Source organism: Macrotis lagotis, chromosome X (assembly GCF_037893015.1).
Source record: "Macrotis lagotis isolate mMagLag1 chromosome X, bilby.v1.9.chrom.fasta, whole genome shotgun sequence".
Taxonomy (NCBI): Eukaryota; Metazoa; Chordata; class Mammalia; order Peramelemorphia; family Peramelidae; genus Macrotis; species Macrotis lagotis.
The window spans coordinates 548,618,762-548,762,940 of NC_133666.1; the positions used below are offsets into that span (position 1 = coordinate 548,618,762).

The 144,179-nt window shown below is 36.9% G+C and overlaps 1 protein-coding gene, 1 long non-coding RNA gene, 1 other non-coding gene and 2 pseudogenes across 3 annotated transcripts; 1 reads left to right on the forward strand and 4 right to left on the reverse strand.

The window, feature by feature from the left end:
• Positions 1 to 30,441: 30,441 nt before the first annotated feature.
• On the reverse strand, positions 30,442 to 56,876 carry CFAP418 (cilia and flagella associated protein 418). Its single transcript, XM_074200325.1, has 6 exons — positions 56,632 to 56,876; positions 51,074 to 51,164; positions 49,386 to 49,450; positions 48,820 to 48,885; positions 37,280 to 37,375; positions 30,442 to 31,260 (listed from the first exon to the last, which is right to left on the reverse strand). Exons 1-6 carry the CDS (start codon positions 56,868 to 56,870, stop codon positions 31,101 to 31,103), a joined length of 717 nt encoding a protein of 238 aa, XP_074056426.1. The 5' UTR covers positions 56,871 to 56,876; the 3' UTR covers positions 30,442 to 31,100.
• LOC141497594 (uncharacterized) lies at positions 56,745 to 105,570 on the forward strand. The gene is made up of 4 exons (XR_012471370.1): positions 56,745 to 56,858; positions 88,358 to 88,515; positions 97,530 to 97,697; positions 104,937 to 105,570. It is a non-coding gene; the product is annotated as an uncharacterized LOC141497594 (long non-coding RNA).
• On the reverse strand, positions 57,261 to 57,342 carry TRNAS-AGA (transfer RNA serine (anticodon AGA)). The gene has a single exon. It is a non-coding gene; the product is annotated as a tRNA-Ser (tRNA).
• LOC141496890 (spermidine synthase pseudogene) lies at positions 70,329 to 74,631 on the reverse strand (annotated as a pseudogene).
• LOC141496898 (peptidyl-prolyl cis-trans isomerase-like 4 pseudogene) lies at positions 87,460 to 88,330 on the reverse strand (annotated as a pseudogene).
• Positions 105,571 to 144,179: the final 38,609 nt, after the last annotated feature.

Here is a 144,179-nt window from a genome sequence, read left to right on the forward strand (position 1 = left end):
TTAGAGCCATTATTTTATGAGTTTTGAAATATTTTATATATAGAGAGAGAGAACACCTAAGAGAGGCTCTTCTCTTGTTTCCATCTTGGCTCCCCTGCCCCCTAGTTTATTTTAAACCAAATTTGTGACTTCATTGGTATAGGGAGAACAAGATGGTAGAATTGACAATTTCCTTCAGTCTCCACAATCTCTCAAACCTCTCCATTATTAGTGTAGGGAACTTCTAGTGAGGAAACTCCTGCTATCAATGTGCATTGGCAACTGTTCCAAAGTTTGTAGTCAGGAGAGTCCCCTGGAAAAAATAATTGTCCTATAGTCACTCAGTCAGTATTTGACAGAGGTTGGATTTCAACCCAGAGCTTCCTGACTTTGAGAGCAACTCTCTAGCAATAGTGCCAAACAAGCTGCTGCTCACATTGTGATAAACTTGCACTTATGTACATGGATGTGACTTTGTGTCTATGTGTGCATGTATAGATCTGTGTGTGTGTGTGTGTATGTATACTTGGATCTCTATGTAATATATATCCACACATCCAAACACACACATATATAGACCTATAAGTATGCATATGCCCATACATATGATATATATATATGTATTTTTAAAATAAGTTTTTGATGCCTTTTGTTTTTAAAGCATCAATTCTAGAAATATTCCTATCCTATCTACTCACAATCTCCTTCCCCATCCCCAACTCCCACCTTAATCTTTTCTTTTTGTCATATAGAAGCAATTAAACAAAAATCTTCCTAAGAGGTAAAAGAAAGATTTGACTGCTATTGTGGACTGCTATTACATATGGAGCTGAGTTAATGGACAATCTTGTTAAATGCTTTAGATATTATTTTGCATATTGTATAAATAATGGTCCTGAGTGGTAAAATTTGAGTTATTTGATCTGATGGTAGTGCTTTGATGAAAAAGAACAATGCAATCATGGATTATATTAGAAGATAAAGAGTTCCACCTAATTTTGACCCATCATTGTTTCTATGGAGCAAATGCCGATCTCATTTTGCTTGGACTTGCCACACATAAGCCAAACTTGCCAATTACATTAAGGAAGAATTCAAATAAGCCAAAGCTATAAGGTCTGTGATCAGCTTGGGCATGAGGACAGAAACTTACAGGCTTTGCCAAGGGGGAAAAAGATGGAGAGCTTGATGTGATCAGTTTGAAGAAAGTCTTCCAGCTTCAGGAGAGTTTATCCATATTTGGTTAAATATGCTTTGTGAATATTTAGAAAGAGGATCAACTAAGTCTAGCTTGTCTTTTACTTTTGATATTGAAAGAACAATGATGTCTGGGTTTTTATGTATTTCTTTGTGGGAAATGACTTCCACATTTTTCATCTTCAGTAATTCAAATAGGAGAAATTGATCATTTAGTTAACATAAACAAAAATATTATACATAAAATGGAAGGTTGCTTTACTATGGAAAGCAATAGCCTCACCTGACAGCATAGTAACATTTTGTACACATAGTTTCTTAAAAGGAGAAAAGGGCAATGCTAATTATCTCTTCCCCCGGACCAATTGATTACTATAATTATAGAGCATACTGCTTTATGTGAGTGTTCTTTTTGTAACTGCATTGTTGTAGTTATTGCATATATTGTTTCCTTGGTTCTGCCCACTTCACTCTACATCAGTTTATATGAGTCTTCACATATGTCTCTGAATTCTTAATATTCTTCATTACTGTGCAATAATATTTTATCGCAATCCTGCACCATAGTTGTTCAGCCTTTTCCTAGTCAATAGGCATACACTTTGTTTCTAGGGTTTTTTTTTTTTGCCACAAATATCCTACCCTAGGTCCTCAGACAACTTTTAATGACTTCCTTTCTTGTTCACCTGGTCACATTAACTAAATATCTAACTCCTCAGAAAGTAGAGCCTCTCCAGACTTGACTTCCTCCTTTTTTGCAGATATTAAGGAAAGATATGTAACCATGAAGGGGTAGTCTGGCTCCTTTAGAGCAAACTGAGCGTGTTATGAAGTTTGAAGGATTCTAAGCTACTCTTGTCTTAATACAAGATAAAAATCTTGTTCTATATTTATCCTTTAAAGCTCTCTTCATGTTGAACTAGAGAAACCCAGTCGTTGCTGCTTTCTTTAATATTGTTTTGCAAGCTGCTTTTCACTGTGGCATTTAAAGATGAACCAGAATTGACCAGAGTGACCTACAGTTCCCCAAAGTGAAGACTGTGAGTATGGCACAAGCTCTCCTTATTTCTTCACTGTCATTTGTTATTCACTATCCCACAATACTCTCCCAATGTTGGGGAATGTGTGGGATAAAAATTCACTTAAAAAATATAGAGACTCCTCTGTATGGGCAAAAAGGAAAGTTTATTTTGGCTTTTCTCAAGAAAAGGGAACCCCCCAAGTCTCACAAAGGTAGTGAAGATCAAGGAGCTGCCCCGAGGTGACAGTCAAGCAAGATTATATGGCCTAGCACGATTCCTCCCTCCCTAGCCCCCTTTCTTCCAGTCTGATTGGTTAAGGTTTTCAGAGTTACAAGCTTTACACAAAAAAATTTATACAGCAACAAAGAAAAGAATAAAAGATTTTTCATAAAATATCACTTCACCATTCACATGGTGAAGGTTTCAGAAGAAGATTTCTAATGACCTTCTGTTAAATAAATCAATGTCTGAGTATGCAAAGTTTTCTTAGTTTTGCACTTATCAAACAAGAGAAGGCAGGCTACTGTCCTCACAGTCCATTACCAAATAGGTGGCTAACTAAGACTGCAAGGTCTCTTGTCTAGAAGTATTCCACTGTTTCCCTCCCTAACAGAATCAATGCAAGATCTTTCTGGAAATAGTCTACTGTTTCACTCCCTAGAAGAATCAGGAGGGCATTTGACTGGGAATGCAAGGCCTCTCTCCCTCTTCTAAGAATAGTCTAAGGGTAATAGTCTGACTTTGTTTTAATGATTTTTAAGCCTGAGAGAACTTCACTAAGAATACTAACTCTTAAGAGGGAATATTCCACTCAGGAGGAAAGCATTATATTCTATGTTATTTAAAAATATTTAGTGATGGGGGCAGCTAGGTGGCACAGTGGATAGAGAGCACTGGCCCTGGAGTCAGGAGGACCTGGGTTCAAATTCAGCCTCAGACACTTATTATTACCTAGCTGTGTGATCTTGGGCAAATCACTTAACCCCATTGTCTTGCAAAAACTAAAAAAAAACAACCCAAAATATTTAGTGATACCTCTTATTTCAAATTATCTTAATTTCCAAATATACATCTTTCCTTCCTTTCCCTAGAGTGAGAAGGAGAAAGAAATAATACCAGCTGGGGTCAGGCACTGTGATAAATGCTTTACAAATATCTCATTTGGTCCTCACAATAATCCTGGAAAATAGTTGCTTTTATTATTTTTACTTTACAGTTGAGGATCCTGAGGTAGATACAAGCAGCTTGTCCAGGGTCACAAAGCTATTAATTGTCTGAGGCTGGATCTGAACTCAGTTCTTCCTGACTCTGTGTCTGCACAATTTACTGCCTCTGGAGGAAGAATGCAGTTCAGTAAAATGGTCATCATATAAGTCTGACCCATAGTTACCCATCCATGTAATAAAAGGAACAAGATGAATTTTCTTTTCTCTTTCTAGTGCCAAGTTTAATCATTATAATTATGTGTTCAGCAGCTCTGTGTGTGTGTGTGTGTGTGTGTGTGTGTGTGTGTGTTTGTGATTTTTTCATTTATACTGTTAGAGTCCTTGGTTTGTTTCCCAATTTCACTTACTTCAGTTTGCATGAAAGTCTTCGCATTTATTTGCATCTTTCGGGTGGCAGTTTTATTCCTTTCTGTTCTTGAACCAGAGTTTGTTTAACCTTTTCCTATTAGAAGGGCAATGACTAGAATTCTGTCACGACAGAGTGAGTGGAGTTCAGGCCAGTGCTGGCCTCAGAGCAGCCCCTGGAACCTCTGGAGTCACCCAGCAGCTGCTTTCAGAGAGCTCAGCCCACGGATGGTGAGGGAGTCAGGAGAGAAGGCAGAGATCTTTCTGCTACACCTGGGGCAGGACTCTGCGGCTTTGCCCATACTCAGATCCAGGTCATAATCTGGGCCCCATACTACCATAGAGGAGCAGGGACCCTCCTCACAGCTCCAGGGCAGAGGGGAGTGATTGTGGTCATCCACAGACCAGAGCAGAGGTCAGGAGAGCAGTCAGAGCCTCTCACAGGACATTGGAGGAATTAAGGTCCCTGGAGAAAATTACTTGGTCTGATGGAGGATCAGAATCGACACTCAGAAGATGATAAAGTCAAAGCTTCTGTATCCAAAGTCTCCAAGAAAAATAGGAATTGGTCTCAGGCCATGGAAGAGCTCAAAAAAGATTTTGAAAAGCAAGTAAGGGAGGTAGCAGAAAAATTGGGAAGAGAAATGAGAGCAATGTAGGAAAATCATGAAAACTAAGTTAGGAACTTGGTGAGGGGGATACAAAACTACTTTGAAGGAAATAACATGTTAGGTCAGTTTAGGTCAAATGGAAAAAGCAGTCCAAAAGGCCAATGAGAAGAATGCCTTAAAAAGCAGAATTGGAAAGTTGGAAGAAGAGATAAAAAAGTTTGCTGAAGAAAATAACTCCTTCAAATGTAGACTGGAGCTAAAGGAAGCTGAAAATTTTGTGAGAAATCAAGAAACAATAAAACAAAACCAAAAGAATGAAAAATGAAAAGAAAATGTGAAATCTCTCATTGGGAAAACAACTGACCTGGAACAGGTCCAAGAGAGATAATTTTTTTTTAGGTTTTTGCAAGGCAAATAAGGTTAAGTGGCTTGCCCAAGGCCACACAGCTAGGTAATTATTAAGTGTCTGAGACCAGATTTGAACCCAGGTACTCCTGACTCCAGTGTTGGTGCTTTATCTACTACACCACCTAGCCACCCCAGGAGAGATAATTTAAAAATTATAGGGCTACTTGAAAGTCATGACCAGGAAAAGAGCCTAGACTTCATTTTCCAAGAAATAATCCAACAAAATGCTCTGAGATCCTAGAAGCAGAGGATAAAATAGAAATTGAGGGAATCCACTGATTACCTCTTGAAAGAGATGCCCCTCCCCCCAAACACCCAGAAATATTATAGCCAAATTCCAGAACTCCAAGTCAAAGAGAAAATACTACAAACAGCCAGAAACAATTAAAATATCATGGAGCTACATACAGGATTACATAGGATTTGACTTAATTAAAGGCTTGTAGGGCTTGGAATATGTTATTCCAGAAGGCAAAAGAATTTGGATTACAACCAAGAATCAACTACCCATCAAAAGTGAACATCCTCTTTCAGGGGGAAAAGATGGGCTTTCAATGAAACAGGGGACTTTTAAACTTTCCTGTAGAAATGACCAGAGCTGACAGAAAGTTTGATCTCCAAGTACAGGACTCAGGTGAAGCATAGAGAGGGTGGATGAGATGTACTAATTATGAAGGATTTAATGATACTGAACTGCTTGTGTTCCTACATGGGAAGAAGATACTGATAACTCATATGAACCTTCTCATTTATAAGAGCAGTTGGGAGCATATATAGATAAGGCATAGGAGAGAGCTGAATGAATATAAAAATACAATACAGTATAAAGATGGAGTCAATGGGTAAAAAAGGAATGTACTGGGAGAAAAGGAAAGGAGAGATAGAATAGGTTAAGATATTTCACATAAAAGAGTCCGGAAAAAGCTTTTGCAATGGAGTGGAAGGGGGGAAGGCAAGGGGAAATTTTCATTCTCATTAGAAATGTCTCAGAGAGGAAGTAACATACATACACACTTAATAGCATATATAAATCTATCTTACCCCAGAGGTAAAAGGAGAGGGAAGGGAATGGGAGAAGGGGGATAGGGCGGGATAGGGTTGTAGATGATAGAAGAGAGAGATCATTTTTAAAAAAAAGGGCATTGACTTTTCTAGTTCTTTTTCACTTAGAAAATTGATGTTATAGGTGGCACAGTGGATATCCCTTCCACATTGTGGCAGAGTGCAATACCCCCTTAATCTGGAAAATCTATGTAAAATTTTTTGACCTCCCTTCAGACAACAGAAAGTCTGAATTATTTTAATATAAAAAGATAAAAGATAAAATGTTATATTTGACCTATGTTTTATGCATTTCTGAGTTTCTAACCTTTTTCTATATCATCTGCTCACTTTACTGTGTCAAAACCTCCCCTAAAATTCCCATTTAATTTCTCATGCCAACCCTCACTATATTGAAACCACATTGGGGAAAGTCATGATGTAGAAGGGATAACTATATTAAACATACAAGCATTAGTATTGTTTGATGACAATTGGTGTTTGTAACTGCCTTTCTAATTTCTCTTGCAAATTCATTAATTAGTTGTTTTTTTTTTTTTGATTTTTGCAAGGCATTGGGGTTAAGTGACACACAGCTAGGCAATTATTAAGTGTCTGAGGCCGGATTTGAACTCAGGTACTCTTGACTCCAGGGCCAGTGCGCTATCCACTGTGCCACCTAGCTGCCCCAATGAATTAGTTCTTTAGCATAGTTCCTCGCCCTAGGAGGAACTTATTGTTTTATTGGTTAATTGATGATTCAATTAATTGATGATTCTGACCTTTCTCTACATATACCTGAACTGGTTGATATTCTAGGATGATTTTTACCATCTTCAGGCCTAATGTCCTCTATTCGTAGGCCTGAGCCTAGGATAGCCCAGAATGGCTGCCAGTTATCTCAGACACTATGGTTTCTGGGTGAGGAAGGAGACAGAACTTGTGAAGGAGGGGGAAGGGGAAATATTTCACAGGTCAAATATTAGGCAGTATAGGGTCCACCTCTCTGTCTTCTCCTATCTGATCTATGACAGCCTCAATGAAGAAATCTCCTATTTCCCTTGACAGAGATAGGGACAAAAGGAAGACAAAGTCTCCTGAGGGGTCATGTCCTATAGAAGCAGACACCAGAAACAGAGTTGGAGTATGTGGTTTTTTTTTGGCAAGGCAATCAGGGTTAAGTGACTTGCCCAGGGTCACATAGTAAATCTCAAATGTCTGAGACCAGATTTGGACTCAGTACCTCTTGACTGCAGAGTTGGAGTTCTGTCCATTTTGCCAACTAGGTCCTTTGATTTGAAATTTATGTGAAGATATGAAATCTTTTAGAGTAGGTGATTTTCATTATTCCTGGAATATTTTATTGGATGAACAGGTCAGAGGATGCCTCTTCACAGGGTTTGATGAATGAGGACTCAATAATCTCTGTCTGTCTATCTATCTATCTATCTATCTATCTATCTATCTATCTATCTATCTATCTATTTATCTATCTTTCCCTTTCTCTGCCTATCCATCCATTTATCTGTCTCTACCTGCCTATCTGCCCCTCTCTCTCTCTTTTTCTTTCTCCTTCTCTCTCCCTCCCCATCTACCTATTGATTCTATTTATGGAATCTACCTACCTATCTATTTAATCCAACATTATATATATATATATATAATATATATATATTATATATATATAATATATATATAATATATATATAATATATTTTATATTTATATAGATATATTCAGACAAATAAAATATATCTTATTTGTACATTGTTGTTTATTAATTTAGCTGTCACTTTGGTAACTAGAAAACTCAAGGAAAGTTTGTTATTTGTATTTCATCTCTCCCATTGGATTGTTAGCTCCTAGAGGGCAGAGAATACATTTTTATCTATCTTTATATCCCTAGCATTTAGCACATAAGTTGATGCACAGTTGATCTAATAAATATTTCTTGTTGATGTTGATGTTGATGATGATGATGTGTGATGATAACAAAGATTGACTTCATAGACAGCATCATCTGGCTTAGCTTGGCCTTAACTCTTTAAATGTTTCTTTTTTTCTCTTTCCCCTTCTTAGAGTCAAGTAGGAAGGATATTGAATCTAGGGGGGAAATTTTTTTATATTGTATTTCATAGTTTAGGAAGTGAAGGTTAGGCTATGTAATGTAAAGAATGCTGGATTTAGAATCAGGAAGACCTCAATTCAAAACTTGCTTTGTGACCCTGGGCCAGTCACTTACCTTCTTTTGATATCAGTTTCCTCATCTATAAAATAAGGATAATAATAGTTCCTTCCTTGTATGGTTGTTGTAAGGATCATAAAAGATAGATATTAAGTGTTTTGCCAATGTTAAAGTCATATACATACTGTTATTATTATTATATATCTAAATAATTCAATAGATTCCTAAATTCAGATCCATAATCTCACTTAGACTGCTCTCCCTCACATAGGGCAGAGCACAGTCTTATCCTTTAGGGAAGTGATACTGGTCCCATCATGCTTAGTTCTGGACAGGGGATTTTAGGAAGAACGTTGATAACCTGGACAGCATCTAGAGGAAGGCAATCAGGATGTTTACAAGATTATATCATGTGAGGATCAAAGGAACTGAAGATGTTTAGCCCAGAGAAGAGGAGTCTAAAGCCAGGACTTTGTTAATTTGGTTTAGGGTCTCAGTAAGTATTTATTACAGAATTATTGGTTGAATGAATTATTGAACTATTGGCTTTGCCTTTTTCTGGGAATCATTTGAACTATTCTCTGTCCTCTGAGAGCTGATTTAGACCTCATGGTTTTCAAAGCCTAGCACATGTATTTTCTCATTTTCCCATTTTTCTTATTTCGCAATGACCCTGTGAGATAGTACTACCATTTTTATCATTTAGTTCCCCATTTTTTATAGTGAGGAAACAGGGAAAGGAGAAGCTAAGAGCTAGTGAGGCAGTCCAAGTATTGGAATTGCTCTTGCCTGGAAAAGGGATTATTAGACTTGTCTACGTGCCTCCAGAAGGCAACATGAGGAACAATAGGTGGAAGTTAGCAAAAAGAAATTGCATGTTTGATTGAAAAGAAAGCTTCTGAACACACAGGGCTAGCCAAATGTCAAATGGACTGCTTTAGGAGGTAGGGAATTTCCCTAACTTTAATAAGGAAAGGCAAGATTGGTATTTGAGGAAATATGGTGATTTAATAGATAGAGCTGAAGGCTTGGTTTCAAGAAGACCTGAGTTCAAATCTACCTTGGATACTAGCTGTGTAACTTGAATAAAGTGAATAAATCTCTTTGAGCCTTAGTTTCCTCATCTATAAAAAGAAAGAAGATTGGACTTACTGGCTTCTCAATTGCTTTCAACTCTTAATCTATAATCCTATCTTGCTGAGAAGGTAGAGTGAGAGGAAAGGAGAGGGGCATTATTGATCTGGTGAGAGTTGGATTAAATGACTTCTGAGGTCCTATGTAGTATTGGGAGTCTGTGTGACTCTTGCCATTGTCTCCTATAAGTCCTTCCAAAGATCTATCCAGGATGCTGGAGACCTTCTATGGAGCCTTTTATCGTTTTCTGGAAGATCAGTGCAATTATCCTCTTTGGTTGTTTTGTTTATTTAATGCTGCTTCTTTTGCATGGATCATATTGGTGATGTACTGCGACCTACTTACTCTCACCATGAACTTCTCCATTGCTTTTTGGGTCACCAGCAACTTTGACTATGGTGTTCCATGATTCGTAACCATATATCATCACCAGGAGATTTGGTGGTAAAAAAGGTAAGTCCTGTATAGAAATATATCAACACAAAATACTTTAATAGCTGCAACTGATAGCAGAAATCACTTTGTTCAATGATCCTGATTCTCAGTAATAGAAAGGGCATTAAAAAAGTCTCATCAAAGATTATAGGGTCATAGATTTAGAGCTACAATGAACCTTAGAGGATATTGAATTCAGTCCCTGATGAGGAAAGTGAGACTCAGGTTAAGTGAAATTTCAAATCTCAAATAAAACTTGAATTTGCTTCTTCCTGACTCTACAAACAGAACTCTGTCCATTACATTTCCTAAATGTAAGCACATTTCCTAATGTGCTTGGTTTTAATGTCACAAAAGATGGTATTTGCTAATGAAAGACACTGAAGAGCTAAATGGCACCAAAGTGCTGGGCCAGGAGTCAGGAAGACTCCAATTCTTTTTTTTTTTTTTTTTTTTTTTTTTTTTTTAGTTTTTGCAAAGCAATGGGGTTAAGTGGCTTGCCCAAGGCCACACAGCTAGGCAATTATTAAGTGTCTGAGGTTGGATTTGAACTCAGGTACTTCTGACTCCAAGGCCAGTGTTCTATCCACTGTGCTACCTAGCTGCCCCAAATTCTTTTTTTTTTAATTAAAGATTTTATTTATTTTGAGTTTTACAATTTTCCCCCCAATCTCACTTCCCTCCTCCCCCCACAGAAAGCAATTTGTCAGTCTTTACATTGTTTCCACATTGTACATTGATCGAAATTGAGTGTGATGAGAGAGAAATCATATCCTTAAAAAAGAAACATAAAGGATAAGAGATAACAAGATCAGACAATAAGATAGCAGTTTTTTTCTAAATTAAAGGGAATAAGACTCCAATTCTTTTGTTCAAATCCAGCCTCAGATGCTTCCTAGCTCTGTGACCTGGCCCAAGTCACTTAACCCTGTTTGCTTCAATTTCCACATCTATAAAATGAGAAAGAAATGGGAAAACACTACAGTATCTCTTCCAAGAAAACTCCAAATGGGGTCACAAGGAATCAGACACAATTGAACTGGTTCTTCAAGTGTTTCTATTTGCAAGTGACATTGGATGGAAAGTAATCAAACCTTAGAATAATACTCTTAAGGTCTTCTTAAGTAGATCCACAATCATTGACCTGTTGAGATGAATTCATCACAAAATCATGTTGACTGATTGAGTTCATTACAAACTTATGATATTTAATTCCAAATGAATTTTCACTGCTTTATGGAGTATACAGTGATGTGATAGACTTAAAGAAATGAAGGGGAAGGTCCATTCCAGGAACTGGGGACAGAAGAAATGGCACAGAGACAGAATAGGAGATAGATGAAGGTCGATCCATTTTTACTGGAATGATGAGTATGTGAAGGGAAATTGAATGAGATACAACTCATTTCAAGTTAGATTAAGAAGAGTTTTGTGGGGCAGCTAGGTGGTGCAGTGGATAGAGCACAGACCCTGGAGTCAGGAGGACCTGAGTTCAAATTAATAATTACCTAGCTGTGTGGCCTTGGACAAGCCACTTAACCCCATTTGCCTTGCAAAATCCTAAAAAATAAAAAATAAAAAGAGTTTTGAATCTCAGGGAAATCGGGAAGACAAGGGGAAGGGGATTCTAGCCTACCTGTCACCCAGAGTCTAGGTTCCTTCTCAAGGGAGTCCAACTATAGCATAGTACAGAGTCTGGAAGAATTTAGGAATCTGTGGAGAGCATGGTTAATCACACTGTTCTTAGTAAAAAAAATGATCAAGAACAAAAAAAGTTTGGTATTAAAATATTTTAATAGCGCTTGTTTTACCTTTTATTTCTTTAATATTTTAATGTTTTATAATGTAACATTAGCAATATTTACATATACTTTATAAATAAACAATTTTTAAAAAGTGATAGGAGTACAATGTCAAAATAATTTGGAGAAATTGGCCTAGGTCATCTAGAGTTTAAGCTAGCATGTATTAGGGTCTAAGGTAGTTGCCTCTCAACAGTTTCATACTGAACTGAAATAGGCCTCCTTGCAAATTATAGTCACCACTTCTAATCTCTTCTTCTCTCCTCTCCCTCCTCCCCTCCCCAAACAGCAGAGAAAGAAAAAGTATGTTTCCAAATCCAAATGAAATGTTTCTGAGGTTTCAAACAGTGATTGTTATATTTAATCTAGGTAAACAAGTGGAGACCTGAGTTTGAATCTTGCCTCAGGCTATGTGACCCTGGGGAAGTCACTTAACTTTTTTTAATCCTTCATTTCATCATCTGTAAAATGGGGATAATAACACAGACCTCAGGACTGTTGTGAGTATTTAATGAGGTAACATGTAAAATGCATTACAAACCTTAAAGTACTTCTTAAATGCTGTTGTTGATGATGTTATTTTATCTCCCTTGTATATATGGTCCCATCCCATAGATTTGGGGGATGGGAGAAAGAGACACCTGGATCAGATGCATAACAATGATGGGATTAAATTCTTCACTTTCTCACTCATTCTGCTCCAGAAGGGAAAATTCGAGATGACTTTCATTGAATTTTTGTTATGTATGTACCAAATAGATGACTTTGCAAAGCCTGGGAAAGGTCACCTCCATTGAATTCTGGTATGGGGTAATTCTAACAGTCACAGTAGCCCCAGATCATTTGAGAGGGTCCCAGACCCCAGCACCTTGTCTGTCCCAGACTTAGCCCTTTGCTGGACTGTGGACTCCCTGGTGGGGAAGTGGGGTGGCGCAGATACTTAACAACTGGTCTGAGTCCTGTTCAGTGTATTCTGTGGGTTCTCTAGAATTGAATTCTTTTCCACTCTCCTGCCCCTCAAGCTCTAATGTCTTAGGGATGCTTTGGGATGGGAAGTTGTAAATTAAACTACCATGGACAAACCTCAACTGCTCATCCTCACAGGACTGAGAGTGGAGACCTGCCCTGGCTGAATTGGATTTGCTGAATTTCTGCCACTTCATTACCTCCACCCCACAGAATCCAGGATTGGATTAATTGTTTTTTTCAGAATTCCTATCCTGTATAATGCATCTCATACAAATCAGATAACATTTCCTTGGTTGTGTTGCTCATTCAAAATTGTTTTGTTTTATCCTGTATATTTTATTTTTATCTTAATTTTTTTCTTACCTATGATGAGCAGGGTCCTCCAAAGTTTAGCCCCGTCATGTGGCATCTGGGTCTCAGGGTGGTGCTGTGGTTTCCTAAGAGGTTTGTGAAACTATGAGTAAGGAGAGTTTGAAGTCATCAGTTTGGATATTGAAGTTTTCTGAGAATGATGGCTAAGTTAGGAAGAGCTAATGGGGAAGATTTTAGATCATTCAAAGTCATGGAGATTAGTTAGTATTCCCTGGAGGTTAGGAGATTGCCAGTGCCAAGGATAGAGAAAGAATGGTGTAGACTTCAAAGGAAAGTTTGGTTTTTTCCCCCTAGCTCAAGAATTCTGAGATTTTAAGAATACTCTTTCTCTTTATACCAGGCTCAGAAAGAATTGTAGTTAATCATGCAAATAAAAAGCTTTCATACTAGAGCAAACCCTGTACTCAGAGAATGTATTTAAGAATTTGTGTTTTCCCTTCTCTAATCTATTGAGCATATCCACAGTTCCTTCCTGTGTTGAACCGAAGCTTATCAAAGTAAAGTATACGGTCAGAGGATAAATGACCCATGTGCAGATGACGTCTTTCCTGTTCTTTCTTGACCCTCTCCCTCCCATTCCTGCCATCCCCCCAACTCCTCAGCCTCCTGCTATTTCTGATAACTTGTTGGCCCAGCTATTTCATCTGTAGGCTAACTACCTAGAGATAAGATGGCTCTCTTCCTTACAGTATTTCTGCCCACTCTGCTCTTTCATTCAGGAATATATCAAGATTTATTTGTTGCATGTGGCATTAGGGAGAAGTCATTGAGAATAATCTCAGGGAAGGAGACACTTGAGAATGAGGTGCCTCAGCTGGCTTCAGCAATAGTGAAGATCTACCCAAACCACCATAAAGGCCAGTGGGAGTCAATGCTTTTGCTATAGGATGAGAAGAGCACTCTGTAATATCAATATTTAGTAATATCAACCATCAGGAACATCTTCTCAAGAGCCAATGATGCTTGCGGAAATATTACCGTAGTACTGTAAGTGCTGGTATAGGAAGAAAGCAGAAGAGGAGAAGTTATCTAGTATGTTAACCTATAAGTCAATTCATATAATATTTGTAATGGGAAAGGAAGGGCACCCTGATCCTTGCTCAGTATTAGGTAATAAGAGCTCTTGAGCAGTTAGGCACCAAGGCCAGATTTCTCATTATTCCCCCTTCTCCTTCCTGCCAGCTGCTACTCCTGGCAGTAGCTTCCCTGGCCACCTGTGCTTGATAAGTGGCCAGATGCCAATTGGTTGTTTGGACAAAGGTATTTGGAAGGTGGAGGAGAGGAGGAGGGGACAGAACAAGCAATGGAGCTAGGCTGTACCTTCAATGACCAGCACCCAGATCTTTCTATGTAGGGGCCATGACCCCATGAACACAGAGGGGCTCAACTTTCCAGGTAAAGATGTTCAAATCCTATGTATGTATTCTTGTTTAGAAAAACATTCATTTGTTCAATATTCAGAGCCTACTTTGTGCAGGATATATTGTCTTATCAGGTAGCAGCATTCCCACACATTTTTCAACCTATGATAGGAGGGAATAAATATTTCTGTTTCTTACAAGGCAATGGGGTTAAGTTACTTGCCTAAGGTCACACAACTAGTAAATAGCAAGTGTCTGATATTGAATTTGAACTTAGCTCCTCCTGACTCTGACTGGTCCTCTATCCACTGGGCCACCTACCTGCCTCAGAACAAACATTTAAGTGCCTGCCAAGTGTACATACTTTACAGATATTGTTTCATTTGATTCTGGGATGGGGGGGTGCTATTGTTACCCCCATTTTATGGATGGGGGAAACTAAGGCAAACAAAGATTAAATGAATCACATAGATAGTATGTGAGGCTGGATTTAAACTCAGATCTTGACCTCAGACCTGTTATTCACCTCACTGCTTTCCATAGCTATAGCTGCCAATACCTCTAGTTTAGGTAAAGGAAGGCAGAAAAGTTGTGTGGGGATGGGTTGAAGGGGCAAGAGGGAATTAAGAGGTGATGGAGAACCTGATTGCTAAGGAGTGGGTTGATTTAATCCAAATTTGTCTATATAGCTATTGTTGATGGAAAATATATTGAAACTGATGTGATGGATACATTTGGTTGTTAATGAAATGCTTTTGCCTACCTCCACATTACTTTGTATTTACTTTGTTTATATTTTACATCTTTTAACATGTATATATGTCTAGAATGTAATCTTCTTGAAGGCAGGGATTGCTTCTTTTTTATCTTTGTATTTCTATTTCTTAGGATATTATCTGGCATAAAGTAGGTGCTTAATAAATGTTGAAATAATTGAATGAATCCAGTTCTTTTTTCCCCTCTACTTTCTATTTTTTTCTACTATAATTACCAGGTTCATAGCATGTAATCGGTTCCTATTTTATGGGGAGGTACAAAAGGGATAAATATGAAAACATATTTTCAAAGTGTTTTTGAAAACTTATAGTGAGGAAAAATTATAACAAAACTCAAGTTCAGCAAATAGATTTTTCTCTTTTTATTAAAAAAAATTTGGAGACTCAATCTTTCCTGAATAACTTACTGAAGCATGAAGATCTTGGTTTATAGACTTTATAGTTATCAACAGAAAAATCATGCTCCCTTGAAATTTATTTAATTGTCTATACTAAAGGTTTACATTATTTTCTAATCTCCATTGTACCAATCACAGGGGCATTTCTCTTTTAGTCATTGCTGGTAATATTCTTGTTAGAGTCCTTCTCAATAGGCTGATCCTTCATCTGGAAGCCAGTGTGATTTCAGAAAGGGTCAAGGAACAGTTGATATAGTGTTTGCTGCCTGACAACTCCAGGAAAAATGCCAGGAACAGAACAGACGTCTGTATACAGCATTTATAGATCTGACCAAGGCCTTTGATCCCATCAGTCATGAGGGTTTATGGAAAATTATGTCAAAATTTGGTTGCCTGGAGAAGTTCATCAGTATTGTACATCAGATTCATGATGGCAAGCATGCCCAAGCTCTGGATAGTGGATGATGCTCTTGAGATTTCCCAGTCATCAATGGAGTGAAACAAGGATGTGTCCTTGCTCCCATACTTTTTAGTATGATGTTTTTTTGTTTTTCAGTCATGTTATCAAATGCCTTTACTGATGATGAACATGGCTTCAAGGTCAATGGCAAATTCTTCAATTTGAAAAGGTTACAAACCAAGACCAGAGTGGAGGGAGTGTTGGTGCATGATCTTGTGTTTGCAGATAATTGTGCACTCAAGGCAGTCTCTGAAGCTGAGATGCAACTCGGCTGTTTATGCTTATTTTGGTCTAACAATTAACACCAAGAAAACACAAGTGCTCCATCAAACAGAACCACATCATCCATATGTGAAACCATTGACTGTAGCAAATGGAGAAGTTTTGAGTACTATACATAAGTTCACTTATCTTGGCAGTGTCCTTTCCAGGGAGGTACACATTGACAATGAGGTTGACACTTGTATTGCCAGAGCTACTCAATATTTGGGAGGCTCTGAAAGAAAGTGTGGGAGAGAAGAGGTATCAGACTGACTACCAAACTGAAATTCTACAGAGCTGTTGTGTTGACTTCATTGCTATATGCCTGTGAAACCTGGACAGTCTACCAGCACTATGTCAGGAAACTGAATCGTTTCCATTTAAATTGTCTTAGGAAGATTCTGAGGATCACCTGGCAGGAGAAGGACACTGAGGTCCTTTTTTTTTTTTTTTTTTTTTTTGCAAGGCAAATGGAGTTAAGTGGCTTGCCAAAGGCCACACAGCTAGGTAATTTTTAAGTGTCTGAGGACTGATTTGAACTCAAGTACTCCTGACTCCAGGGTTGGTTCTCTATCCACTGCGCCAACTAGCCACCCCCACCGAGGTCCTTTCTTGAGCTAAACTGCCCAGCATTCCAACATAACTAGAGAGTGTAACTGCAAATGGCCTGGACATGTTGTTAGAATGCCAGAAGTACACTTGGCAAAAAAAAAAAACAAAACAAACAAACCTATTTTGTGGAGAATCACACAGGGCAAACACTCACAAGGGGATCAGAAGAAGAAATACTGAGACAACTTGAAGATCTCATTGAAGAACTTTAGATTACATGGATTACAGCATGGGAGACACTGGCATAGGACCACCCAGTATGGCTTGCCCTCATCTGGGAGGGTGCTGCACTGTATGAGGAAGGCAGAATTGAAGCGGTTCAAAGGAAACATGAAAAATATAAGTTTAGTGTACCCACCCCAGGTGTTCACATGGACTATTTGTGCCTAACCTGTGGTAGAGCATTCTGAGCTCGTATTGGTCTGATCAGCTACAGTCAGACACACTGTAATTTATCTCAATCATAGTGATGTCATTTTGGTCTCTTTCAGTAACAAAGGACAAGAACCAACCAATCTCCATATGAAGGAGGGAAAATCCTATATTTACTATCGATGTTTATGTCTTTCTACCAGATCGATAACTAGCAATTTTGGTACCTAGGGCAACCAAAGTGACAGGGATAGGGGATAGCTTGTAAAAGGAGGAAGAGTGATCTTGGACATTGAAAGGTTTCTAAATTATTAAAAGGGGAGGAAGTGCTTTAGGTATAAAGCCCTAAGGGCAAGGTGGAACAGAATCAGCCATTTGATCCAAGTTGATACTGCTTCATACACTAAATTTGCCTGCCAGGACAAAGCTTCAGATACCTGGCCCTTGTTTGTAGATAATACACAGTTAGTAGGGAGAGGCAGCATACAGGAATTCAAAATGATCTTTATGGATTAGAATATTGATTTAGATAAAAAGATGAATTTTTGAGAATAATATAAAGTTTAGCATTTATTTCTTTCAAAAATCAATTCCACAATTACAAGTTGGGGAGAGAAAGTAGTTCAACCAAAAATGGTCTGGGGATTTTCCTTGGAGAGATCACCCTTGGAATACTGTGTTTAGTTCTGAGTATCACATTTTAGAAAGAATGTTGATAAGTTGAAGAGCATCTAAATTAAATCAATAGCCTCTAGACTGTATGATGAAACTTGGCTGAATGAACCAAGGATGTTTGTTTACCTTGGAAAAGAAGAGGCTAGGGGCAGCTAGGTGGTACAATGGTTAGAGCATTGGACCTGGGATCAGGAGGACCTGAGTTCAAATTGCCTTGTAAAAACAACAACAAAAAGGAGACTGTCAGAGGTGGGGATGAGGAAAGTCATGATTTCTATCTCAGGATTAGATTTGTTCTGTTTGATCAGAGAAGGCAGACCTGGGCAGAAAAGACAGATTTTGTCTTAAATAAAGAAATACTCCTCAAACTTAGAGCTACTGGAAAGAAAATATTTAAAATAATAGCACTTATTACTCAGGGTTGCGATGATATGTTGAGATAATAGTTGGATAGTGTTTAGCAAAGTTGGAGCTATAGAAATGCCACTATTCTTTTAATTAAGTAGTAGGTTTCTGTATCATTGGAGGTCTTTAAGCAAATGTTGGGTGGACATTTGACTAATTTGTTGTAGTGGGGAGTCTTACTCATGAATTGGACAAACTAGCAGATAAGGTCTCTTCCTCTGAAATTCTGTGATTCTAGATATCGCTGTTTCTTTCCTTTCTCTCCCTATATAAAGTGTTTTATTTCCATGAACTTGTATATGATAGAGATCTCTAAGAACAGATTTGATCAAACTCTCAGTGAAGCATACTTAATTGCTTCCAAAGGAAGTCAAAATACAAACACAATGGTATAGATATAGAGATCTCTACCAGTCCATGAAGAGATGAATTCTTTGACTACAGCCACATATAATGATAATATGGTCACACTTTTATTAGTCAGATAGATATATTTATTAGATAGGCATATTTATCTACCTAATATATTTGTGTCTTATATTAAGTGCTATGTATTTAGCACTGGAAGACCAAATAGTCCCTGCCCTCAAGGAGCTTATTTTCTATTAAGGTAAGACCATACAGAAAAGGGAGCTAAAGGGGGATAAGATGAGGTACTTCTATGGGGACTTACTTGGTAGTATGCAGGTAAATGCTTAATATAGCAGTTCTCTGAAAAAAAAATGTACCCATGGCCCACTCATAAGAGTAATCTCACACACATTTTCTCTTATCATTTTCTCAATTCTAAGCAGTCAATAAAACAATAAGGTAAGCACTGATTTGCAACATTTGCTAATTTTCTAGGTATGAATGCTTCCACTGAAAACTGAACAATCAGAACCTAGTAAAATCCAGATGTTGCCCCTGTATCCTGTCCCTGTGCCCTATATAGGTGAACCATTTCTAAACCCTCCCAATAATCCCCTTTTAAGCTCCCATTGATGGATTTGCTTCCTCTGTTAGAAAGCCTACTTCTTGAGAGACTTTCTCACGTGCTTTTGTTTGAATCTCCAGTCTTAGCTTAATGCCTGAGATATCATCAATGCCTTCTCATTTTATGTATTCAGTATCCAAAAAGTCAAATGACTGTGTCTTTAATTCTTTTGAAGGAGGTAAAACATGCATGTAGGTTTGAGTGGGCTAGACTAGATATGATTAATAAGTACAGTATGAAGCAAAACCAAGCTCAGAGACTTTGAGAGAATCCTTTGGAAGCAACAGGCGACTTGTTCTATATATTGAAATTTATTTTTATTTTTTCTTTGCCCTTCCCATGTATGTACATGTGTAAAATCATTCTATACATAATTCTATTTATCAATTACTTCTTTATACATTAGCATCTTCCTTCATATGTCCTTTGAAGTTAATTTGGATATTTATAATATTTATGATTTATAATATTTATAATGACTTAAATCATTCAAAGTTGTTCTTAAAATAATATTGCTGATACTGTATACAATATTCTCTTGGTTCTACTCATTTTGCTCTTTTTTATTTTTATTCTATTTTTGTGTAAGACTATCCATGTTTTTCTAGTAATATTGAGCATTGTAAGAACATTTCTTATAGCCCATTAGTATTCCCAGCAATACCATTACTAGTTCTATTTCCAAAGATGGTTAAGTATGGTAAATAGAGCACCAGCTCTATAGTCAGGAGGGCCTGAGTTCAAATCCGATCCTAGACACTTGACACTTAATAGCAATGTGACCTTGGACAAGTCACTTAACCCTGGATTGCCTTAAATCCAGGGTCATATCCAGTTGTCCAGATCCATATCTAGCTGTAGAGGAGCTCTGGAGGAGAAAATGAGACTGGTGACTTAAATTACACTCTTCACTCAAATACAATTCATTTACTTGCCATGACATCACCACCCTGATGTCATAGCCTTCTTTGAGAATGAAGGACAAACAACATCATTAGGAAAAAAATCCAAGGAATGTTCTAAAATATGTTCTATATGTTCTAAAATATTTAAAGCAGCTTTCTTTGTTGGGGCAAAAAAACTGGAAATTGCAGGGATGTATATTAAAAATAAAAAAAAATTCTGGAACAGAGTTTAGAGAGGAACAAAAAAGCCTAAAATGAAAAAAGTCATCTTTTAAAATTCTATGTTTTCAATTTCAATTTTGCAAATTTTTTCCTTTTCTTATTTTGATTAGGTTACTCTAAGAAACTTCTCCCAGGTGACCTAGTTTTTCCAGCGTTGTGGGATCCCCTCAAGTGGCATCTATGTCTGAGCTCAGAATGTCCTCTAATGACAAGCCACATTAGCTAGAATGAGCCCCAGACCAGGAGTCTGCAGACTAGTGTTAAAATCTGACCCTGCCATTTCAGCCCCATTCTCTGGGCTTTTGGGTCCTTATCTGTGAAATGAGGCTGAACTAAGTGACTTTTAGGATCTCTCCCAGCTCTAATCTATGGTCAAATGTTATGTGACCATTTGAGACTTGACCAATCTAAGTCATCTTAATAAGGAGTTCCCAAGAAGAAAATTTACAAAATTAATTACACATGAATTACCCCAATGCAATGATTTTCTTCCCCTGACAATATTTAGTCAATGAATGAGGATATACAGGAGCAACTAGGTGGTTTAGTGGATAGGGCTCTGGGCTGGCAGGTCATCTAGCTTTATCCAGCCCCTTTTCCTCTTCTGAGACTCATTCGCTTCATCAACAAAATGTGGGAAGTAATGATATTTATTCCTTGGATTTGTTGTGAGGATCAAATGAAATATAGGCATATCTTAGAGATATTGTGACCTACAAAATAGAAAACAGACATATTAATTTCAGGGAACACTTCCACTTAGGGTGGGCATAATGAACTAGATGGTATTGTAGATAGAAGGCTGGAGCTGGAGTCCTGAAGATCTGAGTTCAAATCCAGTCTCAGACACTAAACGATGTGACTCTAGGAGTCTCTTAATCTCAGGTGACCTCAGTTTCCTCACCTGTAAAATGGAGATAATAATAATAGCACTTACCTTGCAGGGTCGTTGTGAAGATCAGATGAAATAAAATTTGTAGAGCACTATTATTTTTATTATTAATAATATACAATTATGATTACATAGTCTGATCTCCTTGGGAAAGACCTTTTCTCCCTTATTCCTTGGGAGTGGTTCAATGCTACCAAAGCCCCCTTTCAAGGGCCTCATTTTCTCCTTGATTCAGGAGATTTTTTTTTTTATTTGAGTCTGCAGGTTTCTCTTTGTTTATGACATAGTGAGGAAGTCTGCTAGAGAAATCATTTGGTCCCTTGCTGCCCTGGCAACCACTGGTGGGACTCAATATTAAATAAATCTAGGAGCTTTTTAGGGGTGAATTAAATGTTAGACCAGATAAAGCAGGCAAAACTTTAAGTTGATAATTTTGTTTAGTCTGATAATGATGTTATAAATATCCAAATGGCCTTTGGCAGAAAAAATATTCCCGATCCCTACTATGCTCTCTGCTGTAAATCACCTTCAAACTGACTGACATGAATTGTGTAGTGACTGACAAGGTTTTTAATCTCCCAGGAAAGCAGTCATTGCTACTCTACCTTCTTGCAAGTCTCTTGCTAGAAGTTGGATGGTTTTTTCAGATATCAACTTCTACAACCTCTATAGGAGATACTAGTATTGATTACTCAATAAGAGTCAATGGCCACTAATTTCTTTTATGTAACAAGGGAACCAGTAATGTTGATAAAAGGAGGAACAGAGAAATCAAGGGGAAGGGGAACAGTCATTGGGTGTACAGAAGCATGGAGGGATATTGACTGATGGGAGCAGTGACCAAATGGGATTATAAATGGATGAGCTTTTAATGTCAGACATTTGAATTTATATTTTCACCTGGCCTGCCCTTCTTGCCCTTTACTTGATATTCAAAATCTTACTTTTTTTGCTTGTATTCCAGGAAGGAAGGAAGATACCAGACATTACGCTAGATACTTGCCAAATATCATCTCAATCTTTTTTTTTTAATTTTTTTTTTTTAGGTTTTTGCAAGGCAAATGGGGTTAAGTGGCTTGCCCAAGGCCACACAGCTAGGTAATTATTAAGTGTCTGAGGTCGGATTTGAACCCAGGTACTCCTGACTCCAGGGCCAGTGCTTTGTCCACTGCGCCACCTAGCTGCCCCAATCTCATTCAATCTTCACAGCAACCATGGGAAGTAGGTGCTATTGTTAACTTTATTTGACAGTTAAAGAACCTGAGACCAATAGCGTTAAGTGACTTGTCCAGGGTCACAGCACAGACACAACTAGCCAGTGTTTGAGGCTGCATTTGAACTTGAGTCTTTCTGACTGCAAACCTATTGTTTGATCCTTTTCACCATTTAGATGCACAAATGCCTTGTCTTGACTCTGGATATTGATTTTATTTCATTTTATTTTTTACAAGTCCCTAATCTCATAAGATGATCTGAGTAGTTTTATCAGAAACCTGTAATAAAAGGAGCCCTAATTTGAGGGTTGAAGAGAAAGGCAAATAGTGGCAGTTTTAGGCAAGAAAGGAAAGCTCTGAACCTCTTCTTTTGTCTCCTCCCCCTCCTTTCCTTTTCCTTAATTCTGAACCCAGGGTGAAATATAAGCATTTGACAAAAATTCTTTATAATCGACAAATCAAAGAATTCTATAAAGAACTTTAGAGCTAGAAATAAATCATCTCTAGGTCAATTCTTGGTTTACAGATCAAGAAACTGAGGACCAGAGAGAGAAAACCTGAACTGATTCTGCCCCCTTGTGGCCAACAGAAGGATCTGTTTGTTCGTTTCCCTCTCTGGATCACATACCTGCATTCCCCTCTCCCCCCCCTTTGAAAAAATTGATAAAAGTTTCATACCTCTTTAACCCTCTTTAGCCCTTTCCTCTTGCTTACGACTTTTATTTAGTTATTTTAGGAAAATCCCAATCCTTCATCTCCTTCCACCCCATATTTCCATTTCAAAAAAAAAATGATCTTACATCATGGCTGTGATGGATTGTAGGAAGAAAATGAAAATTTTAAAGGATTTTTTTTTTACTTTGCATAAAATTAGACCTGCTAAAGAATCAGTTCTATAGACTCCAAAGTCTTTGAAAGATCCTTGAAATCCTTTCAGAGTTAGACCTCACTAATACTTTTTCTTCTTCAGAATCTGTAGTTTTCTGATATCATTTCCTCCTCTAATTATATCTGCTTTTTCTTGAACACCAACGTTTAAAAAAAAATCATTAACAATTTTCATTTTCTTATTTTAACATCACTGTTTCTATTATTTTTCATGGCAGATGTCAAGTATTTCAGCTACATTTTTTTTTCAACTACCATGTTTGTTGACTAGATTCTATGGGCTACTATGGGAATTTGCCTAACCCATATAACTTTCTTTCTAATGGAAAATGTATTTTAAGCATTAAAAGGGGACCTTCCCTGAAGTAACAGAGATAATTAGTGGCAGAGTTGGGATTAGATTCCAGGTATCCTGATTGTCAATCCAGTGATTAATCTTTCTATATAATAGTGTCTTATAAATATTGATGTAAAAGAAGAGTTCCTTTTATTTCCTTGATGTCTTAGCTTTCATGGTTGACTTTGGACAAAATTATCAAGTAGTCAGGACTAGCTTTCTCAGTGAACATAGATGTCTGTGCTCTCATGCTTCTGACCATCTCTCCTTGCCCTTCTACTTTCTTAATTAAATAAATTTTGTTCCTTTATTCCTTTTCTGTCCCCATGTCAGCAGCTCTCCCTTTGAGCTTCTATTTATCGAAGTGATAGCTAAGTTAATTAAAAAAAAACACATGTTAATGTGGGCTCATAGGAGAGGGCTAAATTCAATTTTTCCACTGTCTTCTCCCTCCTTTACTATGTATTATTTACTTAATTATTGGTTTTTGCAAGGCAATAGGGTTAACTGACTTGCCCAAGGTCATACTGCTAGGTAATTATTAAGTATCCGAGGCTGGATTCGAACCCAAATCCCCCTGACTCCACGGCTAGTGTTCTATCCACTACACCACCTAGCTGTCCCTACTAAGTACTTTTTAAATAGTTTCCTAAACTTAAATGTCACCATTTTGGCTGTCAAATCTTGTGGAATGACTAGGTGAATTTCAATCCAGGTAGAAGAAAAACGGGAACCATAGAGGGGAAGCCAATTGGTGATTTACTCTTGAGCAGGTAGGGTTTTATTATGTAATAATATTGAATAACAAAAGGATAAAAATATCAGCATACCTTCTTATTTCTGTAACTCTTAGTGCCTAATAACTCTCTCTCTCTCTCTCTCTCTCTCTCTCTCTATATCTATATATATATATATATATTATATATATATATCAAATGCCTATTCAGTATTTCTTGAATGCACCCCACCAGTTCTGCCAAATTCCTTTTATGACATCAATATGATGCTGATACCTAAACCAGGAAGAACCAAAACAAAGAAAATTATAGATCAATCTCTAATGAACATTGATGCAAAAATCTTAAATAAAATTTTAGCAAAGAGATTACAGCAAGTTATTACTAGGCTAATATACCATGATCAGATAGGATTTATACCAGGTTGGCAGGGATGGTTCAATATTAGGAAAACACTCAGCATAATTGAATATATCAGTAACAACATCAACAGAAATCATATGATTATTTCAATAGATGATGCAAAAGTCTTTGACAAAATACACCAACATTCCTATTAAAAACACAAGAGTATAGGAATAAATGGGGATTTTCCTTAAAAATAATAAGCAGTATCTATCTAAAATCATCAACAAATATTATCTGTAATGGGGATAAACTAGGAGTATTTCCAATAAGATCATGGGTGAAACAAGGATGCCCATTATCACCATTATTATTTAATATAGTATTAGAAATGTTAACCTTAGCAATAGGAGAAGAAAAAGAAATTGAAGGAATTAAAATTGGCAAGGAGGAAGTAAAACTTTCACTTTTTTGCAAAAGATATGATGGTAGACTTAGAGAACCCAAGAAAAATCATCCAAAAAACTACTTGAAACAATTAAAAAATTCAGCAAAGTAGCACAATATAAAATAAATCTACAGAAATCTTCAGCATTATATATATATATATATATATATGAACAACAAAGCCCAAGGGTAAGAGATAGAAAGAGAAATTCCATTTAAAGTAACTACAGTCAACATTAAATACTTGGGAATCTACCTCCCAAGACAATCCTAGAAACTGTATGAAACCAATTACAAAGCACTTTTCACACAAATAAAGTCAGATCCAAACAATTGGAAGTGTCAAAATGCTCATGTTAGATCAAGCTAATATAATGAACTGACAATTCCACCCAAATTAAATTACTTATTCAATATCATACCAATCAAACTACCAAATAACTATTTTACCAAGCTAGAAAAAATAACAAAATTCATTTGGAGCAACAAAAGGTCAAGAATATCAAGGGAATTTATGAAAAAAAAAGTAAAGAAAGGTGGCCTAGCAGTACCAGATCTAAAACTATAAAGCAGCAGTCATCAAAACTACTTGGTACTGGTTAAGAAATAAGAATAGTGGATAAGTGGATGAGGAAGGGACAAAAGAAACAGTAGTAAATGAGCATAGTAATCTACTGTTTGACAAACCCAAAGCCATTAATTACGGGGATAAGAACTCAGTATTTGACAAAAACTTTTTTGGAAAACTAGAAAATAATATGGCAAAAACTAGACATAGACTCAAATTTCACACCCCATACCAAAAATAAGGTCAAAATGTGTACAGGATTTAGACATAAAGGATAATACTATAGACTAATTACAGATCAAGAAATACTCAGTCAGATCTATGGAAAGGGGAGACAATTTATGACCAAACAAGAAAGAGTACATTATAAATTGCAAAAATAGATGATTTGGTTATATTAAATTAAAAATTTTTTTCCAGTAATAAACCAATGCTGCCAAGATTAGAAGGAAAACAGGAAGCTGGGAAATAATTTTCACAGCTAGAAGTTCTGATAAAGGTCTCATTTCTCAAATATATAAAGAATTGAATCAAATTTGTAAGGTTATAAGTCATTCTTCAATTGCTAAATGATCAAAGTATATAAACAGGCAGTTTTCAAATGAAGAAATTAAAGCTATATATAAAATCATGAAAAATATTCAAAATCATTACTGATTAGAGAAATGCAAATTAAAACAACCTCATACCTATCATATTGGCTAAGATGACAAAAAGAGAAAACTAATCAGTGTTGTAGAGGTTGTGGAAGGATTGGGTAATGAACTTTTTTTCCCCTTTTAAAAAATATTTAAGGCAATTGGGGTTAAGTGACTTGCCCAAGGTCACACAGCTAGGTACTTATTAAGAGTCTGAGGCCAGATTTGAACTCAGGTCCTCCTAACTCCAAGGCCAGTGCTCTATTCACTGTGCCACCTACCTGCCCCCATTAATGGACTCTTGGTGGAGTTGTGAATTAATAATCCAATCATTCTGGAGAGCAATATGGAACTATGCTCAAAGAGTAATAAAACTGTTCATTTCCTTTGACCCAATAATACCAATACTAGGCCTATATTCAGAAGAAATCATAAAAAATGGGGGAAAGTTCCACATGTTACAAAATCTTCATAGCATCTCTTTTTGTGGTGGCAAACAATTGGAAATTGAGGGGATGCCCACTAACTGGGGAATGGCTAAACAAGTTATTGTATATGAGTGTTATGGAGTACTATTCTATAAGAAACTATAAATGGTTGGACTCTAGAGAAGCATGGAATGAATTATAGAGCTGATGCTGAGCAAAAGGGAGCAGAATAAAAAGAACATTATAGACATTAATTATAACATTATGAGTTGATCAGCCCTGATGGATGCAACTCCTCTCGGCAGTTCAGAGACCTAGGACAACCCTGAGACCCCTGTTATGGACACATGCTATCCACATCCAGAGGAAGAAAAACAAAACAAAATAAAACCTTTAGAATCTGAATGAACACTATATTCACTTTTAAAAAATTTCTCAAGTTTTTCTTCCTTTTTTCTTTTCCCTTAGTCCTAATTCCTCATATAGAAAATGACTAATTATCTGTAAACATGTTAAATACAAACGTATATGTACAATGCTCATTAGACTGTTCAACACTGAGGGGAGGGGGGTGGGAAAGGAGGGTGGAAGGAAATTAACTTATAAGATGAATATTAGAAAACTTTTATAACGTAATTGGAAAAATAAAATATCAATTGGGAAAAAATTTAAAAAATAAACCACACCTTATATCTTGGTAACTTTACTTCTCTGGCCAATTTTTCCATTTGTAAAATAAGGGGGTTGGATTTGGTCTCTCTTAGGACTCCCCCCCTTTTCTGTTTTTTGGATTCTGACTTGTATTTTCAATTTTCCAAATCAATGAACTGCATACCAATGAAAACTGTTTTGTCTACTCCTCTACCCCACAAACCCTCCCCATACAGATTGACAAATTGCTTGAATATTATCTTTATTGTAATGGCAGCTGGAAAGAATTTTAAAAACAGTATAGATGGAGTGAATATAGAACTTTTAGACTTTCTTTCAAGCACTTCTGTTGTCAACATGTGAAATGACAAAAAGCATTATGTATTCATTACCCATCTCCCATTAACTTTGTACTCAAGAAGATACAGAGCTACTAGACATTTTCTCTTTAATTTTTGCAGTTCCTGTGAGAGTTGCAAAGGAATTCTTTGTCTTGAAGGAAGAATGAAAAAAGCTAATAGAAGTGGGGGAGCCCACTCCCCTTTAGAAACAGAATTAATAGAGGTTGGCTAAATGGTCAAGGGCCCTAAGGGAGGTGGCCTCCTGGTTGGGTGTGTGAATTCTGTCTGGCAATAAGAAGTCCAGGTAAACAAGGAAGAGCCATGGCTACACTGCACAACAATGAGGGACAAAAGACAAGGCATGATGGACAGTAAGTGTGGGGAGCTGGCTTGGCAGCTTGACAGGAGTCAGAAACCAGTGTCCTGAAGAGACTTCAGGTTTCCAATTATTTCATGGAATGCTTGGAAGTTCCTAAAATGAAATTTTAGCTCCAGTAACAAGATAAAAAAAATACAATAGGCAATGAGGAAAGAAAACTCTCACTCTTTGTATACGATACGACATTATACTTACTGAGCATGCATAAGATGCAACATTTTACAAAGGATGCTTGAAGGACCAGACAGTTGTCACTACTTTTAAATTTAAATCATAACACTCAGAGGCAGGATCCGTATTTAAGAGGTGCCAGCTGAGTAAAACCAGCAACTGAAGTGCACCTGAATAAACCAGCAATTGAAATGTACTAGGTGTTATGATTTTTATGATAAATCACCAAAGACAATTTATCCCCTGCTTACTTTATGGACATCAAGGATGGGAAATTAAGTCCATACTGTCACCTCTGACTGATTCTAAGATCTGGGTGAGGTACCTTGAAATCAAGAGTTTTTTTTCCCCCTACTAGTCCTTTCCCCTTTGAGTGGTTTGGCATGTTTGTTACACATATGTGTATTTTGCTATGGAGGGTACATAGCCAAGATTCCTTCTACACTGAATTTCCCAACCTGTTCTTACTGAGGCAAGCAAACCAATGTAAAATAGCCCACCAGACCCCTGAATGAGAAGCCCAACAATGGGGTCTTGGCTCTGCCACCTACTTTGTGATTAAGCACTTGATTTCTTTGGGCTTCAGTTATCTCATTTGCAAAAAAGGGTAGTTGGATTAGTTTTATTTTTTAAAGGAATTGATAAATATTTGAAATTTTCTAAGCCAGTTAAGTAGGTATTGTGTACCCTACATACCCCTCCCCCCATGCAAACAAAAAGTTCACTTCAAATTACCTCTTAATAGTATTATCTTTATTGAATAATATAGAATATATGAACAAATATAGACCTTAATATTTATTTTTGAAGTCTTATTGAGGCAGGATGAAGGTCTGAGGGCACAGAATGAAGTGACTGGCTAACTTTTTTTGGACAAGATACACATTAGACAAAGACAGAAAAATTTCTAATATTCAGTAAACATTGGGGTAGGACATCTGGAAACAGTTTCAAATCTATTAATGTTTTTCTAAGAACTAGATAAATTGTAATTTTCTTTTATATTGGCATTAAATCATATTTTAATCAGGTTACAACCTATAATAAAATATTCATTTATACATGAACAATATTTTAACCACAATTTAGATATAAAATAGTGTAGTACTAAAAAATTTACAAATGAGAACTCAAAACTATCTTCCTGACATTGAGATATTAATTCATTTGCTAAAAGCACAGGAAAGGTACACTGGACTAGTGGAAACAGAAAAATGAAGATGGGGCCTCCAAAATTTGAACAAAATAACTTTTTCAAATAAAAATTTCAGGAACTTCTATTAGCCTGAAAAACTCCAACAGTGTCTATATTGACATTTTTTAAAACCAACATACCTAATAAGTCTAATACCACTAATTTCTGAGTGTGTGTTTGAGTTTGCTATTTTGTGGAAGTGACTTTACTGGGTTTTCTTTTTTGGCAAATATATTTCAAAGACATTTTTTAGATTGAAATGAAAAGTATTTTAAAAAAGCCTTTTAAAAGCCTATAGAAGGGGCAGCTAGGTGGCACAGTGAATAGAGCACTGGCCTTGGAGTCAGGAGTACCTGGGTTCAAATCTGACCTCAGACATTTAATCACTTAATAATTACCTAGCTGTGTGGCCTTGGGCAAGTCACTTAACCCCATTGCCTTGAAAAATCTAAAAAAAAAGCCTATAGATTAAAATGTCTTCATCAGATTTTCAATATAGATATATATACTAGCTTTATTAAGAGTAAATTTAGCATTTTATATGTTACTCTGATAGCCAGGGAAATATTTTGTAATCAGATGCATCTGTTTCTTCTTCAGGTAATATGAAAGATAATTCAAGTGTGCCTTGAGTTAGATATTTAGTAAGTAAGAGATTGGTAAGAGATTAGATCCCCTTGTTTGATTATAAAGCAAATTAGGAAATTTCTAGATTATTTCAGTATGGTTTGATATATTTCCCTGCAACTAATGGCTATGGTAGGAGGGAATATGAAAGATCTCTCTTTGATGACAGCTGATGCTTTATTGATCCCCCTTTCAAATCCTAATCTCTAATTATCAACTAAAAAAACAATCCATTGGCAAATTCAAAATGACCTGAGGTATGGTGTAGGTTAAATGCTAAAAATTACCTCTAAAATGAAAACAATAGCATCCATATACCAGCATTGCATTTATGTATTATGTGCATATGTTTCTGATGAATATTTAAGGTTTTTGGTTCCCCCAAAATTCTCACACTAAAACAAGCATGTACAATAAAATGACTCATCAAAAGATGTTTTTTGAATATTTATTAAAGATGTGAAAGTGTCCAGGAAGAGCACAGTTATGCCCCACATGGATAAATCTATTTGAGAATTCTTAAAATCACCTCCAAAGATGAAAGGGCATCAGATGGGTAAGGATCATAGTCAATCTGTGGTTTCTGCTGCATCTTAAGGTCTTGGAAACACCATGGAGGACAGCTATGGAAGATGCTGATATACATATTTTAGAGTGAGGGACTTTTTTTGTGTTCTTTGGTCAGCATTTCTTTAATTTCTATATATGCAAACAATATCTACATTATATGCCATTTCTTCATAATATGGTGAAACGCAAAAAATTGTTTAAATGTAATTGGGGAAAAATACATATGTGTGTGTACATGAAAGTCTTTAGGAGGGCAAACTTCACGGTTCTCAAGAAATGGAGAATAGTTTAACTTGTGACCTTGCTTATTATAGGCAATACTCATACATAAGTAAGGAGAAAATAACGATTCTGAAATGTTAAAACCTGATTATCTTTCCTAGCCCATTGGACGTTGGAAATTTGTAAAATTTACTCAGTCAAATAATTCCACTGTCTTTTGCTAAGATGCACACAAAATCATTCCAGAGTCTGCTCCCATAAAAGCTGGCCTTTGCATAACTGGTGGGAAGGTGAGAAAACTTCACTCATTATGTTTACCACAAACCCATCGAAGCTGCTGATCAGTCCGAAGGTCAGTGAGTTCTTCCACATCTCTCCAGCTACACTGACAAGCATAGGCCCGGGTTCCTTTCTGCTTTGTCATCTTTGCTTTCAACTTGTTGAAATCAGGCATATTGTTCCTATAGTAAAACAGGCAGCTTTTAACACATGATGGGGGTTTCTATATTGGTAATAACTAATGAGCATTTTAAAAAAGAAATTTTGACACTTGTAATTTCCCAGTTTTAAAGGTGACTTTAGGAAAAAACAATAAAAGAAAAAGAAAAAAGAAAAATTGCCCAAATGAAACCCTCATTCCACTTTCTCCAACAAAAGCAGATACATTTGCCCTTCTGCTTCTTGCTCTATGTCTTCAATGTCTTTGCTCTATGCCTCAAATGTGAGGCAAATTCTCTTTGTTAGTTCAAGGTTTTGGATACGTTGACACAATGGAAAGATGAATAATTGATTTCATTATCATTGGAGTCACAAGTTACAAAAGAGGGTGCCAATGTGCCAAAAACACACACACACACCATATACACACAATATGTACACAATCTACACACACACACACCATATACACACAATATGTACACAATCTACACACACACACACATACACACACACACACACACACACACACACAGTCAGCATTTGTGATTTCAGCACTATGGGCAACTTTTGGTAGAAATCCCTTCTACTAGTGTTTAAGCCACAACTCCTATAATCTGAATCTCAGAAAGCTATCTGGGTCATTAGGTAACATTAAATGGATCAGAGGGGAGGCTGTATGTAATATAGGCCTTCCTGACTCCAACACTGGCCTTCAATCCATTCTGCTACAATGATTTTTATTTAACAATGTAACCACATATTTAGAATGATTTTAATTAGGGCAAAACAACATGAGAGTAGCTACTTTAAGGCAATTATCACATGACCAACAGCATGAGTTCATGAACTATGGTTTTCATAATAAATTGGATATAGAATATTTAAATATACTATGGCAGAGAAAATTAAGTTCCTCGTGATGATATAATAGGAAAAGTAAAATGGATCAAAGCTAAAAGGACATAGAGCATCACACATACATTTGCTGCTTACCTTGTAGTGCCCTCTGGTGGCCAAGTAATTAACAAATATATTCTTGTATGGCAAATGGCATTAGATCAGATAGAAAAAAAAGTTGTTTGAAATAAAGTCAATGTCCTCTGGTCAATTTACTTTATATATGGGAATCAATATTTTTATGAGCATGTTAATATGGATTTGAAATAGTGAAGAGCTAAGAAATAGAAAGAATGAATACAAAGGCCATCAAATCAAAAAATTCTATAAAGAAAATTTGCTAGTCTTCAATAAAAAGATCACCTAAATATTCTTCCCAAGGAAGCATATTCTTTAGTTGGGCCTTTTTGAAGGGGTGGGTGAGTTGGAAGATCTAGATCTGTGATTTCACTGGTCCAGAACTGTCACTAGCTGTAACTCCACCTGGGACAATGAGAGGGTAAGCAAGGTTACTTGCAGCCTTACAGGACTCTCAACCCTGGAGCTCCTGATCCTGGAGAGGAAGCTCTGGTACTAGGACAGACTCCTAAGCCTCTCATTTCCTTGCTTGTCTGTGTGGACAAGCACATAACTGAAAAACAAGCTGAGTGTCATTTACATGTCCCGTTCCTTCATAGCTTTTCTTCATGAGACAAAAACTAACCTCACAGTGTCTCAATGCAGCTGAAAATGAAGTTACAAAGCATTCTGATGACGTAAATGCTACTATGCCTGGCAACAATTCTGTACACTAATCATGCCAATTCTCTACTTGGCTTGTGCACAGATGTCTAAATGAATATCTATGACAACTCAATAGTCCAGGAATGGTATCTATTTCTCTTTAAGCCCCTCCCCTCAAGCATCCAGCACAATGAAGGGCTCACTGGTATTTCAGCTATAATAAATCCTCTATCTCTCGGCATTCTATTAGTCAGAACACCATGTGGACCAGCCTTTCCACATGTCTGACTGTACAACACCTGATGTTCATTATGACTCTTTAAGGGCCTAATGTATCATTTTTTTTAATTTTTAATTTAATTTTTTTTAGGTTTTTGCAAGGCAAATGGAGTTAAGTGGCTTGCCTAAGGCCACACTGCTAGGTAATTATTAAGTGTCTAAGGCTGGATTTGAACCCAGGTTCTCCTGACTCCAGGGCTGGTGCTTTATCCACTACGCCACCTAGCCACCCCTGGCCTAATGTATCATCAAAAAAGATTAAATAACATTTACTTTAGTCTTGGTGGTAAGTATATTTTATTGAATTTTAGCTTTATAAAAATAATTTATAATTACTGAATGATAATATATTGCTTCTTATATCAGTACTTCAGTGGGATAGCCACTCCCTCTGCTGGTAGAGGTCATGTTCTCTCCATAACTTAGTAGATGGTCTTTATAATGACTTTTTTTTAATAAAAAGGACTAGTTGCCAACTTGCTGGGGATAAGCCTCTCTGAGATGCAACTTGTGGATGGATGTGTAGTCTCTTTAGCTAGCTCTTAACCAACAAAGTTTTCAGGAACTTAGGTTTATATCTAAGTTAAGTAGAGGTACAATTTATAATTAATTATAGCTCACATATACATGGTATTTAATATGTTATAAAATACTTTCACACATAAATATAAAATCTCATTATGTAGTAAATATTAATCAGAAGGTGCTAGATGAAAGAGTTTGGAACAGTAAGAAAAGTCAAAATGAACATAAAGCTTAACAAAAACCTACCTCTGGGTTGTGGGGTGAGCTTATGTAAACTACAGAGTCATAGGACTTTGGGAGAGCTGGAAGGGACCTCAGCATCAGCCTCAACCGAAATCATGAACCCTATCTCTTTTGTCTCCAGAAAGTGGTCATCCAGTCTCTTCTAAAGCTTTTCTGTGATGGGGTTCTTCCTCCTCACACAAAGGCAGCTCATTCTACTTTTTTCCTTAGACTGAGCTGAAATCAGTTTTCCTATAAAACCAATCCATGCTTCTTAGTTCTGTCCTTTCTCCAAATGGCAATTCTTCAAATATCTAAATACTCCCTCTCACTCCTGTTTGAAAATTAAGCCATTCGGCTGTTTTTTAGAACTACAATCCTCATTCAGGTCCTTCCTAAATCTTCACTTCTTCTATTAAACATTCCCAGTTTCTTCAATGGATCTATCTGTGTATGACATGGATTCAGGTTTCTTACCATCTTGATCACCTCACTTGTTCATATCCAGAACTAAACCAAATCTTTCACATGTCTCTGACCAGGGTAGAGACCTCCTCTGGCTCAGAACACCATATTCTACTAATGGAGCAATGGTGCCATATCACATAGCTGACTAAGAATAAGACTGGGTTACCTTCTGTAACTTGTGTGACTGATTAAGGTCAAGAACTTCAGATTTACCCTTATTAAATCTTTTTTTTTGGTCCACCATTTTAGCCTTTCAAAATATTTTAGAATTCCAGTTCTGTCTTTCAGTGTATTAACTATCCCTCCTAACTTCACCCCATTCACAGATTTGCTAAGTACATCCTCTATGTCTTCATTCAAGTCATTGATAAAAATGTTGAACAGAACAGAACTAAGAATAGAACAATGGGGCATTTCACTAGAAACCTCTTTGAAGCTGACATGAATCTATTAATTAAAACTTTCTGGGTCAAGTCAACCATCTAACACATTATCTAGTTCACATCAGCTTCACTATGTCTATAAGAAATGCTTATTTTTCTATGACTTATTTTTAATGAACTTTTACTGACTCTTAAGATATCTATTCCTTTACCAGGTATTCAGAAATAATCCATCCCAGGGCGGCTAGGTGGCACAATGGATAGAGCACTGGCCCTGGAGTCAGGAGTACCTGAGTTCAAATCTGGTCTCAGACACTTAATAATTACCTAGCTGTGTGGTCTTGGGCAAGCCAGTTAACCCCATTGCCTAGCAAAAAAATATAAAAAAAATAATCCATCCCTCTAATCTATTCTGGAATTTTATTAAAGATCATCAGCCTGTGGTCTGAAGTGTCTACTCCCACACACTCCTGTTCAAAAAGCAATTTCCTGTTCCTCCATTTTTCTCTTTCCAAGATCCAAGATTGTTTTCTACTGTAAGGAAAACAAAAACAAAATAGTAATTGAGTTCTTTCTTCTCTGTCATTAATACCTACCTATGCTAAAAGCAGGGAGGTTCTATTCCTCTTATTTTTTAAAAAGTAATTTTTGCTATTTTGAATATTTATCACAGTCTAGCTCAAATTGGGCTTTATCTTTCCTGAGACTATCTGTACTTGTATTCATATTGAATTATTTCAGTTTGCTTCCATCTCTCTCATAAATATTTTTAAAATATGAATTTATTATTAAGATTCCCCTTGGGGCGGCTAGGTGGCGCAGTGGATAGAGCACCAGCCCTGGAGTCAGGAGTACCTGAGTTCAGACACTTAATAATGACCTAGCTGTGTGGCCTTGGGCAAGCCACTTAACCCCAATGCCTTGCAAAAAGTAAAAAAAAAGAATTTAAAGATCCCCCCTTTAAGCCAGCCCTTTCTTCATTGAAATTAGCAGTGATCAAGATTTTCTCCTGGAAACTTTCCATCCCTCTTTGAGTTATTTTATATTCTCAGATCATGGAACCCCCTTCCTATCTCTGAACTCTTTGAAATCCACTTCCCCCAAGCCCAGAATTCATATTAGCCTAAGCCCAGTCTTTTTCCCCTTATCTCTCACATACATTATGATAGCACAGTCACTGCCTCCCTAAGGTTCTTGTTATTTCTAGTTCAGCAACCAGTTCTTCCTTAATGGTCAGAATCAGATCAAGAGTAGAAATAAACCTTGTTGCATCCTCCACCTTCTGAAAGATGAAATTGTTAGCAATATGTGAAGAATTTATCATCTATTTGCTTTTAGCTGCTAGAGAATTCCAGCAAGTGTTTACTCTGACAGTTAAACATCCTCCCCTCATTCCCTGCTTACCTTCACCATAATTACAATTATATTTATTGAACCTCCAATGCCAGCTCTGTGATCTGTTTCATGACTGTCATCTAATTGCTCCATCTGGTTTGGTTTATTGTACATTTATTTCCACCACCAATTTGCTCTGTTTCTCCCTCTTTTGATCCTCAACCAAATGCTCTATCAGGTCTCCTTTCCCCCTTAATTCTGGGAACTTCCATACTTCTGAATACAGTATTACTAAATTACTTTCCTTCTACTTAATGTTCCTCCTGAATTTCACAAATATATCCTTCCACTGCTCTATTAGAGTCAAGAATTGTATCTCAGCAAGTTTCAGTGATACTATAGGAGAGAAACTTTCTGGAGGTTTAGGTGAGGAAGATCCAGAGTTAGTAGTGACAGTGAGTCTTGGACGAGAGAATATCTTCCTTCTTTATTCCCATGACAATGGTGCAGGATCGCACAAATGTATGAAGCTGGCCTTCTAGTTGGAATGTACAGAATTGAGCATTACTGTCTAGCAACACAAGTGCTTGTCTTTTTTTTTTTTGAAGGTTTTTCTAAGTGAGTCTACTATTGTGCACATTGCCTGGCCTGCAGTAGGTCCTTAATGTTTACAAATTGATTGATTAAAAGCCAAAAAAACCAATGGCTACAACTTAGCAATTTATTATTAGAATAAAACATCACTGCATAAACTTTAGCTTTATGTTAGTTCAAAGAATCATATTAAAACTAAGGGAAAAGAAGCCAAATAGTGGGAAGTTTTTAATCCCCTACAGTTCTGGAGGTTTATTAAACATCATAGATAGTTGGTGAGAATTCAATGAGTTCTTGTTATAAAATTATTTTTAGAGACATATGCCTTATAGATAAGACCTCCTTATTGTCAAGTTCACTTGCATGAGGACACTAAGACAATGTTTTATATAGTACAAACTCCTCTATAGTAAACTGTTACAGCAAGATTCCCATGGAGACAAAAAGGTACTTTAATAATAATGATGATGATAATAATAATTATCTTATGTCTAGATAGACAATACATGTAATTTATTCATTTTATTACTGAAAATAGATTGTAAAGCAGAACAAGAAATATCAAATTGACAAACTTTTCAAAGAAATTATTAATTTGAGACTTTTTGAAGCATACCTGAAAAATAGATAATCACAGGATTTATCCCACATGTAGTCATCAAAGCTTAATACACGGAAATCACAGGCTGTACAACGCAACTGGTTACAAGTTCTAGTCAAAGAGATCACAAAGCCATTAAAATGTTAGAGTTGGTAGAATGTGATGCATAACTGGACTATAATTATATGAGGACACTTATTTAGTAGAAATAAGAGATGATAATTTAATTGAATAATTTTAATGTTTTCTTAAATTTCACTTAATTTCACTTAAATTATTTAATTTGATCCTTAAATTAATTTTGTAAAGTAGATACTATCACATATTATTATCTCCACTTTTCAGATGAGTAAAATAAGATTAAGTGATGTGCCCAGAGTCTTAAGTATTGTAAGCTGCCTTTGAACACACATCTTTTCAGACTCTAAGTCTTATTCTAATATCCTATCCTATGTTAACTCTGTTAATACTATTAATAATATTATTCCTGGTACCTTTCTAATTTGTTCCCTAAATTTTCTGTAGAACTAAATGTCAGGGAATTTCAGAATTGGGAAAAAACCCCACCCCCAAATCAGTGGACATTTAATCTAATCCATACTTAAAATAATTCCCTGTGGGATATATGCAGCAAATGTTCATGTGTCTTTGGAAATGGTGGATAAAGGGATCCTCAGGTGGACAACCAATATGTTTTCTAGAAAGATACTTTCTAGTAAAGTAGCTCTAGCTGTTGTTAGGAAACATTTCCTTACATCAAATGTAAATTTGCCTTTTTTTCAACTCCCACTCATTGTCTCTAGTTCTGCGATTTGGGGCTAAAGACATTAAGACAAATTCATTTTCTGACATCCTTACAAATACTTGAAGCCAGCCATTAATAACTTGCCTTCTCTTTGCTTTTCTTAAAGCAAACTGGGCCTTTCACTACCCTCATTTCTCTTCTTTGGATTGGATAGTCACTAATTTTTCAGTCCTTCCTAAAATGTGAATTGAAAATGACAATAGAGGGTGGGTAGGTGGCTCAGTGGATAGAGCACCGGCCCTGGAGTCAGGAGTACCTGAGTTCAAATCCGGCCTCAGACATTTCATAATTACCTAGCTGTGTGGCCTTGGGCAAGCTACTTAACCCCATTGCCTTGCAAAAAAGCTAAAAAAGAAAAAGAAAATGACAATAGAGAATATAACAGGAAGAGAATATAGTCAGACTATCACTTTCTTTTTTTTCTTGAATTTAAATTTTTTTTGAATTTAACAATTTTTCTCCTAATCTCACTTCCTCCCCCCAACCCCCCACAGAAAGCAGTCCTATAGTCTACATTGTTTCCATGCTATACATTGATAAAAATTGAATGTGTGGAGAGAGAAATCATATCCATTTTTAAATTTTTTTTTATTTTTTTAAGGCAATGGGGTTAAGTGGCTTGCCCAAGGCCACACAGTTAGGTATTATTATTTGTCTGAGGCTGGATTTGAACTCAGGTACTCCTGACTCCAAGGTCAGTGCTCTATCCACTGTGCCACCTAGCTGCCCTGAGAAATCATATCCTTAAGGAAAAAATGAAATATAAGAGATAGCAAAATTATATAATAAGATAACTTTTAAAAAAAAATTTAAAGGTATTAGTCTGGTCTTTGTTTAAACTCCACAGTTCTCTCTTTGGATACAGATGGTATTCTCTACCACAGATAGTCTACGACCATCACTTTCTTATTCTTTGAAGCTATGCTTTAAAGAACAAGTCACAGAGCATCTAGGTGATGCGGTGGATAGAGCAATGGCCCTGGAATCAGGAGTACCTGAGTTCAAATCCAACCCCAGACAATAATTACCTAGCTGTGTGACCTTGGGCAAATCACTTAACCCCATTGCCTTAAATAAAATTAGAAAAAAGAACAAGTCAGGCTGGATGTTTTTGACAGGATTTCTAGGCTAGTAGTTAAGGAGAATCCTAGATTTTTACAGAGTATCTGACCCAGTCTTTCTTATTTTCCTTACAAACATGATGGAGAGATAAAAGCTGAATGTTAGAGTAGTTGGGTAGACTTGGAATTGATGGAATGTCTTGATCTACCAAGTAGTTAATAATTCTAAACTGGTTGGCCAGTCAACTAATAAGCATTTTGTGGCTTACTCTTTACTAGGTACTGTGCTAAAAGCTAGGCCTGTTCTTGCTATCAAAGGAAATTGCATTCTGGGGGTGGGTAGTGGGTGGAGACAAACATGAAAATTATATTACAAGATTCACACAGGATAGACAGAAGGTCATCTTGGAGGGAAAGGCATTAGTAGTTGGGCGGGGGAGGAAAGCCTGCTACGAAAGGTGAGCTTTGTGCTGAGTATTGAAAAAGTCCAGGAAGAAGAGGTACAGGAACATTCAACAGCAAGGCAGGGGTATGGACCAACAAGTGGGCTGGTGGGGCTGGATCCCAGAATGGATGAAGGAGAGCAAAGTGAGAAAGGAAGGATAGGGTCACTTTAATGTCAAAGGAGGACTTTGAATTTGATCCTGGAGGTAACAGTGAGCCAGTAGGTTTTTTTTTTTTTAAGTGGGAGCTAAATAGAAATCTGTGCTTGGTTCTTTAATATTTTTATCAATGATTCAGCTAAGGGTATCAATGACATGCTTATAAAATGTATAGATAAACAAGGTTAGGAGGACTAGGTAATACAACATATACCCAAAATAGTTCTTGCATTGTGGTACAGTGGTCCAAAATTAGTAAGATGAAATTTAATAGGATCAAATGTGAAGTCTGACATTTGAATTACATGATGGGGAGTTTATTATCTTTTTTATGTCTAGGAGATTTTACTGGACTTTAATGTCTATTCCCATAATCAGCGTGAAATGGTTGGCAAAAGACCCAAATCAGGGCTGTTAAAAGAGAGAAGTGTGACTGGAGAAGGGAGATTGTGGTGGCAAGGAGACTGAGACCAGACTGTTATAATGGCCAGATGAAAAGGGCTGCCTATCTTGAGTGTCTGACAGGCAAAATTTGTGAAATGGATTAGAAATATAGTGAATTTTGTTGATTCTCAGCATTTATAAATTAATGCTCTTTCATTTTCCCAATCTGGGACTAAAATCTAGTTTCAAGAATTTACTGCTCAAATATCTTCTTTAAAAAAATGAAAAGAAACACAAAAAGATGAAAAATGAAATCATAACCTTGACCTATGTGTGTGGTTCCTCATGGGAGAACATGGAATGTTTATAAAGGATCTTGATTGCTGAATTTCACCTCAAGGTACCTTCAAATTAAACTGTATTCAAGACCTTAAATTTTTTCTTAAAAAAATTTCCTTTTCCTGTGGAAATTCTCATATTTACTCTAAAAACCAGCTATTTCTAGCTCTGGTTTTGCAACATCTCAAGGGGATATCAAGAAATTCTCAAAACAAAATTAGTGTTAATTGAGAAAAAGAAATACTCTATTAACCACATAGTACTTTTAGGGGTATATACTCCGTGGCAAAAGTCAATCAAATTATAGTTTATTTTAAATAGAGAGTTTGGATTCCCTGCTGCGAACATTTAAATGTTTTCTGAGAAAAATGTGATTTATCCAATCATTTTAAATTATAGAAAGAAATCTTAGTACTCCCATTTCTTTTTTAAATATTTAAAATATTTAGAAAAATTTAAAATCATATGCTTATACTTGAAAAACTCACAGGTGCTTAAAATTTCAAATCTTTAAACTTTTTATAGTCTGAAAATTTATATATAGTACTTTATAGCTAAAAATATTCACTTAGGCATAGCAAAAACTTTTAAATTTACATGCTGTTCATGTACAATTCTTTATCTCTTATCAGACTGTTAGCAATTTACCAAGATGTATTCATGCATAAAAAAATTCAACACAATTATATTAGTGCAAAGTTAAATTAAAATTCTGAATACAAGTCAAGAAATGCAAAATTATAGTTCCCAAAGCTACCGTAACTTGTCTTCTTTCACATATGTAGTTTATTACATGGCTGCACAGAGTGTTAACTTTAATGCCTTAATACATATGTGCAATTTGGCTGAATTATAGCTGTTGTGGGAACCATAACTCTGAATTTCCTGACATTCTGTATGTGTAAAATCTCAACCATAATGTTGAATACAGCTTTTGAATTTAATTTAAAATATAGTTTATTCAAATCTATTCACACTACCACATTTTCCTACAAACACTATCCTCAGAGAAAAATAAAACCAAATTGCAGTTAAGAAATCATTCTGGTGCTGTGATTTCTATGATTCACTCTATTAGATCATAATTAATACCAGTCCATGGAATAATCCAGCGTTGCAAGTAGTTTTAAAAAATCATTAACCTCACTGAAATTCCCCTTGGCTTAAAGTCTCTACATTAATTTCATACACACTAACACCATCTCTTCTCCTTTTAACCTTCTCCTACTGCTCACTGTATCAACTAGCTAAAAATAGTTTACATGGTATACTATGTGAGTTTGTGTTTCATATCCTGAAAAGATGGAAAATTCATGAGAATATAATTTTGCAAGAACCATCTTATTTAACTTTTGTATTTTTCCATAGCATCTAGCAGAATTCTTTGAAAGCAGGTGCTTAACAAATTTGTCGAAAATATTATGGAGACATGACTAACACATAAGAAGAACAGATCTACTGAAGACAAGGAAGCAAAAACTAATAGAGTGAATGGAAATATATACCTGTAAATGTAAAGAAGATGCCAGTGACTGGAGTAAACTGATGTGAGGTGAGTGTTTCAGGAAGAAGGAGGATGATTATATCCCAGCAAGGAGGTTAATTTACTATTCAGAACTAACTACATGTTTCTAACTACTCATAAGTTAAAAAAAAGAACAAAGCATTGGGGATAGCAAATATTTTCCAGGAGAATCCAAATCAGATGAGAAGATGGGATAACCCGATAGTGGTCACCTCCTGATAAATTTAGTGTTAATGTATCTTATTTGATTCTGCTCTAAGATTATCCTTATTGCTAAGAGTGGGCAGGACTGGGACAAATAAATGTTGGCTTTTTACTCTTATTTCTAAACCCATTAAGATGACTTGATAAAAGGAAAAAGTTGGGATCTGATGAGTCAGCACATAACCCTCTTTTCAAAAAATAAGGTTTTATTGATATCTTTTGTTTCTTACACATCATAGTTATCAGTCAACATTTATTTAAATACTCTGCTAAGTGCTGGTGGGGAGGGATACAAAAATAGGCAAAAGACAGTCCCTGCCCTCATCTAACTGGGGAGACAATATGCAAAAAAATAAGAAATATAAAGAAGTGTTATCCTAAGTAGCTCTCCCTTCTCCTCTTTCTAGAGAGCCATCTCATATTATAAATAGTACTTTTTGTTTTGTTTTGTTTTTAGGTTATTTGCAAGGCAATGGGGTTAAGTGGCTTGCCCAAGGTCACACAGCTAGATAAATATTAAGTGTCTGAGGCCAGATTTGAAATCAGGTACTTCTGACTACAGGGCCGGTGCTCTATCCACTGTGCCACCTAGCTGCCCCTAAACAGTACTTTTTGGTGGAGGAAAAATAATTAGTAAAACTGATCAATATGTTGAGTCAAAAATACATGCAATATGTAACACCTGTGGACCTTTTACTTCCATGAAGGGATGTGTTGGGGTTGATCTCTCATATCTCTTCAATTGAGTCCTGCCTGTTTAATATACTTTTGTTACAGTTACCATTTTTTTTTGTCTCTCTCTCTCTCTCTCTCTCTCTCTCTCTCTCTCTCTCTCTCTCTCTTTTGGTGAGGCAATGGGGTTAAATGGCTTGCCCAAGGTCAAACAGCTACTAAGTATCAAGTGTCTGAGGCACATCTGAACTCAGATCCTCCGGACTCCAGGGTTGGTAATCTATGTTACATTTACTTTTGCCTTTTTTTGGTGTATTATTGTTTTCCATTTATATTGTTTAGTTTCTGTGTATGTTATTTTCTTGGCTCTGCTTATTCTAAATCAGATCATATAGATCTTTCCAAGCTTCAATGTATTCATTATACACATAATTTCTTACAGTATAGTAATAATCTATCACATTCCTGTACCATAAATTGCCTGGCTGATGGGCATCTCATTTGTTTCCAATTTTTAGCTGTCACAAAAGGTGCTACTATAAATATTTTGGTGTATACAAGGTCTTTCTTCTTTTAGATGGCTGCCTTCAGTTATCAGCCCAAGGAATTGGGAGTTCCTGATTCATTTGCATAATTCTAAATTGCATTCCAAAATGGTTGAACCATTATCTCTTCCTTTCCTAACCTCTCCTTGAGAAGGCAAGCAATTTGATTTTAAATTATCATGCAAAACATATTTCTATATTAGTCATTTTGCAAAAGAAAAACACAGACCAAAAGCAATCAAGAAAAATAAAGTAAAAAAGTATTCTTTGATCTGCATTCAGCCTCCATCATTTCTTTCTCTGGAAGTGGGTAACATTTTTCATTATAAGTCCTTTAAAACTGTTTTGAATTCAGCTTTTGCTGAAAACAGCTAAGTCTTTCATAGTTGATCACAGTATAATACTACTGTTGCTGTGTACAGTATCCTCCTGTTCTGTTCAGTTCATCATTAAATTTTTAAGCTCTGATTTCTCGAGAAATTTATTCAGTTCTATATTTTGCTTTTTATTTGTTACTTATCCAAAATAGAGAAATATTGAGCATCCTGCCACTATTACATTAGTTTCTGTGGTTTCTTGTAGCTCAAAGGTTTCCCTTATGAATTTGGAGGTTAAGGCATTTGGAGCATATTGGTTTATTGTCTATGATTCTTCTCAGCATAACTTGATTTCCATGTTTATCTTTTTTATTTTTTGAATATTTGTATTTGTTTCGTCAGATAGCCATGCTTGATTTATATGCCTGCTGTTTTGGATTCATTTGTTGCACAGTCAATGATTTTTTCCATCCTTAGCTTTATTTTGTGTACAACTTTATTTTCTAAAAGTATTTCCTGCAAGCAACAGATTGTAGGGTTTTGTTTTCTTATCTTTTTTTTTAAATGAACAGTCTAATACATTCACATTTAAAATTATGAGTTAGGTTTCTATTTTCTTCCATCTATGTCCAATGTTGATTTTCTCCTCAAGTTGTGATTTTCTTCCTCTTCTGTAAACATAACATTATGTTCTATTATTTTATCTTAATATTTTTAAAGTGGTCTTGCTACTGATGCAGGGGAAAATGAAGAGAATTGTGAATGTAACAAAGGATTTGGGTGGAGTTGTAAATTGAGGATTGTAACAGAAAGAATTGTAATCTTGGGTGAAGACCCTCCCCATTCTTTATTTTTGAATTTATTTTTATTAAAGATATTATTTGAGTTTTACAATTTTTTCCCCCCCATTTTACTTCCTTCCCCCCACCCCCCATGGAAAGCAATCTGTCAGTCTTTACTTTGCTTCCATGTTGTACCTTGATCCAAATTGGGTGTGATGAGAGAGAAATCATATCCTTAAAGAAGAGACAAGAAGTCTAAGAGGTAACAAGATCAGATATCTATTTTTTTCTAAATTAAAGGGAATAGTTCTTGAATTTTGTTCAAACTCCACAGCTCCTTATCTGGATACAGATGGTATTCTCCTTTGGAGTCAGCCCAAAATTGTTCCCGATTGTTGCACTGATGGAATGAGCAAGTCCTTCAAGGTTGAACATCACCCCCATGTTGCTGTTAGGGTGTACAGTGTTTTTCTCGTTCTGCTCATCTCACTGAGCATCAGTTCATGCAAATCCCTCCAGGCTTCCCTGAAATCCCATCCCTCCTGGTTTCTAATAGAACAATAGTGTTCCATGACATACATATACCACAGTTTGCTAAGCCATTCCCCATTTGAAGGACATTTACCCAATTTCCAATTCTTTGCCACCACAAACAGGGCTGCTAGAAATATTTTTGCACAAGTGATGTTTTCACCCCTTTTCATCATCTCTTCAGGATATAGACCCAGTAGTGGTATTGCTGGGTCAAAGGGTATGCACATTTTTGTTGCCCTTTGGGCATAGTTCCAAATAGCTCTCCAGAAGGGTTGGATGAGTTCACAGCTCCACCAACAGTGTAATAGTGTCCCAGATTTTACACAACCTTTCCAACAATGATCATCATCCTTTCTGGTCATATTGGCCAATCTGAGAGGTGTGAGGTGGTACCTCAGAGAAGCTTTAATTTGCATTTCTCTAATAATTAATGATTTAGAGCATTTTTTCATATGACTCTGGATTGCTTTGATCTCCTCATCTGTAAATTGCCTTTGCATATCCTTTGACCATTTATCCATTGGGGAATGGCTTTTTGTTTTAAAAAATATGACTCAGTTCTCTGTATATTTTAGAAATGAGTCCTTTGTCAGAATCATTAGTTGTAAAGATTGTTTCCCAATTTACTACATTTCTTTTGATCTTGGTTACAGTGGTTTTATCTGTGCAAAAGCTTTTTAATTTAATGTAATTGAGATCATTCAATTGGTTTTTGGTGATGTTCTCCAAACCCTCCCCATTATTAATGCAAAATTTGTATCCCGATCTCCTTCAGCTTTACCCTCTACCTAATTCTGGTCTAGTAAGAGAAAGGGAGTTCATCTTTTGTCCTCTGGATGAGAAGCAAAACATAAAAATCTGAGTTGGATTCCAGTTCAGGGCCGTCAGTCTTCTCTAACCATGGCCCAGCCAATGATGCTTGGTTGTTCTTTTCTCTCTCTCTCTCTCTCCCCCCCCCCCCCAATAAATTTTTGTTTTATTTCCACTCATACTTTCCTAAGTCTGAATAATGATTCCTCACAGGCAGAACCAAACCCAAGTAGCCACTGGCTACAAATCTTGCACAACAAAACAAAACAACAACCCCTAGTGACTCATCTGTAGGAGGGTATCACCAGGTTCTGTCTATAATGCCCTAGGATACATCTTTTCAGTGTTCCCCTCTACAGGAATTCCACCTTTACCCTTGTCTTCTTGCGAACATTTAAAATGAAGTTTTCACTATTTTGTCTGCTGACACCTGTTGTGGCTACTACTCTTGGCTGCTGCATTTACTCACTCATCCTGCATTTGTTTTCCAGAATGTTTCAGAACTAAATAGTCTCTTCAGTTTTTTTCCCTTTCCCCTAAAAATATTCCAAACATCTCTTTAGTATTGAATGTTCATCTTTTTTTTTTTTTTCCATTTTTGTTTCAGATCAGATGTGCAGGATAGGTCACTCTGGACTGTATCCACAGCTCTACTAGTCTTTGGAATACATTATTCTGTTTTCTGATGAAACACAATAGATGAGCTATCTGAATTTCCTTTCTGTTGTATCTCAAGGTATTTCTCTTGATCACTTTGCAGAATTTGCTTCTGAATTGAATTGTTAAATGTAATCACTATATATCTTGGGAGTTTACAGTCTTGACTATTTTTCCAGAGATCTGAGACTTCTTTCAATTGTCATTTCATTTTCTATATCTGGTTGAGGATAGTTCTCTTTTATGGACTTATGCAGTATTAGGGCAAGCTTTTTTTTTTTTTTTTTTTTTGCTGTGTTGTTCTTGGATTCTATCTTTTAAGATCAGTATGCTTCTCTTCTTCCAGACTATCTTTCACTTCTATTTGCATTCCCAATCTGTTGTCCTCTTTTTTGTTTATCTGATGAAACTTGCCAGAGCATATTCCAATTTTTCTATAGTACCCATCAGTTTTGCTAAGTAGGTCAAAAATTTTGCTCTCCTATTTCCCATTTTCTCTTTTGAACCATTCACAAATAGTGAACTGTGATTTTATGTTCTCACATTTTACAGGATCCTCAGTCTCAACAAGTGCTGGATCTTTTCCTTTTGTTTTGCTTTATTTGTAGCTACCATACTACATCTAGAGGTCATATTGTCTTCTGTTGTTTTCTTATTGATTTGTCTGCTTACGTTCAAAGTCTTTGGGTTTTTTTTTTCCTGAAATCTTTGATAGTCTCAATTCCACCCCCCCCCCCCTTCCTTCTATTTACTCTCTGACTGTTCCCTCTGATAATGTTTTCCTTTGGGACTGGATCTCAAGGTGTCTTGGTTTCCTCCCCACTTTGGGCATAGTTCATCACCGTGGAGTTCTGCAACAGGTGATTTCTGGGTAGTAAAAACTGGCCCTAACTGGATGCAGTACTTCTTCCCTCAGGCTTAGTCAAAGGCTGCAAAGCACTCTCAGCCCCCCAATGATAGCCTGTCCTAACATCCTGTTTCCCTCCCTCTGTTCCTTAGTTCTTTGGTCTGGCTTAGAGGATGTCATGTTAGTTCTATGGGGTTGTCTTTGTAGTGCTAACTGGGCTAGGGTCCTGGTGGACTGCCTGCCTGCTGGGCTGTCTGTTTGAAACTGCACTAGCAAATATCCACAGCCTGAAAACCAGGATTTCCATGGCACTGGAAAGAGGGTGTCAGGACTAGGGTCTGGGGATAGGCGTTGCTGCAAACCCCTGGCCATGTGGCCAGGGTACTGGGTCCTAGGCAAATACTGCCTTGTTGTTGAGTTTGGAGTCAGTGAGCATCAATTCATGAGGGTTTTTTTTTTTAACATTCTTATGGATTCTGGGTGTTCTAGACCACAAAAATAGCTGATGTTGCTTCATCTTTGGTGCATAATTTCTATTTTAGAGAGGTTTGAGAGGTCCTGGGGATTACAGACAATATTTAGTTCTCCATTTTATTGCTAAAATGATCTGGAAGTTCACAGTATGCTCTTATTAGGCAAAACTAAGGTTTTGGCAATGAGTAGAATAGAAATATTATTGGCTCAGGGGTCAAAAACCCTGGATTCAAATCCTGCCTCTGACACTTATTAATTATGTAATTTTGGGAAAGTTATTTAATTGTCCTGGATTTCAATTTTTTTTATTAACAAAATTGGAGGAATCTGTATCTAGGATCCTGTGATTGGGATGAAAAGACTTGTAATTTTGTGACTCTGAAACCAAATTTAGAATGAATTTGTAGTTTGTTGGGGATTTTTTGGGGATTGTGAAACAATAATGATCAAATAATAGAAAATTCAGGGAAAGTATATTAATTCACGAATTTTAAAATCAGGATGTGAGGTGAGGCTTTTAGTATTTGTGAATTAACAGCTCAAAGAAAGCAGGAAATCTTTCAAACACAGAAAGACTAAAAACTTAATCTTTGTAAAACTCAGGCAACACATTCAATCTGTATCTAAGAAAAAACAATATTCCTAATGAATAATCATCTAAAGGAGAAATATTAGTTATAAGGAGAAATGACAGAATTTAGGTAAACTAGCTAAGGCAAAGAAATCATGCTGAAAGATTTAACCCACTCTGGGATTCTAGTCTTTTTACCCTTTAACAAATAGACAAAAATAGTATATCAAAGTTCCAAGTCCCTAACAGGAGTACTAAAAATTTCTGTAAAGAATATTTAGATTAGGCACAGAAAATATACTAGGCATTATAAAATAAAATTATTTTTCACATTTTGCAATGATGCTAAACACTAAAAATTTTGAAAGCAGTATATTACTTTTGGAATGAATGATTATAAAATGCCATTTATTTCAAGTATCCTACCTCTTGGAAATATTTGTTCCTATACCACATGGAGCAGCGCTTCCTCCAATGTATACTGGACTGCATCTAAATGTGATTAAATATGAATTATAATTAAAAGGCTATGTTTTGGTCATCAAAATGTTCTATTTCATAAGCTTATTGTTTCAGGAAAGGAGATATTTATTTGTGATCATGAATTTGCTTTATTGGATGTAACCTGTACATTCTGGAACACTCAAGGAGTTAAAAGGAGTCACAAAAGAATAGTTTGCCAAATAATATGAGGGGAAAAAAGCAAACCCCGGAGAATATAACAGAACATTAATTCTGTGCAACCGTTCACACCCTTTTCATGTGGCAGATTATTTACAATAGCAATAATCTACAATATAGAAACTCCCTTTACATCATGGGGTCACAAACCATCAGCCTTTTATAAGATATTGCTCTTGGTCCTTTTCTCCTGAAAAGTAATGCTTTGCTATTTAATGTCAGTGTGGTCTAATGGTAAGGAAAAAAAACACTAGACCACATTCCTAGCTTTAGCTTACCAATGTGTTTAATTCACTAAAATCTCAACTCACCTTTTGCCAAGAACTTGAATGGAAGCTCCAACAGATGTGTGATTTGAAGATTTAGATTTTAATTTCTGTTAAGTACAAAACAGTTAAAGGAAGGACAACTTTAGAGAAATATAACAGTAAAACTCAGACGCTGCTTTATCTTATAAGAAAAAAGATTATTTTTTTTTAAAATAGCTTCAACAAAAATTTGAATGTAATCATTTTAAAGTTTCTGGAATGGAAAAAAAAAACAACCAAATCCTTGAAAGAGGCAGCAAAAATAGAGAAAGCAGAACTCCCTGAGGAATTTGTAAATCACTTTGCTGACTTTCAGACTAGGGAAACGATAGACTGCTATTATTAATATGAGAAGATTTAGAGTCACTTTCTAACTCTTCTGTTAATAATTCAGTTCAATGATTTAATACGAAGAACCTGATGTTTAAAACATCAAAAAATCAGACTCATTTGTAAGGTATGTGAGTAGTACTTATCTGAACCAAAAATAAACTAACCAAGTCCTGGATTATTTCAGAAATATTAATGTTAATCAAATGAAATGGTCTAAGCCAATAGAAATTTCAGCAAAAATGTATAGATACTAAGTTTTGGCTATACAGTGGTTACATAACATCCTCATCATTAACTAGCATTTATTAAGTGTTAACTATGCATGTGATACTATATAACATATACCAACCAGGAAGCAGACTCTGCCAAAAAGAGATGAAAGGAAAGAGAACTGGCAGGATTAGTTCTGCAGGGACGGGTCTTTATTTTGCTTAGTGTGTGATCAAACTAAACGAAGACAAAAATATCTCTTTGCTTTTTCTTTCTTTTTCCAGAAGTAAACTCCCTATTTTAAAAAAAAATTTCTCCCTAGTACAAATGTCTGCCATTTTTTTTGTCGGGGAACACACTTTATGTGAATGGGTGGTAGGGTCACCACTTCTAAGATCACACTTTCTCCAACATCTGGGTGTATACTTATGTCGATGGCTGTGTAGCTCTGAGAAGAAGAAGAAAGAGGAAAAACTAAGTATTTATAAAGCACCATTTTGAACCAAGTATTGTGCTTAAATACTTTACAAAAATTATCTCATTTGAGCTGATACATAAATGTATCATCAAGCACTTGTGAATTATATCTACTCAGGAATATTTGTGGTCCCTAAGTTCATCTCTCTTCTTACTAGCTCTGTCCCTTTTGCTTCCCCTAATCACATTCTGTAGCCACAAGTCTTCTAGATTGTTGTCAAGATTGAGGTACTAAGGACACACACACACACACACACACACACACACACACACACACACACACACACACGAGAAGCCAGGAAGTTTAGACTGATTTGGACAGGTAATATTATGAGAATTCTTTAAGGTAAAGCTGGAGAACCACTTGGAGAGCTGGGATATTTAAGAGATCATGAATTAATTTACAATTTAATGCAGGGTTTAGTTGTCATATAAACCAAACTCCTCATTTTTCATAAGATAAAAGCTGAGGGTGAGAGAGATGAATTAGCTGGTTCCAGGTATCACAGGTAATATGTAACAAAGCCTGAATCAATCATTTGATTCTAAAGTCTGTACTCTTTATTCAATGGAATGTGTATAGTTAATTGTATCTTCAAATTTTCTGAATGCTCTAAATATATCTTGACCCACAAAAGGAAAAATCACTATGTTCACGGGACTCTACTTACAGCAGACTTTTTGTCAAAACAGGGCTCTTCGAAGATTTCGTTAATTAGACCATCAAGATCATCATCACCTTTCAATGATACTTTAGATGATCTGGAAAAAAAAAAGCTTCAGAGTATAGAAACCAACCACTCTCTGAAGAGAAAAGTGTTATTTAAACAACTCAGCAATCTGAAGTGATAAAGAGAAACAGGACATTAAAGAACAGGTTTTCTAATTGTTCTTTGTTATGAACATTAACACTGTATCTTGGAATAAAGAGAAAATATTATATACTGAACACTATCACTGTTTTGACATTTATAGTAGAACATTTAAAGTTATAATGTATAGGTAGGTTAAAAAATCCCCTATGTTTCTCTGCTAAAATATATTAGTAATTTGGGGTATATTCAATACTAAAATGAAAAAACATCTAAAGTATTTTACAAATCTGTGTTGTATACATACTAATTTTTAAAATTATCACTAGTAAAAGTCAATATAAGAAGTAGGGTTACCTCAACCAATCCTTTTTTAAAAAAATCAGGGTTTCATCATTAGAAAAAAATTATTAGTTATGATCAGTAAAAATGATTTAAGATTTACAAAGCACTTTACAAATTTTTCTCATTTTAGTCTTACAACAACCCTATACTTACACTTACCCTGGGAAGTTAAGTGCTATTATTATCCACATTGTGTAGATGAGTATACTAAGGCATAGAGAGGTCAAGTCACTTGCCCAGGGTTCATCTGCCTACTAAGTGTCTGAGACTGGATTTGAACTCTGGTCTTCTTGACTCCAGGTCCAATGTATCACCTAATTGACTCCACCTTACTGGGTTGTTGTGTGGCTAAAATAAGATATATACACATACACATACATATACACACATATACATATACATACATATATACATACAGATACACCACCTTGTATTTTAGTGATTATTATAGTCAAAGGTTAAAAAATATATAATTACTGGATAAGGATAAAAACTGACTGAGGCAGAAATCAACTGTATTAATTTCCAGTGAAGGATTGAGGTGTATAGATAACCTGAACATTATGAAATACACTATCCTTATGCAAAAGATCTTTGTCTGGTTATAGCACCAATTCCTATGGTTTTAGTTCTACCTCTTTTCATTTTGTCAGATGCAAGTCATTAAGTTCACTTCTTCTGTAACTGAACCAGCTCTCCTTTCCTCCCCACCAAAAAAAAAAAAAAATTAAATGGCTATGTAGAGAACTGGATGGTAGACCATTTCTGGTTTTCAAAAACTATTTGCTACTGACCCTCTTTAAAGAATGTACCTCACCACAGCTATCTCACCACTTTTAAAGGACACAAAGTTACCTTTTCAATATAGACTAATTTCATTGGTTGCATTTTTTATTAAAAACAAAACAACTACTTGCACATTTACATTTTTCTGGATGTCCTCATTTGTTCATGTATCATGGTAACAATTGCCTTTAGCCAAGGCAATTAAAAAAGACAATCTAGAGATTCTTAATTATCCAGGTTTCTGAAAAAATGCTTTCTAGAGAATATGAAGTCAATTGCAAACTTAAAATTTCCAAATGATGTTCTGTGTGTTTAAAATTTGAAAGTGTGCAAATCTAATATCTAGCAAAATGCACATAGTACAGAATAATAAAAAATGCTTATTGTTTGGAATGAATGATAGAGCTCAAATTAAAGAGTTGATTTACTATACTATGCTTGGTAAGCAATTTTGTTTGGGCAGCTAGGAGATAAAGTGGATAAAGCCAGTGGGCTTGGAGTCCAAAAGACCTGAGTTCAAGTTTGTCTTCAGGTCCTTACTAGTTCTGTGACCCTGGGAAAGTCACTAAAACACCCTCTGCCTCAGCTTTCTCATCTGTAAAATGGGAATAATAGAGCTCCTACCTCCAATGATTGTTGTGAAGACGAAATGGATATTTGTAAAGCATTATACAAACATTAAAGAGCTACAAAAATTCCAGTAATTATTAAATAAATATTAAAATGAGTACTTGACTTAAGTGGAACTACCAGAGATCCCAGAGTTCTAGATTTAAAACTGGAAGGAGGGGTGGCTAGGTGGCGCAGTGGATAAAGCATCGGCCCTGGAGTCAGGAGTAGGTTCAAATCTGGCCTCAGACACTTAATAATTACCTAGCTGTGTGGCCTTGGGAGAGCCACTTAACCCTATTTGCCTTGCAAAAAACCTAAAAAAAACCACACACACACACACAAACCTGGAAGGAACTTGGAGATTGTACAGTACAAACTCCTTATTTTATAGATGAGGAAAATAGGCCTGCAGAGGTAAAATGACTTGCCTAAGGTGATAAGAGATACCCAACAGAGCAAGAATTGAACTCAGGTACTTTAATGTCATGAAGTTGGATACCTATAAATGGTACTGACTGAAAAGATTATTTCCAAGGCTCAAATTGATTGTTTAAATAAAATTCTAGTTTGGATCTGGGTCAGAGAACTCGGTAAGATCTGAGTGGAGTTAATTAATAAACATTTATTTAGCGTCTACTAAAAAAGGGCAGCTAAGTGGCACAGATGAAAGAATGTCAGGCCTAGACCTAGGAAGATTCTTCCTGAGTTCAAATCCAGCCTTAGATAGTTACTAGCTGTGATCCTGGGCAAGTGCAAGTCACTGAAGCCTGTTGGCCTCTGTTTCTTCAGCAGTAAAACGAGCTGGAGAAAGAAATGGCAAAACCACTCCAGTATCTTTGCCAAGAAAACCCTAAGTGGGGTCACAAAGAATCAGACACCAGTACTAGGCCTAGCTAAGTGCTGGGATACAAGAGGAAAAGATAGTCCCTGCCTTTAGGAGCTGATCATCTAATGTGGGGAAACAAAAAGGACATGCCTACAAACAAGCTATGCAAACAGGAAATACTTAAAAGAATCACAGAATCTAAGATTTGGAAAGGATTTTGGATTGTTTTACCTTTATTGTTTCCTATTTCACATATGATGAAATTAAGATTCAGAGAAGTCACTTAACTTGCTTGATCATCATATAAGTTGTTACAGGGCTGGCATGGGATCCCTGTCCTCTCAGGACCAATACTCTGCTTATACAGATACATGCTAGAGTTAACGGATCCCTCATTAGAATGTGAGGGCCTCCTAGCCAGGGATCATGCCTTTGAATCTTTAGCTCTCAGCACAGGGTCTGGCTCACAGTTGATGACTGAAATGCCTTTAAAGGAGATTTCTTTTTCCTTGGGTGGTTTTAAACTTGGCTTTGAAGGCAAAAACAAAACTGGAATTGCAAAAGACCAGAGTTCAAATCCGGTCACAAAAACACTTTATGGATATTCTTTTTTTTTTCTTACGTTTTTTTTTTGCAAGGCAATGGGGTCAAGTGGCTTGCCCAAGGCCACACAGCTAGGTAATTATTAAGTGTCTGAGGCTGGATTTGAACTCAGGTCCTCCTGACTCCAGGGCCCATGCTCTATCCACCGCGCCACCTAGCCACCCCAAATATTCTTGAAATTCTCACATATTTCCTTATAATAATCTGAAGGGTGAGGTAGGGTAGGTGCTACAACTACAGATAGATGAGGAAACTGAGATTGACATAGGTTAAGTGACTTTGCCTACTGACTTCCCTGGCTTCCTTTAAGTCTCATCTAAAATCTCATCTTTTACAGGAAGTCTTTTCCTTTCTATCTTAATTCTAGTGCCTTCTCTGTTAATTATTTCCCATTTATCCAGTGCATAGCTTGCTTTGCATTTTTTTTTTTGCCTACTGTCTCATCTATTGGACAGTAGCTCTTTGAGGGTGGGGGTTGTCTTTTAGTTCCTAAGGTTTATTGGCAGTATCACGAATATGGTAGGTATTAGTATATGTTTATTGATTGATCACCTAGGGCTGAGGGAAGATATAAGCTTCTTAGGAGCCAAGACTATCTTTAACCTTTGAATGCTGAGTCTATCTTCATACAGTGTCTGGGACATAAGCAGCCTCTTACTAAAGGTGAGGTGATCTAGCCACTGCAAACTTGTGGCCAATTTGGGCAAATCCCTTAACCTTTTAAAGCCTGTTTCCAAATCTGTAAAACAAGCAGTGCTGGAAAAGATGATATCCAAGGTCTCCTTCTAGTTCTGGGATTGTACTTGGGAGGAGACTCGTTCTCACTGGAGACAGATACATTTTGGGATCAAGAACAAATAGGCCACAGCCTGCAACATTTTTGGAACAGAACTTTTTCTAAAAGTAAAAGGAAGGGGTGGCTAGGTGGCGCGGTGGATGGAGCAGTGGCCTTGGAGTCAGGAGGACCTGAGTTCAAATCCGGCTTCAGACACTTAATAATTACCTAGCTGTGGGGCCTTGGGCAAGCCACTTGACCCCATTGCCTTGAAAAATCTAAAAAGAAAAGTAAAAGGAAGAAAAAGGTGGTGTGTTCTGCTTTTTGGGTGTAAGCACTTCTTACAGCCGGGCACTGTGCACTCCCTTCATGAAGAGGTGCCACCAACACACACTTCTGAATTGAGTAGTCGGGGCCATCAGCAACCCCGACTGCGGGGAAACCGCTTCCACTGTCCTGAGTTGAGCAGTCAGCCCCCTCCCCTCCCCCACCCCACCAGAGCAGCGCACGCACACACATACACACACATACACACATACACACATATACACACACACTTTCCTGAGTTGAGCAGTCAGCCCCCTCCCCTCCCCCACCACAGCAGCGCACGCACACACATACACACACATACACACATACACACATATACACACACATACACACACACTGTCCTGAGTTGAGCAGTCAGCCCCCTCCCCTCCCCCACCCCACCAGAGCAGCGCACACGCACACACATACACACATATACAGACACATACACACATATACACACATACACACACACTTTCCTGAGTTGAGCAGTCAGCCCCCTCCCCTCCCCCACCCCACCAGAGCTGCGCACGCACACACACATACACACACATACACACATATACACACACATACACACACACTTTCCTGAGTTAAGCAGTCAGCCCCCTCCCCTCCCCCACCACAGCAGCGCACACACACATACACACATATATACACATATGCACACATATAGGCACACATATACATATACACACATATACACCCATAAACACACACACACTTTCCTGAGTTAAGCAGTCAGCCCCTCCCCCACCCCACCACAGCAGCGCACACGCACACACATACACACATATATACACATATGCACACATATAGGCACACATATACAAATACACACATATACACCCATAAACACACACACTTTCCTGAGTTAAGCAGTCAGCCCCCTCCCCTCCCCCACCACAGCAGCGCACGCGCGCGCGCGCACACACACACAGACACACGCACGCACGCGCGCGCGCCCGCGCACTTCCGAGTTAAGCAGCCAGCCCCCGCCCCGCCCCGCCCCCACCCCGGCCCCGGGCGCTTCCGGAAGGGCGGGGGGCGGGCCGGCCCCCGGCTCCGCCCCCGGGGCGGGGCCTGCGGGAGCTTCCCGCGCTCGGGCAGGGGCAGGGGCGGCCCGGGGCCCCCTCGGCGCCGCAGCGCCCCCGTTCCTACCCCCGGAGGTCGCCGTCCTGGCCGTGAGCGCCGCCCTCCTCCTCCTCCTCCTCCTCCTCCTCCTCCTCCTCCTCCTCCTCCTCCTCCTCCTCCTCCTCCTCGTCACGGCCGCGGCGCCGCGCCTCCCCGCGGGCGCCGCTCCTGGCCGGCGGGCGCGCCCGGGGCCCCGGACTCGAGGCTTCGGGGCCGCAGAACTTGGACTCCACCTCGTCCAGCAGCCGGTCCAGGTCCTCCGCCATCTTGGCCGGGCCCTCCCCCGCCCCCCAGCGCCGCCCCCCCCCCGGCCCCCGCCCGCGGGGCGCCCCGCTCTTTGCAGAGCCCGCGCTGGTTGCCCGGGGCGACGCGCGGCCTGCCGAAGCTCCCCCCGCGGCGCGGCGCGGCGCCCCCTGCCGGCCGCTCGGCCGCCGCCTCCCCCGGGGCTCCCCGCCGGGGCGCGCGCGGGGCCAGGCGGGAGAAACACTTGGGCGGCTCGGGCGGCGGCTCGGGCTCCACGGTGCCCGGGGAGCGCGCGCGGGCCTGCCCGGGTCTCCCCGCGCCCCGCGTGCCGGGGCGGGACAAGGGATCCCGCGCGGTCCGGGGCAAAAGAGGTGCTGGAGGGAGCCGAGGGCGGCAGGAAAAGGAACTCTTCCCGTAGTCGGCAGGATTCGAACCTGCGCGGGGAGACCCCAATGGATTTCTAGTCCATCGCCTTAACCACTCGGCCACGACTACTGCTGCTGTCATTTTGGGCATCTAGCCTATAAGGCTCTTCCGTCACAGTGCTCGTGCCCGCGGAGCCCGCAGCCCGCGGAGCCGGCGCTGCCGGGAGGCGGCATTGGCGCCCGCCCCTCCGCAGGGCCTCCCGGCCCCGCCAGCCCTCGTCAGTTACAGTGCGGGCCGGGCCCCAGATCTCCAAAAGGAGCCCCTCACACCGACCACCCCCTTTCCCTCCCCCCTTGTGCGGTCGGCCCCGGGGGGCTTCGCCTCTTACCTGTTTGGCCGGTCACCTCCTCCTCTCCCCGCCTGGCTGTTGCTTCCCAGCGCCGCTTCTCGCGCCCACCCCATCCCGCAGTCACCCCTCCACCCTCGCCCTTGACCCCTACCGTTCAAGTTCAGAGCGCTTCGCCCCCTCCCCCTCCCCCGACGCTCGGTAAGATAACGCCGCGCTCGGCGCAGCGCAAGGCGCTGTTTTTCTCGTGGCGACGATGACCGCCTTTATTCAGCCCCCGAGCCCAGAAATGCCGTCTAGAGCCTTGCTTTGGAGACTCGAGGGTCCCCTCAGGTCCTCCCCGGCCAGCCTTTTCCCCCAGATCCCTTGGATCAGCCCCTCAGCCTCCCCGGGCCTCAGGTTCTTCATTTGAGATTCTTTCCAGATCCTCATCTGCGAACCTGCATTAAATGATTGCGATAAGCTAATCAAAGTCCAGCTTAACCCTTCCTCGAACCTAGAACACTATAAACCTGTCTCTGAAGGCCAAGAGTCATTTTTGTATGCCCAGCTTCGAGGATGCTTTCTCTTACAGTAAACAAAGTTTATGGAATTGGCTACTTCATTAAGGGCTTAGTCTGTATTTTTGTATATGTCATATATATCCCCCCCGCCCCACAGCCTCTACATTTTTATCTTTATAAATACCTATGTGTCCTCTCTCAGACATGTATATGCACACACACAAATCACATATATACACACATCAGTATATATACACATATATGTATACAAGTATATAAACATACATAGATATGTCCATCACAACAATTCTCATTAGAATGTAGACTTTAAATGCAGGGGCTATTATTATCTTTCTGTTCTCCATGCTAAGTGATTAATAAATGCTTGTAGATTAAAATATCCTTATTTCATTCTGGATTCCTCTGAACTTTTCCCAGGGTCAGCCACAATAAAAATATTATTTAATAAAAGTTTTGGATAATGATCAGGGTTCTTTGAACCATAAAAATAATCTAAGGCACTGGAGCAGCCTAATGATCAATTCTAAGTATAGGTAACAAGTAAAACAAGCTTAGCTTTTCCGTTAGGTGGTGTGGTGGCTTGAAAGGTTTTTGCTGTCACAATTCTCTTTGCAGTCTCTTACTACTTACTTTGTTTGCATGCCATCTGAAGAACTTAATTTCTTTGGTTTATTGTGTCCCCTCTTCAACGTCTCCCTTCCCCCAGTCCCTTACTCCCCCCCCCCCCCCCACCACTACAAGGTGTTACTACTGTTCAAGTACAGCAACTGTAGAATTAAGACATCTCAGAGCTCCTCCAGTACAATTCAAACTTGAAAAGACAGTCCCTTTGATATTTCCAGTAAGCAGTCATCCAGTTTCTGCTTGAAGACCTCCAGTGAGGGGAAATCTCAATGTATTCTGTGATAACCTTTTAAGCAGAGGCCTAGTACTCTGCTATATGAAGATCCTTGAAGATAGCTGTTAGGTTCCATACACACTCTTTATCCCCTCTCTTACCTTGATTTCTTTCTTTGTCTTGATTTCCAGATCTCTCATCATCTTCTCTTCCTCAGATGCACTTGAGTTTGTCAGACTATAGACCTAGTCTGACTAGTACTCTCTGTTATTGCCTATTTATCTTGTGTGTAACTTTTTTACACATATTGGTTTGATTTTTTTTGTCTCCCCCATTAAATTGTAAACTACTTGAGAGAGGGACTGTCCTCTTGCCTTCTTTGTATGGGTCTGGCCCATGCTTATTGATAGTGTTTAAGTTTTTCTTTCAACCTCAATTTATGCAGTTGATTTTTTAAAACTCAGTATAGGTCTTTGCAGTTAATCTCTATTCTATTCTTTCTTAGATGCAACTCATTGTTCTAGTATGTTAAAATCTTTTTGGATTCAGATTCTGATCTCCAACTTGATTAATATTGTTGTAATAACAACCAAGAGGCTCTGGCAATTGACTTGTAGAACAGATTAGCAGTATGTGTTCCCAGTAAACCTGAAAGAAATGTCTTTCTGTCTGTCAGTCTGTATATATATACACAGTCTACATACAGGATGCATAGGAAATAATTAACAGAGGGAAGGCACTAGAATTAAGAGGGATTGAGAAAGACTTCCTGCAAAAGATGGGATTTTTAACTGGAATTTAGAGGAAACCATAGAAGACAGCAGTTCTAATGGAGAAAAAAAAGAATTTTCCAGGCATTTGGGACAACCAGAGAAAATGGCCAGAGCTGAGAGTGTCTTGGTCATGGATCCTTGTCACTGGATCAAAGAACTCAGTTGAGTAACTAGGGAACAGAGAAATGGAGAGTCAAGATTGTAGCCTGGAGGTAAAGGAAAGATACTATTATCCCATTTTGCAGATTGAGATTTATAGAAATTAAGTAGTTGGTCCAAGGTTAAAGCTAATAATGGTCCTATGCAACATTTAAACTCAAGTCATCAAGTCTTCCTTACTCTAGACCCCAAACTCCTCAAAAAAACAAATGACTCCCTGCCACTTACATATTGACTTAGAAAACCACAAATTAACATTATCTATGTTCTATTTTTTGGAGTGGGGCATTAAACATTTCCCAATCACATTTTAATCTTATTCAGGCTAGTCTTGGGAGTTTTGAACTTTGTAGCCATGGACCATAAGTTTGCTCCACACTACCTGTTTTCTACACAAATCCCCATTTCATCCTAAACTCTGATTACCCATTCTATACATTTGATGAGTATGTTTTAAATGCCTTCATCCACACATTTGTCAAAATGTTGAGCCGAGGAAGGTCAAGGATAGATCTCAAGATTTTCCTTCATGAGAGACCATTCTTTGGGTTGACATATATCCTTTAATCACTACACTTTGCTTGTCCTTCAGATAATTTTGAATGTTCCTTTCTTAATGCTATCTAACCCATCTATCTCCATCTTTTCCATAAGGTTATCAGAACAGATTTTGCCAGATGATTTGCTGAATCCAAGCATTCCATTCCTATCGCATTTCCCTAATCTGCCAACCTAGTAATTTTTTTTTTTTAGGTTTTTGCAAGGCATATGGGGTTCAGTGGCTTGTCCAAGGCCACACAACTAGGTAATTATTGAGTGTCTGAGGCTGGATTTCTGATTCCAGGGCTGGTGCTCTATCTCCTGTGCCACCTAGAACCAACCTAGTAATCTAGTCAAAAAAAGGAAATTAAATTCATCTGACATAAATTTAATCATCTTTTGAGCAACACATGCTGGGGCTTCACTTTATAAATTCTCATGAACCATTCTTTTTATTACACATTCTATAATTTTCTTTGGAATTGAAGTCAGTCATTGGACTGGAATTTGACAATTTCTTATTTTGAAGAATGGGAACATTTGCTTATTTCTAGTCCTGTTTTTTTTTTTTTTTTTTTTTTAGGTTTTTTGCAAGGCAAATGGGGTTAAGTGGCTTGTTCAAGGCCACAGAGCTAGGTAATTATTAAGTGTCTGAGGTCGGATTTGAACTCAGGTACTTCTGACTCCAGGGCTGGTACTCTATCCACTACACCACCTAACCTCCCCAATCGTCCAGTCCTGTTGATGGTGATTTGGAGCTCCACATTTACCAATTCTTTTAGCATTGAGGGATATAATTTGTCTAGGCCTGAAGTCTTGAACTTGAGGGCAGTTTGTTGCTCTCTGACCATTTCTTTATATTGAATTTCAACCTCTTTTAATAATTTTTGATTCCTCCTTCCGAATTGAAAATCATTCTCTTTGGGAGAGGAAAATAGGAATAAAATAAGGATTGAATAATTTTGACTTCCTCTAAATTATATTTCTTTTTGATCTTCCTCTTAATGCTTACCATCATTTCTCAAAAAATCCTGTTTAACTGAGGCATGGTGACACATGCCCTGTGGTCCCTGAATTGGGGAAGGTTGATTTCCGAAAAATTGCTTGAATTCAGTACTTCAGAGCTGCTAAAGGTTAAGACTTGAGATCAAAAGGTCATTGAACTATCTGAGGAGGGCTGAACTGACCCAGGTCAGAAATGGAGCAGGCCAAAGCTTCTTTGCCAGACAATATTGGGATTGGCTTATAAGTGTCCACATCTAGCCAGGGTGAGATAGAGAGACTCAGTTTCAAAAAAAAAAAGAAATAAAAGGCAGCTCTGTTTTTCAGTATCCACTGCAAGTCTCAGTTTTTTACTGAATTTTCTCTCTTGTGATACAAGTTTCCCAAAACAATTTGTATGTGTATTTTGTGGTTAAATTTTCTGTAAATTTTCATTCTTTTAACACAACTTATACCCCATCCCCTATGCCACTTCCTTGTTGTTCAGTTATTTCAATCACTTTCAACTCTTTGTGACCACATTAGGGGTTTCTTGCCTCAGATATTGGAGTGGTTTGATACTTCTTTCTCCAGCTCATTTTTCAAATGCAGAAACTTTGACTTAAGTGACTTGCCTAGGGTCATATAGCAAGTAAGTGTGTGAGGCCAGATTTGAACTCTGGAAAGATGAGTCTTCCTGATTCCTGGTCCAGTACTATGTCCTTTTTGCTACCTAGCTGCTCATAAGTTTCAACTAAAATCCCTTCTTCTAAAAAAAAAAAAAAAAAAAGTTTTTTTCAATCACTCAACTGCGGTGCCTTCTTTTCTTGTCCCATTTGTGTGTGTGTGTGTGTGTGTGTGTGTGTATAGTGCTTGTTTGTACATATTTGTTTGCTTGGTTATTTCCTCCATTAGATTATGAGCTTTTTTTTTTTCTTTTTAGTTTTTGCAAGGCAATAGGGTTTAAGTGGCTTGCCCAAGGCCACATAGCTAGGTAATTATTAAATGTCTGAGGCTGGATTTGAACTCAGGTACTCCTGACTCCAGGGCCAGTGCTCTACCCACTGTACCATCTAGCCGCCCTGATTGTGAGCTTTTTGAGGGCAAGGTGTGTCTTTTGCCTCTTTTTTTTTTTACCATGCCTGGTCCAGAATAGTGCTTAAAAATACTGACAATGACTGGGATAGTTGAAATCTTTTGCCACCACTATATCAGACCTCTAAAGTGATTCATTCTTCAGAGTCATCATTCATTTCTTCCTATGGGACAGGAAGTCTTTAGTATATGCTTACTACAAAACTACTTGAGTTTCTTCTTCCATTGATCCTCTTCCAGATAAGCCCCATGTTACTTCCCTGTTTGCTTCATGAATTTCCTCATATGAGCACACATTCCTAACATACAATATTGCTTTACTATACCTTTTTTTCTAATCTTTTCCATTTAAATGCAATTTCACAGTCATTTCTCAGTTATGAGTTATAGCTTCTCATGCCTTAGCAAAATCTATGAAGTCAAATTTGCCTCCTTGCATGATGGTTTCTATATTTTTTTTACATTGTTTATTTGATATCTTTTTTACTTGAGCAGAGACTAAATTGTGAGATTTGCTAGTTCTCATAGGAATTCATAGACTGATTTGGAAGAGACCTTAGGGCTCCATTGATCTCACCCATTAGTTTTACAGATGAGGGACCAGAAGGCAGTAACGAGGTTTTAAACTTAGGGCTTGTGATCCCCAAATCCAGTAGTCTGTTTTTACTCTATCACAATTCCAGAGAACAATGACTTGAGTAAATGGAATGTGGCAGAGTCAGTACATAATTATTATTTTTTTTTTAGTACATAATTATTTATGAAGCTTCTATAACAGGTCAAGTATTTGGTAATTCCAGGGAAAACAAAGAAGTTACTCCCTGCCCTCAAGTAGTTTACAATCTAATGGGAAAACTACATCTAAATAATACTATATATATATATATATATATATATATATATATATATATATATATATATTATATATGATAAATAGGAAGTAATTATCAGAGGGAAGAATTAGGAGGGATTAGGAAAGGCTTTTCTGATTTCTAGGGTGAAGAGGGAAGAAGGGAAGGTCTAATGTAGAACACAGGACTCATCTGAGTATAACATACCTGAGGAGGCAGGTATGGCTCATTGTGTCAGCTATCAATACATGTGTAATAAATATTTGTTGCTTGACCGGGGGTCAGACTCAGGATGAGTTTGAGGGGACTACAGGAAGGATGATTTCACCAGCTTCATCCTTTTTCCTGGGTATGGGGTACTCTAGACTTCTTGCTATATTCCTTAATGAATCTGGTTTCAGACAAAACTATTAGGTCTATCTCAGAGTTTCCCAAGGGTTCTGTTCTTATTTACAATAGTCCCTGAGAGTTGGATAGATTATCCCTGAACTGTCTTCTGGCCTAGGGGTTGATGATTCAGAGGGAAGAAAATCCAGACTGTCTAATACTGATAATTTATCCTTATAACAGTTGACATTAGAAGTGCAGTCTTTTGTAATGCTTGTTTGGAAAACTCAAATTTTTTCCAACCTGACTGATATAATAGAGAATAAATTGAGCATAAAGCAATTTTGTTCTTGTTTATGGGCAATTTTATCCAAAGGAAATTTGGAGAGTGCACAATTTGCAACTCTTCTAAGGCCAACTTCCACGTGTAAAGTTGAGGTAAATTGCCTTGTGTATTATATATTGTGTGATGTAGTAGAAAGTGGGCAGAGAAAGGCAGGTGAGCCTCTAGATCTTCCACTTCCCACTCTGGCCAAGGCCAACCTCTTATCCCAAATGACACAATGTTGACAACCCTAGAACTACATACGGGCTGAGCAGCCGCTCAAGGTCCCAGATAGCCTTCGTTGTTGCCTTTGTTAATTTCTTAACCATTTAACGTATATAAAACTGTGCTACCATTTTCATTGTGTTTCTATTTTTTCTTTTTATGTGTTGCTGGTGAAGTTTTTGAGTGTTGTCTCTTAATCCCATTTTCCCCATGGGACCTGTGGTTTTTAGTGCATAATTTTGCTTAGCCAAGTGATTTTTAGAAATGAATATGTTGTAATGGCAGAACTGACAGTTGCTGTTCTCTGGTCTTGAAGAGGACCAGGACCTCATGAAGGTGATGCTGTGACTTGTGAGTTGGATTTAAGTGAGGGATGCTGTGCAAAGTCTCACAAAGTCCTCCAGAGCCATCTGGGTCCAGTGGCAGAACTAACTGCAGTTATTACCAGAAATGCATAGTGCCATAATATCAATAGTGGTTGAGAGATAGATATCACAAATCCTTCTCTAGTCACCCTGTTTGATTGGGATTCTTTTGGCTTCTCTTTGAAAATCTGTGGTACTTGGATCATAGCTTTATAAACGTAAGGGACTTAAGAGGACATTTCATTTTACAGATGAGAAAATTGAAGCCAGAAAGTCTGTGACTTTTCAGACCAGGCCTTGGACTTCAAATTCACTGTTTTTCCACTGGACTTTTAAGGTGACCTGAGAGAAGTTATAGGAGTGGACCATGCATTTACATAAATAATATAAAAAGAAAATATAATTAAGATGATGGGTTTTTTTTTTTGCTGTATGCCTTTTTCCCCCATGGGGAGTAAAGCACCATCTCCATCCTGATTTTACAAAATCATATACATCCATACAATCTAAGTATGGATCAATGGTTCTCAAACTTTTTTTATTCATGAAACAGAATTGCTCACCATGAAGATTTGTGTTACAAGGGAACTTTTAAAAGTTAGTGACAGTATGGAAGAATTGAAAGAGTCATAGACATGCAGTTTTCCTTCAATTTGCTTCATTCTTTTCCAATTCAACATCTGAAGTTTTTTTGAGTTAGTGTGTTAGGTCTAACAGATAGCTCTGTTTACTTTGTGAATACTTACTAAGCTTTATATGCCAAGTAAGTAAAATTTATATTAGACAAAATCATTTATACAGTACCTTGTTTCAGCAATTGTGTTGCACCCCAAATTTTGCAGTATGCCTAATGAAACTTATGGCATGTCTTTGGAGAACCACTTGCTCATTCCCTCAGATTTGGGGTCTTTGAGATATCCATTTACACATTCAGATTTTCAGTAGGTCTCTTGACTTTTGCTATTTTCTTTTTCCAGTTTGCTTAGGAAAGAGTACAGTTGGGTTTGGAGAACTCGGAAGGCCATACATTATATATGTTCTGTAGGGTCATCTTACAGACTGCAAGATGACAGTCTATTAAACATCCAAATATAAGCATGGACTTGCAGTGGACAGTTATTCAACAATAATATAAGAATTAAAATGATTTTGCAGTCTCCCCCTTCAGTTCACACAAATAACCTGGTAAGACCAATTTAAGTTTTTAGTTGTTGTTTATTTGATTGATTTTGCTTTTTTAGGTTCTTCCCCCCCGATTTTTAAAAAAATTTTTAGTTAAATTTTTGAGTTTCAAATTCTATACCTCCCTCCTTCCCTTCCCCTTTCCTGAGATGGTAAGCAATCAGATGTAGGTTATACATGTGCAATTATGTAAAACATTTCCATATTAATCATTTTGTACAAGAGTATTCAAATAAAAGAAAAATGGAAGAAAGGGAAATATTTATATTGATATTCAGTCAATATTAATTCTTTCTCTGGAGGCAGATAATATGCTTCATCATTAGTCTTTGGGATTGTCTTGGTTCATTGTACTGCTGAGAACAGCTAAGTCATTCACAGTTCTTCGTCAAACAATATTGCTGTGACTTTGTACAACATTGTCCTTGTTCTATTTATTTCACTATGCAAAAATTCAAGTAATTCTTTTCAGGTTTTTCTGAAATGATCCTGCTTGTCATTTCTTATAGTACAAAAATAATCCATGTAGTAAAAATACTACAGTTTGTTTAGCTATTCCCGAATTGATTTGCATTCCTTTGATTTACATTTTGTAGTCACCACAAAAAGAACTGCTATAAATATTTTTTCCCTTTTGGGGGGGATGTCTTCAGGATATAGACCTGTGGTGTTGCTGATCAAAGGGTAGGCACAGTTTTATAGCTCTTTTGGCATAGTTCCAAATTGTTCTCCAGAATGATTGGTTCATTTCACAAATGTACCACTAGTGAAGTGTCCCAGTTTTCCCACATCCCCTCCAACATCCAACATTTTCTTTTTTTGCCATGTTAGGCAATCTGATAGGTGTGAAGTGATACCTAGAGTTGTTTTAATGTGCATTTCTTTCATTAGTAGTGATTTAGTATATTTTTTTCATGACTATGTATAGCTTTGATTTGTCTGAAAACTGCCTAGTCAAATAATGAGTTTTTATTCCAAGAACCTGGATCTTTGGGTTTATCATATACTAGATTACTATATCTATTCTGCTCCACTGATCTACCACTCTATTTCCTTTTTTTTAAATTTTGTGAGACAATGGGGTTAAAGTGACTTGCCCAAGGTCACACAGCAGAGTAAGTTTTAAGTGTCTGAGCTGGATTTGAACTCAGATCCTCCTGGTCTGTGCTGTAGCCACTGTAGCACCTAACTGGCCCCCCTACCACTCTATTTCTTTTTTTTTAAGACAGTTTTTATTTTTTTTGAGTTTTACAACCCCCCCCTTCTTGCGTCCCTCCCCCCCACCCCTACAGAAGGTATTCTGTTAGTGTTTACATTGGTTCTGTTAGTATTCACATTGGTCTACCACTCTATTTCTAAGAAGAACAAATTTTTTTTTTTTGATAATTATCACTTTATGATACAGTCTGAGATCTGGTACATCTGTCTTTGTATTTTTTTTCCATGAATTCCCTTGATATCCTTGAGCTTTTTTCTTCCAGATGAATTTTGTTATTTTTTTCTAGCTCTATAAAATATTTTTTGATAGTTTAATTCATAAGATACTGAATAAATAGATTAATTTAAGTAGAATTGTTACTTATATTAACTTGGTCTACTCATGAGCAATTAATAGTTTTTCAAATGTTTAGATCAGATTTCATGTGAAAAATGTTTTATAGTTGTTTTATAGCTGTTCTGGGTTTGTCTTGACAGGTCAACCCCCAAGTATGTTATATTGTCTACAGTTTTTTAAAATGGAATTTCTCTTTCTATCTCTTGCTACTGGACTTTGTTGGTAATATATAGAAATACTTGATTTATGTGAGTTTATTTTGATAGTTGATTCTCTAGGATTTTCTAAGGTAATATCATATCATCCTCAATGAGGAATGATTTTGTTTCCTCATTGCCTATTCTAATTCCTTTAATTTCTTTTTTCTTCTCTTAATGCTATAGCTAACATTTTTATCTTTTCATGGCCCTTTATTACTTATAATTTTTATTGAATCATGATCTGAAAAGGATGCATTTAAAATTTCTTATTTTTTTGCATTTGATTGTGAGGTTTTTATGCCCTAATTCGTAGTCAATTTTTATGCAGGTGCAGTGTACCACAGAAAAAAATGTATATTCCTTTTTATCTGGTTCTGCATCTATTGAAATAATAGTATGATTTTTGTTGGTTTTACTATTTATGTGGTCAATAATGATAATTTTCCAAATAATAAATAATCTCTGCATTCCTAATATAAACCCCACCTGGTCATAGTGTATGACCCTTGTGATTATATGCTGTAATCTCTTTGCTAGTATTATATTTAAAGTTTTTGCATCGATATTCATTAGGGAAATTGGTTCATAATTTTCTTTTTCTGTTTTGGCTCTTTCCTGTTTGAGTATCAACACAATATTTGAGCTGTAAAATCAATTTGGTAGGACTCCTATTAATTTTCCAAATCATTTTTATGGTATTGGGATTAATTATTCTTTAAATGTTTAGTAGAATTCACTTGTGAATCCATTTGATTATGGGAATTTTTTCTTAGGAAGTTCATTGGTGGCTTGTTCAAATTCTTTTTCTAAGACTGGGTTATTTAATTATTTCATTTATTCTGTTAATCTGGGTTATTTATATTTTATAGCTATTCATTCATTTTATTTAGGTTGTCAATTTATTTGCATACAATTGGGCAAAATGGCTCCTAATAATTGTCTTAATTTCTTCTTTGTTAGTGGTGAATTCACCCCTTTCATTTTTGATCCTAGTAGTTTGGTTATTTTCATTCCTTTTTTTAAACCAAATTAACCAATGGTTATCTATTTTTTTTATACAATCTGATTCCAGTTTCATTTTTTAGTTGAATGGTTTTATTACCTTTTTTTTTTAATCTCTTCTATGATTTTTCAGGATTTAAGCTCTTCCAGGAATTCTTTTTGGTCCTTAAACCAAATTACATTTTTCTTTGAAGCTTCACATGTAACCCTTTTGATACTTTTGTCCTCTTCGAAGTGTATGCTTTGTTCCTCCCTATCATTAGTATCTTTCTATATAGTTCTCTTTGTTTTTTTGCTGATTTTTTTCTGGTGTTTTTCTGATTGCCTGGTGTTTTTATGTGAGAGTTGGGCTCTGGTCTTGCATTTTCCCAAGCTTTTTGTGATGAGGCTCTTGAATCTTACTGTTGGTTTCACTGGGCTTAATTGCTTGCTTTCTCTGGATGGCAGGCTTCCCTTATGGCTTGTATTGGGGTGGGTCCTCCCCTGGGTGTGAGAGCTGCTGTGGGCATGGCTACTGGCCTGCACCAGGGGTAGGGCCTTGCAGCTGTATTGCTATGGAAACAAGGTCTCTCTGTAAGTAGGCACTTGGGAGGGGTTGTGCTGTTCGCTGACCCTGAGGCAGGTTTTACTTGCTGGTCAGCAGTCGGGTCAAGGTTTCCTTGGTGGCTGGTATTGAGAATGGGGACTTGTAAAGCACAGACTGTTCACTTGCCCAAGGGGCTACTGGCTTGCAGGAGAATAGGACCTTGCTGGTGGGTTGCCCCAAACTTGAAGCCTTTCTGCAAGCCCCTCAGTTGTGAGACCAAATGTGGTTGATAGTGCTGCTGCTACTCTTGTGCCTTACTCCCCTCTCCCCTCTCTGAGAGGTGAGTCCTTTTTTTCTTATGCTGTTTAGCTGCCCCTCCCACCCCGCTCCTAGATCAATTCTGACATGGTTTTCTAGTTGTTTGGAGGGGAATGTTGGGAGGGCTTTCAGAGGGTTCCTTCTTACTTTGCCATTTTTGGCACAGTAAGTTTATTTTTGTTTTTCTTAAGAGAACATTTTATGTTAGATCATTCCCATTTTCCTTTGATGTTCCAATGTGCAAAACATAATTTATTATCTCTATATTTATAAAAGTGTATAAACAATGATGTGAGTTCCTTGTCTCCTCACACATCCCCTTTCCTAGTCTTCAAAAGTCACAGAAGGTCAAATGACCTGGGTGGGCCCATAGCCAAACATCTTTAGTGGATGACATATTAATAAAAATGAGGAAGGGTCAGGTTGTATATTATTATTATATTTACTTAATAACCCAAGGACACATTTTTAGGGAGTAGGTAGGCTAAATTAAGAAAGAAAAACCTGACTGACTTTTCCAGGTTAAATGACAGAAAGCCCTGGGCCTCTTCTTTCTTTCTTTCCATCATGGTGGCTGATGAGTAAGAGGCTGGCATGAAACTGGAACCCATGGGCTGCCGTGTAGGCATGGCCCCAGGAGAAGCCCCTTCTGTTACAAGGTGGTGTTTTTTTTCAGTTACAAAGACACTTAGAAGTGAGAAGGATTGTTCTGTACACAGATGATCAATAGATATATTGATAATAGACACTAATTGACCAGACTGGACTGAGACAGATTGACAGATCTTCATCTTGTACTCTTCCCCCCATCAGCCCAGCAGAGCATGCATGGGAACCCTTCCATCATGTCTTGGGTTCAGTAACACTTGGTCAACAGGGGGGTCGTTGGAGAGAAGCAGGTCCTCAGTTGTGAAGGGGTGCCGAATGCCAGTCAATGCCCTCAGCACCAGAAGAGGGGCATTCTGGAATGGAAACTTGTGATTTCAAGTTCCTGGGAAAGGCCAAGGTGGGCATACTGGTCTCCTCACACATAGTTCAGGGCTTTGCAGGCACACTGCAGTAACACATAGGTCAGTGATAGGTGTAGTTGTAGTATTTTCTCTCCTGGCTCTTGGGTTAGTGGCTGTACCTGCTCCTGGAAGTCTTGCAGCAGAGATGAAGCCAATCTGGCTGCTAGGGTAGGTGGGGATGTTATAATAGACATTTTTCCACAACAGGGAACAGAGACTCCTTGATGAGGTCCTGATGCAACCATTGGCACTCACCCTGTTAGCAGAGGATTCCTTCATCCTTCATGAAGGGCTTTCTTTGGTTGGGAATAAGACTCTTTGGACATGATGATGGTATCAAAGGCATCCTGGTTCTGCATGAATTCAAATCTATCTCTAGTGTGGTAGGTCAGCTTTGGGTTGGAGAAGCCCTTGGCCATGCCCAGAAAATATTTTCTAGAGACCCGAATCGCATCTTCATCAGTCTCACACTGGACCATGGACTCCACGAGGGAGGCTTCACCACTTCCCAAAAGATGCTCTGCTCCCCACCTCCAAGGATTAGCACTTTTCCTGGCTGGGATGGCTGCAGAGGTGCAGGTTGGCAACCATCATCCCTCTCTGTCTGTTGGATGACTCCCTCCAGGACAGGATGTTGCTGGTGGTCTTGCAGGAAGACCAGGGTCTCCTGGTAGTGGGAGCGCTGCTGGTGGAGCAGTTGGTCCACCTGAGAGGACCTGGCCTTGCCCAGCTGGCCATAGGCTGCAAGTCTCCTGGAGCCAACCTTGGCGGATGGTTGGGGACTCGGGCTCCTGGCAGGGCTAGGGTTGCATAGGCTGTGGTGGCTGCCCTCCTGCCCTCCTCCTAGTTCTACAGATAAGCAGGTACAAGTCCTCTTTGAAGCATAATAGTTATGTTTGCACAGCTGAGCTCTGCTCCCCCCCCCCCCCATTCCCAGGCCTTCTAACTATCTACCCCCCTGGCCCCTTGCAGTGACATCGGAGGGGGCCAGCAGAAGAGTCCTGGGTCTCCCAACAGTCAATGTGATGGAAGAAACTGAATAGCCTTGATGCTGGGCCAGCCCTTTTAAGTAGTCCCTCTGCTCCTCCTTGGTGTCACATAGGTAAATTCAGTCCAGAAGAGGCTGAATCTGAGTGGAATCTGTGCCTTCATCTCTCCCAGCTGTGGAGAGTTTAGACTAATCACCAGTCTCCCTGGGATGCTATCATCTTGATAATTTGAAAAAGGAGCAGAAGCCTGAAGGCTTGGAAAACCTTGAGGAAATTTTGGTCTTGAAAATACATCATCCCATGTGGAAAGACCACTTGCTGCATCATCACTGAATGCTTAAGAAGGCCGACATCAAGGACTCCTCTGGCAGAATTTCAAATGGCCTAGGAAATCTGAGCACTAGCTTTTTCTTAACTGCAAAATAGATTCTTTCCCCTTCCATTTGCCTGGTTCTGTCAAGTGTATCTAATGTTCAGTGCCAGAGACAAGGAACAATCTCTTAAAGAAAGCAATGCCAAAGCTAGCACTGCCATAGCGGTGTCTCTAATAGGGCACTTAAGGACCCCCACCTTTACTATCTTTGTTGTATACATATCATATAGATAGATATCTTAATATGCATATTAAACTTTAATATACTTATCTATAAACATATTAACATAAATCCTCAAATAAAAATCTTTATATACAAATCTATCATCCATGTTTGGTTATCTATGTAGCTCCTCATATATATTATATATACAAATTTATGTATAAATATATATGCATATATATGTAACCTCTCATATATATTATGTTAATTTTTGTGTATATACACATAAATTTATATATGTATGTTTATATTAAAATATATAATTTTATGAGTCTATAATTTTATAACATAGGATCATAGGTTTAGACATACAAGGTATCTCAGAGATCATTCAATCCAAACTTCTTTTAAAGTTGAAGAAACAAAAAAAAAAATGTTGAGGAAACTGATGCCCAGATTGATTGAACTCAAGACCTGACTACAAATACATTGGACTTTGTTTTGCCTCTCTCTTTCATTTCTGATGACACTCTTCTCCTCCCTTTCCCAACATGCCATCCTTCATAACAAAGAATAAAAAAAAATGAGGAAGAAAAAGCAGTTCAGCAAAACTAACCAATGCATCAAAGCAGTATGATTATAGGGTATCTCCAAAATCTTAGTGCAGTCTTAAGCTTTCATAGTTTAAAGTACAATGACTTTTGGATGCAATATTCTACATCACTGATATCCCACTCTTATAAGAGGAAGGGAAGGAGGTACATTTTCACAACTCTTATTCAGGTCCAAACCAACAGAGGTTTTTTCCATTTGTTTTCATTTTCGAGTCAGTGTGTACCTTAACTTTTCTCTCTTTTTTTTGCAAGGCAACAGGGTTAAATGACTTGTCCAAGGTCACACAGCTAGGTAATTATTAAATGTCTGAGGTTGGATTTGAACTTCAGTCCTCTTGAGTCCAGGGTTGATGCTCTATCCACTTCACCACCTAACTACCCTAGTACCTTTCTTTTCAAAGGCTTCTTATTCAGCAGCTCAAACACCTTTCTCCTTGCTTCTCTTTTTCACATTCATCATTTTTTTGTGACACAGTATAAAATAGGTCATTACATTCACAAGGGCCATTAGAATGTGAGCTCCCAGAAAGCAGGAACAGACTTATTTTTCTGTTTATATTTTGTGAGACTCTTAGGTCAGCCACCGTATCCTGGGCCATAGCTACTCATCTTGACCTTTGTCTTGCCACTGGATTTGGTTAGCTCTGGAAGAGGGAATGAGCCTTTGAACTTTGTACAGCTATGCCTCATTTAAATCCAGTTCATGAAAAAATCAAGATATCACCCTTGTGATGTCATTGGTTCTCTTTTGAAACTAAGGGTGAACAACAGCAACAATTCTTCTTACCTCATTGAGGTCATTAGTTATTGAGGAACTTACTCCATCAAAGCAGATCAACAGTTGCTTTGCAACTTTTTTAAAAAAAGAATTGCCTGGAAGAACAGATAGATTAGGGAATTTGCCATACAGTCAACTCCTAGTCATCCTATCTTTAGTCCATGACTGGCCCTTTATGCATGAACACCACACTGCCTCTTACCACAGTAGGACTTTGGTTTCAAGGAAAAGTCATTTAAAAGAACCATGCAGGGGCCGCTAGGTGGCGTAGTGGATAAAGCACTGGCCTTGGAGTCAGGAGTACCTGGGTTCAAATCTGGTCACAAACATTTAATAATTACCTAGTGGTGTGGCCTTGGGCAAGCCACTTAACCCCATTGCCTTGCAAAAAAAACCAAAAAAAAAAAAAGAACCATGCAAATTCCCAAGAGCAATTCAAGATAATCTCTTCCTGTTCAGTTCTGGGCCTACTTCATCCTCCATCTGTAACATCAGTCAGATAGTCAGCCAATTAGTCATCAAGCATTTATGTTAGTTTGTGAGCACATAAAGATTAAAAAAAAAAAGACCATGCCATCAGGGATCTTAGAATCTAGATTGAGAAGACACCATGTACATAAATAGGTACATACTCAGTTTGTTGTTATTTGGTCCTTTTGATTGATTCTTCCTCACCTTGTTTGGAGTTTTCTTGCAAAGACACTGAAGTATTTTGCCATTCCTTCTCCAGTCCATTTAATATATGAGGAAATGGAGGCAAACAGCATTAAGCAACTTTCCGAGGGTCACATCGTAAAATGTCTAAGGACAGATTTGAACTCATGAAGATGAGCCTTTCTACCTTCAGACATGGCACTCTGGACCACCTTGCTGCCTACATATAAGATTCTCACTAAATATGAGGTGATTCTGAGGGGAGGTATCTAGGGTTGAGAGGGGATAAATCAAGAAAGGTGGCAATTGTTCTGTGTTTTGAAGGAAAGTAGGGATTTTGTGACCTGGAACTAAGGAGGGTGTCCATTGCAAACTTGTGAAACAACCAGAGTAATAACCATATATGAGGACTAGCAAGAAGGCCAATTTGGTATGACTTTGATTTGGCAACTACCATACTACGTGTTGGGAATATACAAATAAAAATTAAACAAAATCCTTATTTTCAAGGATAGGGGCAGCCAACAGCACTCTGTTAAGCTTTTGGGATGCTTGTAGAAAAATGGAGCCAAGAAAAGTAGAGCCAGGTCTGGTTCTTAAGGAGGGAAATAGTATGGATAGGACATTTCAACTGAAAAAAGTCTGATAGTTCTTAGGGAAATCTTGGTACATTGCCTTCTGTGAAAGCTGCTGCTGAAGGACCATTGCTTGATGGTGGGGTAATGAAGAAACAAGATGGCACTTATATGGGAGGATTTCACCTGAGGAATGACCAATTTGGGGAGGAAGTATGTTATTTAGAAGCTTCCTGGTTTTTGCTCATGATTCTTGCTACCTAAGTACTAGGCTCGGTTGCTTTTCTCTTGAATAAAGACTGAAAAGTGTTATTAGCATTTTTACAAATTTCAGTGCCTTAAGGGAATGTTCTTGGTGCCCCAATCCTAGATAAAGTTCTAGTTAAAGTCAAAAGGTACAAACCAAACACCCCTCACCTGCAAATTCTCTGTTAATTATTTGGGGTTTTAAAATGCAGGTTTCCTGATCTATTAAAGGTCTCTCCCATGTTACCAAAATCATGCAAGACAATTATTTGGAAGTTCCCTTTGTAAGACTCAGAAACTGATACTATATGTTAATAGTTCTATCACTATGATGACCATTAGACTGTCCATGCAGTCCTACAGCTGGAAGAAGCCTTGGAGAAAATCTGGTCTTAATTTTTCTTTTACAGTTGAGGGAACTGAGACCCAGTGAAGAGGAGTGACTTGGAAATATTTTTGTGATGCAGAATTTTCATTGTAACAGTATTTCTTATGATAGATTTTTAAATCAGGATCCCCATGGGAAATCAAATACTTTAAGCCCAACAAGACTGTATAAAGTAGAGTGATTATTCCTTTTTTGGGAGGAAATTTATCTTATTTCTTCATTCTGTTTGTTATTTCAGCTGTGAAGATTTCTAGTGGTCATAAAATCACCTGTCTATTTTTATTAGCCTGTAACAAGGTTTTTGTTCTTTCTGTTTCTGAACTCTGTAGTTTAATGCTAATAAAAATCTCTTTTCTTTCTTCCCCGAACTATTGTAGGATTTACTACATTTGATTCTCAGAGTCTTATCATAACATCACACTGACTAGTATTTGGTTATTTGTAGTAAACATCTCTCTTACTGGTAAATAAACTTAGAGGATTAGGATAATATCATTTATATATTTCTATCATCTGAAAACATCTAACATATATGGTAGACAAGCAATATAGTTAGCTGAATGAAGGAATAAATGAGTTAAATACTTTTGAGTACTTTGAAACCATTCTAAACTCTTTGAATTTCTAATTTTCTTGCATAGGGCCACTGGCATTACATTTTAAAGAGAATCCAGATCTCTGATTTCTGAGATGGAAACTTAAACATCTGTAATATATATTCTTCCTTTTTTTTGATTCTTCCTAAAACACACTTGCCTAAAGTTTCCAATTGTGTTGGACTGCAAAAGAAAAATGCTATTTCTGCATAGTTTGTCTAGAGTATGGCAAAATTCCACACAAAATATCCTGTTCAGAACTCTACCAACACTTTTACTCCCCACCCCCCATCCTACCTCCCTACTTTGTAACTTTTCCAAATCTAGAAGAAAAATTTCAAAGACAGTGGTCACATATACTGTTACTTTTGGGAGAATTATTCCCCTTTAGGGTTAATTGTAGGGTTAATTTCAGGAGAGAATGAAAGGAACTGGAGAGTGAGGGGATGAGTGTGAGTAAAGGAAGGGGGGAAAGAGAATGTTTATTTCTTGGAGGAGGGAAAAATTCAATCAATAAATAGGTTCAGTAATGGCGGTTTTTTTTTTCCTCCTAGACTTCTTTCTACCTTTTATTTTTCTCTGAAATTGATATCTACCTGGACTAGGTAAGATCATGATCTTGAAGATAATGTAAGGTTCATTGGTATACTAGCAAACAATTTTTAATTTTATATGACATTATTATTTTATTGTGATTACACTCCTCTTCCATATATATAGAAAACATAACTTTAAAATGTGGTCAGTTATTCTAACTACTGATAAATTTTTGGCAGGTGATAGAACTACTTAACAAGACACCTTTATTCCTAAATTCTTTTTCTTCGGGAATCTTTCCAGGTCAGAGTTCATCAGTGTATGTTTATAATACTTTTGCCAGTTTTTAGTATTTTGTATTTATCAAAATTTCCCATGTGTTTAAAAATCAGTCCATTCTTTCTTAACAATTTCCAGCAAACACAGAGAGAACCAGATTTGCAAGTGAAAGAAAAATCCAAAATGTTGGGGGGGGGAACAACTCCAAAACAAAAAACTATCCCTGTTTTGTCACAGTGAATCAATAGTGCAATACATTTCCTTAAGAACTTCTGATCAAAACATGGGTGACATAACAATGCAACAAATTCTCCTTCAATGAAAATCTCTGAATGACCAAATTTTAAAGCCACTTCACTTCACTTGTATCTACTTATTTTTCTGATAAATGAAGTTATAGAAAACCAAGTGAAGTAGATATGTGAAAACACTGCGGAAAGTGTTGTAAGATACAGTAATTCCCATTTCTGGCAACTTTACCCATCAAGATCATGAATATGCTCTTGACTGATGAGTTAAATGAAAAAAACCTGCCCTTTCCTCTGGAGAGCTGGACTATTGTAAAGTCCTGCACAGGAAATTTTGTGTAAAATTAGGCAGGAGAGCGTCAGTGTGGGGAAAAAAATGGAAAAACCTGACTTTACAGACAGGAAAACCTGAATTCAAGATCTGTGTTTTATACATATTGGCTGTGAGACCCTGAGCAATCATTTAACTTGTAGTGCCCCAGTAAGTTGCCTAAGACTAGGTAAGTTGCAAAACAGGTGGTAGAAAGATTTTTTTCACCAGTTTCCTATGCCAACTCACAATTCTGGGCAAATTAACATAAAATAAGGCAGCAGATTTGAATTGAGTCCAGCACAATAATAGCAAGATATGGAAGTTGGCAGCCTCCTGATGAGAAAGGAGCCAAAAATCTCTTAACAGGCATAGAGGCAGCACAGTGGTGTGTACTCAAGCCAGCTCAAGCCAGTCAACCAGTTTTCCTCTCATGATCAGAGGGCTAAATTTTTAATGTGAGCATTAACAATTGTTTTGTAAATTGTCTAGACTTAAGGAAATGATGAATAAAATGCTAATAACGTAGAATTGAATCATGAGTACTTTCTATCCCCTGGCTTGCCAATTAAATTTTTAATAATAATAATAGAATACAATGCCTGTTACTGTAAGTGCCTTACAGATGTCATATCATTTGATCCTCACAACATCTCTGGGAGGTAGGTGCTACTATTAATCCCATTTTACAATTGAGGAAAATGAGGTAAACAGAGTTTAAGTGACTAGCCTAAGATCACACAGCTTGTAAATGTCTGAGGCTAGATTTGAACTCATCTTCCTGACTCCAAACACAACACTCAATTGTGGCAAGATGTTTTTCTGACTCAGGTCTCTTGCTGCATATATTAAGAGAAAGCCTGGTAGAAAAGGAATTCTGGTTCAAACTTCTTGCCATTACTATGGTAAAAAAAAAAGGACCCTGCCCCAGTCTCTATTTTGAACTTCCAGAAATTATTCCTGGAAACTCAAAGGTCACAACACTTGCAGAATAAAGACTGGGAAAGAAACCATAGCTCCTGCTTTGACTAGTTGGTAGATGTCCATATCTTGCTCCTTCTGTTACTTGTTTTCAGTTGTGTATGTCCTTATCTTCCTCTCCTGCTTTCTGTAAAATTCCTCTTTTCTCTGCATCTTATGCATTCACATTCTTTATAAGGTTGCTGAAGCAGATACTCTGCGCTCTGCCTTTTCATTTATGAGTCTCTGCTCTAAGGGTAAATAAAATATGCAGATAATTATCTTTGTGTTTTCACTGATTGATTGGCTGTAGTAACTAATCAAGGGAACCTTGTACAATTTTTAATCACGCCAATCATTGTGCCACCATGATCACCCATGAATCAGGGCAAGAATACTCTAGTTAGTGAGACTATGAATTAGCCCAAACATTTTGGGAACCATTTGAATTATGCCCTCAAAAGGCACTAAACTTTACCTACTCTTTGATTCACCTTCAGTGAATTCAACTTTTCATTGATGGCTTATTAGGGTATATGCTCTAACTTGGTTATAGACAGAGGAAAAGGAAGGTCTCATGTATAAGAAAATATATCAATGAATGTTGGATTGCTTTCTAAGCAAGGTAGAATTGAAGTAGTTAAAAAGAAACATGAGATATGTAGATTTAGAGTACCCACCCCAAGTATTCACTTGGTAATTATTGTGCCCAACCTGTGGTAGAGCATTTTGACATCATATTGGTCTGATTGTTCTGAGTCAGACACACTGTAACTTGTCTCTAGCATAGTGATGTCATTTTGATCTTCCATAATAGAGGACAAGTACCAGACAATCAACCAACCAATCAATCCACCACCCCACCCACCTACCCAACCAACAATAATATCAATACTTTCTGGGTAGCAGAGAATGGAAAACCAATTAGGTGTCCATCAACTGGTGAAAAATTGTGGTATGTGAATATAATGAAGTATTGCCATACTATAGGAAATGAAAACTATGAAGAATTTAGAGAAACCTGGGAAGATTTGTTTGAATAGATGTAGAATAAATGAAATAGAGCTAAAAGAACAACTTATATAATGTTTCAATTAATGTAAGGAAAGACTGAATAACATTGAAAGACTTCAGAACTCTGATTAATAATTTTAGAAGACTGATGATGAAGTATGACATTTCTTAGCAAAAAGATGTAGGTAAAGTAGATAGAAGGCATGAGGCATACATTTTTAGGTGTTACCAATATATTGATTTGTTTCTATTGACATGTTACAAAGGAGGATCATATATGAGAAGTCTGAAGAAAGTGACTTGTAAAAAAATAGAGCATCAGTAAAATATAAAAAAAGTAAAAAGAATATAGTAGTTAAAAAAAAAGTAAAGTAAAAGTAAAAACATACACACACTTGAGAAGTCTGTTTTCATACTCTCTCAGAGGAAGCATGTTATCTTTCCAGAGTCAAATGACTGTACTATATGACAGATGAATTACTAAAAAAAAAAGCGGTGTTATTTCTACTAACATGGATCTGTGAACCTCATGCTAAGAGTCCACACCCTCTTTTCCTGTGTAATTTTTGTTCATGCCTTTCCATAAGTACTCCATAATGTATGGAAAGAACAGTGGACTCAGTCAGCAGAACTGGGTTTTAATCTTAGTTCCTACACTTAACTATTTGTATGACTGTGAGCAAGTCATTTCTTTGAGCCTTAGTTCCTCATATATATAAAATGGAAATAATACTTGTACTCTTTAACTCATATGGTATATGAATGCACTAATTAAAGCATTAAAAAAGGATATAAACATTAGAATATTAGGAAAGTGCCATGTTACCTGTTTCATGAGTAATAAGGGACTGACATTGCACTGAAATCTGTGACTTTTTGAGAGTTGGCCTGAGACCATATGTGGTGATGAGTGGGTGCTAAATTGTGGATTAAGAAGAATCCATTTTATTCAATCTTCCTGTGGTCACCTCTTTAATTCAGGCCTTTAATGACCCATAACTGGATTACTCCTCGAAGTTTACTAGTCTTTTAGTGCCCAGTTTCTTTTATCTTGTAATTTCTTCTATAGGTTGCAGCCATGTCAATCTTCTTAAGGCACTGTTATTCTTTCTGTTTAATTTCTAAAACCTTTCATTGGCTCCCTAGTGCTGGCTGAGTAAAGTCAAAATTCTTTAGACCAAAATTCAAGACTAAAGCAGTCTGGGTTATGTATTTTTTCAATGTTATCTCCCCAACCTTATCTCCTGTTATTTTTAGAATGAAAAGGGATTTCAGAGGTTATCTAGTTTAACTCCTAAAAAATCACGAATTTTTTTCTTTAGAATTCCTATAAATGGTCATCTAAAGTGTGATGAAAAACTCTAATTGTGGGAAGTCACTTTTCCCTTCACTTTTCCTCCTTCTACCTTTCACTTTCCCCAGCACTGTCCTTTTCTATTTTGGGGGGATCCCTCTAATTAGTTAGAATTTGTCTTCCTGGGGGGGCTTAGGTGACATAGTGGATAGAGCACTGGCTCTGGAGTCCGGAGTACCTGAGTTCAAATGTGGCCTCAGACACTTAATAATTACCTAGCTGTGTGGCCTTTAGCAAGCTACTTAACTCCATTTGCCTTGCAAAATCCTAAAAAAAAAAAAAAAAGAAAAAAAAGAATTTCCTATTCTATCCACTGATCATCTAAATCCTCTCCTACACAACAACCCTTTAAATATTTGATACTTATATCATGTCCCTCTAAATCTTCCTTTCTCCAGGCTAAATATTTCTAGTTTAGTTAGTCTTCTTATGGCTTAATTTTAAGTCTCTTAACACTCCTCTGTGTGTGCTCCCACTGGGGAGGCTCCAGTTTGTCAAACGTCTTCTAAAATGTGATTCTCAGAATGAGATAACAATGGGGCGGCTAGGTGGCGTAGTGGATAAAGCACCGACCTTGGAATCAGTAGTACCTGGGTTCAAATCCAGTCTCAGACACTTAATAATTACTTAGCTGTGTGGCCTTGGGCAAGCCACTTAACCCCATTGCCTTGCAAAATCCTAAAAAAAAACAAAAACAAAAAACAAAAGAATGAGATAACATGCCAGATATAGTCTGATTAGGTCAGAGATTATTCCCTGCTCCTCAGTCCCCTCCTTACTGAGGACAATAGTCTGTACAATGCTCTTTGACCAGCTACATCAGATTACTAACACACTTGAGTTTTCAGGTCTGTAGAACTCAGGTTGTTATTGTTGTTTTTACATCAACTGCTTTCTAAGTCTTTATTTATATCTTGTAGTTGATTATTTGAAGCAAAATTCCAGACTTTCCATTTTGGTGTAAACCAAATTTCAGTGATTAAATTTAGCATTTTTAGCTATAATCCCAGTCTCTGCTAGCTTTTTTACTCCAAATCTGTTTGTTGTCCTACTTAACTTTTAAGGCTTGATTAATTTATACTCATTTCTCTGATGACTTTTTTCATTTCTCAAGTCAGATATGACCTCTTTTATGAAATCTTATAACTTTGTATGACTCTTGTTATATGTTATTTTAATATAGTCATTTGCTAATAGATTATAAATTCCCTGAGGACTTCTAATTTATAATTGTATTCTCATACCATTATAGCATATACATAACATATATATATATATATATATATATATATATATATATATATATATATATATATGAAGGGTTTTTTTTTTTTTTTGTTTTTGCAAGGCAATGGGATTAAGTGGCTTGCCCAAAGCCACACAGCTAGGTAATTATCAAGTGTCTGAGGTCAGATTTGAACTCAGGTACTCCTGAATCTAGGGCATGTGCTCTATCCACTGCCCCACCTAGCCTCCCCGAGGTTAGAAACAGTCATTTTACTTTGAATATACATAGAAATCAAATGAACAAGATCGTTCTTTCGTTTCATGTTTGTTTTTTATTTTAACACGAAGAAACCTTCCAATTGCTTGTGGCAAAGCCCAATATGGTAAAGAGGAAAAAGGATTGACTCTGGTGTTTAAGATCTTGAGTTCAAATCCTGATTTTGACACTGATAATATGTGTGACTTTAGGCAAATCACTTGACATCCTGGACTTCAGTTTGCTCATTGTGCAAAATGATCCTGTGATATCACAAAAAGAGTGTTTGATATGGAATCAGAGGACCTGGGTTTTTAATCTTGGTTTTGCTATTTAATGCTGTTTATTTACTAAGCACCTGCTATTATGCTGTGGTAATTAATGCAAAGGATAAATGTAAAGCAAAAGCACCGTGCTCTAATTCTAATGGAGGAGACAATAAGCAAACAACTATATGTACATATGAGATATTCAAAATTAGAATCAAGATAATCTCTGGTGAAAGTAAGATAAAGTAAGAGAGCAAGATCACTTCAGAGTGTGTAGGAGGTAGGGACCAGCTTCTTGAACTCTCCATCCCTCACTTCATTTATAAATGAAGGCATTGGACTAAATGACTTCAAAGAACCATTCAAACTCTAAAATCCTATTTTTATTATAATAGTAATGATATTCATAATCATTTCCCAGAACTATAGCTTTTTGTGACCTGTCTAATTCTATTGGTGTCATTTCTTGGCAATATTTAGCCAGAATTCTTATCATGTGGTGGAAGAAAAGAGCAGTCTGGCATAAACATATTGTGTAATCCATTTATGGAGCAAGAAGCATTCTAAGGCGAGAAACCTAAGAGAAAATTCTCAAATTGGGCTGGATAGTCCTTGGTGGTTATAGTCCTTAGCAGCAGGGTGGGGAGGGGGAGCTAGTTTCTAGATTATTCTTCTGTTTCTTCTTCACTATAGGAAAGTACTTCCCCCCCTCCCATTTCTATTCTTCATGCAAATCTAATTGAGTTTTACTACTTCTAATGTGTGAAAAATTCAGTAGGGATCTAAAGGAATTCTTCCCTTCTCAAAATATGAAATGTTAACAATTAACAATTTTACCATGCAAAGGAGTGAATTAGGCTAATTGACTTTGATTTTGCTGGACAACCAGGCCATTGTGTCTTCTGACTTAGCTGTCTTTCTGCAGCTGCCATGGATATTTGTCTCATTCTAAAGCTTCATTTCAGCTGGAGGCCTCTATTTTTCTTGCTTGACATCTTACATCTTCTTTAGGGCGTTTGGATATTAGAGTTTGCCTTTGAACAAAACAATTCAAGATGGTCACGAGAAGCTGATTGTTGGCTCTCCCCAATACTGGCCCTTGGGGACTTTGCCTTGAACATTTACTCATACACTACAGCAACAAGTCAAATGTAAGTCTTCAGCCCCAAGACAGGCAGACGCTCTCTATTACCGAGATGTATGATGTAATAATTAAACTACCATTTTGTGCAGGCAGTTTCATATGAAGATCCCAAAGCTATATAAACATCTGCTGGCAATTTATTGCCTAACACAACATTAGTTAGCATTTATTGGGTGTTGATAATACACTAGGTGTTGTGCAGTACAAAACTCAAAAATTGGACACAGTCTCTGTCTGGTGGATGTAGAAAATGGAGCTTTACAATAAGAAAAGAAGACCAATGCTAGTCTCATAGCAGAATAATTGAAGCTCTTATTGAGTAAAGGTTTTTCTAAAGTTATCCTCTCTTAAGTTAGTGACAGAATTAGGATTCAGGCTGGATTGGTCCTTGTGTGTCATAAAAGATTACTTATGTTTCCCTTTTTGATGATTATCTGTGTCTCTTTCCTCTTCCTCCCTCTCATCTCTTATTCTCATCATGTACTCTGTCTACCTCTCCAAATTACTTTTCCTTTAAACTTATCTGTTCTTTTATTTTGTTCTCTTAGGAGCTTGTCTTCCTAGGTGACAACTAGCCAACATGATAAAACATCAGATAAATTAGTCTTCTATTGGAAGAGTGGAAAGAGTGAGCCATAAGACTTGATTTTGAATACCTGCTCCTTGAGCAACCCTGGATAAATCACTTCCCTTCTTAGGGTACCATGTAAACTCTGTATGTTCACAACTCATAGAAGACTGTTAATCTGCATCAGCAGAGGGAATTTGTACACTGAGTTTTCAAACTGATAAAATTTCCCTTAAACTAAGTAAACTGATTTCAAAAAATAAGCTGCCACTCCTTGAGGTCAAACTGTTTAATTTTTGTCTTCTTCGTATCCTTAGCAGCTAGAAAAGTACCTGATATGTCTGTGATGACTAATAAATGCTTGTTGACTGATTGATCGATCAGTCCCTGATGGTAGCCCTGTTAAATGGCTCACAGAATTCTTAAAGAAAAGTTAGATTTGTGCAGGTTCACACTTCACCTTTATCCCTTGGAATGAAGTCCAGCTTCACCATTCAGAAGTACATAAATCACTTTAGGGTAGGTGAAAGTTCATCTAGCCCAACATTTTTCCTCTGTTTTGCTTTATCCTAATCCTGGTTTGCTATTTTTTTCACCACACCCTCAATCTCCTGTCTCTAAAAGAAGCATAACTACCCCCCTTCAGCTCTTATAAACCCTTAGTTACAGCTACTTTTCTCAGTAACTTATTCCATATGTTCTAACATGCATGAGTTCTGTCGGGATTCCTCACTCATTCCTGGCTTCCTCATTTTTATATGGCATTCCCCAGTTTCTGAACCAATGTTGGAGAAAAAGAGTAAACTTTTCTCTTCATTTTATTGGTCTCATTTTCTTCATTTGAGAAAAATTCTGTGATCTCACGTTTCTCTAGTTTTCATGAGAATCTGTCCCCTCTTTCATTTCTTGAAACTGGGCTAGTTTGGTGGCTCTCCTATTCATCCTAATCAATACAGGGTGCTTCCTGTGATAGGTCATGGGGACAGAAAAGAGTTTTCCACAGAACAGTCTAATAAGAACTCTGAAAAGTAATAGGATCTCATCTCTGACTTCTCATTCAATTACCTTTGCCAGGACTGCCCCAGATTGAGTTTGTCTTCTTCAACCACAGCTGTGTAACCAGCTGATGACTTTCAAAGACCTTTTTTTTTTCCCTTTCCACCTCGACCTCTACAACTTCCATCCATCCAATCCCTTCCCCAGATTGGTGCCCAGATCTGATTGTTCCATGAGACACATATTCCATCCTTAGCTTGGCTTTCTGCTTCCAGACTAATTATTTCATTCTTTGCTAATAATAATTATTTTTATCTTTCAGATGGAAACATTTTTTCCCCATGAGGAGATGTTTTCTTTCCTGGGCACCAACCAACCGGCTTTATCACCATTTCCCTCCTTCCGCTCTTCTTGGTTACAGGGACAGGTTCTTCCAGTCCCCTTCTGTCCCTGATGCCAGAGGATGCAGGTGCACAGACCTCACAAATTGCACAGGGCCTGGCAATGCCCTGGTGGTGTGGAGTTGTGCTTAATTATTGTCGATTTGTAAGACTGACCTTTTAGATACACAGCAGGACAGGACGAAGCCTTTGCCAAAAACTGCTTTACAATGTTTATTACACCTCACAGCAGTCCCATTGTGGATGTACCAAAGTTCATGAAAGGGATAGTGACCTCTTGGTAGTTATTTTTTCATTGTACATATTTTTGAAATAAACAAGCTACCTCCTTTCTGCCCCCTTCCTCCCCCCAAAAACAAAACTTCACTGTATTCTATCTCACCAGTTAAAATTCTTGTCTCTTCAGAAAGAAATACTCTGGGGTCCTTGAATTCATACGAGGGGATGGAAAAATAAGCATTTATTAATCACCTATGATGTGATAAGTTCTTTACAAATATTATTTTATCTGTCCTCACAGCAACCTTGGGAGGGGAGGTAGGTGTTATTATTACCTTCATTTTACAGATGAGGAAACTGAGACATTCAGAAGTTAAAAGACTTGCTCAGGGACACACAAGTAAGAGGCTGAGATTTGAATTCAGGTCTTCCTGTTGAAAGATTTGAATTCAGGTTATCCTGATGCAACATTTGAATTCAGGTCTTCCTGATGTCAAGTCCAGAACTCTGTCCACTATGTTATCATTGTCTAGTCATGTTCAACTCTTCATGACCCCAATAGGGAGTTTCTTGGCAAAGTGGCATGTTTTGCCATTTTCTTCTCTAGATCATTTTACAGATGAATATCTGAGGCAAACAGGGTTAAATGACTTGCCCAAGGTCATGGAGCTAATTAGTATCTGAGACCAGATTTGAACTCAACCTTCCTGATTGCAGGCCTGGCACTGAACCACCTAACTGCCTTTCTATCCACTGTACCACCTACCATTTCATATTTTTTTTTACATAGTTATTCATTTTCTCTTTCCTCCTCCTACTAATTTTTCCTGAGCTAAGTGAATTTCAAGTTCAGGCCATCCCTGGACTCCAATGTCCAGTTGTTGAACACAGGTCTATCTATGGGCATTATATGATTTAAGAAGTGCAAGATTCATTCAGTTACTCAACAAGCATTTAAAAAATTATATGTTCATTTTGTTAAATGCTTCCTAATTACATGTAAAAAACAAACATTTTTGAAAATTTTGGATTCCAAATTCTTTTCATCTCTCCCACTCCTGCCCCACCTATTGAAAAGGCAAGCCCTATATGAATTATCCTTGTGTCATCATGTAAGACATTTCCATGTCAGTTATGCTGCAAAGGAGAATATGTATACACATAAAACAAAAAAAAATCTTTAAAAAAAAGTATGCTATGGGGACAACTAGGTGGTATAGTGAATAGAGCACTGACCCTGGTGTCAGGAGGGCCTGAGTTCAAATTTGACCTTAGATGCTTAATAATTGCCTAGCTGTGTGACCTTGGGAAAGTCACTTAACCCCATTGTCTTGCCAACCCCCCCCCCCCAATATATGCTTTAATGTGTATTCAGAGTTCAGCAGTTCTGTGTTTGTAGGTGGATAACATTTTTCATCATGGGTTCTTTGGAATTTAAGAAGATGCCATACTAAGAATTTAGGGATACAAAGAGAGGCAAAAACAAGCCCTCCAGGAGCTCACATTCTAACAGAGAAGACAGTATGAGAACAGGTATTTACAAGAGCTTTACAGAGTAAATGAAGGTAATCTCAGAGGGAAGGCAGTAGCATTTGGTGGAGTAGGAGAAAGAGATTTGTCCACTTAACTTCAGGTTTTTCATTCATATAATGATGATCCTAATCCCAAAAAGCATATATTCTAACTTTGTGATTCCTCAGATGCTGAATTAATCATGTTTCCCTCTGATTGAAATCTCAATTTCTTCATTTTTAAAATGTAAAAATCCCCTGTGTGGGGGTAGAAGATAAATTCCCTTTCAGTTTTTCTTTTGAAAACTAAAAAAAAAAATTATTTTTTAAGTCTTTCACTGTCCTGTATAGTTTGTATCAATTGAAAATTTACTTTAAAAGATTTAAGTGATCTTTGTTTTGATTGGATCTGTACAAGTTCTTGATCAGTATAAGTCACACTAGAGAAAATTTATAAGTTGGAATCTTCTTTTTGTCCAGCTCAAGATCATGTTTTGTATCCTGTTTGGGTTTTTACTTTATCTTTGAGAGAAAATTTAGAATATTTTTTCCTTGTCCTTTTCATATTATTTGAAATCATATTTGGTTTATTTTCTACCTTTCCCTCTCCCTTTAACTTTTGTAACAGACTGACTAAAATCTATATATATATATTCATCTATCATGTGTAAGCATATTCTCCATTTTGGAAAAGGATTTTTTCATGATCTTTCTTTTCAAATTCAATAAATAAACAAGAAAGGGCCTCTTCTCTACTCCAGACATGAATAACTTTATAGATTTTTATGGGCTCAAATCTTGAAAATATTATTTCCAGATCTTCATCTGTAGTCATTGAATTCAATTTGCACATAAATAGGACATTTTTTTGGAAGTTTAATATCTACATTAGGTAAATCTCCCACCATTTCATAAAGAACAACCTCAGCCCTTATTTCTTCAATTCCATTGGCTGATCTTCCTTTTGAAATCATCTACTTCTTCATTTGCTCCTGTCTGACTATTATCTACTTGTTCCTTGGTTGATTGTGGTGATTAATCAAAAATTGGTAAGTCAGCTGGGTCATCAAATGGATCTTAAGGTACAAAGTTTTTATCAACAAAAATCTCATTGATTTTCTTGATTATATCCATTCTTTCTGCTACTTTACCAGACATCATCAAGGTAATCTAGATTTTCTTTTGTGGTAATAAGAAATTGAGATCCATAGTAATCACTGCCATTATTCACCACAATAACTGAGCCCTTTTTCTAGTGCTTAGTTTTTGACATTTTTTTCTCCCTTAAGAAATCTTTCTTGATCATAATACAATTATTCATTCTCTTCCACAGCCAGTACTAATAGGACCACCAGTTTGTATGATAAAATCTCTTTGTACCTTATGAATGAGATAATAACTTCAGAAAATTCAAACAAGTCCACATTCTGTACAGATGGACAACGATGCCATCCCAATGGCTCCCAGTAGCACTGCCATGACTTCCATTAGGTGAGTTGCCTCTGAGTTGGTATATCATCACCCTATCTTCCCCTTCCCCCACCCATTCATTTCTAAACTATACCTTGAATGATTTATAGGTTGGGCATGTACAAACATCATTTTGAATCTCTCCATTACAATATTCAGAGCAATATTTCTAAGGCAGTAGCCTGGACAGAGACATGAAGGATATGTGGATTTCTCTTGATTTCTAATTACAGTCCCGGATTGTTTTTTTTTCCATTTTATTTTTTTAATGAGTCTCTCTTGAAGAACTTACTGATTGGGTTCATTGTGAGGACAGCATCTTTCAAAATGGCATTCAAAAATCATGAAGCCTGTGAGAATTTTATTTAATAAAAAGAATGTAAATATGCAAATAAAAGAGTAGTAAGAAAGTAGTCTCAACAGAAGATCCACAAGTGGTGTACTACACAAGAGACCCTTTCCTTCCCAGTTATCCAAGCACAGGTTCTCATGAAACAAAGCAATAGGTCAAGTATACTTTATTTATTTGAGAGCTGGAATTTCATTAATTCCTCCTCAGGACCTCATTAAGTTCATTTTTTTAGTCACTGAGTTATAAAATGGGAGAATTGAAAGGGACTGTAGAGCTCATCTAGTCTTAAGTCCATGCCTGATGCAAGAATAATCTCTACATCATTGCCCACAAGGACTCATTTTGAACAGTTTCACTAATGGAAGGCTTCTTTTTTGTTTACTGATAATTGTTAGAAAGCACTTCCTCATAGTTTGTCAGAATCTACTTCCTTATAATTTCTATTCATTGTTATTAATTTTGTTCTTTGAAGTCATACATATTAATCTCTCTTCTGGATGACAATATATAAAATATTCAAATATTGAATGGAACACTACTGAAATTGAATTGGAATCAGTATCATTAAATCCATCGAGAGAGATGGTAGTCAGCATTTTCATTTTTTTTTTTTGCAAGGCAGATGGGGTTAAGTGGCAAGCACCCAAGGCCACACAGCTAGGTGTCTGAGACCGGATTTGAACCCAGGTACTCCTGACTCCAGGGCTGATGCTCTATCCACCGTGCTACCTAGCTGCCCAGCATTTTAATTTCAAAGACTTTTTTTCCTTTCTAATTTTTCTGGCAATGGCATTTTCATTTCCTTAATTAAATATATTTGAAATCTGGGAGTCATTTTCAGTTTTCCCCTCTATCATTAGATAGAGCCTGTTATCAAATCTTATTAAATCTTTTAAATATTTCATGAATTTGTCTCTTACTCCCCATAGCCAATGTCACTAAGCTTTAGGCTCTCATCTCTTCCTTGGATTCCTCCAAGCTTATCTTCCTTCAGAATCTAATTTTTTCCCTCTACTTCATTTTTCTCATCACTACCAGAATAAGGTTCCTACATAGGGAATTTATGTCACTCCCCTCGACAATAATTTTCATTAATTCCATCTTTCTTGTAAAATTGGGTCAAAATTTCTCATCTTTGTATTAATAATCTTTCTTTTCTATAACTTCTACTCTCTTCCCCACCTGCCTCAAACTATCCAAACTTAACTCCTTTCATTTATCAATCCCTACTCTCCATTTAAGATCAGCCAGTTTCTTAGCCTTTCTCTGCACACACCATGTTTATTAGTGTCTTTTGTACTTTGCATTTTGCTCCCCTTAACCTAAATTGGTCTCTTATGATGCTCTTATGTGTGAGACAAATGTGGCATGAATGATAATACAGTTTGGTATACTTGCAAATAGATGAATGACAGCTCAAAGAATCCATTAATGAGTTGGTGTCAACCTATTAATTGTATTAAGGAATGACTATCCTTTTGTGCAATTATATTAACCAGTATTATAGAGCAATGAAGTTAGGAAACTTGAATTAAAATCATTCCTCAAGTTTTTAGTTGCTACAGGGTCAGAGTCATAACTTCTCAGAATCTTACTTTCCTGTAAAATGGGTATAATAACTCCTCTACTACTTATCCTTTGAGTTGGGGTTAGTCCCTTCCTAATAATAAGTTAAAGTGGGTTTACCCTACCATAAATTAAAGTACAAGGGACAAATGAAGCTATCTTGGTTAGTGTGACCCTGGAATGATTATGTGGGAAGCTAGAAAATGACTGGTGAAGAAGACTCATCCTCACTGAGTCAAAGAAGGCATACCTACAACTGTCCATGTAAATTCGAAATGAGGTACAGAAGAGGAAAGCTACTTAGTTAGATTTAGGGTGTGGGGGAATGGCTAATTATGCCTAATACAAGCATATACTTATTTTGCAGTAGTGTTGCATGGGACTGTTTCCACTTTTCTGACACTGTATTTTTCTTGGGGGATTGGTAGGGCAAGGGAGAACAAAGATGTAGTCTGGTGTAATGAGAGCTAACATTCTGTTTAGGAATAAGTGCAAGCTATGCTCATTGACTTAAATAATTAATAATATTGGATAACATTAAATTAGCAAAGCAGTCCTATTATAGAAACAACTCTCCCTGGGATTTGTTAGAATGAAAATACCATATTATTCTAGCTTTGAGGAAAAACCACAGCTTACTCTAGCTTTGTGGATTCAGGATAACCACAACATACTAGAGTTCTGTGCATTGGGAATTGTGAGCAAGGCAACAAAATGATTAAGGGACTGTGGGGACTAGCTTATGAAAAAAGGATTAAAAGAATTAGGTGTGTAGAGCTGGATGAAGAAAAGGAAGCCTTATTGTCTCTTAAGTATTCAATGTATGTTGCTCTTCAAGGAGAGGAGTCTTCAAGGCAATCTAAGGGAGTGGAGAAATGGAAGAGAGGGAGGGAAATGTCTGCACAGTGTAGAACAAAGAAAAGTACAATTTCGTCTGAAAATCAAGGAAGATTTCCCAAAAGAAACATTTATTAAACTCTGGGTTAGTCTTCCAAAGCAAGCAGCAGAGTCTAAAATGGTGCCTTAAAAATATGAGGCATTAAAAAAAATACCCAATTCTTTGTGAGCAGTCCCACAGTGGTGAATTAGTAATAGGGGTTTAAAAAAATACCTTTTGCACCTCTTTAACTCTTTTCATCCAGGATCTCTAAGCACTCTATAAACTTTAATGAAGTAAAGTTCAGCATATTGGTGGTTACACCATGAGGCTGCCAATTTTGCTTTCCATCTGGCATTCAAATGACATCTAGTGCTTAACTAGTAAGTTTCCATTGGTAGGTAGGAAAAATGAAGTACCAAAGTTCACTACTTTTTTCCCTAGGTTATCTTTAGGTTTTATGCTTTTTCCAAATTGTATTTTTTTAAAAAAAATTTTAATTAAGACCTTTCACCTAGAGCTAGTATTCTACTCCACCTACCTAAATATTTATGGTTGAGGTGTTGACTTCTTTATATGTCAGCTTATTCTCAGTTTCTTTCTCTCCCTTTAGGGACCTGAAGAAAGATCAAAATCATTTGTCTTCTCTCCTAAACATGGAAGTCTGAAGACTAGTAGTATCTTTTTTTCCCTAAGGTCCTGTCAATTCTGTTCCTTCACATAGGCAAAGATCATTGAATAATCAGTCTCCACCAATGAAGAGACAAATAAACTTAGAACCATGGATTTTACTCATAATCATATAAGATTGATTGAAATCTTTTCATCATCTTGTTCACTTCTCTGTATGCTCTCTAGCTTACTGATATACTTCCTAAACTGTGGCATCCAGAAATGAAACCAGAGCAAAATACAGAGGGGCTAACTATTACTTATTCCAGAAAGTTTTGCTTCTCTAAATGAAGCCCAAATTTTTATTAGTTTTTTTGACTGCCCTATCACTCTGCTGACTCATGTTGAACTTGTCCACTAAAACCCCTAGATATTTTATCAGAAATATTGCTTTCTAATAATGCCTTTCCTCATCTTGTACTTTTGTGATAGATTTCTTTGAAACCCAAATAAAAAGTTTTACAATACTTATTTTAATTTTATCTTATTAGATTTAGTACATTGTTCTAGAGTAGTTGTCTTATCAAGATAATTTTGGATCCTGACACTCATCCTTAGGGTTATTTCTTCCTCCCTTCTTTGAATCATCTACAAATTCAGCAATCATTTCATCATAACATTGAATATATTATACATTTACTTTGAGTTTGGCCATTCAACCAGGTCCAAATCCATTTAATTGTATTATCAGTTAATCCACAGCTCTCCATACCTTGATAAAGTGACTTTATTAAATAAAAGTAAACTCTATTTACTCTGTTTCTTTGATATTCAGTAAACCATGTCCAAAAAAAAAAAAAAGAAAATAAGGTGAGTCCAAAATGACCTATTCAAGACCTTGTAATCACCACTTCCCTTTTTAGGTGTTTATGTCTTTAATGATCTAATCTAGAAATTTGCCAAAAATTGAAATTAAGTACATTGGTCTATGGTTTGTAGATGAATTTCCCCCCCTTTTAAAAATAAAATCCTGCAGCATCTCTCTCCTTTTCCACAATCCTTCAAATATCACTGATAATATTTCAGCAATCACATATGTCAGTTCTTTTGAATACTTTCTCTGCTGCTTCTAATGTGCATGAGCTAGGGTGAATCACTTACCTTCTCTGAACCTTGGTTTTTAAAAGGGACTTTTATTGTCCCTTTCAGGTTTAAATCTTTGATCTTGCAATGAATATGGGAGCTGTGCAAGGATCCACAAATCAGAAAACTGAGGCTCACAAATGGCTTACCAAAATATAGAACTGGAAGGTATCTAAGAGACCAGAGAGTCTAATTTGACACATGAGATAATGGAGGAACAGAGAGAGTAAATGACTTGCTCAAAATTACAAATCTTCCTCATTCCAGATCTATATTAGTTACATAACTAAAAAGTAGATTAACCATGACTTATACATGATTTTGCTATTCTTCATCAGGAATTCCCTCCCTCCTTATCTCTGTCCCTGACTTTTCCTGACTTCCTTCAAGTCCCTGCTAAAATCCCATTTTCTACAAGATGCTTTTTCCAAAGCCCACTTAAACATGATTTATAGCATACTTCCTATGGTATGTTCAATTCTGACACATCTTTTTCTTTTGATCATTTCTTTTGATCATCACTCAGATATCAAATTGATCTTCCAAAAGTTCAGGTCTGACGGTATCACCTCTCCTTTGTCCCACACAATTTAATAAACTCTAGTGGCTCCTTGTCACTTCCAGAATCAAATATAAAATTCTCTGTCATCAAATCCCTTTGTAACTCAACCCATTCCTACTTTTATTTTTTAAGTACAAAGTAAACATTCATTACAGATTTTTTAAAAAAAAATTCAATCATAGATATACAACATCTAAGAAACATATGGAAGAGGGGAGGGAAAGGGATATTATAAAGTATCACATTTATTGCTACATTACTGTTATATACAAGACCATTCTCAAAATCTATTTTAAAAAGTTAGGATTATTTAAAAATTCCAAATAGTCTAGGCAGCTGTTTTGACACTTATATAAATTACTTTTTTTAATGAGCAAAAAAGCAAAAACCAGTCATCTTGAGGTACTCAGAAACACAATTTCCCCTCAATTGTTCTTTTCCTACTTTCTAGTTTTTGTATACCTTACTGCAACAGGGGGATCTTTGTGTTCCTTCATTTAGGAAATTTAGGACTTCATTCTACTTCTCCATGCCTTTTTGTTATTATTTTTGCTAGAATTTGCTATTCTTCATCAGGAATTCTCTCCCTCCTTATCTCTGTCCCTGACTTTTCCTGACTTCCTTCAATCAAGTCCCTGCTAAAATCCCATTTTCTACAAGATGCTTTTTTCCAAAGCCCACTTAATACTAGTGCTTTTCCTCTGTTTGATTATCTATATTTTATTTTGCATCTCTCTTGTTTTATTTACATAGCTGTTTGCATGTCATCCTCCCATTAGACTGTTTATTCCTTAAGAACCAGGACTGTCTTTTGCATTTCTTTTTAATCCCCTGTGTTTAGCACAGTGTGCTACTTATTGATTGATGGAAGGGAAAGATGAAGTGTGAAGATTGTAAGTACCAGACCAAAAAGTTTCCTATTGAGAAGGTTCAGTGAATGGCATGCTACTTAGGGAAGGGAGTAGGTGTGAAGGACAATTAGGCAACCAAGGAAGCTGGCAGCTGGAAGGACATGCTGAGGAAGGTGGGGATGGTAATCTTTTATTGAGTCATTATCACCTTGTAGAAACTTTTGGTGTGGATGGAGATAAAGTACTTGATATCTCAGTTGGAGGAATGAAGAGAATCGGAAAGGGTGAGAAAATTGTAGAAAAATTGTAGAAAACAAGATCAGAAATTAGGTCACTACAAGGAATTTATCATTCCAGGTCAAATGTTGAACCAAGGATTGTCTTGCTAAATGTCATTTGAACAATTAACTGGGACTGATACATTTGATGATTAAATATTACATAGCTTTGTAACTTTAAATTATAAATAATAAAGAATACCAAATAATAAAGCCATCACATTAAAAATAAATGATAACATTAGAAATAATAAATTAATTCATGACAGATGATAATAATAATACCAATAATTATGATGTTACTATTATTGTTATTTTGGCACAGTCAATGATCTGTATTTACCATGGTCATTCCTTTTTGTTCTTTTTTGACCAGTAGTCTGTAAGTTAGAGCAGGGGTTATTTTATTTGGGCTTTTGTTTCCCTACTAAATGCTTTTCAAATATACCTAACAACTCTGGGAGATATGGGCTATCCCACAGTTAGTAAGCCTCTGAGGCTTAATTTGAACTTAAGTCTTCCTGACTTTGGGGCCAATACTCTATCCACTCTCTAGATGTGGATGTCATTAGATGGTGAATTCCTTGAATTTTTTTCCCCAAGGTAATTGGGGTTAAATGACTTGCATAATGTCACACAACTAGTAAATCTCAAGTATCTAAGGTCACATTTGAACTCAGGTCCTCCTGACTGTACCTAACTGTTCTGGACACAGAGACTCCTTCCCCCCAGCCCTCAGCACAGTAGAAGATAATTTTTGACTTGGGTAGTGAGTGTCTTTTTATAGGATTTTAGGAGTGGGCATCATTGTGTAACTTGATCTCTTCAGGAGCTTGTTCCTGACCAAGCTTGGTCTACTTTTGACTCAAGGACTCATCTATCTTTCTGCTTATAAGCTCCTCTGTCTGTGAAAACTTGTGCTTGGCTTAGGAGTATAACATCAGTATTCCTCACCTGCTTTTGCCAGATGGTCTCCTATCTTTTTTAAGAGATCAAAAATCTCATCTTGAAATTCTCAAAAAAGGATTTACAGTCACCAAAATTTTTATTTTATTAAAAGGATTAAGGGGATAGCAATGAATGTACAGTAACAATGATGAGAAATAATTCATTTTTGATGTCTATTAAACATTTTTTAAGTCGATTACATACACTATTAGTGGCAGCTAGGTAGCAAAGCGGATAGAATGCTGTTTTAAGTGACAGGAAGAGCTGAGACAGTAGTCTCTGACACTCAGCAGCATTGTGATCCTGGGCAAGTCACTTTATCCTGTTTGCCTCAGTTTCCTCATTTGTAGAATGAACTGAAGAAGAAAATGGAAATCCACTTCAGTATCTTTGCCAAGAAAATCCCAAATGGGGTCATGAAAGGTTGGACACAACTGAAAAAAATCAACATTATATGCCAGTTATTGGAAAAGAACTGATGTTGGGAACGATTGAAGGCAAAAGGAGAAGGGGACAGCAGATGTCAATGTTGAAGAAACAATGAACATGAATGATAACATGATATGTCAGGCCCTGTATTAGTTGCTGTGTTTACAAATACAAATAAAAAGACAATCCCTACTTTAAAGGAGTTTACAACCTAAAGAGGAAGACTACATGCAAAAGGGGGAGTCAATCAACAGACATTGATTAAGTATCTACTATTGGAGGTAAATCTCAAGATAGAATTAGTTTTTTCCATCTTTAACTTCTTCCCCTGGCTATGAGGGATAAGAGACAGAATTCAGGGAGAGTGATGCTCTCTCACCTGGAATGGAGACTTATGGAGAGGGAAGTGATCAGGTTCATTTGCTTCCATTATTTCATCTACTATTCTTAGCTTGTAGTTATCTCTTGGGTACCCCACAAATTGGACCACTCCATTCTGCCACAAGAATCTCTATGCACAGGAGACTGCAGGGGAGGAGGAAGGATGCCTTGTGTTAGAGGTGACCTAATAATCCAAACTTGTGTGTGCTTTTGTATGAACAGACAAGATGGAAGATTTAACTCTCCTCTTCTGACTCTGCTCTCCCAGAAGCCTCTAAAAACAGTTCCTGAAAACCAAGTTTAAAGATGTCATCAAACTGAACTCTGAGATAGGTGTCTGCTTGAATCTTCCATTCTATGGAAGCATTTGTGACATAGGTGTTCCAAGCTTCTATACAAATGGTGGAGGGGAGGGAAGTCCCTAAACTCTTAAGCACTTTGTGCCTCTCATTTAATTTTTTTATTTTCAAGATGCTATAGAGGGAAGAAAGTAACTATCATGGAGAAAGCATGAAGTAAGGTAGAGATCAGTGGCTTAAATCAGAGGACATAAATTTTCTTCCCAAGTTTGCCATTACATAGCTTTGTAACTTTAAATTAACATCTCTAATTTCTTCAGGTGCAAAATGGGAAAAATAATAGTTGTCTTAAATGCCTCAGGGGGCTGTTGATTGTTGTGAATATTGAATGCACCTGAAAATAATTTGAAAAGCAAAAAAAAGTTCCTGCAGCTGTATATAGTAGGGTATTCTCTAAGGGCAGAGCAGGCCCTAACCTTAACTGTGAGGTTGAGGAAATTTACCTTTATTCTTCTGTGATCAGTTCTGGGTGTCACATATTAGGAAGAACATGGATAAACTGCAAAAAAGTCCTGAGCAATATAACCAGTTTATTAAAAGATCCAAGATCATGCTTTTGAAGGAGCCGGGGCTACTTAATCTGGAGAAGAGAGAACCTAGAAGAAACATGATAGTTCTCTTTAAGCATTTGACAGACTAATTTTGAAGGGGATTAACTTCATTCTGTTTTACTCTAGAGTCTATAAGATAGAACCAGAAGAAATGAATGGAATTGCAAAGACACTATCTGCCCTACTTTCCCATCCAGATCTCTCCTACCCCAAAGTTTATTTTATTGATGAAAAATCCCTACAACTGGTGATAGTATTGTAACCCAACCAAGATTACTATTGCTTCTGGAAAAGGTAAGGCAATAATCAATTGCCCAATAACTTTTTTTAGCCATCCTCAAGATTTCATTCTTCCTGGTCCATCTATGTATTCTCCTCTGTATGGTATGTGTTGTCTCTTTTTATTGGAATGTTGAGTTCTTTGTCAGGGACAGTTTTGTGTCCTGGTATCCTTCTCTATCCTCTTTTGTGTTTGTATCCTTCTCTTGACCCATAGCAAGTCTTAATAAATGCTCATTCATTCTTTTATTCAGGCTTGGTGGAAGGAAACACTTTCTATCAGATAAACAGGATAAATTGGAGATAAGCAACCCAGGAAAGGCAATAGCATTAAATGGGAGGGGAAAGTTTTCTTAGAGAGGTGGGATTTTAGATAGGACTTGAAAGAAGCTAATGGGTCCCTCATTAGAGGCCTTCAAAGTAAGCCCAAATGACCACTTGTAAGGTGTATTGTAGGGTAGATTCTTGCTATGGAAGAGATGACCTCCTATTCAAAAAGTTTCCTAAAACCTCTAGGATCAAATAAATACAGAGAAATCCAATTTCACTAAGATTTTGGGTCACTCTATAAAACCTGACTCCTTTCTTAGCCTCCCAGTCTTCTAACTTACTCTCTTCACTTTTCCCTACCCCACCCCCCCCATCTTCTTTGAGCCAGGGACCCTGGCCTCTGCTTATCACAGAAGATACTACAACTCTTGACCTCTGACTGTCTCCCATGCCTGGAATTTCCTCCTTCTTATCTCTACATCTTGACTTCCCTGGCTTCCTTCAAGTTCCCAGCTAAAATCTCACCTTGAGAAGGCCTTTTCCCCTTAATGCTTTGTTCCCTTTGTTGCATATCTCCAACTTAACTTGTTTATAGCTTGTTTATACATAGCTGTTTGCATGTTATCTCTCTCATTAGGCTGTGAACTTCCTGAGGGGAGGGACTGTTTTTACTTTTCTTTGCTTGCTATTTTAGCACAGTGCTAATGGTACATATGGTTCTTAATAGGGTGGCTAGGTGGTACAATGGATAGAACTGACTTACAGTTGGGAAGACTCATCTTTATGAATTCAAAATCCAGCCTCAGACACTCAGGAGCTGTGTGACCCTGGGCAAGTCGCTTCATCCTTGATATACCTCAGTTTCCTCATCTATAAAATGAGTTGGAGAATGAAATGGCAAACCACTCCAGTGTCTGCCACAAAAACCCTAAATGGGTCAGGGAAGAGTCATACACAATTGAAATGATTCAACAATAAAAGGTTCTTAATATATATTCCCTCCAGAGCTTCTGTGTGATATCGCTTCTAATTTGAAAATCTATGATTGTGGGAACTCTTTTGCCTACTTCGAACATTGAGTATTCTTGTGTTATGTCCTCTAATACTCTAGTATTCTCCTTGGATGGTTCTATTTTTAGCATTAGTTCTCCATCTTCCACCTCCCTCCTCTTCCCCAGTAGCTTAACCTTGTCCATTAGTTCACTTAGGGAGGACCTAAATTTTCAAAAAGTAGCTTATTGTACCAAAGATATGACTCTGATGGTGGCATTTTAGTAAAGACATTTCAGGGCAGTTGAACCCCTCTGTCTCTTCCATATGAGTTGTTTTCTCTGCACAGAAACTAAAAGTTCCTTTTAAGAAAGGAATAGGTTTTCTTTGTCTTCTCTGCTTAAAAGAAGCCCTTGCAACCTTTCCCTATATTTTTACAGTCTCACAGAAGTGCTTGGGTCCCTTTGCAACTCTGCAAAAACACTCTTTCTGTGACTCTAGCTCAATAGCTTTTATTTGAAAAAATTATGAGAGAGAGGAAAATAATAGAAACCTTCAAATGCAACCTAAAATTGCTTTTTTTCAGCCAGATAATTATTATTTAAATTTATTAAAATGATCTATTGGGTCACTTAGGGGCATCTATTCAGTCCATGATTCTCAAATTTTTTGTTCCCTTGAATCCTCTTCTAGGATTGGTCAGCAGGGGGCAGTGCAGGGTGAGTTTTCCCCCCCAGCCCAAGCAAAGAAAGATTTGGTCCATGTAGGATAGAAAGCAAGTTTCAGGTGATGTTTATTTTTAGCTCCGTTATTTACTGGTGCAAGTGAGTAATTACCAGTTTAAAGTCAAAAGTTGTTCTTGGGATGTGAATAGTGGAGGAGAAAGAAAACTTCGGGCTTAAGAAAGACTGCCAGATTTGCGTTTAGAGACTCCAGGTGTGGTGTGACTGTGTGTGGGGAGGGGGATAAGGGGGAGCCATTAGGAGGGTGTGTGTGTTTCTGTGTGTGTGTGTACATACACCTCCAGGCTCTTTTAAAGAATCAAAATTTCCTCAAAAATGAAGATACTGAAACAGGGACAGTCAAATGTACAGGAGGATGCTTGGAAACTCTCAATGTAAGGGAATTTGGTTGTGCAAAATAGCCCTGCAAGCGTACACTTGCTCTTAGGTCACAGCATACACACATCCTGCATTGTTTTTAATAGGATGCTGGGAACTCCAGGGTTGTGACTTCCAGCCAAAAGTAAACTTGTTGCATAATAACCAAAGGAAGAAGGGATAAGCAAGTATTTTCTCCAGGGGAGGAAAAAAAACTTGAAATGCCAGGAAGGAAATGGGATGAAAGTAATCACAAGCCTAATTAAAAATGATTCAAAGATGTTAACGACTAAAAAAAATTTAATACAGACACTGCTTTTGTATGTATTCCTCCCCAGAAAGGAATTCAGGAATAAGGTGGGCTCCTTTTAGCCTCATCCAAAAAAGGTATGTTATTGAGAGTTACAAGGCAGACACAATTATAACCTTAGTCCACCCATACCAGGGTCTTGCAGCCTGAATTTTGGGGTGCCAACTTGCTGCTTGTTTCTTTGGTAACAAGCATTTATAATCCCCAAATATTTATAATTTCTTTATAGATGAGGAAAATTGCCTAGAGAAGAAACAATCATGAGTAGTCTCTGCTAGAAGAAGAAGAATTAATCAGTCACCAAACATTAAGTTCCTACCACATGTGAGATAACTATATTAGGCAGTGGGGATTTCCATCCTCAAGGCATCTTGCCCTTCAGTAGGGTTTGACTAGCACGGACACACACGCATGCTATAATCAAAATTAAGATAATTTGAGATACAAAATTTCAAGTACAACTGATTATTAGAAAAACATGAATTTACCATTAGTTAGGATCTTGACTTCCTTAGCAAAGCTGAATGAGAGAGGCAGCTCTCTTATGTAATATTACTTAAAGAAGACCATGACATCAGGGAGGTGATGCCTTGACATGCATGTGAGTTGAATTTGAGGGAGGGGTTGCTGTGCTAAGTTCCAGCCTCACTTTCTCCTCCTGAACCATCTGGGTCTAGTGGCCAGATATGAGACAAAGGGAGATTGTCCTGAATGCCAGACAATTTGGGATTAAGTGACTTGCCCAAGGTCACATAGCTAGTAAGAGTCAGGTATCTGAGACCAGTTTTGAACTCAGGTTTTCCTGACTCCAGGGCTGGTGCTCTATCTGCTGCACCATCTAGTTCTGTTTTCTAGTTTTTAGGGAAGTGAAGAACAAAGAATAGGACTTTGTTGGTGAGGAGTAAGTTATGATTGAATAGACAAACTTGACATAACAAATGGTGAAATCAATGTTTGGTTTTGGAGTTGAGGGATGGAGTACAATGTTATTGGTTGAAAACTGAAATGAGAGGTCAACAACACTGTGACTGAGAAACATTCATATGTGCATGTATATATATGTGTGTGTATGTGTATATATATATATATATATATAAATATCTATCTATATCTTTCTATCTATCTCTATATCTATATATAATATATAAAATATCTAACCTGCAAAGTTAGAGATAGTTTATTAGACTTCTTTGGATGATAACCCAGATAAACATGAAGGATAGCTTGATGGTATAAAGATACTAAACCAGACTCCCTGGTATCCAACCTACATCTGTCAAGGATAACATTTCCTTGAGGCATTAATTAGCAGGAGAACTAAACTTCTAAACTTATATAGGCCAGCTAAATTTCTGAAATAAGTTCAAAAGTCAAAGAATCACGACTTCTACAGTTTCAGGAAAAAAATGAATTAATTGTAAATGGGATCAATTAAATCCAACAGCATCAACTAGTACAAAAAAAAATAGACAAAGTGAACACAAGGTACCCTCAGAGAGACACCAGCAGGTGGAAGAATCAAGAATCTCCTCATAGAGGAGGAGAACCATGTGCTGGGCTTTGAGGGAAACTAGGAAATCTAAGAGAAGGAGGTGGGGCTGTGGATGTTACTGGCCTTGGTTCACAATTTATTCAAAGGCAGAGAAATGTGGGAGAAAACACACAATCGAGTCCTATAGGGGCAAAGAAAGAAGTAAAGAAAAGGAAGCACCAGAGTTTGGAACAATGAATAAAGGGGCAGCTAGGTGGTACAGTGGATAGAACACTGGCCCTGGAATCAGGAGGACCTGAGTTCATACTTAATAATTATCTAAATGTGTGATCTTGAGCAAGTCACTTAATCCCATTGCGTTGCAACCCCCCCACCCCAATAAATTAAAAAAGAAAAATGAATAAAAAATGGAAGTGATCTTGGCTTCCTCGGCAAAGCTAAAACCCTGAATGAGGGAGATGGTTCTCTTTGTGATATATTTTTGTCCTTGTTTCCTGAAGACCATGACATACATGTGAATTGGATTTGAATGAGGGAGTACTGTGTAAAGTCAGCAGCCTCTTTCTCCTCCATAGCCATTTGGGACCAGTGGGCAGATATACATCAGGATACTGGTTCAGCATTGGTATATTGGGAAGCTGATTGAACTTTGAGTAACTAGACTTGAGTTTTAGCATCAACTCTTCCATTCATTTGCAGTGAAACTTTGGGCAAATCACTTAATTTTGCTCAGTCTTAGTTTTCCCATCTATAAAATGGGGGTGGATAAAACCTTCATCACTCATCTTTCAATGTTGTGAAGAGAAAAGTGTTTTATCTGAGTGATGATGATTCTGTGATGTAACTGTGTGCCATACAGTATCATATAATTTCCTCATATCGAATGAATTGTTAGTTGTTTCCATTGTCTTCATTCTCCATGAACTCATTTAGGAATTTCTTGGTAAAGATACTGTTGTGTGGGTTTTCAATTTTTCTTCAGTCCATTTTACAGATGAGGAACTGAATCAAATTAGGGTCGAATCTTCCCGACCGCAGGCCTAGCACTTGATCCATTGCCCATTTAGCTGCTCTATAGACTGAATAACCAAATATAAACTATTTGAGACCCAGGGAGCAAGAGGAATAGTACAAAGGAAAATGGGCATTTCTAATTCTGTACCTTCCTTGGAGAAAATATTTGCTTTATTCTTCTGCCTTTGGTTGTTGTGCAATGAGTCTTATAGGAATTTACAATGTAGTTAAGATGAAGAACTTAAAAAAATTCTAAAGATTTTACTGGCAAGATCTGAGTACAAATTTTGCCTCAGTGGCAAGAAATGGCGATGTGCCCTTTGGTTTAACCTTAAAGTACCTCCAATGAAATCTTCTGAGTATAAACTGCAGAATAAGTAATGACCTGTTTTGGTGGTTAGAGTGCTTTAGCAGATAAAGTTAAAAAGACTTGGGTTTAAATCCTTCCTCAGATTCTCCCTAGCAGGGTGACTCTGGATAAATCTTTTAACTTCTCTCTCTGTTTATTTCCTCTTCTTTTAAATGAAGAAAATAATGGTACCAACTTCACAGGGTTGATTTCAGGATCAAATGAGTTAAACATATATAAACTATGTTGCAACCCTTAAATATGATACACAAATGCTTGCTGTTATTATTAATCACTAATAATTTCCTCATTAAGAGTTTTCTATATCAATGAAATCACAGGCCTACCTTTCTCCTACCTACCAAACCCACCATAAAAAATTGACAGAAGAAAATTTTGTTGATAGGAGGACCTGGATTCTAGCTATATGCTTATGGTCAAATAACTGAACCTCAGTTTCCTCACCTTTAAAATGAAGAAATTGAATAAAATAACCTCTTAGGTCCCTTCCAACCTATATAGCCCTATATGCTTCTGACTATCTGTACCCTTCTTGCTGATCATGGCATGATCCTGTTATTCTGTCCAACTGCAATAAAGTTAAGTCAATCCTTTAGCAAGGACTAAAGGAGCTTTAAGAGAATGAATGGTGTTCCCAATGACATTGTTGGCCAGGAGTTAGAAAAACACTCTTTGTGAGGAGGGCTGGTAACTAATGGAGACCTTTTATGGTTTGGAGTGATTTGAATGATTCCACATAGGTTTTTTTAAAGAGGGAAAATCAAAGTTGTTGGAATCCTCTTCAAGGTATCAGAGTCAAGGAAGCATATCAAGATTTTTTTGAATCATCATTTCTAGGCTACTGTATTTTTGCTAAGCTGTCTGGTCCTTATGTAAAAAAAAAGTATTAGTACTATAAGAGTAGCAGAATAGCAACTGTCTATCTAAGATGAAATAAAACTCCAACCTCTATCATGTAATGGAGAAAAACTCCTTCGTTTTGTAACCAGCAGGTGACACTGTCTGGCAAGGTTTGAAGATTTAAACAGCCGGACAGCTTCCTCATCTTACAAATTTGGGCAAGTTCACTTTCCTTAGCTCCTTGTAGGAAGGGTTGGGGAGATGGAGAGATAAGATTTTTCCTAATTTGATGCTGGAACTATTCCCATTACCAGAGACAAAGAACAATAGTAACCTCACAGAAAAGGAAAAAAAGTGAAGATTGTAAACTCTATGACTATTTGCTACTGAGGAAGCCTCTTGCCTTCTATTTTTCCTAAATTTATTTATTCTGCTAAGGGTAGGATAAGTGATCTTAACTTACATGACCAATCTACTTTGCTTTTTAGTAGCTTGTGTTACTAATTCAACCAAAACCATACTAAGCTATTGATAATAGCTTAGAGCCCCCAAGTCAGGATAAAATTCTAGTTAATTTAGAAAGCCATTCAAACCTCTGTTCTATTTAGCTATGTTATTTCAAGCCATTCCAGATTCCTTCATTTTAACCCCTTTGCACTCAACTGATAATAGACATGAATCTCATAGAAGTTATCATGAATCATAGTATTATAGGAAAACATTAAAAATTAGGGAACAACTTAAGCAGAAACTTGAAAATAAAATTTTGAACATGTGGGTGAAGGAGAGAGCAATTAAAGCAGAAGCTATTTTACTGGAGATTCAGGCCCACAATATTCAGACTTCTTTCTTATTTTCTCTTTCTCAGATTGCTAACATCCTACCAGTGTCGTCGTAATATGGAACACAACTGCTTCAGAAGAATGAAAAATGAATATATAGAGGCCATCAGAGTTGCTTGATAGATGTGGGCAGGTTACAAAATATGACCAATGAAGAACAATGGAGAACAATAGGACTAATAAGATATCAATGAATTGTTTGATTGGAAGAGAAGATGGGCATCTAATATAGCACAAAAAAATGAGATTACAGGTATTCTATTGACACTCTATGAATCAAGAGCAAGTGAGGTATGTTTATGTGAGACTATATTCAAGAGTTCTACAGGATGTCAGACTGTGAAGTTCAGTAAGAGACAATTATTCCTGGACCCATCTTCTGGGATTAATATGGAACCAGAGCATTTTCTTTTTTCTGAGAACTCCTTTCAACAAAAAAAATGTTGTGAACACCCAGGGGAATTTAATATACTATGCCTTATAATATTTTATATACCCATTAAGTACCTGCAATAACCACAATGATAACTTTTGCTTTCCGAAGACTCCAAATTAAATTTTATATCAATAATTATAAAGTTTAATGTTTTCTACCTGTAATCATGATATTCAAAAAATAACTTATAAAACTTATAAATATGAATATTTTGTGAATTAAAACAATCCAACAAGACTTTATATTCTTACTATTTTTTGCAAAGCTTCATATTAAATTTCCTTATATAAGATTTATTGGATACAAATAACATTTTAATGAAATATGTTACAACTTGCAAGTTGTTTAACATAACATAGTGATTACATGTAAAATTGATATTGGAATTTTATATTTGAACAAGTTTCATTATCTGGTTTAATACCAGATGACAGTTTTAACTCTGGTGGTGCATATGCTTTAGTGATTATGGTTTTTCAAAGAGCCTGTTTGTACTTTGAGAACACAAACATTGGCAATATCTTGATCATGTAATTACACAGCTGATGAGGTTACAGAATAATAGAGGAAATAGGAGTTATTTGGTGTGATATACAGAATGCAGTTGAGAGTATGTGCATGTACCTGTCCACCCGTTGTAACTAGGTTTGGCCTGCATGTCAAATTCTTGTGGCAATTTGGAAACAATTTGATGATGTGTTGAGAAATTACAGGGATGGGTTGGGTATAGTTGAAAGTGGTTAGATTTTGATGTAATCACTGTATGATCAAAGTTGTGCACATGATAGTGATATTTTTAGATGTTGGAGGTATTGATAATTGCTGCAAAGCAAACATGTTGCCTCAGATATGTAAATTTGTGTCTTAAAAAACTATTTTTGTAGGATAATTGGGCAATTTACTGCTTAAGGCACCATTAAATAACTTTTTTTTTTTTTTCTTTTGCAAGGCAAACGGGGTTAAGTGGCTTGCCCAAGGCCACACAGCTAGGTAATTATTAAGTGTCTGAGACCGGATTTGAACCCAGGTACTCCTGACTCCAGGGCTGGTGCTTTATCCACTACGCCACCTAGCCTCCCCTTATTAAATAACTTTTAGTAAAATCTTTTGGAACCCTGTTGTGAGCCCCTTGGCTCAACTAACCATTGATATAGTGGAAAGAACATAAGTATTGGGGATCCAAAGAACTAGATTCAAATGCCAGTTTAACCGCTTATTGTGGTGTGAACCTGGAGAAAGTGTCTTTCCCTTTTTGACCTTCAACTTATTCATCTGTAAAATGTGGGAATTGAATTACATAATCTCTAAGGCCTCTTCCCACTTCAAAATTCTGTGAGTCTGAGCCTATAAGCTAGGAAGGGGGGAGGGAAGGGAGAAAGGCTTGATGTCACCTGCTGGGAACATAATGGATCTATAGAAGGAGCCAAGACAGTATAAAAACTTGGTAACACCTGCTGGGAGCTACTGGGGACTACAGAGTGAACTTTACCACTGGAACCACTCTATTAGCAGAGGGCAATGAAGCAGGCTATATTTGAGAATAGCAAGGAAACTCATTTGAAGGAACTACAGTGTGAGAAGGGGTCTTTGACTAGAAATTTACCTGAATCTTTGGGAGACAGTTGCTCGTTAGAAGGTTTCTGTGTATTGTCTAAAGGTTCTACTTTGTTTTTCTTGGTATTTCAATAAAACTTTTCTTTAATTTTGTAAAATATATACTTTCAAGGGAAATTGATTTTAGTGCATTAGATTTTTTCAGGAGTCCCATTTATCCAATATTTTTTGATTGGGGAGAGAAATAAGAGCCATAGCCAGAGAAATGAGAAATTCCCCAAAGTATAAATAGGCCTTTGAGGTCATGAGAGGCATTAACAAGAAGGTTGTGCTTTAGACTTCTCTGGTTTTGTTGTGATTGCATTTGATGTGTCTAGGGTCTGATAGAAGGAGGCATCATTAACCTTTCGCAATAAACCTGATTCTTCAACTGACAGACTAGAGACAGGGGTGTTATAAACCCACTTTGGGAAGTCCTCTGTAGATTTGCAGGGGGTGTGGATATTTAGTTACAAGAAAGACAGACAGAGGTCTTTCCTTTCTATATGACAAAGCACTTTGTCCCATACTTGTTCCCTGTGGAGTTGTAACAGGAGAATCAAACTGAATGCATTGAGTTTCATGCAATAGGTATTCTGATTTGTGAGACCCATCCAAAAGCTTCTAGTCTCCTCCTCCCCTACAGTGATTTAACAGCTAATTCTCTCATAAATCCAACTTCAGAAAAATTCCCAGCATTCGCAAGCTAAGCACTTAGCAGCCTTTTTAAAGTTATGAAATACCAATATAGTTTATAACCATAAAATTAGGGTTATGTGGACATATAACTTTTTACTTTAGCTTGGAGTCTCTGTGAATCTCTAGGAAAACTCTAAGACTTTCTGGTCTCAGGGTTTGCATCTGAGCTCTAATATAAGGGGGGGAAAAGGCGGTCAAGAAGGGAGGGAGCCCTTGGGGATTGTGAAGGGGGTGGGAAAAGAGCCATAGACTTTATTTAGAGCTTCCCTAGTGTACAAAATGTATCAGAAACAAAGCTTGAAATTTTTTGGTTTTCAAGAGAGGGAGGCTGTCAGGTTGCCTGGAAGGAATTTCTTCTGTTCCAGCTAAGGTTCTTAGTAGTTCAGTGCAGTCAGAGACATTTGGAGAAAATGAAAATGAATCAAGGGTCCAAAATATGCCCTATGGTCCACATACTCTAATTTTTTGAACATTTAATATGGTGTGGGATGATGGACTATATTTGTGACTGGGGATATTTAGAGCCCTTGAAAGTTGATACCTCTTTGGGGTTCTGTTTTCAAGCCAAAGGTAGAGAAATTCTGTGGAACTTCAAAGTATAAGGCAGAGAACTTGCCATCCGTCCTGAGTTGCCTTCAGAGCTGTCCTATTCAAGAAGTGCCTTACTGTGGTTCATGGAATTTTCTAATTCTTTTAACCCTATTTAGAATAGACCAAAGGTGGTAGGAAAAGAAAAGACAAAATAATTCAGTGTGAAATAATAGTCTAGGAATAAAATTTCCTCGTCTGGAGCATGTATTGAAGTCAAAGGGTCATGGCTTGGGTTTCTTCCAGGCCAGTAAACTTGGGAATCCTAATCTTAGTTGGCTTTGTAAGTTAATGATGTTGGTCACAAGTGGGGATAAGAGCAATATGAATTTGCCATCATTATTCTAAAAAAAACAAATCAAAGTTGCTAATGGTCCTGAGTTGAGATGGTCATCTTTGTATGAGAAGGGCATGTGGTTACTGAAGAAACAAAATCCATGCCTTTGTAAGTAGGAGCCAATTGGAAGAGATTAGACAATGAATTTGTGTGAAGAGATGGGCCTCATTTATAGGGTCTTTCAGACAATGGTACAGATAACAATCACCAAATGTTTTAGGCCTTATTCAACTATAGCTTTGTAAACTGGGGCAGAGATAGGTGGCAGACTATCCAATTTTGGCAAAGTATTATTTTGGAAAAAATGTGCAGGGATTGCTTCTGTTTATATATCTTAGGAAGATATAAAACTTATTAAATTAATTTTTAAATAAATTTTGATGAATTAATTTTCCATGAGAAGAAGAATTGTTCTGCTTCTTTTAATATGGACCTAATTTCCTAACATCTACTTGATCCTTTCTTGCTTCTATCTCTTGTGAATTTTTGGATGTCTCCTCAGCCATTCTTCCTCTTCTCTTGTAATACTAAGCAAATGCATTTTTCCTAGTCTTTGTTATGAGCATTCTATTCTTAGTCAAGAGTTTGTGATTCTTATATTTTAATTTGTGGTGCAGAAATTCAAATTTTGTTCTCAAAGACTATTTTCTTTTTTTTTTTTTTACTTGCCAAATTTTGGCTTATTCTTCTGAAGCTCTTGTATTCAGTCAGTAATGGTCATAGAAACACTGGAGGTGTTCATGACAGGTTCAGTTTCTTTCCCTAAACTACATAATCCTTAGTGATGCTTTACAGATTTCTTTTTGGCAATATCATTTTTGCCTGTGTGAATCATCAGAAGGAGGTGCAAGTCATTCAATTTGACAAGTCTTGGGAGGTTCTATGTTGTACCCTGGATACATGCCCCAGGAAGGCAGCAAACCTTTATATCATAATTATCATGGTTATTTTTGAATAAGTTAATGAGTTTTGACTTTTGATGAGTCATAATTGATTTTTCCCCCTAGTAACATGCCCAATAATTTCAGCACAAAAGGCCAAGTTGTAGACCATATTACATTTTAAGTAGCATATATCCATGCTACATATGTCAAGTAACATATATGTCAATGATCAAGCTATTCCCTCCACTGAAGATAGTGATGTAGCACCTTCTGAGTCCACTTTCCCAAATTATACTGGGGCAGTAGGCTAGGTTTCTCAGAGGGCAATGACTACTACTGTTCTAGAGGTTGTTGGGGTAACACAGGTTAAGGTTTCCAACATTGTTACTCAGAAGTCCCACTTTAGTATGCTTTCCAATATCAATCAATCGATTCCATTAATTTTTACCAAAAATAATGAGAAAGTAGAACACTCCTTACACAAACCTAAAGTACCCAAGAGGAAAGGATTCTAAGAGGTCATCAAGGACACATGGGGTTAAGGAGGTTCCTTTAAAGCTTTTTTTTTTTTTCACAAGCTCTCCAAGTTTGATTCTGGTTTGTTACATTGGGCTGGTTTCTTGCTGAGCACAGTGCCAATACACTTATAGGTTGAATCAACAGATAGTTTGGTTGCTATGCTGATCTTTTATTGCTCTTAACTGTCACTGCTACTGGTTCTGGTTGCCAGTGAGGATGAGGGTTTAGTTGGATCTCCTGTTCTTACTCATCACATGGGCACTCCTTTCTCTGAATTCTTGTAAATTAAAGATCAAAAAAGAATAAACCCAAAAGACCCTGAAATGACATGTATTTATGGATGAATGGCAGTTGGTTAGAAGATTTGGCGATGGGAAAGAAAAGTGCAAAAAGACCAAGGGAGAGAGGCAGATTGACACTTTTGTCTGCAGGCAAGTTCTTGTTCCAGTCTCCTGAATGCTCAGTCCTTCCAACTCTAATGTCATTTCTAAGACTGATTCCTTTGAGGACTGGATCTTTGTTGTCTCCTCCTCTTCTCTAGGGGGAAACTACATTAGAAAGTCAGGGACAAAGCTAAGCTTGGTACCCAGAACATCTCTATCTCTGTTTGATAGGAACACATATGAATCATGGAAGCATGTGTTCTTTCTAAGTTTAGGATAATACTTGTAGGAAGTTAGTACAATTTTTTTTTTTGCTGGCCAAAATCAGAAGTTTATTCTTTATAGGATAAGAGCTGGAATTCAAGTCAAGAAAATGGAAAGAAATGACCTTGTCTTCTTTTATTAGATTTTGTACTGACTCAGATTTGCATGGCAAGTTGGAGAAAAGTTTGGAGATTTCTAAACTTAAGTAAAAAGGGAATTCAAAGGGAATGGACTTTATCCTTAGACAAAGGGCCAGTCAAAGAACATACTTAATTTTATTTAGACTGCACTTTGCCTGGCCCCTTGTCCCCTGCCCTCTTAGTTATGTACTGGTTCAACCCTCTGGCTAAGACAAATCGTCACTCTACCTTTTTGGAGACCAAATGATAAGTTTCTTCAGGAGGGGGTCATTAGGATTGAGATGACAACTTGATGGTCCTGACTAGATGATGTTTGTCCTTGAAGAAGACCATGGTGATTCCATGACAGGCAAAGTGAATTGGATTTAAATGAGGGACCATTGTGCTAAACTCACCAGTCTCACTTTCTCCTCTGGGTTCAGAAGCCAGGTATGGATCAGTCCAATTAAAGATGGCCCTGGATGTGAGGCAATTAGTTACAACTAGTAAGTATCAAGTGTCTGAGGTCAAATTTGAATTCAGGTCCTCCTGACTCCAGAACTGATGCTCTATCCACACTGTATCACCTAGCCATAGAGAGTAATATTCAACACTATCAGAGTGGCACAGTGATATATGACTAGTGGTGAACAACAGAGAATATGATATATCCCTTGAGGATGCTAGTTACACTCTAGCTTCAGTAGTATGATTTAACCTGGCCATATCTGTGCTTTGTTCTCATGTCTTCTACTATGCGCTCATCCATTAGTCAATAGGCATTTATTAACTTTTTAATCTTCTCTGTCTATCTAAAGTTTTCTAGCCATCAGCATCCACCTGAAAATATGTCATTTTCCACTTAGATACAGATATTAGGTTTCTTGACCATGCCCTAGAAAGTTCATCACTAGGAAATTTTCATCATCAAATCAGCTTTGGAATTCACACCTTATCATTACCTTCTGCCTCTCTGATTGGAGAGTGGAGCTTTGAACTCTAAAGCCTCCACTTAAGGAGGGGTTTCAGGACACATATCTCACTTACTACTTAGCTGTACTATGGAACTTCTCTGACTTTTTGACCAAATTTCTGTATTGCATATCTTTTCTCCCTCCTTTTCTGCTTTTTTTGTGTTGTTTTCTCCATTAGATCAGAAATTCTTTGAGGACATTTTTCTTTTCTTTCTTTATTACCTTTTCTTCCTTCCCTTCCTTCCCTTTTGGAGGGGAGCTCTATGAGCTAGGAGAACAATAGGAAGAAAATAGTGTTTGAATGGAGTCTTGAAGGAAAGCAGTGATTCTATGAGGTGGAGGAGAAGAAGCATTGCATTGCTTGGATTGGGATTAGGCATGGAGACTGGAGACCCAGAACCTTTCAGTTCCGAATATAGAGCTCATGGAGAGGAGTACTGTGTAACACTACTGGAAGGGAAGGGTTCAGATTGTAAAGAACTTTGGATGAAGAAGGAAGGACTATTTTATCCTTGGGGTAATGGGGACTCAATGAAATTTATCGTCATGATCAAGTTTATGCTTTAGAAAAGAAATCACTTGGGCAAATGTAGGGGAGAGGCTTAAGGCACGGAGACCAAATGGGAAGTTTCCTCATTAGTCTAGGCAAGAAGTGATGAAGACCTAAACTTGGATGGGGGTGGGAGTGACCATGAAAGTCCAGAGGAGGAAAAATATGCAAGACATATTGAGATAAAAATGGCAAGATTTGGCAACTAATTAGATATGTGGAATAAACAGCATGTTCCCTTGGGCTGCATCTTCCTATATGTAGATTCTGTGTACCTTCTCCAGGTAATCTGTGGAAGTTGAATCTAGTGTGTGCATGAGGAGGGAATACTCTTTTGTCACTTCATTCTCTATGCTTGTTTGATTGAATGTCTTTTATGTAAACTTCCTTTTGTGTGAACATGTCTTCTGATTAGTAAAGAAAACATATCAGTGGGACTTTTTTTTGAGTAGTTTCTGACTCACATAATACCTTGAACCTAGTAGCCTACTTGAAAGAGTACCAATACTTACTTCAATTTAATATTCTCATTTTTTGAATCAGTGTACTACTCTGCATTTAACTGTAATAAATTCCATCTTATTAGATATAACTCAATCAGTCATCCTGTGGAATTCTCTTTGAATCTGATCGTGATATCCACTGTGTCTCATGTTTCATATTATTAGCAAATTTGATAATAGAAACTATAGATAGAAATGCAACAGGGATGTAGATTAAAGGAATGATCAGAATGAAGTGAGATTAATTAGGGAATTAGTTTTATATATCCACAAAATATTTGAAGAAACAATGAAATGACCCTAGGAATTGGGTATATCCTCTGTGCAAGGTTTATAGAAAGATAATTACAAAAACTACTCATGATGTGAGGGTAAGAAGGGTTGCTATTTGTATAGGTAAAAGGAATGACAGCAGCAATGAGATTATAAATCCTTCGATATTTCAAAGTACTTTTCCTGTTTGTTGCATAGCATAAAATAGGAAACACTGATTTATAAATTCATACGTCTTTTAAGGCTTCTTTTATTCAATAGAAAGTTTAAGTAGACAAAATTATTTCAAAAAGTACAGGGAGAAGTTAGGTGGCACAGTGGATAGAACACCAGCCTTGGAGTCAATAGGACATGAGTTCAAATCCCAGCCTCAGATACTTTATAATTGAGTGAGTTTAGACAAATCACTTAACCCCAATTTCCTCCAAAAACAAAAAAAGCATAGCGATGACCATTTTCTTTGCATTTCCGCTTCCACTTGTATCTTTCTGGGTTTTGTATAGTAATTCTTTTAGCAAGCAAATCAGCCCAGTAATGACCTGGGAACAGGTGAATGGTGGGTGGTTGATGTAATTCCTGATGCTGCTGTCAGATGCCAACTTCAGGGCTGGCCCACTGAAAAACCAACTTGGTCTGTCAAGTTCTGGCTCTGTGTTTCAAGCAACTGGCAAAACTTCATTCTTTTTTTTCTTTATTGCTTATTCCACAGTCTGCAGAGGATATACACAGCTGGTTGGCAATTTTGCCCCTAATTCTATAGCTTTCACTAAGTTAGATCTGACTGCTCCTGACAGCAGGGGACAATGACAGGTAATGTCAAGACAATACCTTCCCTCATACATTTCTTTGGAGCAAATCTTTTTGGAGCCCTAATGGCAAAGGTGAATCTTCTAGCATTCCCTAGAAGTGATCACATTTCCTGCCACCTTTGGTGTTCACAGGTAAAGGAATCAGTCCTTGGAAGCCATTTGGTGGAGAGGCTTCTCTCTCTTTTTTTTTTTTTTTGGAGGAAAGAGAAAAAAATGAATAACCCACCATCCTTTAGGTGGATGCCTATTTCCATTTTTATTCTGTCCTGGTATTACCCTCTGTACATGGAAATCACCCAGTGTGAAGTAAACCACAGCACTTTCCAAAACTGTTTTTCTGTTTTTGCAACTGCAGATGTCCGGGAAACAGTAAACTGTTGTTTTGAAGGCTTTTTTAATATTTATTTTTTATTGAGCTTTGGATTCCAAACGATTGAAAATGGTTCCTGTTTATGCTTCTTATTGGTGATAGTTTAACTAGCTGAATTTTGTTTTCTCTGGATTATGGTTTTTTATGGTTTTCCTCTCACAGTTTATTAGTCCCCTGAGGTCACTGGTAGCAAAGAAAAAATGCCCAGAGAAAACGGAATTTGTTTTATATCCACCTTTTCTATGCCACATAGAGAGGTGTCGGTTTCTATTGCAGCATTAGTATGTGATTTCTTTCCTGGGGGTTCATGGATTCAAATTCACAAGGAAAATCTGGCTAACATTAATGCCTTCTTTTGGCAGACTTTATGGATACAAAAGGCAGGATGGAGTAGTGGAAAGAACACTGACTTAAAGTTTGAAGTTCAGGGTTCCAGACCTGGCTTCCATTTGCACCTCCAAGCCATGGAACTGTGGAAAAGTCACTCAGTTTTACTGGGACTTCATTTCCTCATCTGTAAAATGAGGCTAATAATATTTGTGCCACCTACCTCAAAGGGTTGACGTGTGAAGCAGGTGTTTTGTAAAGTGCTATATAGGTATAAAGTGCCTGGGAGGCAGGAGATCTAGGTTCTACCCTTGACTCTACAACTAACTTGCTTTGTGACTTTAGGCAAGTCATGTTTCCTCTCTGGATTTCATTTTGAATTTGATATATGCCACTATCCTTAGCAACACATAGAAACAGAACTTTAGAGTTAGAATTAAATATCCAGTCTAACTCCCTAATTTCAATAGGAGGAAACAGAAGTCCAGAGAGTTTAAGTGACTTGCCCAAGATCACCCAGTTAGTAAATAGCAGAGCCAAGGCTTTCTTTGGTTGTAAAATGAAGGAGTTGGTGATCTCGAAGGTCCTTTCGAGCTTTAATATTCTATGACATTGGAAAATGAGTAATTAAGTCAAGACCTCCAATTTATTTTTGAAATTTTAAAAATGGGATAATTATCCCATTTTCTCATTACTTTCTGTCCTCAAGTATTTATTCTTGAATTCCTTGGGTGATTATGATTGGTATTTAACAAAAGTTAAAAGCTTTATACAAATATCATAGGGCAGTATAATTTGAGCTTCCCTTTATGGCAGTCTTTATAGATAAATCTCCCAACTTATTCTACCAGAAATTCAATTTAATTTTTCAATTCACATTTATTAAGTGACTACCACATACTAAGCACTGAGGATATAAAGACAAAAAAATGGTACCTTCCCTGAAGGATTTTTTCTTTTAAAGTAACTTGCCCAAGATCACAGAGGTTGTAAGTACTGCATTTCCACATGCATAAAACACTTCCATGTATACTACACACCTTAATTTTGGGGCCCAAAGTTTGAAAAAAAAATTACATAAAGTTATTGAACTTGTTTTATCCACCATAAAATTTATACAACTCCTCATCACTGTCCCATCAGCTCATCATCTAAGTCTGATGACGAATCACTGTCCTAGTAGAAACTGACTGTTCTCCTGCCATTGCCCCTGGTCTGGGGTTGACCACAAGCACTCTCTGCTGTGTGGACGCAGGCTTAGTAGCAAAGGGAGGAAACTATGAATTCAAGGAAGAATTAGCTGGACAGAAAGGAACAAATTAGCTGAAGGGATCATCAGATCATAGGAGCCCAGCTGAGTGACTTGTCCAACAGAGACATTGAACCTTGGAAGTGTGAGGATTCCATAAGCAGAGTAAGGAAGCCTTGATGTAGAGAAATGAGTTACTTAGTCTAAATGTTTTACTCTTGTACTTTTTTTGCGCTCATCCTTCCCATGGGCATTGTGAAGGGTGGGTATATGAAGAAACAACTGTCTTGGGATAAAATTTGAGAAATTTTGGATAAAAATGTATTGTGGAATAAATGTAAATCCTCAATCACTTTCTGATTAATGTAGAATGATAATTTTACTTGAGTGTGAATAATATTGTATTTAAAGAGGCAGAGAAACAACCTTATTATAATTAGAAAAACACGAATATCAAGAAGCACTTTTTTTTTTTTTTTAGGTTTTTGCAAGGCAATAGGGTTAAGTGGCTTGCCCAAGGCCACACAGCTAGGTATTATTAAGTGTCTGAGACTGCATTTGAACCCAGCTACTCCTGACTCCAGGGCCGGTGCTTTATCCACTGCGCCACCTAGCTGCCCCAAGAAACACATTTTTAAAGACACCAAATGTGATAATGCATTATTTTAAAGACTTACAGCTGCAGAAATTATGGTACCCAAGCTTATTTGTATATAACTTGTGACTAAGGAGATTGAAACTAAAAAAATGTTATTTAAGTATATGGAGATTGAAGTATGATTTGAAAAAGATTATTGATTTCAAATGAAGAATTTGGGCAGTTGAATTTTTTAAATGAAAAGTAGACTGAATTATTTAAGTCCCTGAAGGAGAAATCTGGAAAGTAGAAATGTAGAAAGCATGTGGCTGGAAAGTTTCTCAATTGAAGCTGTGGTAGTTAGAAATAGTCAAGAAGAATGCTTTGAGATTTAGTGATTTGTGGGAGAGAGAACTGACTTCATTGGCAAGATATTTAATGATAATTGTTACTCTATAGATCTACTTAGAATGAGAGAGGGGAATGACTTCTCATAAATGCTTGTTGCTTTCTCCTGTCTCCTCTGTTTTGAGAAGGAAAAGGTCAGCTAGAAGGTCTTGCTTAGAAAATCCACCCAAACCATTATTGCTATAGAAAATATCCTTATTGGACACTACAGCATCTGGATAAGTGAAATAACTGCCTGGTTTGGTCTTTTAACCTAGTGATGACCAGTGTTATAAACTTTGCTATTCTCTAAGCCTAAAGGAAGCTGATATTCGACATTAAGAGAGAATATTTTTCAGATAACCATTTTAGGGTGATTTTAAAGTTGAAAGAACTTGTCAGTGCTCCATATGAGGACAGTAGAATATATTTCACTGGTTAAAGAGTGCTAAGGACCAATAGACCATTTCATATGGTCAGGATGTTCCTGGATAAGCTACTGAAATCAAAGCTTGACCTGTTGGTGTGGTTACCCAAGTGCATGGGGTTTCTCTTCCTCGTGTGCTTCTCTGGTAGATTCCTGTATGAACCCATTGTTTACCATAAATATTGACTATTTTTGATGAGAAAGTGATGTGATTTAGGTTTTTTTTGGATTTTAATGTAGTTGATTATTTGGGCATTTGCTTTCATCAGTGAATATCTATGATATTATTTCTTTTACTTTGTTTTTAAATTAGTTTTTATATTTTAATATCTTTGTGAGTAGCAAGCTGGGCATATAATACACAGGGTAGGCTAACAACTAGGACCCTGTGAGAATTTTAAGGTAGCTTATTGTGGTGGTCTAACTTTGGAAAAGTAGCTCTCTCAGTGTGAGGTTGGAGTGAGCAAAAAAACTTGGTGAATAGGTATCAACATGCTCCAAGCCAGAAATGATATATTCTGTGACATTGGTGAAAACCATTTCAAGTCACCCATTTTACTACACCGCTATTGTTATTTTGTAGAAGTGGTGACCGCCATACTCTGGTTAGACCATATTTGTGTTGTACTAGACTGAATTTAGATTTGAGGGAGACACTAGCTGTTCTTGAGCAGGGAAGGAACATGATGAAAATTATGAGTGAGTAGGATGATTATGGCATCCATAAGGGTCACAATAATGAAGCAGCAAACAGTGGTCATCAATAACAAATTTCTTAGAATTTTGAGTTTGAGTATCACCTGACTTCTCTGACTTTAGTGTCTCTTCTAATGGTCTTGCCCATGAAAAGTACAGATCACCTTGCTTAAATATTATTTTAATTATATCACTCACTGATCAAGACAATTCAGTGCACTTTAAGCTTCCAACTTAAGTTGCAAAGCTTTCTATGAAATAACTCCTAACATCTGTCATGGCAACAATGATATAGCAACTGTATATTATTTTTAATTGTTATAGTTGGCATGTTTGCATAATTTTATAGCACTGTATTTGGAGTCAGGAGACTGGGTTCAAATCTTGCTGTGGTCACTTAATAGCAGTATTATCAGATGCAAGTCTGACTTCTAGAGCCTCAGTTTTCTCATCTGTAAAATGGAGATAATACTTTCACAGTCCATCTCAAGGGGTTGCTGTGAACAGAGTGCTTTTTAAAGTTGCATTCTGACTTTCCTGTAGTCTGATTTCCTTAAGGTCTATTCTAATTTCTTCTAGACTATAGGACTTCAGACTCACTCTCTCTTATTTTTTAATTTAAAATTTTTAAAAATATATTTTATTTTTAATTTATGGAATAAAACAAGTATTTCTAAAACATAGTATAACAAAAAGATGATTGCTCATGAAACTGTAAATCTTTTGTGCACAACTTGGTATCCCTTTTAAATATATAATAAAGTTATCACATAAACTTCTTTTTTTTTCTGCTTTCCTTTACCCCTCCTCTTCAGATGGCTACCATTAGACTCAAATGGGTATATACACATGTAAAATTATTCTATTTATCAGTTTTTTCCCCCTCTGGATGCAGCAAGTATCTTCCTTTGTAGATCCTTTGTAGTTAATTTGGATATTTTTAAATAATCAAAATGATTTAATAGTCAAAGTTGTTCTTAAAACAATATTGTTGCAACTATATACAAAGTTCTTTTGGTTCTGTTCTTCATTATTTTATGCGAGGTGATCCATGTTTTTCTAAGATACTCTCTTTTGTAACCATTGATAGGGAAAAATTTAGGAAAAAACCTCAAATGGATTTGTAGTCTCATTCATTTGGTACTGCAGATTTTAAACCATTCAGATTTACCTAAGGGGCAGCTAGGTGGTACAGTGGATAGAGCAGTGGCCTTGGATTCAGGAGGATAGGAGTTCCAATCCAGCCTCAGACACTTGCACTTAGCTGTGTGACATCCAGGGCCATCTCCAGTTGTCCTCATTCATATCTGGTGCTAGATCCAGATGTCTTCAGAGGAGAGAGTGAAGTTGAAGGCTTATCACAGCACCCCCTCACTCAAATCTAATTCATGTGCTTGTCATGGCATCATCTCCCTGATGTCATGGTCTTCTTTGGAAATGAAGGACAAACATTATATGATTACTAGTCAGGTTTGTTATGGGTGGGGGTGGTTCACCTAATGTATTGGGAGTTTTCCTTGCTTTTTCTTGACAGTTCTCCTAAGATACCAAAGCAGAAAACTGGTTGCCCATCAGTCATCTATCATTTTGCCATGAGTTCAGTTCATTTTCTCTTTGGACCCTACATTTGCCTGATTATATTTTTCATTCTTGTGATCCTTTGTTATTCTGTGTAATGTCTTACAGTCCTCTCATACTCTCTCCCTTGCCCTCTGAGTGATACAATTCTGGGTTTGTAATGATTTCCATGACTCATTATCATATTATAATATGTGAGGAGATGGTTAATGAAAATCACTTCCACTAGTCTAATTTGTATCTTTTATTTTAATAAAGAAGAAAATGGAACTTATCTTTTGAAACTTCACTTTTTTGCCACAATTCCTCAGTATTTTTTTATGGGGTTTCCAACTATCTACCCCTCCTTAATCTTGCTAAAGTCTAGTGTAAACACACAGAGTTCTGCTTGGTCTGCTGATGGAGCGCCACACACAGCAGGGAAGCCCAACACAATAACTGGATGACTGCCGATGGAGCTGTGGCTTCTGATTAGGCAAAAGAGGGAGTGCTTATGTGTGTCTCTTGGTACCTGCTTCACCGCCTCGCCTACATTTGAAGGTTTACTGCAGGGCCAAAATCTCCTCTTCCTTATTAAAACCAGGTGCTTGATATCTAGTCCAGACCTTTGTGGTATCCCTTAATTTGGATTAGTACAGCAGTCTCCAATTTATTTAAAAATGAGGCCCCTTATGCACAATTAGATATATGGTTCTTAAGCACAGTGGGAAAATGCAAGGTTGATTTGGCCCACCTCCAACACCTTCCCTCTATGTCAAATAATTGCTCTGGGGTTACAAAAACACCACCACCATCTTTAAGAGAGACTGTTTGGGTGAAGATGATAAAATGGTCCAAGCTTAGAAAGGCCGGAGGGGTTCTTCTGTCATTATCTCCTACTGAGAAGGTGTTTCTTTTGGACACAAAGCTTAAAGTCACACCTCCTCCCTGAAGCCTTTCTGGACTGACTAGAACAAAGTTGAATGATTTCTTTCTGATTTACCCTGGCAGAACCTGTAACTCCCACTGTACATAACATCAAGTAAAAACTGCAAATGGAGACTAGGAGAATATTGAAACCACAAAGAAGCCAAGAGTGCTAGTCCATCTTTAATGGAATTCTTTCCATCCTGGATACTTGGCTCAGATGTCCTCTCTACCATGAAGCTTTTCTTGATCCCCTTTAATTAAAGAAGTTTTTTCCCCTCTTCTTAGATGTTGAATGGGATTTCATACATTTCTTAAGCATTTGTGTTTACTTTTGTGCTCCAGTTGATTCCTAATTATCTGGAGCTAAGGCAAACTTGGAAAACATAGATGTTGGATATACTTGTATGTGTGGGGGACAAGTTTACACTTGTCAAGATTCTGCCAAACATTGAAAATCTAGCCCTTTTTAGGAGTCTTCTAAGACTAAATTAGGCTACCATGTGCTTCTGTCCTCTGAAATCAAATTATTTGTCCTTTACCAAGTAATTAATTTGTAATGTTGTTTGATATTTCTATGTGTAGTTTACATTGTCTTTCCATTAGATTATAAAGGAGCCATGTCTTCTATTTTCTTGCTTCTCTTGTGGTAATAAGTCTTGCCTTTCAGTAAATATTGCTTCCTTGCACATAGTAGGCTTTATAAAAGATTGTTGACTGACTGTCAATTGCTTTATGATTTGTAGATTGGTATCCATGTCAGGACTGTGGGGAAAGGTAAAAGCACTGCAAGTTAGACTTCTTATTACAGAAGAGATTGATGAGAAAATCCAATCACTCAGGTCCCCAGGGAGGGAATAATGCATGACTCAAACCTTCCCTACATCATCTGAAATCTTACCCCCTTTCCTACTGTTTCCCATCAGGAGATTATTCAAAGGTGAAATGGGCCTCTATATGGGAGAAAATGTCCCTTAAGCCAAAAAGAACATCAAAGATGATAGTTTGTTGTTTGAACAGAGATCCCCTTTTACTTGAGAATTCTCTAGTGATCCCATCTTCCTGGATCATCTGATGATGATTGAATCAAAGGAATGATTTCAGCTTTTTTCCTTGCTTCACCCCACAGACTGGAGCAAGCATCAGAAGTGCTTTGCTACCTGACTATCCTTTGGTCACATCCTTCCCTCTCTTTGGGTTTTAGATTTTCATAAAAATGTAAAAAAATAAAAAAGAGGGTAGTAGACTTAAATCTTAGAAATTCCTTCCAGATCTAAAATTTTATGACCCTTTGACTACTTCTTTATCCTGTACTTATATCTCAACCCCTTGGCAATCTGTCTTCTATCTCTTCCACTAGATTGATACTCCTTCCTTAGACACTACTAGGGATCTCTAAACTGCTAACAAAAAAGTTGCCCTTTTCTCAATCTTCAACTTCCTTGATCAGCTTTTATCCTGTATGCTCTTCTCCCTTTGCTTCCAAGACAATAGGAAAAACCAGAACAGTCTCCAGGTTGTTCTACCTATCTGGATGTTCCTCAGTTTTATTTTCTGACTTAATCATCTATTTTCTTTTAAGCATCCCCTAAAAGTTAGCTTGGTTCTTGTTTTTACCACATACTTTCTCCCTTGCCTGTCCTTTAACTCAGATAATACCAGAAATACTATACCCCCAAAAGATAAAAGAAATAGTAAGCATCCTATGTAAAAAAAGTATAGTTACTTTTGTTAGAATGGCAAAAATTCCTGAAAACTAAAGGAATGCCTATCATTTGAAAAATGGCTGAATAAATTGTGGTATATGAATGTAATGGAATATTATGCTATAAGAAATAAAGAGGTAGATTCTTTCAGAGAAACAGAGAGTTATACAAACATAAAGAATGAAGTAAGCAGGACCAGAATAATATCAATATTATAAATATGAGCAATTTTGAAGTTTTTTATAAACTGAGAAAGACTAAAATGAGCACAATATTTATACAATAACAAGTGGGTTTTAGTCATACTGAATTTGAGGTACTAGTGGAACATCCAGGTAGAGATGCTGTACAGGTACTGGAGAGACATGGATTTTAAATTTGGGAGAGAGGTCAGACTGAGGTTATAGATTTATTTAGAAGACATCTGATTAGAGGCAAAAGTTGGAATTTTGGAATTATGTGATTTCCATGGAAAAAGTATAGAGTTGAAAGAAATGGAGGCCATAGACAGACTCTTGATGAATATTCACCTTTTGGGATAGGAAATAAGTAAATAGGTTAGAGCACATTGTGAAAGGCCTTAAATACTTGATTTGATAGTTTGTGTTTTGGTTTTAATCATTTCACTTTGTATCTCTTCATATAAATCTTCCCATGTTTCTCTGTCTTCAGAGTTAAAATCCAGCCTCAGACACTTAATAATTACTTAGTGTGTGTATCTTGGGCAAGTCATTTAACCCCTTTGCCTTGCAACCCCCCCCCCCCCCCATTGGCAAGCTATTGGGTCATCCTACTGTCTATTTTCACATGGTCAATGAGATTAGGATTTTTTTTTCTGGCATTTTGAAATAAAGTTACAATAAGTAAGAGAAATGGAAAAATCATCTTTGTCTCAGGGCTACCCCTAGGCTAGAGTTTGCAACCTATGACTATGAGATATTTGCATTTGCTTAAGTTAGTACTCCTCTGCCATTTTTCTTGCATAGATTTCTAAGATCTTCCTGTAAACTGTCCCAATCAACTTGAATTTTCTATCCTAAAAAGAATTTATTATCATGATGATTTTCCTATACCCATTTTTCTAGAAAATTTATTCTTAAATATCTTAGATGTCTTGTGATTCTCTCTGCATTGGAAACCTTGCCACTGACACAAATCAGAACATCCCTTCAGCTTTGTGGATACTCTTCAAAAGTTGGAATGGCTTAAAAATTCATTTCTTGATGGCTAACCTAGTGTTGGTGTCTTAAACCTTAAGGAGGTTTGTCTTTGAATAACGGACATACTATCCATTTTAGGGTTCGAACATTTCCAGAGCATCTGCTCTGCTGGATTAGCCTGTAAGAACCTAGGGTTCACTTCCATGCCATAGTGAACCTTGAAGTAAGACTTTAGTGCTCTTACTACACATATGACTTCCAGTGAATCTCTCCATCTCACTGGGCCTCAGTTTCCTTACTTGGCAAATGAGGGGATTAGATTAGACAAACTTTGAGATTCTTTCCTTCTCCAAACCTATGGTTCTGTGCAATCATTTTTTGAAAATATTAAATACTAGTCCTAATGTGAATTCCTGTAATATCTCTTTTTAATTCTCCCATTTAGCTAAGCACCTTGGATTGCTAAACCTATATATTTTCTCTTTAAGCCAATTTTATTGACTATGAAAAATTAGTGAGACAGTTTTGGTGTGTGAAACCTTTCTAATAGCTTTTTTTTCTTTTTAAATATATTTTTATTTTGTTAAGTATTCCCTATACATATACAATTTTTAATGTTAATTAAAAATTAAAAAAAAAACTTATCCAAATTCTCTCATACCCTCTTTTGACTTTTCTCTTGGAAGGCAAGCAATACAATAATATCAATTATACATGCAAAATCATGCAAAACATATTTCCTTATTAGAAAGTTCTTTTTCTTAGACTTTATTTCCCCCAGGCTTGAAGTCCAATGGCTTCCTGTGGTCTTGAAGCCATCATTGATTGTTATGGAAGCATTGGATTGCTTTATCTGACTTGGACCAGCTTTAGTGCAAATCGGCTTAACTGAATTCATCTTAGAACTCTTTGAGCTCTAGAAATCCTCCCTGGGAGCAAGGAATACAGGTCATGTGCCATCATGGCAATTATTAAAGACTTTTAAAAAGGTTAAGTAAATTATATACATTAGTCTTCCCTTTATCTACATGCCTATTTGTTTCTTCAAGAAACTTAAATCAAATAGAAAGGCTTTCTCATTGAAGAAACCATTTGTTTTTTGTGTTTAGTGTTCCTATTCTATTTGATTCTTTTTCCAAAAGCAATTCCTTTTATTTGCTAACAGAAAAAGGAGGAATATCATTCAAGTATATTCGAACATATATCATTACTTAAAAAAAGTAGAAATGCCTTAAAAAAAATAGAGACGCCTTCCTTTTCCTCATCACCACCTCTTCAAAAATTTAAACATCTCTTCTAACAAAGGAAAAATATTTAAATAAAGTTTATTTTCTATGGTGACCTCATCTGAAAATGCATACAATACAATGCTGCTGTAGCAGTCTCCCAACTTGCTGCCATGAGGATGGAGGTATATATATTTCATTACCTGTTTTCTGAAACCTTTGTTAGTTTTTTAGTCATTTGGAGTGCTATCCCTTCAGATTCTGCCACAATCATTGTTTATTCTGGAGGAAACCAAGTACAGCTATTAGGTATAGAACAATAGATTAATTGAAATAACTGTTTTATTCTATCAAAACCATTAATCTTGTACCTTTGCTTAGGCATAGGCTGAGATATATCTGGTGATGAAAGTCAATCCTCCTATTCATGTGAGAGACAACATCTCAGGGTCCCAGGGAAAGGTCTAAAGTGTTGAGTTGGTAACATAGTGGGCAACTGTGGGTAATTTGCCTAAAATCTGCATACAACCAAAATTCTGTAGTGTTTGAGCCCTGTAGTTGTTGAATTTCAAACTGGACTTGAACTATTATGGATCTAAGTTCATTTACTCTTGGCAAAGCTTCTCTAAGAAAAAGGCTTTAAAAGGCTTATAAAAACTTAAAAGGCCCTTGGACATCAAATGGCTCTTACAAATTAATCAGAAACATACGGATTAAATTTCTCTTAAAATACATTTAAGTTTAAAAATTATGGGAAAAAGTGCTGGGCAAAATATCTTTTAGGTTTGTCCAAACCAAACCCTAAATTCTTGAGAAATGGTTGGAAACCATTTGACAACAACAGCAGGATTAGTCTGACCCTATGTGTGGCAAGCAGCTTTAGATATCACAAGAAACCATAGAGCCCACATATCCTCCAATAGGGTGTAGAGTGGCTTTCTTGTCCAACTGGAAAAAGAAGGTGGTTCCTGGCAGGTTTTCATGAAGCAAGATGGTGGGAGTGACTTGGAGTGTAAGATAGGATACAGGAAACAGAAAAGAAGGATAGTAGAGGAACTAGGATCTAGTTCTGCCTATTAAGACTTTATTCTTTTTTTGGGTTTAGAATTCTTATCCATGAAATGAAGGAATTGGACTAGAATAAAGTTTCTTAATTTGAGATCTGTACTTAAATCTGAAGATAACTACATTTCAATATAATTGGTTTTTCCTACAATGTTATATATTTTATTCATTTAAAATTATTCTAAGTATGTAACCATAAGTTTTACCAGGTTGCCTCAGCAGGCCAAGACAACCCTCCACCCCCAAATTGAGAACCCCTGGCCTAGAAGATCTTTAAGGTCCCATCCAGTTTCACATTTTATGTTTCTGTGACCCAATGTTTTTTTTTTTTTTTTTTTTTTTTTTGGCAAGGTCACGTAACTAGGTAATTATTAAGTGTCTGAGGCTGGATTTGGAGTCAGGTCCTCCTTACTCTAGGGCTGTGCCCTATCCACTGTGCCACCTTACTGCCCCACTGTGACCCAGTCTTGAGGCATCTATTTTGACAATTCTCAATCAATTGGTCCTGCTAGTCTAAGAGCTCACTGCCACCCATGTGCCAACCTTTGAGAGAAAAAAAGTGGGGCTGGAATTGATGGCTAAGGAGGATGAGATGGAGGAAAGCACTGTTAGTACTCTCCTTTCCTAAAGTGTCTTTATTTTTTCTACTTCTTTATGTATGTATGTATGTAGAATATGAATAATTCCTTAAGGAGAGAGATAGTTTCATTTTTGTCTTTATGTCTTCATTGTTTAAAACAATTAGTAGGATGTTTATTGATTGATTAACTGAAGAAACTTTGCCTATAGCTGAAGGCAACACTTCAGAGCAGAAGAGAAAGTAGAAAAGGTTTCTTGGATACCATACTTGGATAAAGGGTGCTCCCTGGCTTTCCCTCCATGCTTAGAATGCTCTTCCTCCTCTACTCTAACCATTGACCTCTCTTTTTAATTCAAATGTTTTACCTCTGTATTTTTTTTCTATTTATCCTGTGTGTAACTTGTTTTGTATATATTTGTTTATATATTATTCTACCTATTAGATGATAAGCTCCTTAAGCTTATTTTGATACTAATGCCAGTGCGTGCACCTTTTTTGGGAAAGCCAAAAGTAGAAGTAGAGTATTCTTGTGCTAAAATCTATCAGTCTCAGTCTTCCTAGTAGCTAGAATTACAGGTATGTACTGCGATTCATGCCTAATAATTATTTACAAAAATTATTGATATCTTTTGTCTTTACATAACATTTTTTTCCAAATATTTAATGAACGGGCCTTTTCCGTTTGTATCTCTCTTGTCTGTCTCTCTCTCTCTCTTGTTTGTCTCTGTCTCTGTCTCTCTTGTCTCTGTCTTTACTTTTCTTTGTCTCTCTCTTTGTCTTTACTGTTTTTGTCTCCTGTTTCTGTCTTTCTTTGAATCTCTTTTCTCAGTCTCTTTTCTGTCTGTCTCTTCAATCTTTTTGTCTCTTTTCTCTGACTCTCCCCTCTGTGTCACTCTTTTCTCTGTCTCTGTCTCTTTTCTGTCTTTGTCTTTACTTTTCTGTCTCTATCTTTTCTGTTTCTATCTTTCTCTTTTATCTGTCTCTCTTTTCTCTGTCTTTGCCTTTACTTTTCTCTGTCTCTTCTTTTTCTTTAATCTGTCTCTTCTTTGTATTTCTCATCTTTGTCTGCCTCTTCTTTGTTTCTTGCTGTTGTCTATCTCTTCTTCTCCTCTGTCCATCTCTTCTCTTCTTTTCCTCTCTCCTCTGTCTCTGTCTCTTTCTTCTTTCTGTTTCTGCCTGCCTCTCTCTCTCTCTCTCTCTCTCTCTCTCTCTCTCTCTCTCTCTCTCTCTCTCTCGAACCTGATATAAATCATTGGTGCAGGTATCAAGCACTGAAGAGCTCTTTCTACCAAAGCATATCAGCACCTTCTTTGAGATTTATGGGTTTAGAGAGTTGACTGGGGTCCAGAGACATTAGGAGGGAGGGAGAGAATTCATTAATCATCACCAGTGTGCCAGCTATTGTCCTAAGAGGTTTAAAAATGTTATCATTTGATTCTTACAACAACTCTGGGAGGTAGGTATGTTTATTATTATCTCCCTTTTATAGTTAAGGAAACTGAGACATACAGAGATTTAGTTATTTGCCCAGCATCCTTCAGGTAGTGAACTTTTGAGACTGAATTTGAACTCTAGTCTTTCTAACTTTAAGTCCAACATGGCAGTGCTTAACTGTTTCTTAGGTTAAGGGCCTTACCTAGGTCACACAGTCAGTATGGGTTAGAAGTAGGAGTTGAAAGTAGGTCTTTCTGACTTGAAACCATCTCTCTATCTACTATACTATATTGCTTCTATAATTCTATTTTATTGGGCAGTTAGGTGGTACAATGGATAGTGCCAGGTCTGGCATCAGGAGGATATGAGTTCAAATCTAGCCTCAGATACTATATATGTGACCCTGGGCAAATCAGTTATCCTTGGTGCCTCAGTTTCCTCATCTGTAAAATGAGCTGGAGAAGAAAATGGTAAATTATTCCAGAATCTTTGCCAAGAAGACCTCAAATGGGGTCATGAAGAGTCAAACATGACTAAAATGACTGAACAACAAAAATTCTCTCTTAATTAGAATGCTTGCATTTATGCTTCATTGAGAAATAAATGCTTGAAAATGGTTAGACTTTCAGATAATCATAGAGAAACATAAATTTCAGAGTTGAAAGAATCATTTCTTCTAATCCCTTTATTTAACAGATGAAGAAGCTGATGCCTAGAGGGAGGAACACAGCATGAGCATGTAGAATTTGGACCTCAAGTCCTTTTGGCTTCCAAATTCTGGTCCTCTAAAAACTATGAACCTACAAGGGTCACACTCATCATCTCTTGGTGTCTCAGTTTCATATTTGTTAAATGAGGCCTAGATGGAGTCCATGATATCTAAAGACCCTTCAAGTTCCAAAATTTCATGATCATACAAGTCTATTTTGAAAGAACAAGGCCTAGCCCTGTGTGCCAAAATAGGTGATGTCAATAGTTTGGTGGCCATTAAGATGTTTCAAATCATTTCACTAGAATTGGAATAATTAGGTGAGCTAAAGGATTCATTATTTAGATTAATTTCTTATTTGACAGAATCATAAATTTTTGAGAGTTTGAAGGGATCGCTGTGACCATCTAATACAACTCAATTCTCAAAGGTAGCCACTAAAACATACTTGCCAAGTGATGATTCAACATTTTCTTGAAGATCTCCTGTGAGGAATAACTCACTACCTCCCAAGACAAACCTTTTCACTCATGGATTGCTCTAATTGTTAGGTAGTTTTCTTTTATATCAAACCTAAATTTGTTTCCCAGTTGCTTCTTTTTGTTGTTCCTTTTTAAGCCTTTTGGAGGCAAACAGGAGTTCAGTCTCTCCCATCAAATACTGAAGATAGCAATTCTGATCTTCTCTTCTTCAAATAATCCTCATTTGACATGGATTAAAAATCTTTCATTTTCCTGATTGCCTAACTTTGAACATTATGATTTTCAGGGTACTTCCTAAATAATGGTACCTAGACTTAAATCAATATTCCAGACATAGTTAAATAAAATCTGAGTAGAGAGGGACCATCTCTTTCCTTCTGGAAACAAAGTCTTTGTTATTATAGCCTTTGTTACTACAGATCATACTATGTCTTTGGGCTGCCATATTGCAATACTGTCTCATCTTGAGTTTAGAGTCCACAAAAATTTCCACATCTTTTTAAAATTATTCTTTAAGTATGTCCTCCCAATCTCATGCTTGCAAAGTTTCTTTCCCCAATCCACTCCCACTCAATTCTAGTCTCTTATTTTTGATGGACAATTCTATAAGGCGAATTTGTGGCTAGATATAAACAGTGCTAAGCAACTAATCTATTTCTCTAGTTTCAAAACTTATTCTTATTCCAATGTTTTTAGATTTTTTTAGGAAGTCCTTCCTCCCAAATAAAGGGAAAACAAAATTTTTTGTTCCTTAAAGAGATTTTTGTTGCTAAAAAATCAGTGAAGATGGCACGGAGGGATATCAGGACCAAGAGGTTTCAATTGGCAGCACTGTGTAGTTACAGCTTTCTTCTTTAGGGATGAACTTTGGACTTTTCTGATGCAATGCTAGCTAAATTAAAAGAATTACAAACCAAAGCATATATTTTGTTAATAAACTTGAATATTGGATAGTTTTCATATTCCATTTCATATTCACTTTTATTTAAGTTCCTTTAAGTTCACTATTAAATTCTTAGGCTATTAAACAATACTAAGCATCAAATAAAACACATCTGTCCTGTCTGGGAAAATGCATGGGACTCTTGGGTTACTGGTTGATTTACCATTTGTTCAATTGTGTGACTACATACATATTTTATTTAATCAACAGATTTAAATTGAAAGGAGGAGTGCTTAGATACTCTAACCTAATGTGAGCATGAGAATCCAATTTGTTTTATGATCGCTCCATTTGTGGAAAACTAGTTTTGCTTATATGTTATTGTGGCTACAAGTTTTAGTGCTATGTAAGCAATGGGGGAAAAAAGTCATCGGCCGCTGAGAACTTCTTGTTAAAATTGGATTGCATAAGCTCGGAGTGGTGTGTTACATAATGAGACAATTTACAACCAGTATGATAACGGCTTTGTTTGTTGGAAAGAAGAGATAGCAAGATCTGTAGAGCTGCACCTGCAGTCCAGCCATAATTTCTGTGTGGCTACGACAGAAAATGTGAATCATGGATTATTACAGATTTTTTTTTTTGAGCACAACATGCACTTTCCATTATTTATTACAATTCCTAGAGGACTTACTCGAGGTTTGAGTAAGTGTACTCCCATGGTTTGAGATAGATATATGTTCCCATGCACCCAGATGTGTATATAGAGAGACACATACACCCATATGTTATATATATGCACACATTCTGTATGTAATTTATGGAAAAGAAAATAAATAACTTCAGTGTTTAAAGCCACGCAAGACACTGGAAGTCAGACAAAGGGAACTTTTACATCTGCAGGTTAAACCCAAGACTAAAGTCCTGGTAGGACTATCAAAAGCTGTTGCCCCAGTTTTTAAGGGAAAACCTCAGTTTGGTTCATGAGCTTTAGTCAAAGGCCAAGCTTCCCCCTCCTGCGTACATACACAGTGGGCCTATTTTTCATTGTCCTTTGGGCTCTGCTGAACCTCCCCAAACCTGGAGCTTCCTTTGATGTCACAGAGTTGTGTGAAACAAAATGGGGCCCCCTTTCTGCCCTTTTCCTATTATCATTATAAACCATTTATAACCTCAGTCCTCCCTGTGTCTAAGCTACTCCCTGTTGTAAATTAAGCACCTTTTGGAAGCTGTATTAGCTTGCAGGCCACCAGGGTATCATTTATTAAATACTCGTAGTTCAGTCTTTTTGATTTTCAGTAAATGTTTCTCTGCAAGGGCAGTTGTAGAGAATTTAACTGGCTGGGCGACCCCTAGGCAAGTCACTTAAACTCTTGGTACCCCTACATGACTTGATGACTTGAAGGTTGTAGAACAGCTGCTAAGAATTTCCTTTCACTGATGAAATTGCTGGTTCATAAACACAGAAAACTATAGTATACAAAATTTAGGAAAAAATTTGGATTATCTTCTATTCCCAGGCTTCCTATTCTGACCACTCTAAACTTTTCTGATATCTTTCAGGAAAGGATCTCATCAGGTCATTTACACTGAAGCATAAATTTAGTGAAAAGAAAGTTAGACTGGGGAGCTAGAGGATCTGCATCTGAAGTAGGGATTTGCTACTTTTGCCACCTGTGTGATCTTGGGCAGGTCACAAAGTTTCTAGAGCCTCTGGTTTCTGAACCTGTAAAATGAAAGGGTTGGGCTAGAAAACAGATGATCTATAAAGTTCTTTATAACTCTAAATCTAAAAATATGTCATCTCTTTCAGGATCATCTAAATTTTAGAAAAACAATTGTAAGGTTTCAGTTCAAAGAATGGAATTCTAAGGGTAAAATTTAATTATTGGTCAATGGAGGTTTATAGGGTTTTTTCTTTTCATTATTGAGTTGGTCAAATGCCTAGGAAATCACATAAGGTGTGTTACTGCTAGATGGAAGACAAGCCCAACCCTAACAAAAGGTTACTGGAAAAAGCTACTTTGAAGCAAAGGAATAATGAAGTTTGGGGAAAATTTGACACCTTATGTGGGCTGTTGTTTTATAGAAACACTTTGGAATAGATTCTATCACTCTTGGCTTTGAAAGTCATGACAGTGAATGTTTCCAAGCAATAGAGGAGACCACTTTCTTGAGATGACTTGTATGAATAGTTGTGGTTGTTTTTTGAAGTCTGTTCAAGTTTTATACAATTCTCTCAAGTTGTAAAAGACAAAGTCTGACAATTATGTCTTGGTTCCTACGTTCTATTGAACTGTGAAACTGCCCATTATTAATCTTGTTATACACACATATATTAATAACATCACTCATTTTACTGACCTGGTGTTATTTGTCCTTTGTACACAGAGGATCATGACATCAGGGAAGTGATACTAGAATGCAAGTGAATTGGATTTCAGTGAAGAAGGGCTATGCCGATCAGTTGGTGGTTCACTAGCACTCATTTCTAAAACTTTATACTTTTATATGTATAACCTGGGTTTGTCTGAGCATGCCTAGTTTTCCTAAAATGGCACCACTATTATCCCTATGCATGGAGCATAAAAGGGTGGGCAGCCAGAGGAAGAGTTTCCCCTTTCACTTTTTCAACTCATTGACATGCCATGGCAAAGTATAGTTTTTAACCCTCTGAACACAACAGAAAAGAGAATTCAGGAAAAAAATCCCAAGATGGAAATCCTAAAACAGGTTTAGAACTAGGATTGTGTGCTCTACAAGAACCAAGCTAAATTTTCAACGTATAGTTAAGGACCTATAAAACCATTCTATTTATTCAGAAGTTCTACAACTCTCCCCAGAGGCTAAGGTGCTATGGTGGGGGGAAATTATGCCTTTCACCTCCTGGTGAAGAATAAGTTTGTGTATATATATATATATATATATATATATATATATATATATATATATATTTTTTTTTTTTTTTTTTTTTTTTTTAGGTTTTTTTTTGCAAGGCAAATGGGTTTAAGTGGCTTGCCCAAGGCTACACAGCTAGGTAATTATTGTCTGAGACCGAATTTGAACCCAGGTACTCCTGACTCCAAGGCCAGTGCTTTATCCACTATGCCACTTAGCCACCCCTAAGTTGTATATTTGTGATTATACCTTTTGGAACAAATATTTCTTTTTTTTTTGGGAACAAATAATTTCTTTGTAAAAGCTAATCTAATTGTTGGTAGTTAAATGGAATTGAGGTTCAACAAACCTTCCTATCATTGAGGAAATGTCATCAGTGGGAGCCAGAGCCACTGGCAGAGTCCAGATACCCCCAATTCTTTTAGGAGTATCAGAAAAGCCTGGGGGAGAGAGGTGGAAATGTTACATATATGGCTTAAGGTCTTAAGGATAACCAGTGTTACACCAGTTTTCCCATCATTGGTACTGTTTATTTTTCTTTTAAAAATCTCAATCAGCATGTTGTATGACTACTTAAAAATATTTATTGATGTCTATTTTTATATTACTCATTTCTTGATTTTTTCTTTCCCCTCATCCAGTGACTTTTCACCTTTACCAGAGCAAAACAGTTAAGACCAATCAAATATCTGACTGACCAAATGATTCTATTTTGAGAGTGAATTAAATATTCAGTTTCTGTTGTCTTATACTTCTCCATCTAGAAGTAGAGATTTATTATTTGTCTTCTGAGACCAAGATTGATAATTACAGTGAATCTGAGTTTATCTATCCTTTTAATGTTTTTTCATTTATAATAATGTAGTCATTGTGAATAGTGTTCTCTTGGTTGTGAATAGTGTTCTCTTGGTTCCATGTCTATTTATTTTGCTCTGCATCCATCCCTACATTCCCATGATTCTTTTTATTCTTCCTACCCCTTCCCTTCCCTCTCCTTCCCACTATACCAGTATCAAATCAAAACTAGTTCAAACTCCTAATTGTCATAGCCTTACTGTCTCAGATTTACTGAGAGATCCACTAACTTCATTCTTCCCATTAGGTAGGGTTATAGATATGTGCCACCCTGCCTAGCTCATTTTTTTGTTTCTTATGACACAATAATATTCCATTATATTAATGTATCATGGTTTCTTCAACCATTCTCTAATTTTTGTGTATCTACTTTGTTGTTAATCTTTTCTACCACATGGATTATTATCAACAATTATTATCAAAGATTATTATCACAATGATAATAATCTGAATATATACTATATATTTGCTATATGACATCTATATTTGTCAGTCTATATACATATATTTAGGACCTTTTGGTCTTTAATTACCTTTAGGTGGTCTGTTTTCCTATTTGTCCATAGTTATGTAATATGAAATATGTATATTAGTAAAATAACATTAAGAAGAAGATTTTTATGTAGTAGCAAAGAAGTGATAGAATGACTTTCCACTTAATAATTGCCTAGCTGTGTGGCCTTGGGCAAGGCACTTTAACCCCATTTGCCTTGCAACCCCCCCCCCCCAAAAGATAGAATGACTTTCAAAAGGCAATGGAAATTATTTCTAATTATCTACTACACTGTATTGTGGATTTTGCACATTTCCTCTATATTGGTACAGATAATTGAACATTGTATGAAGTTTCACTTCTGAAAAAGTCTCATTTAATGGTAATAACTGCTATTTATATGGAACTTTAATATTTGCAAAATATTCCATGAACATTATCTCCTTTGAACTCCTCAACAATTCTGGGAAGTGGATGTACTATAGGCATCATTTCCCTCTTTACACAGATGAGGATCCTGAGGTTTAGAGAAATGAAGATACTGCCCATGGTCACACAGTTAGTGTCAGAGGTAGGATTTGAACTGAATCCCTTCAGACTCCAAGTCAAACATGTCCTTTCTAGTTGTCATACTGCAACTTTCTATTTTGCCATTTCCTAAAGGATTCTGCAGCAGTCATCAAAAAATCCCAGTATTTTTTGGAGTCAGAGTAATTTGAGTTCGTTTCTTGCTTGTTACTAACTGGGCAAGTCCCTTTACCTTTTTGTTCTTAGATTTGCTTCTTATCTCTAAAACAAGGGATTTGACCAGTTGATCTCTCTTTCAAATCTAGATCTTTGGTTCTGTAATCCTAAGCGTTAAGAGCAGGCAGAAAAGAATTAATTGTTAGATAATAGAGAGGAAGCATAAATCTGGCACCAACCAGCTTTGACTGAGTCTTTAAACCTCTCTGAATGGTTGTTTATTATTATTATTATTATTATTATTATTACTTTTTATCATCTGTAAAATCAGGAGTCTGGACTAGATGGTGTGTGAAGAAGCCTTCCACCCTTCTAAGATCTAAGTAGAGGATGAAGGCACTAATCATTTGTGTTTGGAAATTTTTTGAGGGGTTCTTTTAATTTCTTAGCCTGTGTAGATGGTTCATAAAGAACATGTCCCTTAGGAAAATTGGTGAGTCTATAATGCTTCATATCCTCACACCCTAGCTCTCCTTGGCTTGCTTTCTGTGTTTGGTTTGAAAATGAGCTCCGTGGTCTTACAGTACTTCTTTGATTTACTGCCAGTATTTACTGGAGCAAATTGAAGAGAGACGTCAGACTACAGTACAGTAAAGAATGACAAATTACAAAAATATAGTGAATTTTCCAACCAATGCAATGAGTCCAAAGCACCCTCTTAATGGTAGGGGGTTCTACAAATGTCCCCTCCCTACCCCTGATGGGACAAAATCAATGGGACCATACCTTTCACTGCAGTAGATCTTTTAGACCCCTTCTGGTTTCAATTCATTACCTGTAATTGGGGACTTCCGAGATCCCCAAAATAGTCTAGATATGGACTAGACTCTGGGATGGAGTTGGACACCGGATGGTTTCATGAGGTGCATGTTAGTTTGTACTCCTGAATAAGAGAGAATGTGATTATGGCTGATGGGACCCTGAAATGATAAACCCCTGTGTAAAAAAAAAATCGCAGAACAATCTATTCAAGAGTTGGATGGCAGGTTTGAATTTCTTCAACTGTCCTTCAAGTGTTATGGATCAGAAAAGCATAAAGCATGTTTTGCCCAGTACTTTTTCCTTATAATTCTTAAGCCCATGTGCATTTTAATGGAAATTTAATCGTATGTTTCTGATTTATTTACACTTTACTCATCAAAATGTTGTTTTGCAAGAGCAATTCAAGGTCCAAGAAATCTTTTGAGTTTTTTTAACAAGCTTTTTAAGGACCTTTTTCTTATAAACAGGAAACCATGTATCACTGAGAGCAAACAAACTTGAACCCCAAAAGGTTCAAGTTTGGTTTGAAATTTAGAAGCAATATACAAGGGGAATGCCCCAAGCATGATACATTGGACTTCCTCATCTACTTTGTCTATAGTCTGGTAGAGGGAAACAAATGTTAATTCAGTAGAGCATTATCTTTTTTCCTGAAATTCGTATATGATCTGAAAGGTGATATCCAAATTGAAAAATGTATGGAGATTTAAAAAAATACTATCACTTGCTTTTTGACACATTTCTTAATTTTTCTGGCTAAAAATTTTGTTTAGTAAAAAAAGCACATTGCAAGCACATTGTTTCATATTAAGACTCTTAGTAGCCTTAAGGAGATAAGGAAAAAATAATGGGCAAATAAAGGGGGTCATTTATAAAGTATGCTGATGATACATACACAAATGGTAAAGTACATAGTTGAAGGATTAAAAGAAAATCTTAATTGCATATAATCCTTATCTTCTTCAGGAATAAGAGAACTGTCAGAGATTTCAGGTAAAATGAAAACCCAAATGTTGAGAAAAAACACTTTTAGTGAATTATACATTATTTGAGTTATTGAATATTGAATTATTTTCATCAGAGTTCACAGTTTTTAGCACTGTTTATATTCATTTGATTCTTATAACAAACCTGTGAGAAAGCTAGGTGGTACATGAATAAGCACTGGCCTTGGAGTTAGGAAGACAGGAGTTCAAATTCAGCCTCAGACAATTAGCTATGTGACCTTGAACAAGTCACTTAACCCTGATTACCTCACATCCAGGGCCATCTCCAGTTGTCCTGATTCATATCTGGCAACTGGACCCAGTTGGGTTTTGGAGGAGAAAGTGAGGCTGGCGTCTCAGCACAGATCCCTTCACTCAAATATAATTCATGTGCCGGTCATGGTATCACCTCTCTGATATCATCATGGTCTTCTTTGAGAATGAAGGACAAATATAAAATGTCAACAATAAGATTTGAATTAGGTTCTTCCTTTCTATGAACGTAGGCTGTGTCAACATTCTTCCTCCTTCCTTGAAAAATCAACCATTTAGGAGTCTGTTTTCTGCCAACATAATGGTTACATTTATTGGCAAATGGTTGATGTAATTTAATTGTTTAAAAAATAGCTAGTTTGACCATTGAGCTGCTCATTATTGGATATTTTTGAGACCAAGAAACCAAATTTACCTAAAAAACAGTTGATTCAGGGATGTCAGAAAGTCATAGTTATGGAACAAAGGTATTGAATTGGATATAGGATGGAAACATTTTCCTAATGATTCTCCAGTAGAAAACCCTTGGGATTGTTTCCAAGTAAAATATAAGCTCTCAAAAAATGCATGCTCCCATGCTCCTGGAGGGCAGTTTTTTTGCTTATCTTTTTTTTGGGGGGGGTCAGTACTTGAAATAGAGCAGGCATTTAATGAAAACTGATGTACTATTATGTATTTAATACTTCTTGCCCTCGTGGAGCTTACATTCTACTTAGCCGACACAATATGTACCCAGAGAAGCGTGTTTAAGGTAATTTCAAGATAGAGTGTTAAAGACTGTGTCAGGAAAGGTTTTCTATGGGAAGTGGAACCTGGGTAAAGTCTTGAAGGACACTAAAGTTTCCAAGTAAGTGGTAACTATATTTTATATACATATACATATATATATAATATATATTATATATAATATATATACACATACATACATACATACATGATTTTCTAATCCTACTAAAAGGTTGGAAGAGTCCAAGGGATATTTTCAATAATATCACACACACACACACACACACACACACATATAAAGTTTGGGTTTAGCATTAACATTTTACTGTGGCACAAAGTAAATAACCAAAGGAAGCACCTTTTAGAGTAATAAGTGGTGACTTTTTAATAAGCCACAAAAATAAATTCATAAATGATATAATTGTAGCCAATGAAGCTGAGAACCACCAAAGGTTGACATCCTTTTCCTGCTCTCTATCAGGTCTGCTTAGGGGAACCATAAAGGGAAACTGGGTGATGAAATAGCACAAAAATAATTGTGCATCCTGTGTGAGATGCCTGCTTCATCCACCATCCGCTTTGGGTAAACCTCCTCAAGGCAGGATGAAGCTAGGTAACATGGAATCAAAGGGTAAGTGTTTTTTGCCAAGCTGGGACCCAGAGCCAGCTGGCAATGAGGACCTGTGGGAGTAGACCCAGATTTGAAGGGTGAAAGCCAACGGAAAAACAAAGATTGCACTAACCTCAGAATTTGGTACTTAGTGGCCTCACCAAGCAAGCCATGGGGGAATTCAAACAAATGGGGAGGGGGAGAGGATTTTATAGACCTAGTGGAGGGCACTGGCTGTTCTGGGGTTTCTACAGATGCCCATGGATGTGTCATTGGGGTTGATTACAGCTTTTGGAAAAGGATAGAGTTGTGTTAAGTTTGACCTGGTTAAATTGACGTTTTATGTGGTAGATCAAACTTCTCTTTTGTGATCATTTAGCAAATTGAATTCAAATGTGTTCTGCATGTACTATAATACATTTACTGTCAACCTTGAATATTGCTGAATTGTCTTAGATCATTGTCTTTTAACATTGACTTTATGAGCTAAAGTATGAAAGCTTAGAGTCATGGAATGGAAAGGAACCTTAGAAAACATTTAGTTTACTAAACATTTAGTTTAAACTACCTTGCCCAATAATGTTTAATAAAATGAATTACTCAGGAGTTGAACCTATACCCATCTTAGTTAGATCATGCTGTGTCTTTCTCAGAGAAAGCCTTGTTCTGTAGATACTTAACCTGTATGAGAGCACACAAAATGTCATGCATACAAAAGTCATAAATGTGACCCTGAGTAAGGGTTCTTCCTTGGACTCACTTTCTTCATTTATAAAAAATGGAGCTTAAGCAGTCCTTGATACTTATCATTTTCCAAGGTTTATTTAATATTTTGTTTATCTTCTTGCAAAATTTGATAGACAGTATAGATCTCGGGGGAAAGGAGAATTTCTAGAGAAGCTTGGAAGAAGTCTGAATTCTGCTTAAAATGCCAGTTTAGAATTTTTCACCTAGTAATTAATTTGATTTACAATTAGTTCTACTCTGCTGGTATAGTTAATGATGAGAATTATTATAAGTTCTTTCATTCAAGAAAACAGAAAGCAAAAGTAAAAGCAAAAAAACCCCCTAAAAATAAAAACAAGAACAATCAGAAAGAAAATAATTTTATCAAAAAATCTCTCTAGGCCCAAATAGAATCCAAAGACTCATTGCCATTTTATTTCATCTTTAAAGTGGCCTTTCTCAAGGGGATTCAAATGATTTGGATATAGAGACATTTCCTTGGAAAACACTTGGCTTTGTTCTTTGTGGCATAGACCATTGCTGTTAAAGAGACTTTCAGCTTAACATGTAATTAATAGTTTGGCATTTCCCAAAGGCTTTTTCTTGGACCTTTTCTGTATCTGTTTTGTATTACAGAGCTCCCTTGCTAAATATTTCCAGATCATATAGATTTAGATAAGACAAGTTCCAGAACTTAGAGTATTTTTTATTTTGACATTTACAGTATTTATTAGTGTAATGAAAATAATACTTTGACAAGTTCCCTGGTAATAAATGGTAATATTCTCAACCTCTGGGTAGTTCAGAGTAACTTTCAATGGTTGGTGACCACTAGATATCTGACTGCTCTTCTTTCAACTGTGTTTGTGAATTCACATATGTTGGCACAGGCTCTTTTTGAATGCTTTCCTGAGATATTAATTGAAGTTGTTCAAATCCCTCTGGGTGGCCAGCAAGCCTAAGGATATCTTGTTCCTTCATCTGTGCAAGAATTAAATAGGCAGGAAAGGATGAACTGGAGAACTGGGTTGTTACATTCTTCTCTGTTCATGTGCACACCAAGTTCATATTCAGTGTGTGATCCAAGTGTAATCTGATGAGAAGCGGTAGACTTTCTTCAACCATTAGTGACTATCTGGGAGGCCACCTGAAAGTCTACCAGAAGAAGTGATCATCTTCACTGTCCTGAGATATAATTCAACTGTCCTGGAACAAACATAAGGAAGTCAGGGATAATCACGGTTTCCTTGTATTTGTTCCAGGACAGTTGTCCAGGTATATGAGTATGAAGGATTGCCTATCCTTCCAAGAGAGGAAGCCCACGAAGGAAAAAAAGTCATAAAATTAGATAAATGGCATATTTTATTGATTTCTTCTGTTTCTTGCATCATCATAGTTATCTCAACTCCTTCTCCTCATCCCACTTGACAAATGGAATTTTTTAGAAGAAAAAACTTCCCAATCGATTGATTTGTTGCAAAAGTCAGAAAATATTTTCAATGTCTAATATCTGTAGACCTCCTAACTCCACAAGCAAGTTAATTGGGAATGTCTACTCATATCTCTTATTCAACTTCTTTAAATTTTAGATTCGATTCTCTTTGATTTTGTTATTTCCATTTTAATTGTTGTTTTTGTGTATATTTTCTTGGTTCTGTTTACTTCACTCTGTATCAGTTCATGTAGGTCTTTCCTGCTTCTCTCTATTCATCACATAAATCATTTTTAATAATAGTATAATATTCCATTTTAACTAAATCCCACAATTTGTTTAGTTATTCCCCAAATAATGGACATCTATTTTGTTTCCAATTCTTTCCTATGAGAAAAAGTGTGCTACTATAAATGCTTTTGTGTATACTGGACCTTTCTTCTAATTGATCGATGGCTTACTTGGGATGAAACAGAACAATGGAGTTCAAAGGGTTTGAACCTTTTAGTCACTTTATTTGTATAATTCCAAATTACTTGCCAACATACTTTACGATTTACAGTTTGACTAACAATGCATTAGTTACCTATTATTCCACAGCCCTTCCAACATTGACTTGATTTCTTTTGGTCATTTTTTGACAATTTACAAATGAAATCTGAGGGTGGTTTTGATTTGTGCTCTCTTATTATAAGTAATTTAAAACAGTCTTTCATATGATTGTGAATACTTTGCAATTTTTCTTTCGAGTACCATTTGTTCATATCCTTTGAGGCAGAACAGTTGATAATAAATGAAGAGATAGCTGGGATTTTGAGACCTCTATAAAAGGGAGTTATGGGAGGAGTTTTTTTTGCTCCATCCTCTAGTCCTCCAGTGAAACTTTTAATGACATAACAGTCAAATTCTAGACTATTAAGGTAAATTCTCTAATGGGGATGGTTATTAGTCATATCTACATATAAATATATACCCACATATATGTATATTATATATTTATCAATTATTCCTATATGTTGGATATTTAGACCTTATTAGAGAAATTTGATATAAAGATTGTTTTTCCTTCCATTCAACTAATTCACTTTTTATCTTAGATACATTTTTGTCTATGCAGAAGCATATCAGTTTCAAATAATCCAAGTTGCCTATTTTTATTTTTTTATAATTGACTTTATCTTTTGTTAGTTAAGAATATAATTCTTGCTCAAATCTACAAGGGGTATATGATATATTTATCTTCTCATTTTTTAAAAGTATAAACTGTAAAATTAAGGTTGCATGTCTTTTTAGAAAATATTATAGAACATAGTTTAAGATGTTAATATAAGCCTAATTTCTGCAAATCTACTTTTTAGTTTTCTCAGCAGTTAAAAATCAAATAAAGTTTTTCCTTGATAATTTATGTATTATATTTTTTAAAAATCAAACTCTGGATTGTTGAGTTTCATTGTTTTTTATTCTCTCTTGTCTAGTCCATTCTATCGATCTATCTTTCCACTTTTAAAGAACACCAGATGGTTTTGATGATTGTTACTTTATTTATTTTTATTTATTTATTTTATTTTTTTGATTGTTACTTTATAATATAGTTTGAGGTCCCTACTTCTTTTCATAATTTACTGTAATAGTCTAGAATTTTTACTTTTCAAAATGAATTTTGTTATTTTTTATTATAAAAATTCTATACAGTATCCCCTTGCTAATATGCCATTAAAAGTTTCACTGGAGGACAGGAGGATGGAGCAAAAAAACCTCTTCCCATAACTCCCTTTTATAGAGGTCTCAAAATCCCATTTATTATCAACTGTTCTGCCTCATTTGTACGCCACCATCATCATCATTCACCTGAACCAGATAACTGCTTCTCAGCTTCCTTTTGTGTATTCTTTTTCATTAGATTGTGAGCTCTTTGAAGACAGAGATTGTATTGTTTTTCTTATTTGTCTCACTTATTACAGTGCTTGGAACACGGTAGGTGCTTAATAATAGCGTAAATTAATTTTGGTAGTAATGCTATCTTTATTATATTGGCATGAGCATTGAATATTCCTCCAACTATTTAAGTTCTTATTTATTTCTTTAATGAACACTGCAGTTTTGATTCTTAGATATTTTGTAGTGATTTGGAATGGGATTTCTCTGTCTGTTTTTGCTTCTTAGGTTTTGTTATTTTTATATCAAAATGTTATTGATTTTTGAAGTTTTACTTATTGACTGAAACATTGCCAAAGCTATTAAATTGTCTCAATTAATCTTTGTTGATTTTCTAGGATTTTTCAAGTATCCCATAAAAAAGTTTTATATCTTCTTTATCTATCATTGTGGCTTTAATTTATTCCTCTTATCTTATTGCTATTGCTAACATTCCCAGAACTTTATTAAACAATAGTGGGAAAAGTGGGCATCCTTGCTTTGCTTCCTTATTAATTAGGAAAGATCCCAGTCTATGCCTGTTGTGTATAGTGTTTACTTTTGGTTTTAGATACTTTTTTAAAGGTTAATATGAAAGGTCCTTTTTTGCCTATGCTTTAAAGAATTTTTTAGTATAAACGAGTGCTTTACTTTGTCAAAACCCTTTCCTAAATCTATTGAGGACATCATGTGCTTTTGGATGCTTTTTTTATTTTTAATATGATTAATTATGTTGATTGTTTTTCTAGAGATGAACCATTCTTATGTCTCTGGTATAAATATCACTTGATCAGAAATGATTTTTTGGACAATTTGCTGTGGTCTGTGTGACAGGATTTCATTAAAAATTTGAGTATAAATTCATTAATTATATCTGTCTATAGTTCTCCTTTTGTGTTTTATGTTTCCCTGACTTTAATATTATTATATTTGCCTTAGAGAGGGGCAGAGTTAAGATGATAGACTGAAGGGTCACAACTGCCAAACTTTCCCCTCAAACTCCCCTACAAAATAACTAGAGGAAACACCAAATTGAATTCTAAGTGATAAACAAATAAAGTCAGAGTAAATCTTTATTCCAGCTCAGGGGCAGATTATAGAGCTCTTTGACAATGGCTTGGATGCTGACCCCAGAGCACAGCATGGATTGTGGTTGTGGTGTAAGCAATACTGTTTTGGATTTTGGAAGTGGCAGCTGTAGAAATATGCACGTCCAACCCACAGAGATAGTAAGGTGATTGAACACACTGGACAGAAAGAGATTCTAGGAGACTCCTGTGCTAGCACTGGGCATAGAATCTGGCATCATTTGACAGCTCCATAATAATATTGTCCAGATTCAGGTTATAATTTCAGATCAAAGAGAAGCTGTCACAATCACAAGAGAGCAGAGAGCAGGAGGGGAAATGATCAGACCTTTCCCTGGATCACACTATTTTGGAAGCATCAAAAACCTACAGGTTTAGCTACATAAACTCAGATCATCCATTTCCCACAGAGGTGGACAGAATTCTAATATGTAGTTCAAAGTCAGGAAATAGGTTGGAAAAACAAGCAAATATCAACAAAAATAATCACTAAAAAGCTTCTATGGTGACAGGGAAGCTCAAGACAGAAACTTAGAAGAAGACAATGACTTGAAAACATCCACAAGTATTTGACAGGTGGAAAGACTTAGGTTTTGGTATAAGAATTCATTAATTGGTAAAAGTTATTGGGAAAACTGGAAAGCGCTCTGGAAGAAATTAGCATAAACCAATATCTTGCACCCTGTACCAAGGAAAAAATAGCTGTCTTATAAAGAGAGATATTATAAGAAAATTTGAAGAATATGGAATATCTTCTTGAAGACTTATGGATAGGTAAACAATTTATGAGCAAGCAAGAGAAGGAGAGCAGTGTAAGGTATAAAATAAATAATTTTGATTATATCAAATTAAAAATGTAGCCAAGATCAGAAAGAAAGCCAAAAATTGGAGAAAATTTTTATTCTTGGTTTTCAGATAAAGTTCTCATATCTCAAATATGTAAAGAATCTCACCAAATCTTTAAGAATATGAATAGTTCCCAAACTGATAAAAGGCTATGAATAGACAGTTTTGTAATGAAGAAAGCAAAGTTGTTTTGACAAATGGAAAAATGCTCCAAATCATTATT

Coding starts and splice junctions, on each gene's coding strand:
- CFAP418 (XM_074200325.1), bottom strand. CDS start 56,870: ATGGCGGAGGACCTGGACCGGCTGCTGGACGAGGTGGAGTCCAAGTTC. Junction 49,451..51,073: donor GTTTTGACAAAAAGTCTGCT/GTAAGTAGAGTC, acceptor TGTACTTAACAG/AAATTAAAATCTAAATCTTC. Junction 31,261..37,279: donor TGTGATTATCTATTTTTCAG/GTATGCTTCAAA, acceptor GTTTTACTATAG/GAACAATATGCCTGATTTCA.